This window comes from Cetorhinus maximus, chromosome 20, assembly GCF_964194155.1.
Source record: "Cetorhinus maximus chromosome 20, sCetMax3.hap1.1, whole genome shotgun sequence".
NCBI lineage: Eukaryota > Metazoa > Chordata > Chondrichthyes > Lamniformes > Cetorhinidae > Cetorhinus > Cetorhinus maximus.
In genome coordinates, this window is record NC_135898.1 from 8597002 (window position 1) to 8718897 (window position 121896).

The 121896-nt window shown below is 43.9% G+C and overlaps 2 protein-coding genes and 1 non-coding gene across 4 annotated transcripts; all 3 read right to left on the reverse strand.

The window, feature by feature from the left end:
- Nucleotides 1-4697: 4697 nt before the first annotated feature.
- LOC144694827 (glutamine--fructose-6-phosphate aminotransferase [isomerizing] 1) lies at nt 4698-80063 on the reverse strand. 2 transcript variants are annotated; one of them, XM_078565440.1, is made up of 20 exons: nt 79960-80060; nt 62378-62485; nt 58243-58350; nt 54118-54243; nt 50908-50966; nt 49185-49319; nt 45160-45221; nt 41520-41599; nt 38706-38756; nt 34050-34155; nt 33547-33710; nt 30754-30849; nt 27443-27540; nt 23838-23958; nt 21755-21912; nt 19431-19545; nt 17384-17511; nt 9351-9518; nt 8017-8178; nt 4698-6797 (listed from the first exon to the last, which is right to left on the reverse strand). In XM_078565440.1, the coding sequence occupies exons 1-20, from the start codon at nt 79964-79966 to the stop codon at nt 6753-6755; spliced, it is 2097 nt and encodes a 698-aa protein (XP_078421566.1). In that variant the 5' UTR covers nt 79967-80060; the 3' UTR covers nt 4698-6752. The 2 variants fall into 2 exon arrangements, with proteins under 2 accessions (XP_078421566.1, XP_078421567.1); XM_078565441.1 differs by lacking the exon at nt 38706-38756 and having other exon boundaries at nt 79960-80063.
- LOC144695109 (U6 spliceosomal RNA) lies at nt 75730-75836 on the reverse strand. The gene has a single exon (XR_013579872.1). It is a non-coding gene; the product is annotated as a U6 spliceosomal RNA (small nuclear RNA).
- A 5447-nt stretch (nt 80064-85510) lies between the features above and the next one.
- LOC144694836 (NFU1 iron-sulfur cluster scaffold homolog, mitochondrial-like) lies at nt 85511-119650 on the reverse strand. The gene is made up of 8 exons (XM_078565460.1): nt 119576-119650; nt 116150-116259; nt 107785-107920; nt 105831-105897; nt 98906-99020; nt 91063-91126; nt 88620-88794; nt 85511-85717 (listed from the first exon to the last, which is right to left on the reverse strand). The coding sequence occupies exons 1-8, from the start codon at nt 119617-119619 to the stop codon at nt 85682-85684; spliced, it is 747 nt and encodes a 248-aa protein (XP_078421586.1). The 5' UTR covers nt 119620-119650; the 3' UTR covers nt 85511-85681.
- Nucleotides 119651-121896: the final 2246 nt, after the last annotated feature.

The window sequence follows — 121896 nt, forward strand, 5'->3', positions numbered from 1 at the left end:
CCTCGTCAAGTTTGAGTGGAAAGTAACCAAAATACTCACACCATTGTGATAAGAGAGACAAATAAAAAAAATAGATGGCGGGGTACTTTTTCTGTCTATTCCGGTTTTCCCTTATTGTAACTTTTGTCCAATAAATTTGGTGTGCTGGTACAGTTGTGTCGATGTGTGTCTTGCGCCCGGCTGCTCCTGCGCTTGTTAACAGTGAACAAGACAGAATCTGTTGGTTACCTCCGGGGAGCACCAATGGGCGACCCCAATCGGAGTTCGAATGTGCCCTTCTCAACGTGTCGTTCCTTAACGTGCACAGTGACTGCAAGTTTACATTTCATCATCTGTTAATAAGCACTTTGGCCCATCGTGGGGGAACTCTTGTGCATTCAACTTAAAAATGGATCAGGAGGTGTCAGCTGTGGCTCAGTTCATAGCACCCTCGCCTTTGAATCAGAGGGTTGTGGGTTCATGTCCCACTCCCGGAAACCAAGAACTGTGATTGTACTCGAAAGAGTTGCAATCTGTGACTGTTGATAACTCGAAAGAGTTTAAAAATGGATCACTTGATTTAAATTAAGGGCTGAACCATCCAGTGTCACTGGAGTGAGTTAAACGTGCGCATCAGGGTGTTTTTTTTTTAAAACCAGCCAACTGTGTGTCAGAAGAGCGGCAGTTTTGCCCTGGCAAGGCGAGACTTAACAACGATGATATGGCTTGACAATGCCTTAACTTATTTCACATGGGGTTTTTCCACCCACTCAGTTGGGCCCGAAACGAAATCCAAGTTACAGGGAGTAAGGCCAGAATCTATCAAGGGGCCTGTAAATTATAAAACAACAAATAGAATAGTGCATATGGAGAAATTACAACTATTTAGCAATTCCTGACTTCACTGGATCAAGTTTGCCAATATTAATGACCAAAAAAAACAATACGCGTTGAGTCTTGCAGAGATATTTTTTTTATTGAAAATCATACAAACTTGGGTAGTTCAAGAAGCACATTTAAAGACCTCTAATTGCCATGAGCCAGTCGTTTACCTCAGACGTTCTCACAAAAGAAAACGAGCCATCGGACTGATGCAAAACCAGGAGGATTGTATCAATCATTCCATTCACAGTTAAAACAAGCCAGTTAGCTTCTTAAATAGCAGCTACACAAAGCAGGGGTCTAAAGGGGTCCTCTCTTCTCCATGTTGTCGGTGTTGAGATTTTTAAAATAGGGCCAGGTCTGACTTGTTTGGCCAATACCAGTGCAGTCATGACCAACGTCAACTTCATTGCTGATAGTTTGATATGTTTTTTTTTGAAGAAGATTCTGTTGACCCTGTCTCACAACTACAGGAAGGTCCTTCGCCATTTATAAATTGAGCATAATGAACGCTTCAAACTAAAAAAGTACGGGAAATTTTTGTGCATGGACGACTCATATGAAGACAGACTGTAGTTCCAAGTCTTCTTCACTTCAAGTTTCACCTCCCGCACGAAAGCAATGGGACGACAGACAGCCCAGTAAGAGGCGTTGGTAAAATTACTGCACTGTTCATACAAAATATCACCGGATTCATCACATAATTTATAGATTTTATCCTGTGAACGCACTGTGCAGCCAACCCCACCGCAGAGAAATCAGTCAGGTGATTTGCCCACTCTGCAGTTCAGTCCAGTGCCTGTTTTGAGCTCCCGGCCCAGATTGAATAAAGAATTCAGAGAGATGATCTCACGCTGGCTGGTCACGGAGGATTATCTCATGTCAATGACGCACACTCCACTCCTGGCACCCAGTTTCAAGTGCTCACAGGTGTGTTACAGCACAAGCAAATACAGGGTAAAGCTCCCGCTGCTCTGTGCCAACAGCTTCAAGTTCAGCACAGCAGCACCAAATGCACTGGGGTGACCTTCCAACACAGAACATGGTGTGTCTCAAATTAGGGCTCCTGATACAAAGCTGGAATGTGTCAAACCGCCCTATTTGGCTTCACAGACATGCTGATACTTTCATGCATCCCCCACACCCCCCATGTACAGTGTGAACGGAGAGGGAATAAACATTCGACAGATATTAGATAATCATTCTCAGGATATAACTGTAATCCTATTCCAAAAGCGAGTCGGGAACAGTTGCAGCCATGTATGTAAAAGATGCTCTACACAGACCAAAACCGATACACTCATTCAACAATTTTACCCCTCACCTCCACACACACACACACTCCTTTGGTGATCATGTATAACTTACTGTACAAAAATTATGCAAAGGCAGTTGCACTGCTCTGTCCCATCAGTCAGAACAGCACCATGATTGCAAATATGAGGTCTGGTGCTGGCAAACAACCTAATCCAGCATGGTTCCCGAAGGAAATCTAGAATATGGTGGCACTGTTGCTTTTAAATTTACCTCATCTACATGTCTCAAGCCATGATGCATGTTCCATCCTTGCAAATTATGCAAAGTCCCCTCACTGGGGCATCAGCTAATTTAAGATCAATGTGGCATTAATAACTGTGTTGCAAAATGCAATTTCTGCCCTTTCACACTACTAAAATACTAGATTAAACAATGGTGCATCAGCAGGGACACACTGTTGGACCTGGTATTCATGTTGCACATTAAAACACACAGATGCGCCACATTTTCTGGCACAGCCCCCGCCGCTCATCACTTTCAGGGCCTCTGCAGTCCTGAACCAACCTGTGACTCAATGCCAGGGCAGTAGGCGCTCACATTTACAACAGCAGCAACTGTTTTGATGGAGTCAGCAAAGCAGAAGAGTAATCTGCCGAGCTCACATTTCAAACAAAATTCCTGTTTTTCTTCCCGTGTAAACGCCGGCTTATTTTCTTTTGTTTCAGCGGCGCTTACAGAGGGAAAACATGAATGAAAATGGGTTTGTGGTTCTCAAGCTCATTCCACAACTACAATCCAACCGGGATGTTGTGTGTGGCCTGCCAGCTTGGATTTCCCAGGGATGACACACTGCAGAGTGGCACTCCTTTTCACCCAGCTCCTCCTACTAACTCTCACACTAACTGCTGCACAAACCAAGCCGACAAAGGCTCCTGATGATTTTTCAAAATTTTCAAGTGCAAGCAGTGCAAATCTTGAAAGCTGTCTATGAATAGAGCTGAGCGAGAGTTCTCCTCAAGTCTAAGAAACTGCTCACTGTGCCAATTGTGGTCGGTTTCTTTCGACCCTTATATTCATTCTGCACTTCACCATCAGACATACCAGGAGGGTGAGGTAGCCCCTAACATCACTGCAGTTACTGGGCTCCACAAGCAGAAAGCACCAGCAAAGCAAGCCCGGCTGGTTACACCATTATGATTGGCCAGGTTGGGGCTGTTTCTAATAGGAGTGAGCAAAGTGGGGCCGACCTTCCTCATAACACAGCACTGCTGCACCTACTTCAGTTGGCAAAGCTGCAGTGTATCCAAGATGGTGTCATTGTTGGATATCAGGCTTTCTGACAGGGCACTCAAGTCCGTACAAGCTGGGAATGCAGCTTCTCTAACAGTGAACAGGCAGCATGTGGGAAAGCATGTGGACACCAGTGGTGACTTGAAATAATCAGCACCTGGAGTCTGCCCATGGGCTGCACTGCCCAGCACAGGAAGCTTCAACATTCTCACACATTTCTGAAACAGCTCTCTAACTTAAAAAAAAAGTGGTCTCAGACACGATCTCACCCAGGACACCAAACAATTACACTTACTTAGTGTTTCTGCATCAAGTGACTTAACTCACAGAAAGACAGGAAAGTTAAAATTACAATCAATTCAACCCAAAAATAAACCAGGCAGTTGTTAAAAATGTTCTTTGTGCTTTCTGAGAGATTTTGGCACCTCAAGACCACAGTAAATTACAGCCCACTCCTCTTTTCCCTCAGTCTCAAACACTGCATTGTGCAGTTATCCATTATTCTCACTAACTGCTGCAAAAATTCTGCAGGGAGTGTGGCATTTAGTGTAACACAGCGAATTGATGGCTGTGTGTGAAAACCCTCATCATGTATAGAATCCTGCAACCACTGACTGGTCTGTCCCAAGGGCTCTCACTCACAGCATTTTAACTTCAACACAAAAAGACATGCTTTCCCAACTCAAGTAACCTGACCAAAGGCAGAGGAACACAGAAACAGTGTTGCTCATCTTTTGCAAAAAAAACAGAAGATGCTGGAAGTACTCAGCAGGTCAGGCAGCATCTGTGGAGGGTGAGACAGAGTTAGCACTTCAGGTTGAGAACATTTCATCAGAAAAGTTCAGTGGTGCTGAGTATTTTCAGCATTTTCTGTTTTGATCCCAGGTGGCAAGCATACGCAGTATTCTACTTTAGTATTACTGCACGTCTTTTATTGTGAGAAGTATCATCAATGTCCTTCAGCCACATTTCAAATGCAAAGTCCATACGGCTTGCCAGTGTATGTCATTCTTAACAGTGCTTTACGTTACCGAGAGACAGCTTGGAGGGGCACACAAGTGTATTTTACCAGTCCTGTACCTTTCTGTGTGATATCATGGAGTTCTGCTCCTCGAATGGGCAGCACTCTCCCGTGTTGTGCTCCCAGCCTTGGTATTTCCATTCATAATTGGAGCAGAAACTCATTATGTCACTCTTGGTGAATTCGTGAAGGGGCATCCGTCCCCCTGGCTGCTTCTAATTAGCAACCATTAAACATGGCAAGAGCGAGGAAGCTGACAAACTCAAACTAAGTGTACAGATAACTTTACGCAGCATTACTCATCATTGGCTACTTCAGCAGAATTTATTTCTCCTTTAAATACTCCAGTTATTAAAATTCCCCAAGAGCAGGGTTTCAGATCCATTCTATTATGGTGAAGCTGGAATCAAACCTCAAGCTTGCAACGAGATGAATAAAAATCTTGGGAGATATCTACATCAGGGCGTGTACAGGGTGGAGGATGATAGAGAGAGGAATAACCCTTCATGTAGGGAAATTTTCTCCAGATCATACAGATGAAGACAGAACAAAAACACTGTGTGGCATTCCAGACCAATTTCAGAGCTCTCATTGCACAAGTGTGCCGTCCAGCTAACAATAGCAGATCCAAAACTGATTAAGAACTCAGCAGCTAAAAAGAGTCAGGTTAGTTCGCCACAGTGCCTTTGAATATTTACATATAGGAACAGCCTTCATTATTGCATGCATGCTTTCCTTCAATTTTTCCAGATTTGAGTTTTACCTTACAAACTCATTGGAATGGGGGCTGGGATCATTGCCTCCTTGGAGATCTCAGTATATTCAATTATTCTACGTTGGAAAGGTTGAAATTCTACTTCAGCATGCACCACATTCAACCATTTTTATGCTGCCATTGTCAGAGAGTGACATGCCTACCCAGGAGTAAAACCGACTCGTTGTGTTTAAATTTGTGTCGCTCACTCCAGGAGCTAACAAAGATTATCTTCATATGAATTAAATTTCATTTGTAAACGATTGGAAAAGTTTGCCTTCAACTAATTTCTAGCATTGATTTTTTTTTTTACTGATTCACATTTCCAAAGCTTCAACTTCATGCAAAGACCCAGTAGATTAAAAATCACAGTATAAAGTATTAAGCCGTCATAAATAAAGAATCATTCACACAACAGGGTTTCAGCTCGTGGTCAAACTATCATTTGTCAGTTTTAAGCAGTTTTGTGTTTCTTTCCCTGTTTTGGAACTAATGGTTTTTTGGGGTAGGGTGGGCTGGGGCAGTGGGAAGAGAAAGTGGAAGTTTAATGAGCTACCTTCATTCTCCACAGACTGCTATTGCCTTTCCCAGCAAGACAGAGTTGGGTTAACCACCCAACACTCAGCACACCTTTGACTTCCACTATTTCAGGAGGCATTTTACATTATTGTATATTTACTATTTATAAAGAGAATTACTGTGCAAAGCAAGCTCCCAACAGCGACTGGCAATAAACAGGGACCCTCCACATCGTATTACCAAGCGAAATGAATGATTTGAAGTTTAGAACATTTCTCCTTTTGTGTGAACATGTTAGACATATTGCAGCATAGATCACAGGAGTGCAGCATGACTGAAAGCAGGATAGGACAAAACAAATCAGAGCTTTCCGACATTAGAAAGCAGAGACAAAAAGAAAATAACCTGTGGGTGAGGCGAGTGGTCTGCTTCTCTAGCTCTAGCCCATGTGGCGTGATTCTCAACACATGATTTCCCATAGCTGGTTTCTGGCTCGGTCTTGTTCTGTCTCTGAACAAGTACAAGTACAGATACCATCCAAACACATCCTGTCATGTAAGCAGAACCCCCTTCTGCCCCACTCTCGATTGCAGTGTTCCCCTTCATCGACTTGATCAGTCATTTATTGGTCCAAAGAAAAATCACTTGCATCACTTATGGAGAGATCAGAGTTCAGTGCACTGCGCCCACAGGACCTCCTCCCACTGTATGCTGACTATTAACAGTTTGGTAAAGGAAATGGGGATAAAGAACTGAAACCCTGATTTCAGCCTCAATCAGAACTAAAGAAACAGTGAACATAGATAAAACCGAAAAAGAAAAGATAACAGCCCACTGCACAGCGATCTTGCCCTTTTCTAAAGATTCAGAAACACACAGCTCTACATGTGTAGATCTGCCTCGCATTAGTTGCACTACACTAAACAGTAAAATAGGAAGATTATTCCAGTGGGTTTACATACTTTCTAAAATATAAAAAAAGTTAAGAATGTTCAGGTTACAAAATAAGCATTGGCCCTCTGTCTTTCTTGTGGATTCCGGAGCATCCCGTCACTCCACGGTCACTGATTTGGCCAGGTTTCGGGGGCAGTCAACCTTCAGGAGGAAGTAAAAGATGATTAGTTCCTGTTGTTTCACTGTGACATTCTACTGCCCTTCTGCTTCACTCCCCTTCCCCAGCTTTCTGGCATTGTTGTTCTTATTCCGGTACAATCCCACATTCAACGAGCAACCTTGTGCCTGTGAGAAGCAACACACCTGTTGTCTTTTGAGTGAACCACAAAGGGCTGCTCTCCACGTACGTCTGCATAGGTGCACCTATCTTTCGAAGCGACTTAGGGGCAATCAGGATGGGAGTCCAGCCAATTCTCCTCTCATCTAGTTTACGGGCGCTGGGGTCAATTACAGATGACCCTCACTTGGGAAGTGGTGTACTCTAAAAAGCTACTTAAAAGTAGCTTTGGGGATTCGTTGGTGGATTCATGTTTCTGCTACCAAGGAACAAAGGGCTTCAACATCAACTGTTGCTGTTTTTTGAAACATTTGTATTTGTAAAGCACTTTACAATGTTGCTGAAACATCTCCAAGGGTTTCACATGATGGGTGAGCGGAGGTACAATGACTGTCATTGTGTAAGCAATTATGCACCATCAACATACCACCCACAACAATGAGATGAAACACGTGCTCAACTGATTGTTTTGGGGGGGGGGGGGGGGTGGGTGGGGTGGAAATAGAACAAACTGAAAAATCATTTCCACACGAGAGGATTAGAGACGTTTTCCTTAAACAGAAACGGGAAATTTTGGTGTTATGTACGTGGCATGAGTCAGTATGTGAAAGTAAGGTTTGGCTTTGTTGGACTCTCAGTTTTCATGAAGGGGAATGGCCCACTGAGACACCCTCTCCTTCAAATGCTGAGTGGTCGACTGTGTATACTGTGCATTTTCTTTTTAGTCTTCAGTCTTGACTTTTATTTCAAGACAATGTAGGTCAATGCAACCCTGAAATTATACACCAGTGAAATAACACCAGTAGATGAATGCTCTACATGTTTGGCGTTCCTCTCTGTGCTATTTTCGTGAACGTATTAACCGATTTAAAACAGCAAGTTCAGGATAATTGAATTAACACCTTAGCAACCACTGAGGAATTTTGGATGAACTTGTGAAGGTTGATCCTTGAGTATCCCAGGGTGTAATTTCTGGGCCTAAAAGTTTACATTTCCCTTCCCACATTTACATTTCATGTATTTTAGGAAGGAACCATGAGCTGCAAGAAATTCAAATTACACATGCCAAAAGCAGTTACTCACATCAAATCCTCGTAGGACAGCAAGGTGGAAGGATAGAAGCTGGAGTGGGATGACGCTGAGGATCCCCTGCAGGCAGTCTACACTGTGAGGCACTTTAATTACCCGGTTAACGCTCTTTATGGTCTCATAATCATCCCTGTCACAAATCACCACTGGACGACCCTGAAATAAAGTCAACACAATCACCCACTTGCAACAAACTGCAAATTAAGGCATTCTCACCTCTCTCTATGCCGCAATTTTATTGCCTACTTTATTGATGCCACTCTGGCCAGCACTCGTCTAAACTGTGTTCTCTCCTTCCTTCTACACATCGTCCTACCCGCTGTCCTGTCTCCCTACATCCTCACTGTGTTGAAGTCAAGACTTGTTGCGCTGTCTCGTAGGGTAACTCATTCTCTCTCAGGGTTCCAGTGTTGTGGAACTTGACACTGCTCTCTCTTCCCTTTTGTCTGCCATCTCCAGGCTTTTAAAAGAAAAACATCTTAATTTATACAGCATTTCAGACATCTCCGAAACTACGCAAAAAAGCACTACACAGGAAGGAGTGGCTTTGCAGCTCAGTGACCCATGCTATGTTGGCTACTGCATTAACCATTTCATTGTTTTTTGGGACCGAGCTTTGAATGGGGTGAGTGACCCAATTCATTATCTCTTTTCTTAGGTATATTGGTTGAGGATGGAACTTTGTCCAGGACACAGGGACTCCAACAACCAACCAGACTGTTCTTCTTATCTTCATTGGCTGGGTCACTTCTCTCTTGAAACAAAGAAGGCTGGGAGGTGATCTAATAGAGGCCTGTAAAAAGATGAAAGGTTTTGATAGAGTGGATACAGAGAGAATGTTTGCTCTTATGGGGAAGAGGCCATCAATATAAGACAGTCACCAAGAAGGCCAACAGGGAATTCAGGCTAAACTTCTTTACCCAAAAGTGATGAGAATGTGGAAGATGCTGCCAGAGAGAGTGGCTGGAGTGAATAGCATAGATGGATTTTATGGGGAAACTAGACAAGTACATGAGGGAGAAGGGAAGAGAGGATTACAATGGTAGGTTTAGATGAGCAAAGATGGGAGGAGGTTCAAGTGGAGCATGAACACCAGCATAGGCTGGTTGGGCCGAATGGGCTGTTTCTGTGCTGCATATCCTATGTAAAATGCAATATTGTGCCACAGGATCACTAATAAACAGCTTAAACAGGTTGACAAGTTGTCCTATTAATATCCCAACGTTGGCAGTTTACCTCGGTAGCTCTCTTGCTCTGCTCAGCTTTGGTGATGTCCTGCACTGTGGAGAGGAAAATAAGAAAATTTGACGGCGCAGTTAATTCTGTACCTGCCGTGCGACCACTTGCTGTAGAGCATTTTGACACTTGGTGTACGTATGGTCCCTCATGATCACCATAATAACTGGCATCAGCTTGTCCACCAGAGCCAGGGGTCCGTGCTTCAGCTCACCAGCCAGGATACCCTCAGAATGCATGTATGTAATTTCTTTGATTTTCTGTGAAATCAGAGACTGTGGGTCAACTTGGGAAACTTCACCATGTCATCTTATCACAGAACAACAAAACTCCTCACTGCTTTCCCCAATCCTCATCAAGCTTTCAGGGAGCTCATAAACTCAAAGACACAGTTAAATGAGAATTGAGAGGTCGTCCTGTTTTATTTTCTACTGCTAGCCCACTGTTGTGCTTTGCTGAACTTTTGCTCTTTTTGGAGCTTTTGCAAGCTGAATAGTTGGCTGTTTTTGGACCAGACAATTAATATATGTTTTGAAGACAATATGCAAGGTTCAAATACTTCACTTCCCTTGCACATGGCTCCAATTGATTTTCTCTGCATGCACAGCCAGAATCCATGACCTTCTGTGTCTCGATGAAACAATTCTTTTCAGATGGTGCTTTGTCTAATTAATGGCAGTAAAGGACAATCAACTGGGATGCTGCGCAGCGTCTGTACAAGTAAAGAGGTTAATTGTCTGTCTCTAAAGCTCACTGCGGAAGTAACATTGTGCCTTTCATTTTGTCCAATTAGTTTTCGAGGAACTGCCTATAAATCAGAGTTCGTATTTGGTAAATGGTAGTATTCATCACCCGAGGGAATCAAAAGTAAATGAGTTCAGCTGCCTAAGTATTTGAGAAAACTGTTGCTGCCAACACAACACAAGCATGCATTTATCGGAATTTACATTTGTTTAACTGTTGTTTCAAACTAATGGCATTGGAAGGAGCTGTCAAATGTATAATCATTTGTTTTCATGACAGAATTTTACTTTAGTTCTAAGCTTTCTCCCCTCCCTTCTTCCTCAATACAGACACATCCTTGGGTAAAGTTTAGACACGGCCATCTAGTACTATACTCAATTGACCAGGGGGCCCTCACAATATCAGGAAGCTGATTTATGTCAAGATCATAGCTGAGCATCATTTTGTTCTCATATTTTCCAATGGGGAGAGTCTTGCATTGTTCAGGAGTTCAAAACCTTGCCCATTTCTCTCTCCTCCCCAAGCGAGAGTTCCAAGAGGAGCTGGATTCACTTCACCATGGATTTTAAATAACTCAGTTTTAAATGATAAAACAGCCTAAAGCAAACAAAATGAAGGCTGAAAGGGCTGAAGGTGTTGTATCTGAATGCACGCAGTATACGAAATAAGGTAAATGTGCTTGTGGCGCAGATTGAAATTGGCAGGTATGATGTGGTGGGCATCACGGAGACATGACTGCAAGGGGATCAGGATTGGGAGCTAAATATCCAAGGATATACATCCTATCGAAAAGATAGGCAGGTTGGCAGAGGGGGTGGGGTTGCTTTGTTAGTGAGAAATGAAATTAAATCGATAGCAAGAAATGATGTAGGGTCAGATGATGTAGAATCTGTGTGGGTAGAGTTGAGGAACTGCAAAGGGAAAAAAAACATAATGGGAGATATGTACAAGCCTCCGAACAGTAGTCAGGATGTGGGGCACAAGATACACCAGGAGATAGAAAAGGTGTGTAAGAAAGGCAAGGTTACAGTGATCATGGGGGATTTCAATATACAGGTAGACTGGGAAAATCAGGTTGGTAGTGGATCCCAAGAAAAGGAATTTGTAGAATGTCTACGAGATGGCTTTTTGGAGCAGCTTGTGGTGGAACCCACTAGGGAACAGGCAATTCTAGATTTAGTGATGTGTAATGAGGCAGATTTGATAAGGGAGCTTAAGGTGAAGGAACCCTTAGGAGGAAGTGACCTTAATATGATAGAATTTACCCTGCAATTTGAGAGGAAAAAGCTGGAATCAGATGTAACGGTATTACAGTTGAATAAATGCAACTACAGAGGCATGAGGGAGGAGCTGGCCAGAATTGACTGGGAGATGAGCCTAGCAGGAAAGACAGTGGAACAACAATGGCAGGAGTTTCTGGGAGTAATTTGGGAGACACAGCAAAAATTCATCCCTAGGAAGAAGAAGCATACTAAAGGGAGGACGAGGCAACCATGGCTGACAAGGGAAGTCAGGGACAGCATAAATGCTAAAGAGAAAGCATACAATGCGGCAAAGAGCAGTGGGAAACCAGGGGATTGGGAAGCCTACAAAGACCAACAGAGGACAACTAAAAAAGAAATAAGGAGGGAGAAGATTAAATATGAGGGTAAACTAGCCAGTAATATAAAAGATGATTGCAAGAGTTTTTTTTAGATATATAAAGGGTAAGAGAGAGGCAAAAGTGGACATTGGGCCGCTGGAGAAGTAGTAGTGGGGAACAAAGAAATAGCGGAGGAACTGAATAGGTACTTTGCGTCAGTCTTCACAGTGGAAGACACGAGTGACATCCCCAAAGTTCAAGAGAGTCGGGGGACAGAGGTGAGTATGGTGGCCATTACCAAGGAGAAGGTGCTAGGAAAACTGAAAGGTCTGAAGGTGGATAAATCACCTGGGCCAGATGGATTACACCCCAGAGTTCTGAAGGAGATAGCTGAAGAGATAGTGGAGGCGTTAGTGGTGATCTTTCAGGAATCACTGGAGTCAGGGAGGGTCCCAGAGGACTGGAAAATCGCTAATATAACCCCCCCTGTTTAAGAAGGGAGTGAGGCAAAAGACAGGAAATTACAGGCTGATTAGCCTGATCTCGGTCGTTGGTAAGATTTTAGAGTCCATTATTAAGGATGAGATTTCAGAATACTTGGAAGTGCATGGTAAAATCGGGCAAAGTCAGCATGGTTTCATCAAGGGGAGGTCATGCCTGACAAATCTGTTAGAATTCTTTGAGGAGGTAATGAGTAGGTTAGACAAAGGAGAGCCAATGGATGTTATCTACTTGGACTTCCAGAAGGCCTTTGACAAGGTGCCGCACAGGAGGCTGCTCAGTAAGATAAGAGCCCATGGTGTTAGAGGCAAGGTACTAGCATGGATAGAAGATTGGCTGTCTGCCAGGAGGCAGAGAGTGGGGATAAGGGGGTCTTTCTCAGGATGGCAGCCGGTGACTAGTGGAGTTCCGCAGGGGTCAGTGTTGGGACCACAACTTTTCACTTTATACATTAACGATCTAGATGAAGGAACTGAGGGCATCCTGGCTAAGTTTGCAGATGATACAAAGATAGGTGGAGGCACAGGTAGTATTGAGGAGGCGGGGAGGCTGCAGAAGGATTTGGACAGGTTAGGAGAATGGGCAAAGAAGCGACAGATGGAATACAATGTGGTGAAGTGTGAGGTCATGTACTTTGGTAGGAAGGATAGAGGCATAGACTATTTTCTAAATGGGGAGAGAATTCAGAAATCTGGGGTGCAAAGGGACTTGGGAGTCCTAGTCCATGATTCTCTTAAGGTTAACTTGCAGGTTGAGTCGGTAGTTAGGAAGGCAAATGCAATGTTGGCATTTATTTCGAGACGACTAGAACATAAAAGCAGGGATGTGCTGCTGAGGCTTTATAAGGCTCTGGTCAGACCACATTTAGAATATTGTACGGGGAGATGGGACTTCACACACACCAGGGAAAATAACTTGGTAGGTACTTGAGTTTCAGCTCACACATGAAGAACAGACACTTTGGCAGGATAGAGGGGAGAGTATGGCACCTGTGGACCTGGCCTCAAAGAGTCAGCAACCTCAGGGATAATTTTTACAAGAAAGGGCAGTGAAAAATATATCTTTTGGGAGGTGACAAACAAACAAAATCCATCTTTTCAGTGAAATCTCTTGTTCACTTCCTCGTGGAGTAACTTCCCTTGTTTTTAACACTATTGTCAACTTCATGTCTTTGTGAAGGTACAGAATGGAAAGGGATTGAAGTTAGCTGATGGGTGTAGAGATGGCAGCTGCTTGAGTGCATCTAACCTTGCCCTCGTTTCAAATTTTAGCCCACAGGTCCTGGAATAGGTCAGGCTTTCTTCGTATCTGTTCAACGCTGCAATAATGTATTAGCTGTAACTCTGGTAAATACTTCTCAAAACCCTCCAAGATCTCATTGCTGCCCTTCTCCTGCCTGTGCCAGCAAGCCTAACGTCTCCTTATATTATTCGGTGTCAAATGCTGTTTGATGTTTAGGAGGATGCTTAACTATGTTCAGGGTTCTAGATAAATGCAAGGTGTTGTTGTTAATGCACAGAATGTTGATTTCAAGGAACTGGTCCAAGTGAACATCAGCTTTTAAAGTGACCCCTCCAAACCAGGGCTGACACAGACATGATACATTAGAAAAAGGGCAAGAACATATAATCTGAAACTCCAGACCTGGCCTGGATTTTCCAAATGAACAACAGATTTGTGCCATTGCTAAGCAACAATTCTCCACCCATGACAACTTGTTATTAATTAAAAATTCCCAAAACGCAATGAAATATTCCAATACAACTTGTTTAAAGAAAGTTTCTTCCTGTTGCCACTTTCATATTATTTCAAATTGGCTTTTATTCCATTTGTGTGCACCAAGAAATATGAAAATGACTTCATGGCTTGGATGACTCATCATTGTTTACACGTGCATGTGTCTCAGTAAAAGCTGTGACATGGCCTGTTTAAAAAGGAAAACAATCAGCGCAGTGATGGTCTTTCTAAGTTGCTGCTCCTTCTGCACGGACCTGCTCTCCAGGAGGAATAGTCTGCAAATTCGCCCAAACACAGCACTGTGTAGCTTAAATTCACCATACACAGAGCTCATTGCATCCCTAACTATGTGAATTGCATACTCTAATCCTCACCATAGCATCACACAGCATAGGAGGCAACCGTTCAGCCCAATGTGACTGTTGGCACTTTGAAAGAGTTTAATTAGTTCTACCTTCCTGCCCTTCCCCCACGGTCCTGCAAACTTTTCCCTTTCAAGGATTTATCCAAATCCCTTTTGAAAGGAACTACTGACTTTGCTTTCACCAGCCCAGATCACAAAAGCCCTGTGTAAAAACAAAACTCTCTTCATGTCCTTCGGTTCTTTTACCAAACATATGAAATCTGTGTCCTCGGTTAACTCAGCCTCTTACCAGTGGAAATCATTTCTCCTCATTTACTCTCTATTTTGAACCCTCTCCGCTCAAAGGAGATCAACCTTAGTTTCTCTAGTCTCTCCAGATAAGTGAAGTTCCTCATCCCTGGTACCACTCTTGTCAATCCGCTCTGCAAGGTCTTGACATCTTTCCTGGACACAACAATCCAGCTGATGCCTAACCAGCACTTCATAAAAGGCTTCAATGTGTCCAAACAGCCTTTTCAGCTTGTCCTGCGCCTTCAAAGACTTGTACACCACAACCCCATCTCTCTGTACCGTCAATGTCGTAGCACAAACAAGATCACTGCTTATAAGCCAACCACGACAACAAAGCTTTTTGAAACAGACTTGTTGGGAAGAGCAAAATCAACATGAGATGGTCACAAGGAAATCCAACAGGGAATTCAGAGAAAAGCCTTTCCCCAGCGAGTGGTGAGGAAGTGAAATTCACTACCAGAGAGAGTGGTTCAGTTGAATAGTGCAGATGCACTCAAGGGGAGTCTAGATAAGCATAAGAGGGAAAAGGGTTAGTTGCTAAGAGTCAGAGGAGGAAGAATGGAGCATAAACACTGATAGGGACTGGTTGGGTCAAATGGCTGATTTCTGTGCTGTATGTTCCATATAATTCTCTTGTGGAAAGGTGGTGGAACAGCACAGTCTGCGAATACGCATTGCCTAATCAAAGATTATTACAATGTTGAGCTCTTTCGTTAACTTTACTCAAAACAAGTGTATTGGAGTTTCAATGGTGCATTATGAGATTTTTGATCTACAGGGGAGTCAAAAGTTATGGGGGTGGGGGGAGCAGGCATGATCTTAGTGAATGGTGGAACAAGCTTGAGGAGACAAATGGCCTACTCCTGCTTTTATTTCTTATTGTCTTTAGTATTTGGACTTGACTGGAATTCTCCATTGTTGAAATGGCACAGCAAGGTAGGGGAAAATAAGTGGATGAACACCGCACCCTTCCTTGCAGCTGGTTATTGAACAGCATGCCACTGATGGTTGGGTTTTGCGCGCTGGGTTTTGTGAACCTAGACTCCAGAGGAAGGATTTGCACTGACAGCACTCCCATGATGGCGACCGCTGTGGAATACAATGGAGGAGGTGGTTTGTCTGTACTCATAACTGGACAAAGTGCCAAGGAGACTTGATGGAAAAGAAGAGACATTTTTCTTTGAAAATAAAGGTTACACCCCAAAAATAATAAAGACACTCGCATCAAATACACCGCTCTTCCTGCAATCAACTTAAACCCAAACTTGCTAAAACTGTACTCACTGTTTCATGAGTTATGCCCTCTTCTCTCTTGTTCTTTTCAACATTGGTGGCTGCACAGAGGATCTTTGCCCCTTCACTCACTTTCTCAAGGAAGAAAACAGAGCCAGCCGGAGCGCACACCAAACAAACCGATACCCTGCTTAAGGCCTGGAAGTTACAGCACGCTTCCGTCAAATCATGCCCCAAGTGCTGCCTGCCCATACATCATCGAGTGCCATGCTGTTTGCTCAGTTATAATTGCCTGCACAAGTCCCCTTTGTGAAGCTGGAGACCCAGTTTTTGTTATGACCAATGCCAAGTACTCTGACATTTCCACCCTTGTTGTGGGATCCATTCCTCCCTCAACATCCGCAGGCAGATCTCAAACAATGCGCTCATTGTACACGCTCTTTCACTGGATTCTAGCTGGCAGATCCAGCACTGTGACAAAGCTTTGCTCCTCTGCCACAAACTGCATAACAACCCAGCAGGGGGCGGGCAGCGAAACATATTTAATCCACCCGGTGAGAAATCTGCAATCGACAACTTCATTTTTGAAACCACAAACAGCTTTGATTTTTTTTTTCTCTCTATGTGACTATATAACTAAATTATAACAAGTCTATTTGTGGAGAGAAGAATAGCTTTCATTGTGTCGTAGAATACTGTGTTTTCCCTGCTGTGGCCTTGACTGAACTCTGGCACATCAACATCTAAACAATTCCGAAACATGGTGTCGTACAAATAATTCTGGACGAAGGCCAACAAGTTCCACCATCCTCAAACAGTGCCTCAGTGAAAACCACCTTACCTCCCACTGAAAAATGACACCATTCCAAAAGGGAACTGAATGGAAGAATATGAAAAGGGGCTGGGAAAAGGGCAGGGAAAACAGGATTAGAGTTAAAGAAATAGCACCGACATAGCTGGATGGGCCAAATAATTTGCGTGTGTGTGATGATTTCTATCGTCCTATCCAGGTGATGGTTCATTGCTTTCCCCTACCTCCTCCATCAGTCAAATAGCTATTGAAGCACTGTGCTGGGCAGTGACAGGGAATGGCCAGTGCAACTACTTAGCACGAGTTACAGGTGACGGACAGGGAGGGACAAACGGAAGGAAGCTATCTTCATGTTCCCTTGCGCACTGTGTTATATTACAGCTTGCAGTGGCAAACGGAACAGGAGGACTGGCCTCTTAGCTGTGCAAAGGCAGTAATGAGACTTAAAACTGGCAAAAATCCAATTTATTTGAAAAGAAAGGGTGTTCTTTTCAAAAGACAATTTTCCAGACATGAGTGAGAAACGGTCCTTAATTGAATCTCTCTGGAGTGGCCGAAATATCTGGCTCCAGATGTGGATGATTATGAAGAGACTAGTTATTAGCCAGCTGGATTGTCTGGCCTCCTTTTATAACCATCCACCTTTAAAAACTTGTAAATTAAAGGGCTGTGAAACACTAGTATCTGTCAAATGTCATTATATAGATGCAAAGCATTTTAAGGGGAACTTTAGTGAGGCTGCATTGGGGTGCCTGCTCTATGACAGCGAGTCTGTGTAGCTTGTATTCCAACGTTTAGTCTGATCCACAGAGACTCTCATTCCCACTCAGGAGATGTGGCCAAGTAAGATCATGCAACTCACCAGTGCCCCCTCCAGGCAGGTGGCATAGTGATAACCACGGCCCATGATGAGAACCGATTTCTGTTGGTATAGTTCTCTTGCCAAATTCTGGATCTCCTCGTCCAAAGTTAAGATCTCTTTGATGAGGTCTGAGAGAGAGAGAGCGAGAGAGATAAAATCATTGATTAAACCAAAGAATTTGCCTTTTATGGCTCAGTTACAATGCCCTCTGAAAATAGGACATGTGCTCCCTTCAACAACTCACTCCGGGAAATTTGAGAAATCAAAATTCAGCTTTTCATTACTTTCAACCTGGCCAAAAATGCAAGCAGACGGGGAAGGAATTTGTCTGGCTGTTGCAGAGACAACAGTAGTAAAATGAGAGAACCGTTCTGCAAAATTTTCTCTGGTCAGCACAGACTTGCTGAGACAGATGGTCCCAGCACTGTTGCATCTTTACATCAATATATACTGAGCACTGGCAGGCAACTTCAACACGGGTCTGAGCCCAGCAGGTGTTAACAGCACATGTGCAGAAAGCACATGCACTTCATATCTGCTGTGCCTTACATGGCAGCAGTCATCAGCCGAGGACATGGTTTAATCATAAAAACAAACCGAGTGTGAGGAATTGGAAATAAAATAAAAACGCTAACTTGCAGGAAGCTGCAAATGGACGGACCTGTTTTCCCTGTCACACTCAATCAGTTCTTTACAAGTTCTCTTACCCCCCCCACTGTCCAGATTCCTCCTGAAATGCAAACCTTTTTGTTGTTCAGTTCCATGATGCGTTTCCAGCATTTGCTGTTGCTGTTTAGGATTTCTAATTGGTGTTTCCTTCTCTCTCTCTCTTCAAATTCACCACCTCCTAGTCACCCCTCTGGTCTCTGACCACAGACTGACGATGGCATAAAAGGCTTTGGGAAAGTGGGGAGCACATTGCTGGGATGAGAGGGCCATCTTACGAGGAGAAACTGAATATAATGAACTTAAGAGTGAGACATGATCTCAGTGAAATGTGTAAAATGCTCAGAGGTTAGAGATGCTATTTCTTCTGAATGGAGAGTCCAGAATTTGGGGTCATAGTCTCACGATAAGAGATCGGCCATTTAGCACTGAGCCAACGAGAAATTTCTTGCTTTGAAGGGGTATCAATCTTTGCAATTCTCAACGACTGAGCATCCATTGGGGGAGAGCATATTCAAGACTCAGATCAATAAATTTTTGGACACTAACGGTAAAAGAAGGGATGTGGAATAGGGCAGGAAAGTGGATTGATATAGCAGTTCAGGTGTCATCATTTTAAATAATGGAGTGGGTTCGATGGGCTGTTTGGGCTTCTCTTTTTTCCCCAGAAATGATCCCCAGAGGGATCATTTTGCACAGAACAGATAACACAATTCCACCATAGTGCACTGGAAGTATGGACAACTGCGATTCTCATGTAAATGCTCTCAGGGTGACAAAAGGTTGCCTTATTTCAGACATTGCCTCCTTTGATGCACGATGCCCTTAATCACCGTTTCTGTGTCAGACCGTGTGTATTTAAATGCAGCTCACTTGATATTTGTGACGAAAATATTAGCAAACCCTGGAAATTATTCCAGAGGAAAGTCTGCTTATTCAGGCAAGTAAAAGAGATGAAAGCAGAATAAGAGCTGGAAATTTATGTCATTTATTGTGTCAGCTGTGGCTCAGTTGATAGCACTCTTGCCTCTTGTGCCAGAAGGTTGCAGGTTCAAGTCCTACTCCAGGACTTGAGCACAAAAATCTAGGCTCACACTTCAGTGCAGTGCAAGATGAGGCTAGGATAAGTGAGGCTCCATCTGCCCATTTGGGTGGATGCAAACGTACTATTTCTAAGATTTCTAACATTACAAAAATGATTACAACATTGCATCTGAAGGCTGTGGAAGGCATTTTAGAAACGCAAGTCTTTCTTTCTTCCAGTATTTTCTGTTTTTTATTTCTTCCTTTCTTCTTCCTGTTTGAAGTTCCAAAGAGAGTTTTGTTTTCAGACAAAGTTACATATAATTTACTTTGCACCATTAAAGGTCCCCTGGCTTACCTGGTAATGCCTTCAAACCTCGTATAATCTCCTTTCTCCTCTCCTGCATGGAAATTCTATCTTCACACATCAGGAGCGCAAACATCACCAGAGAAACAAACTGGCTGGTGTAAGCCTGAGTGAAAACAGAAGGGAGGAAGTTACTAGCTAAATTCAAATACTTTGAAGGTGTCTCAGAGATCACAGAAAAAAGGAAGCTGGTCTTGGAGGGGTTCTGGAAGATTGCAAGAAAACTGACTGTGCTCAGGTCACATGAGCACATGTTCAGCAACGTGTCAATAATGCATCAATAGGATTAATCTCATCTCAGGCTCAGCATACGCCTCATAACAGGACAGAGAATCCAAACTTGGGGCTGTTTCACCTGGCGAGAAAGATGCGTCAGAAGATGCAGTTTCACAGCAGCTCTCCGAGAAAATTTATCATGCTTCCAGAGCAAGCAAGTCCCAGGCTCAATCCTCTCTCTCTCTCTCTTTAAGCAGCACAGTGAAAGGGAAAAATGGCACCCATGTTTCCTGATCAATGGATTGGAGGTCAGGGACCTGAAACTTTAACTCTGTTTCTTGCTGCAAAGAATGTGTCTGGTCTGCTGAGTATTTCCAGCATATTGTATACGAAGCATAAAAGGTGAACCTTAGATGAAAAAAACAACAGCTGCAACAGCTGAGCAGAAGGGAGCCAAGTGGCGCCAACAACTGAAACAACGGATCAATGGCCAGGGGTGCGCGTGTGCATGTGTAGGAGCTTCCATGCAATAGTCTACCACAGTGGAGCTGTAATTTTCAGAATGGCCAAATGGAATGGTTATAATTGTGAAAGAAAGCAACATCAAGCAATCAGATTTTCATAGGCATGGGCTGTGTGGGCTATAAAGCCCAGTCTAAGGTCAAGGCTAACCCTGCAGGCTACACTACAGTACTTCACTGCCTTGCCCTCGGGATGCAGCCGGCAACCTCAGGAATTACAGCAGTGTCAAACCATTTAATTACACAATGAGTGAACATATTGAAGACTAAGAATAAAATAAAACACAAATCCTTCAACTGAGTCACATCACAGCAGCAAAATCAGTGGCATAGCCAGAGCTTAAGATTAATTTCAGCCATGGGCCATTAAAGGGGGCTAAGGGAATTGCTCACTTCCCTTACGCACTTCTCTAATTGCAGCTTTCTGAAGGTATTGAGTGATACCTACCAGGTTTACATACAGCACAAGGGCGGTGCATCCATGAAGAACTGGTGCCAATGTAGAAACAGAGTGAAAAAGACCGAATCAACCGCCACCTATGTTCCCCCTGACCCCCAGGCCCTGACACACTCCAGTTGTTTTCCATGATCACATTCTCAGGGGAACAGTCAAGGCTTGGAGTCGTTTTAACGAAGAAACATGTGGCTTGCTGACATCATTTCTCACCATCTGAGCTAAACAGAAGCAGATCTCCAGTACAAACAAGCAGTCAATCAAGTTTAGGAGAGGCAGGGAGACCACGTCAATGACATATCACACAGGCATTGCGGGGGCGGGGGGGGGTGGTCGGGTGATGGTGGGAATAGCAAACAGGAAACCGAACCAGGCTATCTGGCACAGAGGCTGTGATTGTACAAGTTTACAAAACCCCACTCTTGTACTCCTATTCACGCTTTCTGAATGTTAAATTAGTCGCGAGATGGGGGCCCCTTAAAATCTGCCACTTTGTGGAAAAAGTGAATGCTGGCAATGCACTAAGATGTATGGCACATCAACGACAAGCGGAGGCTGTGCTCGTACCACCGCGCACCATGCCGTAAAATTGGTCAAGAGTGAATATCTCTCAGGCATATAAAAAGCAGGAAAGTTAAGCTGACAATTAACAGCAAAACTGCAAGCAGGAAAGTTTGGCAAAGCGCAATTCATCTTTCCAGAGGCAACTGGCTGGGATGGATATGACCGCAGAGTTGGCCGAGGAGAGGATCAGGCTCAGCTGGGATGAGCTGCACAGGCAAATATACTGCTCTCTAACCTCACGCCTGAAGAATGCTTCTAGGGTCAGAGGCACTGAGGGTCCCAGCAGAAAGCAGCAGCGTCAGCAGAAAAAGGAGAAAATCACCAAGAGCCTCCATGTGTTTGTGTGCAGGCTCAATGCTTATCGTTTCCAGGTGTCAAGTGACAAGTCAGAGATAGCCCTTCCTCCCCTGACGGCAAGCCCTTGATCCAATAAGCATACCATGCAAAAGAATGAACCAATTGCCCAGTTCAAGGGAAATCCAGACACACAGAAAAATCACATTAAAACTACCAGCTGCAGCAATGTTTATAAGGGGAGTATTATAATGGTAAGGACTTGCCTTTGTGCTGGCAACTCCAATTTCAGGCCCAGCATTGATGTGGACACCACAGTCTGTCTCACGAGAGATGGAGCTACCAACTGTGTTTGTAATGCCCACAGTCAGGGCCCCCCGCTCCTTGCAGTACCTTAGCGCCATCAGAGTGTCGGCTGTTTCCCCTGGAAATAAACAAACAAATGGAATGAGGGTGCCAAACAAACCACAATGAAATCTTCCACCCATTTTTCACAGAATTCTTGTATCATATGTCATGGGCAGGGCTTGTGATCAAGTGAACCAGGAGGTCAAATTCTGATGTGATGATGTTGTTGGGGCTTGGCAGCGCTCCTGTCCATTCTTCCAACTGGAGAATAATGTTCAGTTTTGAGCACTAACCTCAGGAAACATAAACTGGCCTTGAAAGGGGTATAATGCAGATTTATGAGAACAATGCCAGGGCTTAAAGCCAGAGTTAAATTATGAGCACTGGTTGCACAAGCTTGGCTTGTATTACCTTGACTTATGAAGGTTGGGGCAGGGGTTGATCTAATTGAGAGGATTCCAATATGAGCAAGAGATCAAATTGGGGTAGATATAGGGAAACTAGTTCTTCTTTCGAGACAGCCCAGAACACTTGGAACCAGGCCATTCAAAGGGTGATATATGAAAGCGCTGCTTAACAAGAAAAGTTGTGGAAACGTGGAACATTGAATTGAAAATTTCAAAGCTCAGATTGCTAGATTTTTGTTCAACAAGGGTGTGAAGGGTTATGAACCAAGGTGGACAGATAGCGTTAGAATACACATCAGCCATGATATGGAAGCTGAAGGGGTTGAATGGCCTACTCCTATTCTTATACTGTGTGCTTAGCAATGCTGAATGCAATTGGTTTAAACTTTTCTGTGTGGATTAGAACTGAGACATTAGCACACTTATTCCACACAGGTTGATGCCTGTATTGAAGTACAGGGCATGGGGAATTTCATAGGAATATGTGATGCACATGCAAGCTAAGCTGCACTCAATAGAATTCCAAAGCACCATTTTTTTTTAAACAAAGGTACTCTGCCAAGTCAAACAGCATGCCCGGCAAGTTGTATTTCAAGGGTAGGCATTGTCAACACTTCTAAAACTTTAACTTCACCTTTGCCAAAAAGGTTTACATTGTGCTCCACCATCCCTGCTAACCCCTATGACTGGCTGATGCTTATGTTCCTTGCCATCTCCAAACAATGTCAACTGTGATCTGGGCCAAACTGCGTTGAATCCCTGACTGTAACCGAGCATTTAATTTCCTTCAATTTTTCTTCTTGCACGCAAAAACAGAAGCTTTCCACGCAAGCCCTGTCCCCACCCCGTCCCAAAAGTTCCGCCAGATATGGATGCAAAATGCTCCACATGCAGAAAAACACACCTGGATTGAGAATTACGCCCACTACCCAAAATCTGCATGGCCCCAGGGAATGAGCAACTGGGCTTCTGTAAATGACACCCAGATCAGCTTGAGAGAGACAAGTCACTCTTCCCATCCTCCTTTTGGGAAAATGCCTGCTGCCTGCATTCCATCAGAAAGGGAATTAATCAAATGGAGGAAGTGTACAGCCACAAATCCAAACTCTACCTTTCAATGCTTTAAGGTGATTTGAGGTTTATCCAATTAAGGTGATGGACAAAAACAGCAACACGAGGAAAAACATTTTTTACACAGTGAGTGGTTCATATCCGGAGCCTGAGTGTGTAGCGGAGGCAGATTTATAGAGGCCTGAGGAGAGAATTTGATGATAACATGAAGAGAAAAAATTCTGCAACGGTATGGGGAAATGGTGGGCGGGGGGGTGCCCTGGGATGAGACGAGTTGTTCTTGCAGAGAGCTGCCACAGACACAATGGGCTGGAAGGCCTCGCTCTGTGATTTTTTGCTGCCATAGTGCTTAAAATCAATTGGGCAGAGGATTTCAGAAAGGATTGAACTGACAAGCCAACTTAGAACATTCGCAGCCATATCTACTTCACTGAGCTTATACAGCAATTTACAGCAAAATAATTTTCATAATGTCAGAAAAAAAATCTCTCTGGAATTTACAGCTTTTATCTTTATTAAGTACCTGATTGGCTGAGGAAGAAACAGACATCATCTCTAAAGACGGGGGTGTTTCGGTCCAAAAAGTCACTAGCAAGTTCAACCATGACGGGCAGTTCTGTAAGTTCTTCAAGAACCTGTCGAGTCTGCAAACCCACAAGCAAACATAGTAAGTACTGGAGTTTCTGTACTGAATAAATACAGTTGTTTTGGCAGCTGGGTGGGATGAAGGAAGGTTCCGAGTGCTTGATCAGTTTGTCACTCAAATCCACCTCAAACAGGGATAAGCAGTTCCCTCAACTCTCAGTCAATGTTAACAACAGGGTATAAGATGAAAACTAGAAAGGCACATTTATATTTTGCCCCATTTTATGAGCAACATTTCTCACTGTTTCATTTTCTTCTCTCGAGATGATAGGGAATACTGTACTGGCAATACTCAGAAGAGGATTTGAAATCTTAACTCTGTTTCTTTCTCCACAGATGCTGAGCATTTCAAGCACTTTGTTTATAAATCAGATTTCCAACATCCATACTGTATTGTTTTTCAATAAGGGTGACAGGCAACCTGATTGTCCTGAAGGTTATGAAAAGGCTTTTATAGAGAAAATGCCTTCACTGCAGATGAGACCAGATCTAGACACCATAAATATAAGATCATCACTAATAAATCTGTTAAGCAAATCAGGAGAAACTTCTTTAATTAGAGAGTGATAAGAATATGGAACTCAACATTGCAAGGAGTAGTTGAGACACATAGTTTAGATCATTTAAGGGGAAGCCAGGTATGTGCACAAGGATAGAAGGATACAACTGATGAGGCAAGATTAAGTGTGGGGGGAGTCTCATATGGAGCCGAACACAGGTGACATGTATCTGTAGAGCTGCAGTAACCAAACTGAAGGGTCAAAGCAGGCATGTGGGGTACACCTAAGGTTTCAAAAGTAACACATTATCTATAACAAGAATATATCCAAGACAACAACTCATCTTTTCTATTGATCTCTGGAGTTAATGGAAAAAAATATCTTAAGATAGCGCAGTCAGCACAAGATGTGTCACATAGCGCAAGAGTCGTCATTTCTCAACCGCTGACAGCACCAAAAATGATTTTCTTTTGGCATGTAGTGAATGTCATTCTGCAGCTAACTGTTCTGTGGTGACAAGGTCTCACAAACAGCAATAAGTCAAAAAAAAAAATCAACTAAATCAGGTTTATTTGGGTGCCATTTGGTGAGGGACAACTGCTGGCAGAGCAATGGGAGAACCCCTTCAACAGAAGTAGCTACATGGATCTCCAATGCCCATTTGAACAGGTTCATTTCTATGAACAGAGAGACTTTTTTTGAAGCTGTTGTCCAACTTTTGCTAGATGTCTAGGCTGTACTCCAGCCAGCTAAAACCAAAGAGCTCCAGAGCATAGTAGACAAAGGTTCAATCTTTTGTAACCTGGAGAAGAGTAACAAGATTCCCAGAGACAATCACTGTAGCAACCAAAACGGAGAGTTAAAGCAGACATAGGGGCATGCCCAAGGTTTCAGAAGTTGCACTTAGCACTAACAAGAATTCATCGAAGGCAGCAACTGATCTTCCCTATCGATCTCTGTTAAGGAGTTAAGAGACAGAAAAAAGCCTCTCAAAAAATATCTACTGTCTCATGTGAAGATCGTGCAGTGAGCACAACACACGTTTCAGAGTGGGAATCATCATTTCTCAGCTGCTGACAGAGCCATTGGTGGGCAGAGTGAGTGATTTAATCACCACAGAAAGTCTATGTTCAGACCAACAAACAGAAAGAACCAATTATCTTGTTTTTGCATAATACCTCACCAGACCCAGAAGCACACGACATTTAATGGCTTTACGAATTACAGTCATTACTATTATGCCAGTAAACAGCAACAACCAATTTGCACAGGATGAACCACGACAAACAAGACAAAAGATGACCTGATAGGCTGGCCATGAGACTTGATCGTCCGAGAGTGCCATCAGCTCTTGTACATCCACCTGAACAGGCAGCTGGACCCCCAGGCTAATGACTAACCTGAAAAAGAGTACTGCTCAGTACCACAGTGAAGCATCAGCCTCAATTATGTGCTCAAGTCATGATTAAGGCTTCAACCCACAGCCTTCTGACTCAGTGCGCCCAGTTAGCCGAACTAAAACCAATGTGGATCTGTTGGGAAATGAGTGATTCACTGGGTGGTGCTTTCGACTGCAATCCCCATCAGGGACTATCTGTTGGCTTTGTTTAGCTGAAGACGTCAAAAGTGAAGATGTTTTCAGTTAACTCTCCAGGAACAGTATCTGAGTGTGGTTCAGGCAGGCTTTTGTCAGCCCGACTGAGCTCAGAGAGGGAAAACACCTGGTCACCTGGACTCCCTTCAGATTAACAATTAGTGGATGTGTATCATTCCTTTAAGATATGTCATCTATGTTTTGATGCACAGGATTTTCCTCCTGTGTGAACAGCTGACAGTGGCATGATTGGTCAACCGAGTAATCAGGTAGCTCGAGGTGCAAAACTTGCAAGATGGGGGCAGGAAATCTCAGCAATAAGGAGAAAAGACTAATACTAGCTGCAGGCTCACCTGCTAATTGCACTTGTTACTGTTCACATTGCTGTGACACTGCTCATTTGGAGGAGCAGGGAGGACAGCATTGTCAGGCTGGAAAGATCGCGTGACCCCGCAAAACAAAGGCACGGATGTAGAAATGGGATTTTTAAAGAGTACTTTGAAAGAGGAGACAGAGGGGCAGCAGATCTGAGTGGTTTTGGGGGGAAAAAAACGTAGAGCAAGCTCTAATGACTGAAGGGTGGGAGTGCAGTTGAGCGGAACATGAGCAGTAGCCGAGTTTAAAGGAGAGGGTTGGCACTTGCAAGGAGGAGGATCATGGCAATGAGGGAAAACTGTGGAAGGAAATCAACAGAAGCCTTGAACTTGGGGGAGGGGGGGGGCCGCTGGGGAGGCGGGGGCAGGGCAACAAGAAGCCTGGACAATGTTGCAAAATTAATGTTGGTCGGTGTGTAGGATTTTTATATGAGAGAACACGGAGCTCAGAAAACTGGTGTCAGAGTGGAGGAAAGTTACAGTGCTTATGGAATCAATTTAAATTGAAGAAGATTGTATTAAATAAATGCACAACAATAAAATGACAGACATGACATTGCTGAAAAACTAAACGCTTCCTCACTGTTTGCTTTATTGTCGCATCACTTTGGGCTGATTTGAAGATGCAGTAAGATACCTCATAAATAGAATTTCTTTTTACAAGAATGGTGTGGTCAACAATGTACTGCAACTATCTCCAACACCCAAGCTGACATCAACTAACTCACCACAGAATGGAGAGGGAAGCTATGATTTTCCTGCTCCATCTGGCTCAGCAATGGACCACATTGTCTATTTTCCCACCGATCCAGGTGAGGGAAGAATTCTTGTGATACAGGTTGCAAGCTGCTGACAGCAAAATTAACCATGTCTGGGCTGAGACCAAGGTAGCAAAACATTTTTTTTTTTTTGTTTTTTAAAAACACCATTCCTAAATTGTGATCCTGTCACACCTTCCAACACAGGCGAGGTCAATCTATAATTTGCGCTTATATATCATTTAAAATGAACCTACAGCAACACCAGCATGAAAACTTGTCCCACAGGCGATGAGGATCAAACGTCTGCATCTCAGAATCTCCTTGATATGATCCTGTAAGCCACCGAGGATCACTGTGAAAGGAGAAACCAACACGAGTCACTTGCTTTTACTTATGTATTAGGCACAATAATTATTACCTGCAAAAAAAAAATCCTCTCATAAGACAACAAAAGGCCAAGTCGCCCACTGAGCCTGTCCCTGCTCCTTTCAACTCAAATAGCAGGACATGATTGCAAATGGATCTGCCTGAACATCTTTCAGGCTCCTAGCTGCGAGAGCATTTCATTGGAATAAAGGTTATTTTTCCCCAAGTCTGGTCTGGCCAATAAGATAATACTCTGGGCTCAATTCATCAATTTTGTTGAATAATTCTGAAGTCCATTTCACCGTCATTTCACCCACTCCCCCCCACCTCATCATCCACATCCTCGCTTTGTTCCACACTGCACAGCTTAAGTTTTTGTCTTTTTAAAACCTTGTTGCTCCTCTCTGCATTCACTGGCGGGTCAGTGAAAGGCATGTTTGTTCCACCTCCTGTTTGTTTTGTTCCTCTTAAAAGACTTTGTCCCTAATGATGCACAATGCCATGGAGGATCCCACCCAAAATATTAATCCTTCCACTTTTCAGGTACTGGCTATCTTCAGCATTTCTGTTATTTTCGATTGCAGTTTTTCCCTTTATTACTCTTATTCTGTATTAAACTATGAGATCAGGATCAAGCACACACATTCAAAGAACCCAGAGGGAAATACAGGATTTTCAGCAAGTACAGCACAAACAGAAATCAACATTTGGAATGGACTTTACACAAGAAGACACTTTAGATTGAAGATTACACCAACTCGGGTTGCACTTCCTGGAATTTAAAAGATTTGATCCAAGTTCTTAAGATATCGAGGGGAAGTGATGGGGTCGACAGAGAGAAACTAGTTCCACTGGTTAGGAGTACAGGAGCAGAAGGCATGGCGTAAAAATTAGAGGCAGGACTTCTAAAAATGTAGTTCGGAAGCACTTCCTCACACAAAGGATGGTAGGAATTGGAAACTCTACTGCAGGTGGCAATTTATGCTGGATCAATTGACAATATTAAAACTGAGATTGATAGATTTTGTGAACCAAAGGTGTCAAAAGCAGGTATATAGACTTAAGTCATATGTCAGTCACGATTTCGTTGAATGGCACCAAATAGCCTTGAAGGGCTCCTGTTCCTCTATGTTAATCGTCATTTGATAATACGGAACTTGAGTATTGCTGAAAAAAAAAGATTTTGTTGAAGCCTTTAGTCTTGCACTCATCAGGACACCGCAAGAATATCAAAGTAAGGGAAAATAACAACTTTATAATGTATGAAAAAAAGAGTGCTGATTGGTTTACAAGTGGACTCTGATTAGCAATAACTACACCAGTTGATTGTGACTGACAGTTAACTGCCAAGCATTGTTTGAAAGTTAAACCAGGCAGTTTGACTCTGATTGGTCAAGGCATTGCCCTGAGAAATGAACCACGTGAATGGCCGTCACTTATTTTGTTCAGCCAAAACAGGCGCACTGTGTGTACATGTTGTGTCTGCAAAGAACAGTGACCTGTGTATTAATACATGTAGCTTCCAGTACACACAAAAGCGTCACACTGTGAGCCCTACTGACAATCTTAAATTGGTGTTCAGCGTAATTCTTAGTACACTGAGGATTATTTAGCAAATGTTTTCCAATTGTGGAATCACATCTCATGTTGGACACTGTGTTTTGTAAGCATGGGCTGGTTGGGTACTGTCTGGTCTGTAGCTTGCCTGCTGCGAACAGCAGAAGGGACGTGCTGTTTGGTAAGATCTGCCAGTCTTTGGGATGTACAGCCTACATACCGAGCATCACACTGGCACTGAAATTCAAAAATCACATTACTCAGTTAAATGATAGGCAGAATTGATTCCTGGGATGAAAGGGTTGCCATATGAGGAAAGGTTTGGCAGGATGGGCCTATACTCATCGGAGTTTCTAAGAATGAGAGGTGATGTTAATGAAACATATAAGAGTCAGAGGGGCTTGGCAGGGTAGGTGCTGAGAGGATGTTTCCCCTTGTGGGGGAATCTAGAATGAACTGGCACAGAGTAAAGATAAGGGGGTCTCCCATTTAAGATGTGACAAGGAGAAATTTCTTCTCTCAAAGGGCTGTTTGTCTTTGAGATTCCTTTCCACAGGCAGCAGTGGAGGCTGGATCATTGATATTCAAGGCTGAGGTGGACAGAATGGCCTACATCTGCTCCCATCTTTCATGATCTTAACAGTTTTAAAATAATGACCAATCACTATCCTTCAAACTTTGCAGCACTGAAGTTTTTTCAGGAAGCTTCTTTCAAAAGACAAAGAAAAATCATACCTGAATCAATTATGAAAGCAGAAAAATTAGACAAAACAAAGAATTCTGAGTCAAAGCATGCTTTTTTCTTAAATAAGAATTGGCAGTAAGAGCACTCGGATTATGCATACAAGTGGACTCAATGTCATGCTTAAACAGTTTACCAAGTTGTTTAAATCCAGGGCCAAATGCTGGTGTTGTTTGAAAGTCAAGTGATGGGAGATTCCATGGAGATGGGAATCTCACATGGTTTCCATTTGACACTGCAGACTGCTCCTCCAATGTGCAATAAAATAAAATGTACTAAGTACAAGACGGGAGGGGCGTGGGGACACGTTTAAAGCTGAGATGCATGTTGTCCCCAGCAAGACTATTGGAGAGACACATTAAGACGGTATCCAAGAGGTATGCCTAAACCAGGAGAATCTCTTGCATGTGAAGAATCGTTGTTCAGGCCTTTCACAAAAGCTGGTAACTCATCACACTTTAGAAACTTCAGCATTTACGAATAACGGAAGGTTGAACTGGCAAAGTCTGTGCCATCAAGTCACTCCAAAAAACAGAAATGCTGAGGTTTAACAAGAATGCAGATGAATATGACAAGGCAATTTGACATAAGTGTTCACTATTTCACAGCGCATTGTCAACTATGAAATGTACAACGAGCAAAGTTGGCAGTTGCAGAACCATTTATGTTCACCTGGTGTAGCAAATGCAACAACACCAAGATACTTCCCTCCTCTCCTCCTCCTCAGGCAAATGTTATGGAGAAGTGGGCATGTGTCCACTGTGCATAAGGGAGCTGAGGACCGGTAGATTAATATGACTCCAGATCTCCGTATACATGAGCAAAGAGCTGACAGGAGAATTGCACAGAGAAGTACGAAGTTGAAACAATACCAGCAAAGTTACTCTTAACTCTTGTTACCTGTGTAGTCGTCAAAGTTGACTCTTCCTCTCATTGTGTTCAGCACAGACTCGGGCTGCTCAAAGATTTCCTTCTGCATAAAGGAACTGAAGTTGCCTTTAAATAAAAGTAGGGGGAAAAGATAAGACAGAAATTAGGATACGATATCCACATCAGAGGGAGTTGTATGATGCATTACTCAATGTGACTTGGTGCGTATCCAGCCCTTCAGGATCAGCAGTTCATGGTCCGGCGACACCACATGTACGCAATCCAGATTTGATTTGCTTTAAATATCAAATTATTGGGAGAATTAGAAGACCTGGAGATTTGTTATCGTGTTTTTTTTTGACTGGACCGACCTACTGATTTGAGCCAGTTACCTAACCCTAGGTCGCTGTTGAGGTATTTTTTCATTCTGGGTTTTTAAGGACAGGAAATTGACCTGCAAGTCGCTCTTGCAGCCCCTTAATCTATTTAAAACTGCTGCAATCCAAGTAAAAGCTGAAGCCTGCTTCCAGGAAGAGTACATCCACAAAGTGATCATTCATGAATAAGCCACTTGTGTCTCAGCAACAACACTCAGGTTAAAAATCGCTTTCTATGGAGCAACAACCCCTGATAGGCAATCCTCTACACACAACCTGTGTAAAGCTCCTAATTCAGTGAAAGGTTATGCAGTCCTCAATATGGGTCACATGAATAGATTTTATCATGCGGGCACAAAGTGTTTGTGCCAACAGGCCCAAATGGCAACCCAATTAGTGCCAAAGGGAAATACAGCTATGCTATACTTTAACTCTGTATCAGAAAAATTACTGAAATAAAATTTGGCAGAACTTGTAAATGTTGAAATGGCACACATGGTATCACTTTCTAGCAGGACACGTGGAACTTATTACAGCATTACAGCACTCAGAGGCAGTGCATGCTTGCTGTTTACTTCTGGACCTGGGATCAACTCCAACCCAGGCTAATGCAATGCAAGTTTCTTTTCTGCCAGCTCTCCAGGCTCAGCACAAAATGAATCTGACCTGTAGATATTTTATTGCGTTCATTAATGGGATGTGAGCATGCTGGAATTGTCCTTGAAACGGTGGTGGTGGGGAGCCACGTTGCTGAACAGTGCTTTCTGAGAGAACTGAGTGCTTGCAAAGGTATTTCAGAATCAAACACATATCTGTGGGTCTGGAGTCACATACAGGCCAGACTAGCTAAGAATGGCAGGTTTCCTTCCCTCAACAACATTAGCGAACCAGCTGAGTTTCTAAATTGAATTTAAATTTCCCAAATGCCGGAGTGAAATTTGAACTTGTGTCTCTGCCTGCCCTCTGGGTTACTAGTTCAGTAATACAGGCTCTACGCTATTGTACCCATAAAGGGACAGCACAAAGAGTCAATTACATGGAGCCGGAGAGAGAGCGAGAGAGAGAGACAGAGACAAGACTGGACGATGGATCTGCAAATATTGCTGACTTGCAACAGTACTCCATTTATCCTGCCTTATTAACTGAGGTACAGTCTGTTGGTGCCACAATGTCCAGCTCAAAGAACAATTGCGGGTCGAGTCTCCCCAGGTCACTCCTGTTCACGTGAGAGATTATAGCTATCGGGGAAAGACTGAACTGATTGCAGCTCGTCTTTTCAGAAAAGAGAAGGCTTAAGAGGAAAATTATGGGTTGGAAAGCATAGCTGTGGGGAGATGTCTCCACTTGTGAGGGAATCCAAAACCAGGTCAAATACAAGATATTTATGAAGAAATCCCATTGGGAAACAAGGAGAAATTTCTTGACTCAGAGTGGTAAGTGTTAATGTCATGTTAATTATATTAATAAGGTTAAGGATGCACAGGTGGAGAGTATTGATTCATTGATTAACTATCTTGAGCACATATAAAGAGAGACTTGACTTGGGTGCAAGGTGTCAGCTGTGGCTCAGTTCCTAGCACCCTCGCCTTTGAATCAGAGGGTTGTGGGTTCATGTCCCACTCCTGGAAACCAAGAACTGTGATTGTACGCAAAAGAGTTGCAATCTGTGACTGTCGATAACTCGAAAGAGTATCAACCCCAGTAATGATGTTTTGATTAGATTTTGTAAATTTCCTTTAACGTTTTGTTTTAGTTACAGTGCCCCATCAGGGGCTGCTTTCCCTTACTGATTTATTGATTTTGGTTTAATTTATTAATTTTGTTCTCTAAAAGTGTCTATGAAGTTTATTAATGGTCTCTTCTGAGTACCAATAAAAAAATCTTCTCAGACATCAGGTGTTGGTTAGGGAGGAAGTAGACATATGTAATGTTGAAATCTGTGAATAATTGGTGTCTGGTTTTCTACTTCACCATCTAGCTTCAGAATGAGTTAACAGTTAGAATATGGAACTGGCCACTGCAGGAAGTGATTGAGGTAAATAACTTAGATTCTTTCAAAGGAAATGAGAGGAATACATAGAGGGGGGACAGAAATATGTGCTGAAAAACAGATAACAGATGAAGGGAATGGGAGGAGACTTGTGTGCAGTGCAAAAAACAGCTGAGTTGGCTGAATGGTCTGTTTCATGATGTACAATCTCATTTCCTGACTGCAGAGCACAGGGTAAAACTGAGAGAGACTGGCCATGTTATGGTCATGGATCTGAAGCGTTAACTCTCATTTCTTTCTCCACAGATGCTACCTGACCTGCTGAGGATTTCTAGCATTGTCTGTGTTTAATCTTACTCCTCCAATTCTTGGTCAAGGAATCGTTCTTCAATATATGAGAAACTATTTCTCCAGAATACAGTTCCTGGATACGTGCCTGCCCGAGGGCCCTCATACCTTTCATGATTTGCTGCAGCTCCAGCTGCAGAGTCTGGATGGCCCGGGCTGGATGATCCCCTGCTCTGCGTTTGATCCTGTGGATGGAGAGATGTCCGTCTACCACTGCTGCCACGTCATCATCCTCCAGAAAGATCACTCGGTTGGTGTGCTCAATAACGGCGCTGTTGAACACGAGCAAACAACACATTACACTGAGGCTTGAGTCACATGTTCATAATCTCTTGCTTGGGATCTCAATGGGCCCCTTCCCCTCTCTGTTGACTCTCTATGCTTTACCTGGAATCCAGACAGAGACCATCCAGACACTTAAGATCCCCAATCCACAAGTCGCTCTACCTTTTTCAGTGGCAAACACAAATCCAATTAGAACCTCCTGCCTCTGTCCACTACACTACATGGAACCACAGGCCACCCGTTAGCAATCAATGCTCTGCATCACCAGCTCTGCTGCTCACCTCTGAAGGAGAGCTTGACCGGATAATTCAGACAATTTTGCTTACCTGGCATCTGATGCAAAGTAGTACTCAACGGCTTTCTCTTCCACCGGAAACAAACAGGTGGTGCTGTCAGTGCGAGGAAGGCTGCAGTTTCCCTTCTTATCCTTGCCTGTTGGACCCAGGACATGAGAATCAATGCATATGCACAGAATAAATGATCTGAGGCCGAAGCATCTACTCTTATAGAAAACCTGATCCATACATCACCCCGCCTCCCCCCGGCCATAACATTGCTCAGGGAACCCTTAATTCTTTATATAAAGACACAACATTCCTCTGCTAACCAACATGGGATTAAACTTTTAAATTACTCCCACTTCCCCACGGTTGTGTTTGCTGCTCGCACCTTCTGAAGGCACCTTAGTCCAAAACCCTCATCAACATCATGCTGCAGCTAGCCACCACATAGCTCACCAGCAGGACTCACAGATTTCCATTTTCCTTGTAGGGAACAGCCTAAACTCTGTAGAGATGAGAAGTGAATACAAAGTAAGATGTGCATTTTTATCACACTTTCCACAATCACTGGATGTCTCAAAGCGCTTTGAAGTGTGGTCACTGTTGTATCACAGGTCAGGCGGCAGCCAATTGGCACACAAGCTACCACAAACAGCAAAGCGACCAGATCATTTAATTTTCATGATGTCGACTGAGGGTGAACTAGGAGCAGAAGTAGGCCACTCAACCCTGCTCTGCCATTCAATAAGGTCATGGTTGATCTGATTGTAAACCTCAACTCCACATTCCCGCCCACCCCCGATAACCTTTCACCCCATTGCTTATCACAAATCTATCTCCCTCTCCCCTAAATATATTCAAAGACTCTGCCTCCACTGTCTTTCGAGTTATAAACGCTCATGACCCTCAAGAGAAACAATTTCTCCTCATCGCCATCTTAAATGAGTACCCCTAGTTCTAGATTCTCCCACAAGGGGAGACATTCTTTCCACATCCACACTGTCAAGGCCCCTCATGATCTTTTATGTTTCAATCAAGTTGCCTCTTACTCTTCTAAACTCCAGTGAATACAAGCCTAGCCTGTTCAGCCTTTCCTTATAAGGCAATCCTCCCATTCCAGGTTTTAGTCCAGTAAACCTTCTGTGAACTGTTTCCAGTACTTCAGATGTGGTCTCACCAATGCCCTGTATAACCAAAGGATAACCTCTCTACTTTTGTATTCAATTCCTCTCACAATAAACGATAACATTCCATGAGCTTTACTCATGACTTGCTGTACCTGCATACTAACCTTTTGCAATTCATGCACTAGCACACAGATCCCTCTGCATCTCAGAACCCTGCCATCTCTCACCATTTACACTATATGCTTATTTTTTTATTCTTCCTTTGTTCACATTTTCCCACATTATACTCCATTTGCCAGATCTTTGCCCACTCACTTAACCTATTTATAACCCTTTGTAGCCTCTTTATGTCCTCCTCACAACTTAATTTCCAACCCTATCTTTGTATCATCAACAAATTCAGCAACCATTCCTTCGGTCCCTTCATCCAAGTCATTTCTATAAATTGTAAAATGTTGAGGCCCCAGCACTGATCCTTGTGGCACACCACTTGTTACATCTTGCCAACCAGAAAATGGCCCACCGGGAAGAACTTCTCTGCTCTTCTTCGAAATAGTGCCATGGGATCCTTCACAGCCACCTCATGGGGCAGATGGGGCCTGGTTTATCATTTCAGCCGAGACACAGCACCTCCGACAGTGCAGCATTCCCTCAGTGCTGCGCTGGAATGTCAGCCTTGATTTTTATTTATGATCAGGATGTGGAATGGAACTTGAAGTTGAAACCTTGTGACTCAGACAATAGTAACACTGAGCCCCTGGGCTGAAAATCTACATGTTAAGAATCATAGGCAGGTGCTGTGGGCTTGGAAACAGCACAGACTGCCTGACTTGTACTTTGAGAGTGAGAAATGCATCAGATTCTTTGAGAGTCTCAGGTTCCAGTGCTGGAAATTGCAACTGATTCACCCTTCAACAGACTCCAATCTCCAGAAGTTTTCAAATTAAATATATTTATCTCGGTTGCTTGCAAACTTTCCCCAGCTTCAGCGGGGTTCCTAATGTCTGTACGCTTGCCTAATTTTACTTCCAAGTTTCGATGATTAAAAATGGGAAATAAATTCATTTTTGCTTTTAATGAAAAAAAAAATTCAACAGAGGAAGGTTTTGAAAATTCCTTCACCAGATGTGGGTGTCGCTGGAAAGGCCACATGGACTGATTATCCCTAATTGCCTCAAGAAAGCAGCAGTGAGCCACTACAATCCGCGTGCTGAGGGTGCACTTAGTGTTGCTGTGTTGGTAGTTCCAAGATTTTGACACCGCAACAAGGAAGGCACAGCGACATAGTTCCAAGTTAGGGGTGCTGCGTGCTCAAGTCACGCAGTGGAACTTAAACCCGGAACCTTGTGACTCCGAGACAAGAGGAGTGGGAGAAACTTCCAGATTGAGCAGTTCCCATGCGCCGATTGCCCTTTAAGTGGTAGAGGTCAGGGGTTAGGAGGCTGCTGTCCAAAAAAGCCTTGGCATGTTGCTGCAGTGCATCTTGTGGAAGGTACACACTGCTGCCACTGTGCGTTGGTGGTGGAGGGAGTGAATGTTTAAGCTGGCGGTTGGGGTGCAAATCACTGGGCTGTTTTGTCCTGGATAGTGAACTCAGAGAGCTGCACTCATCAGGCGAGTGTAGACTATTCCATCAAACTCTTAACTTGTGCCTTGTAGATGTTGGACAAGATGTGGGAGGCGGGAGGCAAGTTACTCACCACAGAACATCCACCCTGACCTGCACTTGTAGCCATAGTATTTATATGTCTGGTGCAGTTCAGTTTCTGGTCAAAGCTAACCCCAGGATGTTGATGATGGGGAATTCAGGGGTGGGAATGCCACTGATCGTCAAGGGGAGGTCTCTTATTGGAGACGGTCAATATGTGACATGTGCATTACACTATTTTACGCGTGATATTAAGCCGAGGCCCTGTTTACCTGCTCCTGCGAGCTTAAAAGTTCTCATGATCCTACTTGAAGGACAGCATGAAATTCTCTGACACTTTTGCCAAAATTCTTTCCTGCACCAACCACAGACCAACCAGTTATTTGTCTCATTGCTGTTTGTGGCACCTTGCTGTGTGCAAATTGGCTGCTGTGATTCCCTATATATCAAGTGATTTCCCTTTGCAATCATTGGCTGGGACACCCTTTGGAACATGCCCAGAAATTGATCATGCACTACAAAAATGCAAACTTATTTGTTCTTCTCCTACATAACTTGTTTCTCTTCTGAAATTAATCATTCATTAAGTTACTTGTTCAGCTCTCGGGAAAGCCTGACGGATATCCTCCTCGGTGCAAGTTTTTACTTTTTGTGTTTTCAGCGCAAGGATATATCAGGATTTTGGATAAGCCTCAAATTCACAGTCCGCTTGATTTGCAAAGACAAAAACAATCCTGCTGTCCATTATTCATGGTCATGGATGGAAAACTCCAACTTGGCAATAATGAACACTTCCCAGATGCACCTGTGGCGCATGAAGTCCTGCATTGGAAGTGCTAAAGTTGGAAGTTTACCCTTACACTCTCCAAGGTTAGAAATACATTTTAGCATATACACAAATCTGCAGCTTGATGTTACTGGGGAAGAAGTACATTTGCACCAAGCAAGCGTGCACCTGATTTGCTGCCATCAACCGAGCCCCCAGCTACACAAACAGGAGAAGATTGTGTGATGGTATGAGTGTTTCTATCATGGCACTATAAGGCAAAAGCAAAATCCAATCTCTCTGGCTATTCCCATTACTTGCAAAACACGATTGCCCCATGATTGAAAGGAAGACAGACATGCAAGATACTGTGCATTGAATATAGCCCTAATGTTTCCTTTTTCATGAAATGCTGACAGACTTTGGTGCTGCTTTCCAGGAGATGAACCACTTTACAAGGGGGAAAATACAAACCTGGGCCACTGATGAACAAAATCAAGCAACTTTGGGGAGTTGGAGGCAATTTATTCAAGACATTTAAGTGTGGCACTGAAGTGTACCAGACCAGCTGTGTGCTAGCTTTGTGCATTTTGTAATAATTACAGAGTTTATATAAAGGGATGTACACAGTGCAATCACTGTTTACAAAGCCATGAAAGGTATTGCTTAAGTTCTAAGACCATATCCTCCCCCGAGAGGAAATGGAGCATGACCATCACGACTTGTAGGAAAAAAATGGCAAATTAAGCCAATTAATGTTCATTAAACAAATGCTAAATTCTAATGGTTATCTTTGCCAGAGCTCCAAGAAATAGCATCAAATAAAACCAGAAAACCTAACTTGGGTTCTGCGACTAAATGGATGGTGCACTGATCAATTCAGTTATCAAGTGAAGTCGGTTGGAAAACAAGTATAGGTGCTGCGAATCTGAAATAAAAACAAAAAACGCTGGCAACACTCAGCAGCTCAGGCAAATGTCAGGCAGCCTGACCTGTTGAGGCTTTGCAGCATTTTTTATTTTCTGTTTTGTATTAATTATGCAGGCCCCTGTGCTGAAGGCATCACATAAGAAAGCAGCACCAATCACCCAGTGTGCTCACTAAACCCTCCACAACGATTAGACAAGGCATAAAAGTTCAACTGAGGTTGAATACTCGACCTAAGCCTTTGCTTTCTGATTCCGTTGATTTGTCATCCATCTTAAAATCAGCTGGAAGTGCAAAATTAAAGAATAAAAGTAAAACACGACCAGAAATAAAGCACGGAATGGATATTTTAATTTTTTGCAAGCAAGAACACTGCTAAGGCACTAGTCATGCTGAGGCAGACCATGGAAGGGCAACTCCATGGTGGGGTATCTACCATTGTTGGGGAAGGCTCTGCTTTGGATCTTTCATTGGAAACAAGACAAATGTTAAAGCTGAACAATTTTTTTGTTATTTTGCCTGAGTCAATAAAGCACTCCATATCTTTTGAAAAATCTTTTGGAACATAGGAGCAGGGATAGGCCATTTGGCCCCTTGAGCCTGCTCCGTCATTTAACCAGATCATGGCTGATCTTCTACCTCAAGGCCATCTTCCCGCACTATCCCCATATCCCTTGATGTCACTGGTATTTAGAAACTTATCGACCTCTGCTTTGAAAATGACTCCGCCTCCACAGCCCTCTAGGGGGAGAGAATTCCACAGGTTCACCGCCCTCTGACTGGAGAAATTGCTCCTCATGTCAGTTCTAAATGGCCTACCTCTTATTCTGAGAGTGTCCCCCCCTCCCCCGTTCTAGACCCCAACCCCTTCACAACCAGGAGAAACATTCTTCCTGCATCCACCCTGTTGAGCCTTCTCAGAATTTTGTACACTTCAATGAGATCGCCCCTCACTCAATAATCAAAAGCATACTACTCCATCAAAATTCTTGAGACTCGTTTGATTTTTGAAAAGCATTCTGAATGACGCAGCATGGAGCTTCTCCATGACCATCCACTCCTATAACCGGCTTATATCTAGATATAACTGACCATGCAGGGTTTTGGAATGGACACATTCACCAGTCTATTAACAACTCATAAAACTACTGGACAGATCAAAGTCATTTCTAGGTGAGCATAATTTTTCATGTAGAACGCATTAAATCCACATGCTTAGGTTATTTTGTGAATGCATATGCTGTATAATTTTTATGCAATATTTGATGAAAACATGAACCTTTATCCACCTGCTTTGCATTGAGCATGATTTAGTTTTAAGTGTAAAGCAGCAACACCAATCTCCAGAGTTAGAAAACCAGTTTCAACACTTCACAAAAACACCAAGTGCCCTCTAGACAGTATGCTTGGTCCTTTTTTTGATGATTGAAAATTTATGTCCTTTTTTTCTGCATCTAAGGTCCATCAAACTTTGTAGAGTCATGCTGCAGGACATTTCTATGTGTGCTGCCAACATAGAATAGCCACCCTTGACAGCAACGTGGTCATTAAGTGTCAGGAGGCTACTTGACATTCAGGATCTCATGAAAACCTAATCTCACCTCCATTTACGATCACATCTGCACTTGTCCATAGCCACAGAGAGCAGAAACCCTGGCTGATTTGTCCCCTCGTGGGTTAGGGACATTGAGGCAACTTGTCATGCCCTATTGCCTCTTAGTGCCAAGTCAATTAACTCAGCACAGACCTAGGATAAAAATCGAGCATTTCCTGATCTCGATGGCTTAGTGCCAGATCATATGGCGCGTGTGGACCACTCGGCCAACATGGGAAGCCAATTCCTCCATTTTTATCTGTTTACCTCTTAGAACCACAGGCCAGGTCCCACCTCCACATAAGATGACCTGTTCTTCGGCTTGGATCAATGCTATTCCAAGTCAGCTAGGATGTGCCACCAGTAAGAAGATAATTCCTCTCTTTATTTTCCCTCTCCAGCTCATCATCTGCTTGGCACTTTACAACAGTCATGAGGTTGAGAATGGCAAGTCAAATACACTTCCCATCACCCTGATGCAGCTTGCATCAGGCCACTAATATCAGTAAACTTTATGGCTGAAAATGCCTCTCGATGTCACATCAACTACCTTTGAACATGATGCAAGAGTGAATCAAATTACAGTTAAGCCATGATGGCTGGTGGGCTGACCGGCCTCCTGCTGTGCCAAAAAGTTCTATGATTTCATCCCATCACACACCCAAGTATGTGGGAAAGAGCATGCCCCAAATTAAATATCTGTCATTAAATAATGTATATAAGGTGAATGACAAAAGAGCCAGAGGTGACATGACAAAAGACTTTGTTATAAAGTGAGAGGTTAGGATCTAAAAGGCACTGCCTGAGCGTGTCGTGGTGACAGACTCACTCATGCCTTCAAAAGGGAATTGGATAGTTATCTGAAGAGGATAACACTGCAGGGCTAAGGGAAAAAGGCAAGGGAGTGGGACGGAGTTCCTCTAGGAGAGAGCCGGCATGGATACAATGGGCCTAATGGCCTCCTCAGTGCTGTAACCATCCTATGATTCATATTTGACACATTATTAAAAACAATGTTCACATTGCGAATTTCAGTTATCAGAGATTGCTCTGGCCGGATACTTAGATGCGGGACATCATTGTTCAGGATTCCAACACAACACTTTTCAATTCCAGGCAAACTATGGTTAGAGAAATGCCAAGTGGGACTGGACAAATCCACAAAGGTTTGAAGGAAATTGCCCTAATCCACCTTTAAAGTAGAGTTTGCTAGCTGCTTATAGGATTTGCTGTGCCTGTCCTGGCTCACAGCCAGGGTATTGTGTGGAGCATGTTGAAACCAGGGTGGGGGCCACAGAAAACAAAGAAAGCACCTTTGATTAAAATAAGGATATGCCACGTATTAAAGGCGAGGCTGGTCTCTGAATTACGCCATGGGTCTGATGAGGAGAATAACAGGATCCCCTAACGAGACATGGTTCACATCCTTCAGATTGCGATTGAAGTCCTTTACCTGAGCGATACAGTACAGGGATGTGGTCAGTGGATAGTCTGTGCTCACTTCTCACGCCTATCAGCAGGGGGCCCCCACGCCTGAAAACAGAAATAGATCAGCTTTTATTCTTGATAATTGAGTAGGGAAAAAGAACATGGGACATGTCATGAAAATATAATAATTCCAATATTATTGTGATTTATTGTAAATGTAGGTTAATAGTGGGGTTTAGATTAGTTTCTCTGTGGGGGATTTAACTGAATTGGGGACAGCTGGTCTGAAGTTTTTGAGGTATCAAAAGGGAAGCTAGGTTTGAAATGCTAAATACGTATACATGGCTGAAGTTTTAAAATGAGAGGTGTGGGGAACATTTGCATTTTTAGATAAATTAGGTGAGTTTGAATTTTAAAGAGATGGTAAGATGTTACACTTAGCCATACGAAGTTAAGCCAAACTGTGTCCATTTTTCCCGAAGGTTACTGATAATATGAGTACAATGAAAGATTTATGTTATGAGAAAAGTAAATTTGCAAAGACATATTGGAACAATGGAATTTATATTACATGGGAGAAACATATATAAAGGAGATGAGGTTATGTGTAAGGGGGGAGTTATTCTCAGATCTAAAACAAGTGTGAAAAGCCTCCAGCCTACATGCATCAAGATGCTGTCCATAGGAACCGAAGCTAAGAAAACTCACTGTGAATATCACTGTCCAGGATATTGTGTGCTTTGCTTGGGTCTGTTTAATTCTATTTGTTTACTGTTGCCTTAACAGAGGTGTAACTAGGAGTCAGATTAACTAGGGGATTTAGGAGTTATTATAGTAGTAATTTGTAGACCTATGTGCTTAAAATCTTTTCTTCAATTAATAAATGTTTAATTTAGTTTGTAAAAAAATCTAAGACTCGGTGAACTAATTACTACTGAATTCAAGGCATGCATCTCGAAATAAAATACAAATTGCAAAACAGTTGTGGCAGCTGTTTCAAGTTTCTATCTGGGATTTGAGCAGCTCCTCATTTACCATCCGCTGTGCCATAAGTAGGCCATACAGCCGCTCAAGCCCATTCCACCTTCTAATGAGATCATGCTGCTTTGAATAACTCCATGTATCCAAATATGTCACAGTGGGAAGGTCAGAATGTAATACTTGCACTGTGAGAGGATGAGGACCACGCCATACCACAGGAATGAGCTCTAGTTGCTGGGACCAGTGGTCAAAGAGCAATGTCATGGCTTCAATCATAAAAGAACAAGCTTTATATTCCAACAAAAAAAATAATAGTGTATACAATTCTATATGACAAGCCACAACATTAGGGAACTGCATCATGCATAATGAAATACAGAGGACATCATCCATGTCCTTTGTTAACCTGAAAATACATGAATCATGTACAAATAACTATCAGTACTAGCACAGCATTTCATGACCAACAAAGTCTATGGAAACAGTAGTATTTCTAATGTTTCACAATCACATGCTGTGCATTATTTTGAAATTATAAGGCAAAAATGGCATGTGAACTTAATTTGAACTGAACAGAGATGATTAGAGCGGCACAAATTAGGCAAAGGAGACTCTCCAGCCTCTCATTCAGCTACGCTGGGGCTTCAGATAGTTCCAGCAACATTAAAATGCATCCTTTGAATTAAATGCAGAGAGAAGTTAGTTTAATGGTGGAAGGCTTCAACTAGAATCTTACCATTGACCTGTTGACCCCAAAGAAAAACACCGAGCAAAGGCTTTAGTCAAACAAAGGCTCCTTCATTGTTAGCCTTGTTAATTAAGTACAGATGCATTTCTGAAGCTTTAATTAGAACATTAACTTCGATAGAAAATGGCGATTGGTTAGACTGCCTCAAGTGATGCTTTAATTCTGATGAATGCAAGGGTTTAAGAAGTGGCTTTTGATCTTAAGATAGCAAAAAGTTTAAGCTATCAATAAAGAGGCCCGAAGGTGACAAACACAGGAAAAAGCGTGGCGAAATCCTGATATATAAAGGTGCGAAACTCTCATGAGTTTCACAATTTCTAAACAAAAATCAAGCCTCACACGGTGTCACGAGAGAACTTTCAAATCTCGGCATTCCTTTTCTACTATCAATCAGATTAACAGTTAAAGCCAGGGCCTGGGGGTGGAGGTGGGAGGCCACTTTCTCAGCTGCACAGAGGATGAAAAGTTAGCAATGAGAAGAGGATGAATTTCCCTCCCATTCTATAATTTTCTTTCCTAACACAATGCTAACATGTAAGATTGAATAAGTTTTTGCAAAAACATTTTCACCTGCATCAATCTAGTTTGTGGAATGAGCTCTGACCTGTTAAAAGATTAAAATAAACTACTAATGAGGTTTGTAAACCAACTGTCAATCTACATTGGTTTATGCTTGAAAAAACAAAACCCACGATATATATATAAAATCTTTTGACTTTTAAGAGTTTGACTCTTGATTTAAGAGGCATTGAGGCTGACACGATCTATGTAGAACTGTGGAACAGTGAACTCACCCGAATAAATCAGTTGAAGCACATAAGATTTTATGTTCTCAACAAAAAAATACAAAAACAACTTTTTATTCTCGTAGTAAATAGCAAATCACAATCAAAATCATTTTTCTGGAATGCAAACTTTTCTAAGCCCATAATTTTGTTAGCAGATAGTTAATACAGCTAAATAGCAATCTTCGATTTTGTTTTGTACAAGGATGGCTTTTGGGCTCTGTACATCACATCCAGGGCTGGCAAGGGGATAACCTAATTTCAGAAACTAAAACAAAAAGGATAACTTGCCTAAATTGTACCAAATGTCTTCGTACTATCATCACGCACTTAAATAGCAAGTGTTTGATTACTACCCATCCGCTTGCTACACAGAGAAATTGCCAAGAAATGTTTGATATTGACCATTAATGCCAAGCTGTGTTGAGTCAAGCTATTGACATGTTCTAATTCTGAAACCAAGCGGTTATGTTATGTGATAATTATGTTAAGTCACCTGAGCTTTCCAGTAAGCAGCTGCTGCCAATGTGGTACATCAAACTGTGACATTTTTAGCCCTTGATTAGCTGAGTCAAGTACTGCTGTGGGCCACAGCTGCTTCAGCCTTTTTTCCTTCGATAGTCTTCTCCTGACCATCGTGTTCTATGCTGTGTTTACACTACTGAGCAGATGTTGAACTCATGTTGCACTCCAATGCTTCCCACTGGTCATTCTCCAGCAACATTATCTTAAAATTTTAATTTTAAAATTGTTTCTTTGAAATTTGTCTTTTCACAGTGCTTTCCCACACCAAAATCTGTAATTCATTTTCACTTCATTTCTAATCCAGTCTTCCAATTTTTTCTGCAGTGCGCTGTGCTCTATCTTCCTTAGGTTAACAGCCTAGCACTTAAGCAGAAATATCGAATTTGATTGCGTTTCAGTGTATTTAACCACTGATTACATTCATCCTACCACTCAAACGCACTTAAATGTTTTCCACTCAGTGAAGAAGCTGTTGGAAGTGCCTCCCAATGCCTTCTTTCCCCCACCTCCCCTCCCAAACCAGGAAAGAAAATACCAAATATGTAATATGCAGAATCTGTCATATTACTAGTACCTTTAAGCTGCAGAGAAAATTACAGCATGGCCATAATTTTCAATCTACATACCTAGTACAAACAGCTTCACCTGGGTAATGGACACTCTTCAACACCAGAGCAAAAGCACCTTCCTATATGTAAAAAAAAACACATGCTTGGGTCAGGATTAATAGCAGGCATTGCATCTAGCTCAATAAAAACCAAAACAACAACTGGCTAAAATGGTACAGCCCTGCACTTTTCCTCTTTGCTCTTCTGAGCTTCCAAAGTGTTACACCCAAAGGGTGAAACCAAAATGATAATATCCTCTTGAGGGGAACTAACTGGGTTCAGCAGGTGGTTTTGGGTGGTGCTGTATATTAAAAATGTTACATAAAGTATGCTTTGTGTTCATGGCATAACAGACACAGTATCCAAGTGCGTGGAGGACATTGGAAACCTCTTTCAACAGGTCAGGGCAGCATTCCAATCGAGGGGTTCCAATCTCGTCACAAAACTCATGAGGGGTGTTCAAATAGCTCACAAATATCAGAAGAATCCCAGACACTGGATCAGTGCCGTGCACTCATGAAGCACTGCTGCTGAGAACTTACAATAACATGAAAACAGAGAAGTTACATCGGATTATTATTTTTTTTCCCTGCTGCAGTGCAAGCTGGTTAGTTCTACGTCAAGATTTTCCAACATCGTTCATATTTTATGCCACATGACAAAAGGATCCTGGAATCACATATTTCATAAATGAAGACTGCAGGGACATGCTCTCTTATGTGAAATGTCCTCAATTCATTCTCAACTCTATTTTAAAACACTGCAGAAGGATACAGGACATGAGAAATCAATATATGAACTCCCCACAGACTTGAAATGTCCACAGATAGTGTGTACAGCAAATGAACTGACATGGACACCAAAACAGCTGGCTTGCTCAATGAACTGACAATGCAAGTGCACTTTTCATGGCTCGCAAGACAAAGAAAATTAGTTCACAGTAATGTTTTTGACTGTTGCAACCACAGCACAATCAGTGTTAATGTTATCTTGTGATGCAGTTGCAACAATTTCAAGAGCTCCCTTCTCACAGCACACTCAAGGCCTTGAAACCGCATAGTGGCAATCTGTACAAATTTTGAAGTCCAAAGTTATAGTTTTCTGAACGTTGTTGAGTGAGCTGACTGGCCCCTTGAGTGATAAGCAAAACAAAAGATCAAGCCATGATCCATGATTCTGTTCACTCACTTTTGAAAGGTTTAAAAACAATTGTAAAGAAAGAGGTTGCATTTCTACAGTCCTTTTCACATCCAAACAATGTCCCAAAGCAATTTATAGATTATGAACAATTTTTAAATGTTATTTTGTATGAAAATACAGCAATAAATTTATGCATAGCAAGGTCCCACCAACAGCACTGAGAGGAATAACTAATTAATCTACTGGAGGAACAGCACCTCATCTTCCAACTAGGCACTTTACAGCCTTCCAGACTGAATATTGAGTTCAACAATTTCAGATCATGAACTCTCTCCTCCATCCCCACTCCCTTTTTTTCCAATAATTTATATAAATTTTTCTTTTCCCACCTATTTCCATTATTTTTAAATGTATTTCTATCCATTGTTTTATCTCTACCTTTTAGACTATTTCGATTCCTTCACCCCACACCGCCCCCACTAGGGCTATCTGTACCTTGCTTGTCCTGCTTTCTACCCTTAATTAGCACATTCCTTAGATAATATCACCACCTACAACACCTCTTTGTCCTTTTGTCTATGACATCTTTTGGCTATCTCCACTTATCACTGGCCCTCTATCCAGCTCTACCCTCCCCCCCGTTAAACCAGCTTATATTTCACCTCTGTTCTATTTTTACTTAGTTCTGTTGAAGAGTCATACGGACTCGAAACGTTAACTGTGTTCCTCTCCGCAGATGCTGCCAGACCTGCTGAGTTTTTCCAGCCATTTTTATTTTTGTTTTGTAACTAATTAATCTAGTTTGGTGTTTTTGATTGAAGGACACCAGGAATATTCATCTGTTTCTCTTTAATGTGTCCTGCAATCTTTCATATGCACCTGTGCAGGCAAACGGATCTTTGGTTCAATATCTCCTCCAAAAAGATGGCACTTCTGATGAAGTATTAGTCCTTGGGTATGACACTGAAGTGTCAACCTGGATTACATGCTCTTCTCTGGAGTGTGGTTTGAACTCACACTTTTGCCTCAGAGATGAGAGTGCTAACACTGAGCCAAGGTTGACAATTCTGCAAAGCGATAAGTAGAACTTTTGAACTGCCAGAATGTTATTATATTTATTCGATTTTCTCAATTTAGAAAGGAGCTATTTACTATCAGTTTTGAGAGAAGTCCGATTATTGGACATTGTTTCTGGTGTTAAATTTCTCTGTACAATATACCCGCTGCATTACCAGCAGCATATTACAATAGATTAACACCACAAGATGGAGCTTGGGGATTGTGATTAGTGACTGTGGTCATTTGAAATGGTTTCAAAGAATGATGCAGCAGACTCGCAAGACCGAATGGCCTACTCCCAAATCTAGTATTATGTCATGTGAAATGGCAAAACAGAAAAAAAACCGAAAAACTGAGAGAGAATGGGCAGAATGTGACAGGTGATAAGGGAGGTAGCACTACAGTAAAGATTGCCAATTTCACTGGACAACAAGGGCCATGAAACTTTAGCCCACACCTCAGGGTAATTATTTTCCAAAAATAATAAAATGGCGATTTAATTTTTTTCCCCGTTTATGGGATGTGAGCTTTGCTAGAAAGGCCAGATCTATTGTCCATACCTAACCGCCTTTGTAAAGGTGGTGGAGATGAGCCGCCTTAATGAACCATTGCAGGGAGAATGTTCCAGGATTTTGACCCAGTGATGGTGAAGAAAAGGCAAATATTTCCAAGACAGGATTGTGAGTGGCCTGGCGGGGAACGTCCCATGTATCTGCTGCCCTTGTCCTTCTAGGTGATACAGGTCACAGACTTGGAAGGTGCTGTCGAAGGAGGCTTGGCAAGTTGCTGCAGTGCATGTTGTGGATGGTACACACTGCTGCCACTGTGCATCAGCAATGAGAGGGAATCAATGTTTCAAGTGGTAGACAGGGTACTGCTTCAAACCGGCTGCTGGATGATGTCAAGCTTCTTATGGGTTGTTGGAGTTGCACTTTGCCAGCCAAGCGGAGAGTATTCCATCACACTCCTGACTAGTGCCTTGTCGATGGTGGACAGGCTGTGGAGAGTCAGGAGGCGAATTACTCACTGCAGAATTTCCTGCCTCTGGCCTGCTCTTGTAGCCACAGTATTTATGTGGCTGGTCCAGTTCAGTTTCTGATCACTGGTAACCCCTAGAATGTTGATGTTGGGGGAATTCAGCAATGGTAACGCTGTTGAAAGTCATGGGGAAATAATAAGATTCTCTCTTGTTGGAGATGGTCACTTTCTGGCACTTCTGTGGCACAAATGCTACTTGCCGCTTCAGTTGTGTTTATTGACTGAGAATGAATCCTTAAGGGCACAAGTTCCTTAAGCACAGTGGTAATATTTCTAGACAAGTAACCCAGAGACCTGAACGTTGTCCAGGTTTTGCTGCACATGGGCTTGGACTGCTCTAGCGACTGAGAAGCTGCAAATGATACTGAAAAACTATATAATCATCAATGAACATCCCCACTTCTGGCCTGATGTTGAAGATAAAGATTGCAAGAGAAAGCCGATGACAGTGAGACAAAGAGAAGGCAATGAGAGGAATTGGTAAATAAAAAAGACAGATGAAGTAGAGAAATAAGTATTTAAAAAGCTTTTAATCTGTGAACAAATGGTGCAGGAAAGAAAGTTGGAACTAAGTTTGCCAGAAGGTGCTAGAAGTATCAAAGGACCATAGTTATTTTAGAACACGGTTTGAAAAGCAGGGGTTATGAAAACAGAAAATCGTAACAGAGCTAAATAAAGGTCTAAATTAATTCATATTAGGAAGTATGATACAGGGTTATTTGCTCCATATTTGGGAGACCTGGAAGGATAGGTTAGATGCATCTTTTTTCGAAACTACAAAAGAAAAATTCAGTTTAACACATTACCAGTTGCTGAATGACTCTTTCCACTAGGGTGGCAAAGCTGATGTCATCACTCTCGCGGTTGTCGTACATGTACTTGACCAGCTTTGCAATTGATTCTGTGTCAGTGTCGGACTCAAACTCATAACCTTTGCTTTCCTGTAAGAAAGAGAGAGTTGCCAGAAGAGAAGCTGACTCAAATGCTCACCATCAACAACCCTGCCAATGGAGACTGCAAACAGCCTGCATATACTCAATTATCATTGCATCCTTGCTGGCTATTGCAGGGCTTGCTGTCCAAATTAAAACACGAGTTAATAAACACAGCTTACTGGTCAGTGTGGTACAATGCAACATCAACTGAGGGAGAAAGACCAGAGGGCAATCCCCTCTCTGCTCAGTTCTTAATCTGGGCTCTGCCGCAACAGGTAAAGTCAAGTGAAGGCCAAATGTAGAGCGAGGATTAGGACCCATATTGCTGCCTGGATGTTGTGATAGACATGATAATAATTGTACTAAGATCCTGGGAAGGTCACTTCCATCCGTCTTCTAAACAGCAAGGTGGAGTGTGAACTGCCAAGTTCTTCATGTAGTGTTTAAATGTGGAATCCACTTCAGAAAAATAAGGTTTCTGTTGTGGGAATTGGTGCCTATGGTAATGGAAAATGGTTAGCACTGTTTGCCGAATACAAGCAGTTACCTGGGATAAGTGGGAACAGTCTAAGTGGTGGGAGCTAGAATGTTTTATTTCTGTTTGTTGTTGGGGCATGCGCTTAGCTAGCAAGGCCCATCCTTAATTGCACTTGAGCAGACGGCAGTGAGCCATCAACAATGAGCAGCACGTGAGGCCACTTCAGAGCTGGTTAAGAGTCAATACACATTGCTGAGGGTTTGGAGCCACATGTGGGCCAGACCGGGCAAGCATGGCAGATTTCCTCTCCTGAAGGACATCAGTGAACCGGGTGGTTTTTTGACGACAATCTGGTAGTTTCACAATTATTTATGAGGCAAGCATTTCATTTCAGATTTATTTTAAATTATTTTTCTGTCAGATTGTTTTAAATTTAAAATACCCACAGCTGCTGTGGTGGGATTCGAGCTCATGGTCAGAATTTTTCCCTCATTGGACGGGCCCGTGCCTGACCTGACCAGGAGAAAAGCAGTGCGTGATGACGTTGGGCGAGTGTCCCAACAGCATCGCGTACTCTTACGATGTTTAACTTGGTGAGCACACGCGAGAGGCAGCAGCGTGTCCGCTGATGATTGAGAGGCCTATTAAGGCCCTGAATCATAATTAAATGGAATTTTTCGCTGCCTGTCCAACCATTTGATTGGCGGGCGGGCGAACAGGCCAAGTGGTCTTTGCATTTTTTGCAGAACCTCATCCACGGGCGGGGTGAGGTTTCAACCAGTGATTAAAAAAAAAACCTCTGAAACTCATCAGCCAAGGTAGTGCTGAGCTTTGCAGCACACGATTCATTCTGGCTGGCCGTTAATTGGCCAGCCAGTGTGAAATTGTGGTTGGGGGCCCGACCGTGGACGGCAGTTAGTTTCACGGGTGCTCCGGGGCCCGCCCGATGAGGCATAAATCCTGCCCTAGGTCTGCGGAGCACGAGTCCAGGCCTCTGGGTTACTTGTCCAGTAACATTACCACTATGCTACTGACCCTTAACGAATTTATATTCGCTTTCAGCCGATAAAAGTAACTAAAGCCATGCTTGCAAGTAATAATTTTATATATACGCACCAGGAATTTCCTCAGGTCTTTGTAGTTTGTAATGATGCCATTGTGAATAACAACGAACTCTGAAAATGAAGAATACATCATCATGCTAACATAGCTGTTTCTGTTGGCTTCATTATTTTTAACAAGTTGAGAGGGAAACCACGGAATTATGGAACTGTTAGGCCAACATTTCTTGTAGGTAAGTTCTTGAAATCTATTATGAAAGATATCATGATTCAGCATTTTGAGATGATTAGGGAGATAATTTGGGTTGGTCAAGGGTAAATCATATTTAACAGGTCGAATTGAACATAATGTCACTGAAGTAGACTGGGGAACATCTACGGATTTAGTTTACATGCACTGCCAGAGGTATTCAACAAAGAAAAAAAAGAACTAAAATTATGGTTCATGGAACTGAAGGCAAATTATTGAATTAGTTTGGAGATGGGTTAAATGGGAGCACACAGCAGTGGTAAGGGCGTGTACTCAAAATGAAAGGAAATGACCGGTGATGACTCCCAAGTATCCATACTGGGGCTTCAACTGTTCACTCTATGAGTTATTTTGAAAACCCAAGAGTTATGTCAAGTTTGCTAATGAGATTACAGCATGACTTTATTAAGAGACAATGATAGATTTATTGAGTGGGCGAAACTGCAGCAGATGGACCACAACCCCAGCCAACAGAGATTATCCTTTTCAGACCAAAAGGAATCGGTCCAAGTATTACTTAAATTGTGGAAAGCAAGGAACAGTTCAAATATATTGAAGGGAACCATGTACATATTCACTAAAATGTAGCAGTCAGCTGCAAAAAAAAGTCAACAAGGTGAATGGAAAGTTTTACTTCATAACCAAAGGACTGGAACGTAAAAGGGAGGAAGTTAGACAAAGTGTTTGTTAGACCACAACTGGAGTACTGTGGGCAATTCTGGCCACAGTACCTTAGAAAGGATATACTGGCCTCAGATGAAGTGCATCATCAGAATGTTACCAAGGTTCAGAGGGTTAAACTGTAAGAAGCGATGATATAAACTAGGATTGCTTTCCCTGAAATATACAAACTTAAGTGCTGATTTGACAGAGGTTTTTTAGCATTTTGAATTTTTCCTGTGGGGCATGTCTATGAAAAGGCAACAGATCATTCAGGCGATAAATTAAGAAACAGGCCTTCAGACAAAGGGCGATCAGTGTGAGAAACTCTCCCACAAAAAAAACAGATGCTAACTCAACTGATCACTTTAAACCTGAGAGCAATAGATCTTTGCTCGCCAAGTTTATAAAAGGATGCAGCTTCAAGTCAGATGGAGCAAGTTAAGATACAAATCAGCCGTGGTTTCACTGAATGACCCAACAGGCTCAAGAAGCTGAACAGCTTACCCCTGCTCCTCTGTTTCAAACTGCTGCAGATTGCTACCTGCTTCAATTTTGGGCTTGGCAGTGCAAATTCTTGGATTTTCTGTGGGAAGAGACTGAGCCAACACCAAATGGAAGGTAAGGCATTTTGTGCAGTCTGCCAGTTTGCACATTATGCTGCTGCTGCCACTGAAATAAGCTACACCTTTCTCGGAACCAAAAAATGCAGGATGTACTTGACATTCGATAGCATTACCATTGCTGAATTCCCTGCTACCAATGTCCAGGGTGGACGGGTGTGATTACCATTGTCCAGAAACTGAACTGGACTAGCCATATAAATACTGTGGCTGCAAGAGCAGATCAGGGGCGAGGAATCCTGCAGTGAGTAACTTCACCTCCTGACTCTACAAAGCCTGTCCTCCATCTACAAGGCTCAAGTCAGGAATGTGATGGGAGTGCTCCCCACTTGCCAACACCACTCTAGAAGCTTGACACTAACCAGGACAAAGCAGCCCGCTTATTTGGCGGTCCCTCCACCACCAATGCACAGTGGCAGCAATGTGTACCAACTGGAAGATGCACTGCAGAAGCTCACCAAAGCTCCTTCGTCAGCACCTTCCAAACCCACGACCACTACCATCAAGAAGGACAAGGGCAGCAGACACACGGGAACACCACCTTCTGGAATTTTCCCTCCAAGCTACACACCATTCTCAGTTGGAAATATATCGCCGTTCCTTCATTGTCGCTGGGTCAAAATTCTGGAACTCTCTCCCAAACAGCATTGTGGGTGTACCTACACCACATGGACTGCAGTGGTTCAAGGAGGCAGCTCACCACCACCTTCTCAAAGGGAATTCGGGGTGGGCAATAAATGCTGGCCTAGCCAGCGAGGCCCACGTCCCATGAATGAATCAAAAAATCTTTTAAGCTGGCCCACCAAATGGTAACAGAATCAAGTCACTGCAGAGAAGAAGCAAGGTTTCCAACTCTGACAGGAAGACAGCAATACGGAGCACTATAACGAGAGCAGCAGTGAGCCAAGGCAACAGTTCAACCACCACCAATTTTTCTGGTCATCAGCTATAAGCGACAAATGCTGTGTTGGCATTGTTGCCCACATGAAGCAAAATAAGGGGAGGCCTTTTATCGGCAACTTCAAGTGAAGCAAATTCAAGGCGGTGTATTTTTTGACACTAAGTTTGGGGAGCTGCCACTTCTACCTTCTTCTCAAAAGGACAGAGAAGCTTTATGAGGTTCATGGCTTCCAAGCAGGATGGTTAAAAAAATAAATAAGTCAGGCGGGAGAAGCTGAATTAGGAAGAGGTGAATTTGAAAGTTTTCAAGTAAAACCAAGAACTTCAATGTGGAACAATAAAAACTGAGGAACAAGACATCCCTTGCCAAACAATGCCTGAATCCAACTTACACGACTTCCTACAAAACACATTTTCCTCAATTAAGAGTCTGCCATTAAGAGGGCACTGTCGTGCCAGTACCATAGAAGAAAAGAAGTATTTGGCAATGTTTAAGGAAGGACACAGCTTCTGGTCCAAGGCTTCAGAGTACTGATGGTGACAGAAGCATGAAGCATGGTTTGAAGGGACAGAGAAACTGCTGAGTCTCCGTTCACCATATTGATGGAGAAGGGCAAACTGACTTAATCATAGAGTGGCTCTGGGTCTCGATACATGGTTACGGCACTGAGACTTCTCTCACCAAGATACAGAAACAATGCTGTGGTTGCATTGGAAGATATACGAAGACAAAGTCATAGCTTCCCATTTTCCCAAGCTTCTCACATTAGTTATTGCAGTTAGTGCATTGCATTCCCCAAAAGACCATTTATGAACTCAGGTCAAAACTCACCATTGTTCTTGTCAGACCGCTGTGGATGACTGTTGACTGAACTTGGGACACCATGAGTCGCCCAACGTGTGTGTGCGATGCCAAGATGCACTTCGAAATCAATGTCAAAATCTATGGAATCTTGCTCTGGAAAGGATTAGGCATTGGGACAGTCAAGATCATTGTGAACTATTTTCTGCATGTATCATAAGCAATTGTTTATCAGAAATTTTTTGTCCATCACCTTATTGTAATAGCCTTAAATTGTTAAAAGGTAAAGAGTAGCTAAAGTGAACATTGGTCCCTAAGAAGATGAGACTAGTGGATTAATAACGGGCTACCAGGAAAAGGCAGACTTGAACAAATATTCTGTATCTGTCTTGGAAGACACAAAAAGAATAGTAGAAAAGTACGGGAAAAAAGGGAGGGAAGAAAATAAAACAATCACGATCACAAGGGAAAAAGTACAAAGAAAACTCATGGGACGAAAGGCTGACAAGTCCCCTTGACCTGACTGCCTGCATCCTAGGGTCTCAAAAGAAGTGGCTGCAGAGATGAGTATTTGCTGAGTGACAGGAAACAGCGGGTAGTGGTTAATGGATGTTTCTCGGGCTGGAGAAAGGTTTGTAATGGAGATCCCCAGGCATCATCTTGAATATAATTAAGAGTAGCGGGAAGGAACAATGACAGGACATACGCCATAGAATTGGGGACGGGGAACATGGGTTTGTGATGATTTGCCAGCATTGGGTAGAGACAGCCTTCCCAGTCCTCCTCTCATATATTTCCGAGCAGCGAGTTTTAAATCTACTTTCAAAACGTCAATGCATATAAGGGAAGCTATTCAGCTTCCCTTATAGCTAGAACCTTATAGCTACAGCCAGAATACAGAAAAACGTGCAACCCACCAATCAACTCATTTAAGCATCATTTGAAAACGCCTGAGACTTTGGCTTTCACTGAACATGCTGGATGGCCATATTAAATGTTCACTGCTCTGTTGAGAACGAGGTCTTTCTGAGATCCGCTTAACTACTTGAAGGAAAAATTGTTGGGAAACGCAGAAAGAGTTGGGCTGACTGGATTTCTCTTTGAAAGAGCTGGTGTGGACTTGATGGGCTGAATGGTCTCCTTCTGTGCTGCATTTTTCTGATTGGATAAAAGGGTCATTTTTGCAATGCCATTAAATGGTCATCTTGGCCTCAAACGTTAACTCCGTTTCTCTCTGCACAGATGCTGTCAGACCTGCTGACTATTTCCAGCATTTTCCATTTTTATTCCTTTTATTTACTTTCACCTGAACTCCCTTGTTCTCAACCCTGGGCATATCCTGATACGGTATTCCCGACTAACGTTAACTTGGCATTTCAATATCATGTACTCTGCTATGATGTCCCTTCTTAAAGCTGAAGGATTCCTGTTTTTTCAGGGATATTAACTCAAGCCTTGGTTGCAAGAGCTGGCTTTATAACTTTTGTTGCACTGCTCCCCATAGTTTGAGTGGAAGCCTAGTGTCCCAGTCACCAAAAAACTAACACAGAACTAAAGGTACAGTTTGATAAGTCAAAAAATGCCCTGCAAAATTGATGATGAGTCACTGATTGCTTTGAAAGCAGGCCAAGTCTCCTTTTGTCCTCATGATCCTGTCAGGATACACAACTGGGAAAGAGAGAGGGGGAAACCCCAATCTTGTAGTTAAAGCTGTATTATCAGCCCAGGATAAGACTTCCGCAAGATGTCAATTTTGTGTATGTCGCATGCATTGTTATGTGAACCTTCTCATCAGATGACTGCCTCAATCATTTCCTGTGTCACAATTTATTTCTTTCTCCTTGTTTCGTCATGTCCAAAATCAGCTTGTGTACATTTTATTCTGGCTTTCAGATGAAATGCTTCAGGAAATAATCTACTTGAGTTCCTCACTAAATAATGAGAACATTTATTTTGCTAATTAGTTTTTTAATATCTGTAACTCGTCCCAGTTTGATCACCTCTAGGAGGCATAGCCACCAGCAGTTCTTCGATGTCTTGGGCGTGTACCATCCCTCTGTGCAACAGCACTGCAATTAAAATCATGCAGAGCTTTAAACCCGAGACTGGTCCTGTCCTTATCTGGCATCCACATACTGATGGTTTCTGCCAAGCGTCACTCGTTAATCATGAAAGTTAGCCTTGGGCTGCTTCTTTCTCCCTCCGTAAACTACAAGTAGAATGGGTGCTAGTGCGGTTGCAACAAGGTAACTCAACATCAACAGATACCTGTAGCTCAGCATGGTACTTTTTTGCATTGTATCGAAGTAAAGAAAATAAAATGCTTGCATTTACATAACGCTTTTCGCAACCACCAGGCATTTCAAAGCACTTGACAGCCAATGAACTACTTTTGAAGTGTAGTCACAGCTGTATTGTAGGAAATGTTGTCATGTATGGTTCAGTACATTATTTACTTACATATGAATCAGGTACAGTCGGCCATTTGGCCCCTTCAACCCTGCTCCACCATTCACTAAGATTCTGGCTGACCTGATTGTGGCCTCTACTCCACATTCCGCCTATCCCCTGTACTCCTAGATTCCTGACTGACAAGGGAGTCAATCTACCTCGGCCTCAAAAATATTCAATGGCCCCGCCTCCAATGCCCACCAGGGAAAAGAGTTCCGATGGATCACAGCCCTCAAGAAAAATTTCTTCTCATCTCCGTCTTAAATGGAATTAAAAGTCTTTTGATGACCTTGAAACCATTGTCAATTTTTATAAAAACCCATCTGGTTCACTAATGTCCTTTAGGAAGGAAATTTGCTGCCCTTACCTGGTCTGGCCTATATGTGATTCCAGATCCACAGCAATGTGGTTGAATCTGAAATGGCTTGGCAAGCCACTTAGTTTCTTGAGGGCAATTAGGGATGGGCAATAAATGCCTTATTTTTAAACTGTGTCCCCTAGCTTTAGTCTCTCCCACAAGGGGAAACATCCTTTCAGCATCCATCAAGTCCTCTCAGGATCTTGTATGTTTCAATACGATCACCTCTCATTCTTCTTTCTCAGGCCCAGGTCGAACAGTACATGATTATGGCAACTCCCAAACTAAACTTGATTCCTTTATTAAAAAGTCTTTGTTTAAGCTAAAACAGCTTTGACTCTGTTATTTTGCATGTGTGAGAGCCCGCAAAGGAGCTGTAACATTTAACATTTTCAGTGGCTGCCTGTCGTTTTCTTCTTGGAGGTATTTTTCAACTTCTACGAACAGACAGGCTCCCATCCCTGTGGACGAGCTGTTAGAATGGGCCACAAGGTTCGCCTGGGGATTACGACCGCTGACATCAGGAGGAGCAGGGTAATCCACTTTTGAACAAATAGGAAAGCAATCCAGCAGAAGCCCTTAACTCATTTAGAAGATGTCTGAACGTGCGCCTCAAGTGCCGTAACCTGCAGGGCTACGGACCAAATGCTGCAAAGTGAGATGAGGCTGGGTGGCTCGCTTTTCAGCTGGCGCAGACAGGAAGGGCCAAGTGGCCTCTTGCTGTGCCGTAAACTTTCTAGGACTCTATTCTGATACTTTGTGAAGGGTGGCACTGAGGAAAAGCAATTGACAACCCAAATCAACAAAGCCTCACGTGTTTCTGCTCTGAACACTTTTTTAAATTCATTCACGGGACATAGGTATCATTGGCTAGGCCAGCATTTATTGCCCATCCCTAATTGCCCTCAAGAAACTAAATGGCTCGTCAAGCCATTTCAGATTCAACCACATTGCTGTGGATCTGGAATCACATATAGGCCAGACCAGGTAAGGGCAGCAAATTTCCTTCCTAAAGGACATTAGTGAACCAGATGGGTTTTTATAAAAATTGACAATGTTTTCAAGGTCATCAAAAGACTTTTAATTCCAGACTTCTATTAGAGTCAAATGCCATGGTGGGATTTGAACCCAGGTACCCAGAGCATTCCCCTGGGTCTCTGGATTACCAGTTCAGTGACAGGACCACTACGCCACCGCCTCCCCCTACACTGTTTGGTTTAATCTTGTGATTTAGTGGGTGATACCCATTCCTCACTGCTCATAATGCTGGTTCGATGCCATTTTGCACAAATCAAGCCTCCACTGAGTGTGGCAATCAGATGTCATTCATACACCAAAATACCTACTTTCAATTTCATCTTCCAATGCTTTGACCTTGCCACTCTTCTTGATCAGATGGATCTGATGTGCATTATTTTCCCAGTTCTTGTCATTTCCTCCATCAATTCCAACGCCTGGCAAGAAAAAAAAATATTTCTGAGAATATGACAGAGACAAACTCAAAAGTAGCTGACCCTGAAGAAATGACAAGCAGCAAACTGTAATTTATGCTCTGAACAATTCGGGAAGCCCCCAACCGACCCCTGTCCTCTCCTCCCTCCACAGCCTGCAGTACTTTTGTTTGAGATTTCCTAATTCTGGGGTAGCTCCCAGGCTGGTGAAAAGTTATGTTTCCATTCTCTCTCTTTCTTGTCATTGTTTCTGAAGTTTCCCTCAAGGACGCTCCATATCAGCAAGATGTGTGTGGCTAAATTGGATTAAAATCAGCTAGTCTGGGTGCTTTGATGTATAGTAGTTTTGAGATGTTAATTAGATAAGCGTAAGGAAGTTAAAAGGTAAAGTGTAAATTGCATTTGTTGAATAAACCATTCAAAAGAATGGGTAAAATCTTGCAACCAGCTGGGAGACGCCAAGCAATGTGTTTATCTTACTGATAAAATTGGCGGAATGAAAGGATTATTGTTCGGAGAAGTAAACTTAAAAGACCTAGTAATACAATGGAACATTTACATTCAAAGGGGAAGCTAGGTATACACAGAAAGGAGTGTGTGTGTGTAGGTCAGAGGCATTTAAGATCTCACCAGCCTGTAAGGTGACAAATGTGTCTGCAAAGGAACCTCATTTTGAATTCATAAGGTCAAATGTGCTTTGCCTGGTGTCTGTTTGAAGTCTATGGGTAACTGTTGCCTTGGTGAAGATTTACCTGGAGTGATTAATTTGGGATTTGCTTAGTGTTTAATTTGTTGTTAAATTAATAAATGTTTAATTTAGTTTTATATAAAAAAAACCCTTTCACGGCTCAATGGTCTTATTCTTGAATTCAGAGCTGCATCTCAAACGTACCAATTGTAAGTATAGGCTATGACAGTTGTTTAAGTTTCCCTCTGGGGTTTAAACAGCCCAGCCTTTACCAGCTGCTGTGTCATAACAGAGGGAAAGGGTGGTTGAAAAGAAAAATAAGCATTAAAAGTAGAAAACATTCACTCTAGACTGCCTTTCCCCTAAAGTGTTCTGATGTGGCAATTTGTAAAGAAATATTTCTGGTCCAAGAATCTTTTGATCAATTGGGTTACAGGGGCAAGTTGCAATGATATGTTGCTCTCCTGATCAGAACAACTGCTGGGAACTGATAGTGTGAGCCCATGTGTCATGGTGAAAACAGCAACAACAAATTGACACAGCCAGCTCTTGCACCCAAGATTGTCAAAGGGCACCTTAAGGGGCCGAGTAAAGTTAGGAGAGGGGTGAAATATAAGGTGGTTTAAGGTTTGGTGGCGGGGGGGGAGAGAAGTTGGTGGGGGAGGTGGTTGTAGGGACAAGCAAGCATTGATAGGAGCAGATAATCAAAAGATGTCACAGACAAAAGGAACAAAGGGGTGTTAAAGGTGGTGATATTATCTAAGAAAATGTGCTAATTAAGAATGGATGGCAGGACACTCAAGGTACAGCTCTAGTGGGGGTGGGGTGGAAAGACTGACGATAGGGTATTACAGTTATAGATTTAAAAATAATGGAAATAGGTGGGAAAAGAAAAATCTATATAAATTATTGGAAAAAACAAAAGGGAGGGGGAAGAAAACGGGAAGAAACGGGGTGGGGATGGGGGAGGGAGTTTAAGATCTAAAGTTGTTGAATTCAATATTCAGCCCGGAAGGCTGTAAAGTGCCTAGTCGGAAGATGAGGTGCTGTTCCTCCAGTTTGCGTTGGGCTTCACTGAAACAATGCAGCAAGCCAAGGACAGACATGTGGGCCAGAGAGCAGGGTGGCGTGTTAAAATGGCAAGCGACAGGGAGGTTTGGGTCTTTCTTGCGGACAGACCGCAGGTGTTCTGCAAAGCGGTCGCCCAGTTTGCATTTGGTCTCTCCAATGTGGAGGAGACCGCATTGGGAGCAACGAATGCAGTAGACCAAGTTAGGGGAAATGCAAGTGAAATGCTGCTTCACTTGAAAGGAATGTTTGGGCCCTTGGACGGTGAGGAGAGGGGAAGTGAAGGGGTAGGTGTTGCATCTTCTGCGTGGGCATGGGGAGGTGCCATAGGTTGGGGTTGAGGAGTAGGGGGTGATGGAGGAGTGGACCAGGGTGTCCTGGAGGGAACGATCCCAACGGAATGCCGCCAGGGGGGTGAAGGGAAGATGTGTTTGGTGGTGGCATCATGCTGGAGATGGCGGAAATGGTGGAGGATGATCCTTTGAATGCGGAGGCTGGTGGGGTGATAAGTGAGGACAAGGGGGACCCTATCATGTTTCTGGGAGGGAGAAGGCGTGAGGGCGGATGCGCGGGAGATGGGCCGGACAAGGTTGAGGGCCCTGTCAACGACCGTGGGTGGAAAACCTCGGTTAAAGAAGAAGGAGGACATGTCAGAGGAACTATTTTTCAAGGTAGCATAATCAGAACAGATGCGACGGAGGCGAATGAACTGAGAGAATGGGATGGAGTCCTTACAGGAAGCGGGGTGTGAGGAGCTGTAGTCCAGGTAGCTGTGGGAGTCGGTAGGCTTGTAATGGATATTGGTAGACAGTCTATCATCAGAAATTGAGACAGAGAGGTCAAGGAAGGGAGGGGAAGTGTCAGAGATGGACCATGTGAAAATGATGGAGGGGTGGAGATTGGAAGCAAAATTAATAAATTTTTCCAGGTCCCGACAAGAGCATGAAGCAGCACCGAAGCAATCATCGATATACCGGAGAAAGAGTTGTGGGAGGGGGCCGGAGTAGGACTGGAACAAGGAATGTTCCACATACCCCATAAAGAGACAGGCATAGCTGGGGCGGGTACCCATAGTCACACCTTTTATTTGGAGGAAGTGAGAGGAGTTAAAGGAGAAATTGTTCAGTGTGAGAACAAGTTCAGCCAGACGGAGGAGAGTAGTGGTGGATGGGGATTGTTCGGGCCTCTGTTCAAGGAAGAAGCTAAGGGCCCTCAGACCATCCTGGTGGGGGATGGAGGTGTAGAGGGATTGGACGTCCATGGTGAAAAGGAAGCGGTTAGGGCCAGGGAACTGGAAATTGTTGATGTGATGTAAGGTTTCAGAGGAATCACGGATGTAGGTGAGAAGGGACTGGACAAGGGGAGAGAGAAGTGAGTCAAGATAATGAGAAATGAGTTCCGTGGGGCAGGAACAGGCTGACACGATCGGTCTGCCGGGACAGTTCTGTTTGTGGATTTTGGGTAGGAGGTAGAAGCGGGCCGTCCGAGGTTGGGCAACTATCAGGTTGGAAGCTGTGGGAGGAAGATCTCCAGAGGAGATGAGGTCAGTGACAGTCCTGGAAACAATGGCTTGATGTTCAGTGGTGGGGTCATGGTCCAGGAGGAAGGAGAAGGAGGTAGGAGGAAGTGTCTGCGAGTTGACTTTACAGCCTTCCGGGCTGAATATTGAATTCAACAACTTTAGATCTTAAACTCCCTCCCCCATTTCCGTTTCTTCCCCCTCCCTTTTGCTTTTTCCAATAATTTATATAGATTTTTCTTTTCCCACCTATTTACATTATTTTTAAATCTATAACTGTAATACCCTATCGTCAGTCTTTCCACCCCACCCCCACTAGAGCTGTACCTTGAGTGTCCTGCCATCCATTCTTAATTAGCACATTTTCTTAGATAATATCACCACCTTTAACACCCCTTTGTTCCTTTTGTCTGTGACATCTTTTGATTATCTGCTCCTATCACTGCTTGCTTGTCCCTACAACCACCCCACCCTCAACTTCTCTCCCCCCACCCCCCCTCAACCTTAAACCAGCTTATATTTCACCCTTCTCCTAACTTTACTCAGTTCTGCCGAAGGGTCATGAGGACTCGAAACGTCAACTCTTTTCTTCTCCGCCAATGCTGCCAGACCTGCTGAGTTTTTCCAGGTAATTCTGTTTTTGTTCTGGATTTCCAGCATCCGCAGTAGTTTTTTGTTTTTATCTCTAGGTTAAAGGGTCCAACTGGACAACTCCTTTCCCTCTCCAACAAGCAAACAAAAATTCGTGCACTTGCCAGCAGAGTCGTATCCTCTGTACTCGAGACGCTGCAGTCCCTTAATGAGAGTTTCAAGGATCTCCCTTCTTGTCCTCGGTACATGGTAGTTCAGGTAAGCAAAGATTCCTGGAAACAAAAAAAACACAAGGGAACATTTCAGTCTCTTATTCTCAATTGGGGACAATCAGTTCCTGCAAGACTAGAGAATCCAGTGTTGAAAGAACCAAGTACAAAAAAACCTTACTTAACAAGTGAGTCCCTATAAATGAAAAATAACAGAACATGAAATGCCAGGCTGGCATTCACTGAGAAATTCAAGGTACTGACACCTTATTTTATATACAGTTTGGCCAGACTTGTGCTAATTTCCAGTCATATGACAATGTACTGAAACCTGAAAGAATTGCATTTAAGTCACGCTTGGTGTGCCAGTGACATCTCAGTCTGTTTCACGTACAGCAAACTACTTTAAAAAAAAACTGCTCCTCAGAAATGCAACCTCAAAAGTCAGGCAAGAAGGGCCTCCTTCTCTTAGCTCGACCAGCCAACTGAAGGAAGCCTCATCAGTTGCGCGTCTTATACAGCAGGCACTTCCCTGATAATCATTCATCACACCTCACCTATTTTTTGGCATTTCTTCAATACCAGCACTACAATGACATAAATGAAAAGTTTTTTTTTGCAATGTTTACTTCACAGATCTCTGCCTGAGTGCATATTTATACTTCAACTGCAGCCTTGGCATTGAGCAGTTTTTCTTCAAATTACCACTGCGATTTTGGTATCAGTTCTTGAATTAAAAGTCAGGCCTGGTGTAACTCCTCAATGAAGCAGTGGGATACTCGCTTAATTGCTTCAGGGACAAACCTGGCCTTCATGCCTGACTTACACTCCAAGTGTAGAGTAGGTTCAAAGAGTTACCACACCCATTCTAAACACAGGGCATTTGGCTTCCAACTGGCAGGCGGGATCACTGAATGTTTGAAAAGGTATTCAGTCCAAGCTATTCAGCACCAAACAGAATGGGATCTGGTTCCCGTACATCCATCCACAGCATTCACTTGGAGCTCTGTAGGTACGGAACATATGGCACACTGGAACCGAAGACACGTTTGCGTGGCCTTTAAAGAATTTAAGAGCAGTTACCAGATATGAAAGAGACAAAATACTGCTTGCAAATGCTGGAATCTGAAATACATGCAGACAAGACTGCATGGACCAAATGCAGGTTGGATGATCACTTAGCTGAACACCTCTGTTCATTCCGAAGCATGACTTTGAGCTTCCTGTTGCTTTCCACTTCAATTCTCCATCCATTTCATACCTCAGCCTCCGGCACTGTACCCGAAGCTCAATGTCGCTCCCTTTCCTGCCTCTGTACTTGCTTAAGCCCCTGTTATATCTGTAACATTTCCCAGTTCTGATGAAAAGTCAGAAACTGTTTCTCTCTCTCCACTGCTGCTGCCTGACCTGCTCACTATTTCCAGCAGCATCTGTTATTAATAAAAAGTTCGCTTTCATTTAGTCTCAGGATGAAATGAGCAGAGGTCAGTTGGGTTTTGTTTCCAGTTTAATACTTGGACTGAAAACTCAGTGAAAAGACATTTTTTTTCTAACTTGGTAATATCAAGCTGGATGGTGCTGCAGCAGACTCATCTTCTGATAAAATCCATTTATAGGATATCTGACAGCACGTGACACATTGAACAGGAGGAGGCCATTTGGCCCCTTGAGCCTGCTCTGCCATTCAAGAAGATCATGGCTGATCTGAACATGGCCTCAACTCCACTTTCCTCCCTGCTGCCCACGAACCCCCTCCCCACCCCCAAATCACCCGACTCCCTTGTAGGTCAAAAGTCTCTCCAACTCAGCCTTGAATATATTCAGTGACTTAGCCTCCACTGCTCTGTAACAATGAAATGTCCTGTTCTCTGAAAAGTTAGATTGTCTCATGTAGATATCAATGTGAAACATAACCGTATAAATTAAGAATGAAGTTAAAATGGCCAGTGAAGTAATGCACTATTTATGCCAGAAATTAAATGAGGGTTGATTGACAGGTAAGGAGGCCATTTCACAAGCTCCCAGAGGCTCCACAAAGCTGTTGTAAATACTATCACACAAAATCTAAATCAAATCCAATATACTGAAGGATATTAGCCAGCTCACTTCCTTAAAGCTGCACCTCGTACATGAGACTCCAATAGAAAGGTAATCATTAAGACCAGCATCGCACAACTGAAATTTCATTGCAATGCACCAACTCCAGCCTTGCTTTATTGCTGAACATAAGTGTGCTGACATCCAGCAAATACAGTGGCAAAGGTACTTCTACAAAACAGCCAGGTGACAAGCAAATTCTGCATTCGAGGTATCAAACCCAAAATTAATTAAAGCAAACAAGGATGGTTGCCTGGTTTGGAGACCATTTGATAAACATCCACAAGGTACATATGAGAGTCAATTTCTCTTGGCTGTGAAAGTTAGAACATGGAGATCTTGGCATCGTACTAGTTTTAATCATTATATACACTTACTCAGGACTCGACCTAATCACTGGGTTTAATGCCCCAAGCTCTTTTCAAATTGAAGTGAACTGATTTTTTTTCACTGCCTAAGTTATGGTTGCAGCTCTGGGGCTGCCCTGCAAGCAGCAGTCAGTAACTTCAGGACACTGGAGGAAGAACACACTGGCAGCCAGCGTTGCTGCAGGGAGTGGAGTGACATGTATCTCCGCCCACACTCTACTCTCAGTCATGCTACAGAGGAGAGGCACTGGGTGGTGCTTGGAAGGCACGGAGTTGAGGCTGAAGTTTTCACAGGGGAGGCACCAAATGGACATTGATGCTTCCCTCCGCTAAGCTCCCCTCTGCTAAGCAAGCATGTGAAGAGACTGCTCAATTTCTGCCAAGGGATGGAGGCATGACTTGAGAAGAAAAACAGGGAACTTTGCTTTGAAAATAAAGAAAATCATTTTCTGAAGCTCTCCAATTTAATCAGCAGCACATTTCGTTTTCCTATTAGAATATCACTGTCACATTACACAAACAAAGAAAAACATTTGTACAATCCCTACATTATCAAGGCCAGCTCTTCTGCTGGGAATTCACTTTAGAGTTTCCAATTCCTGGTTCTGTTTCCAAAAAGTAAAAAATGTTGCATTTTTTTTTACATCTTCCAATATCCTGAAAGGATAGGTTTATATATAATTTAGCTGAAATATTTTCTAGTGTTCAGGGAAAATCATAATCTAAGTTAGCAGAAAATAGTAAGTTGGACAATCAGCACCGTAAGACAGAAAGTATAGTTAGTATTTCAGGTCAGATTTCTTCATCAGTGATTGACATGAAGGATTGCTTGAAAATGGAGGCGATCTCAGGAATGGGATGGTGACTGACTTATTGCTATTACCACTTTCTATCCAGGCTAAAACTGGATTTTACCTTCATTTCAATCAAGTACAATCCACTAACTCTAGACTTTTGTATTATAATACGATTCCATGGCTGGTTAGTCTAAGCTTTATCATTCGATTTACACACCAACAATTCGGATTTATACAGCACCTTTACACAACAAAATGGTCTAAGGTACCTCACAGGAGCACCATCTGTTATTCCTATATCAAACCAGTCAAGTATGGAACAAGACACCACTACTTCTCTTGATAATAGGTTTAATCATGGAATGCAGCATTACATATGTTCACTTCACAGTGACCAACCCGTGTCCCAGCAGTCTCTCATTATTATTGCTCCGTGTACTTACTAAACAATGCCCCATCTTAACAACATAATTAACATACAATTCACACAAATGAACAAAAATGGAATCCAAGTCACATGAGGTGATATTAGGCAAAAACATGGGTCGGTTTGAGGGAGCCATAAAATGAGGAGAGACAGGCAGAGAAGCGGGAATTCCAGAGTTCAGGAACGAGATAGCTGAAAGCACGGCTGCAAATGTTGGAGTGATCAAAATCAGAGATGTGCAAGAGACAAAGTTGGAGGAGCAGAGATCTCAGAAGGTTTCGGAGCTGAAGGAGGTTTGAGAGAGGGAGGGGCAAAGCTATGGAGCAAACTGAAAGCAAGAATGAGAATTTAAAAAGTGAGGTTTTCGTGCACAAGAAGTTACTGTGGGTCAGTGAGTGCAGGGATGATGGGGAAACACTTGGTCTGCATTATGATCCAGGCAGCAGAGTTTTGGATGAGTTTAAATTTATCATGGATAGATTGACTTCAAGAGTGTGGGAGTTCAGAGGTTACAAAAGCAACGGATGAGGATTTTAGCAGTAGGTGAGCTGATGCGGGGCAATGTTACAGGTGTGGAATTGCAGTCTTGTTTTCTTCGTTCATGGGGTGTGGGCATCACTGGCTAGGAGAATATTTATTGCCCATCCCTAATTGCCCTTAAGAAGGTAGTAGTAAGCTGCCTTCTTGAACCACTGCAGTCCCTGTGGTGTAGGTGCACCCACAGTGCTTTTAGTGAAGGAGTTCCAGGATTTTGACCCAGCGACAGTGAAGGAATGACGATATATTTCCAAGTCAGGATGTTGAGTGGTTTGGAGGGGAACTGCCAAGTGGTAGTGTTCCCATCTATCTGCTGCCCTTGTCCTACCAGATGGTAGTGGTCGTGGGTTTGGGAGATGCTCTCTAAAGGGCCTTGGTGAGTTCGTGCAGTGCATCTTGTAGATGGCACACACTGCTGCTACTGTGCGTCGGTGGTGGAGGGAGTGAATGTTTGTGGATGCTAATCAAGCGGGCTGCTTTGTCCTGGATGGTGTCAAGCTTCTAGAGTGTTGTTGGAGCTGCACTCATCCATGCAAGTGGGGAGTATTCCATCACACTCCTGACTTGTGCCTTGTAGGTGGTGGACAGGCTTTCCGGAGTCGGGAGGCACGAGATTCCTAGCCTCTGACCTGCTCTTATAGCCACAGTATTTATATGGCTATCCAGTTCTGGTTTCTGGCCAGGATGTTGACAGTGGGGGATTCAGCAATGGTAATGCCATTGAATGTCAAGGGGGGGACGGATGGCGTGGTTAGATTCTCTCTTATTGCAGTTGCTCATTGCCTAGCACTTGTGTGGTGTGAATGTTACTTGCTACTTGAAAGCCTAAGTCTTCTGATGTAATAAATGAGTGGTCAGAACTCAACTTGGCGTCAAACATCATACCAAGGCTGACAACAGTCTGATCTGAACTCAGAGTGTCACCAGGCACAGGTGCAAAGTCAATGGCCAGGGAACAGAGTTTGAGGCAAGGATTGAAGAGAACAACAGATTCCTTGCTTGTTCCTATTCCCCAGATACTGATTAGACGATTAGGGTTTTTTTTCCAACTAGAGGCATGGCAGGGCAGCTCAGTCCCATGTTATGTACCGTCTGCAACATGTGGGAAGTCCTAGATGCTCCTTGCGCTCTGACCGACCACGTACAGGAAGTGCCACCAGCTGCAGCAACTTGAGCTCCGAGTTTCAGAGCTTGAGCGGCAGCTGGAGGCACTGAAGGGCATCCGCGAGGCTGTGTGTTTCATGGATAGCATGTTTTTAGACGTGGTCACCCCACAGTTTATGGAAGTGCAGACAGAGAGGGAATTGGGTGACCATCAGTCAGAAGAAAGGTGTCAGATAGGTAGTCAGGAAATCCCCAGGGTGCATCTTGCTCGAGAACTGTTTTCCTGTGTTGGAAAATGGTGAGAGTGACAGTTCCTCTGGGGAGTGCAGCCACGCTCATGGCGCTGTGAGTGGCTCAGCTGCACGGGAAGTGGGAGAGGGAAAAGAGGGGAAGGGCAATAGTGGTAGGAGACTCGACAGTAAAGGGAACAGACAGGCATTTCTGCGGCCGTAAATGTGATTCCAGGGTGGTATGTTGCCTCCCTGGTGCCAGGGTCAAGGATGTCACTGAACGGCTGCAGGGCATGCTAAAGGTGGAGGGCAAACAGACAGAGATCGTGGTACAAATTGGTACCAACAACATAGGTAGAAAGAGGGATGAGGTCCTGCAAGCAGAATTTAGGAAGCTAGGGAACAGATTAAAAAACAGGATCTCAAAAGATAGTAATCTCTTGATTACTTCCGGTGCCACACACTAGTGAGTATAGAAATAGGAGGTTAGCCCAGAAGAATGCATGGCTGGAGAGATGGTGCAGGAGGGAGGGCTTTAGATTTCTGGGTACAGTGGGACCTGTCCAAGGTAGACGGGTTGCACCTGAATCGAAATGCGGCCAACATCCTTGCAGGGAGGTTTGCTAGTGCTGTTAGGGAGGGTTTAAACTAATTTGGCAGGGGGGTGGGATCCTGAGAGGAGGTTCAGCAAGGGGAGAAGCACAGCCAAAATTAGCAGAGAGAGCAAGTGAGTCTCGAAGGCATGGAAATTATAGGCCAGTTAAGGCACAAGGGAGCTTGGTAAGGTTGGACGGTATTTAATTTAATGCAAGGAGTCTGATGAATAAGGCAGATGAGTAGTGGGCACAAATTAACACATGGAAGTATGATATCATTGCTGTCACAGAGACATGGTTGAGAGAGGGGCGGGATTGGCAGCTCAATATTCCAGGATATAGGGTCTTCAGGGGAGACAGGGAAGGAGGTAAAAGAGGAGGGGGTATCGCAATATTGATCAAGGAATCAATTACAGCAGTAAGGAGGGATGACATCTTAGAAGGCTCCTCAAATGAAGCCATATGGGTGGAACTTAAAAATAAAAAACGAGCGATCACATTGGTGGGAGTATACCATAGCACCCCCAAACAGTCAGAGAGAAATAGAAGAGCAGATATGTAGGGAAATTTCAGAGAAGTGTAAAAATAATAGGGTAATAATAGTGGGGAACTTCAACTTCCCCAACATTAACTGGGTTAGTCATAGTGTGATAGGTTTAGAGGGAGCAGAATTCTTAAAATGCATCCAGGACAGCTTTTTAAGCCAGTACATAGAAAGTCCTACAAGAGAGGTGGCAGTCCTGGACTTGAATGAATGAAGCCGGGCAAGTGGTAGAGGTATCAGTGGGGGAGCAGTTTGCAGATAGTGATCATAGCTCCGTTAGATTCAAGGTTGTTATGGAAAATCACAGAATCACAGTAAAGAAAAGGCCCTTTGGCCCATTGAGTTTATACCGACACGTGAGAAACACCTGACCTACCTACCTAATCCCATTTACCAGCACTTGGCCCACAGCCTTGAATGTTATGGCGTGCTAAGTGCTCATCCAGATACTTTTTAAAGGATGTGAGGCAACCCGCCTCCACCACCCTCCCAGACAGTGTATTCCAGACCGTCACCACCCTCTGGGTAAAAAAGTTTTTCCTCACATCCCCCCTAAACCTCCTGCCCCTCACCTTGAACTTGTGCCCCCTTGTGACTGACCCTTCAACTAAGGGGAACAGCTGCTCCCTATCCATGCCCCCCATAATCTTGTACACCTCGAAAAGGACAAGGATGGGCCAGAAATCAGAATTCGAAATTGGGGGAAGGCCAATTTTAATAAGAGCAGATATGAATTGGCCAGACTGACTGGGAGCAGCTACTTTTAAGTAAATCTGCGTCAGAGCAGTGGGACTCATTCAAGAAGGAAATAGGGAGGGTACAGGGCCAACACATTCCAGTAAAGACAAAGGGTGGGTCCAACAAATCCAGGGAACCCTGGATGTCGAGGGATATACAGGATTGGATAAAGAGAAAAAGGGAGGCTTATGGCAGATACCCAGGGCTCAAAACAGCAGAAGCCATAGAGGAGTATAGAATATGTAGGGGGGAAACTTAAAAAGGAAATTGGAGAGCAAAAAGGGGGCATGAAAAAACATTGGCAGGTAAAATATAGGGAAATCCAAAGTTATTTTATAAGTACATTAAGAGTAAGAGGATAACTAGGGAAAGACGAGGGCCCATTAAGGACCATAGTGGTAATTTGTGTGTGGAGCTGGAAGACGTAGGTAGAGTTCTAAATGAATACTTTGTGTCGGTGTTCACAAGTGAGAGGGATGACGTGGGTATGGAAAATCAGGCAGAAGGACTGTGATATAATTAGAGAAATTAGCATAGAAAGGGAGGGGGTTCTAAGTAGGCTGGCAGGCTTAAAAGTAGATAAATCTCAAGGCCCGGATGAAATGTATCCCAGGCTGTTGAGTGAGGCAAAGGAGGAGATAGCAGGGGCACTGGCAATAATTTTCAATACCTCTCTGGCCACAGGAGAGGTGGCAGAGGACTGGAGGACAACCAATGTAGTACCGTTATTCAAGAAGGGAGGAAGGGATAAGCCAGGGAACTACAGGCCAATCAGTCTAACCTCAGTGGTGGGGAAACAATTGGAAGCAATTCTGAGGGACAGAATTAATCTACACTTGGAGAGTCAGGGATTAATCAAGGACAGTCAGCATGGTTTTGTTAAGGGGGATCATGTCTGACCAATTTGATTGAATTTTTCGAAGAGGTGACCAGGTGTGTAGATGAGGGCAATGCATTTGTCGTAGTCTACTTGAACTTCAGCAAGGCTTTTGATAAGGTCCTGCACGGGAGACTGATACCGAAGGTAAGAGCCCATGGGATCCAAGGCAATTTGGCAAATTGGATCCAGAATTGGATGAGTGGCAGGAAGCAGAGGGTGATGGTTGAGGGGTGTTTTTGTGACTGGATGCCTGTGTCCAGTGGGGTTCCACAGGGATCGGTGTTGGGTCCCTTGCTGTTTGTGTTATGTATAAACGATTTGGACTTGAATGTAGGAGGGTTGATCAGTAAATTTGTGGATGACACGAAAATTGGTGGGGTGGTAAACAGTGAGGAGGATAGCCTTCGATTACAGGAGGATTTAGATGGGCTGATCTGTGGCAAATGGAAATTAATTCAGATAAGTGTGAGGTGATGCACTTGGGCAGGACAAACAAGGCATGGGAATACATGATGAATGGTAGGACCCTAGGAAATACCGAGGATCAGAGGGACCTTGGTGTGCATGTCCACCGGTCCCTTAAGGTAGTGGGACAGGTAGATAAGGTGATTAAGAAGGCATATGGGATACTTGCCATTATTAGCCGAGGCATAGAATAAAAGAGCAGGGAGGTTATGCTGGAATTGTATAACATGCTAGTTAGGTCACAGCTAGAGTATTGTGTGCAGTTCTGGAATCCACATTATAGGAAGGATGTGATTGCACTACAGAAGAATGCAGAGGAGATTTACCAGGATGTTGTCTGGGCTGGAGAGTTTTAGTTATGAGGAGAGATTGGATAGACTGGGGTTATTTTCCCTGGAGCAGAGGAGATTGAAGGGGGACATGATTGAAGTGTATAAAATTATGAGGGGCATAGATAGGGTAGACAAGAAGGAACTTTTCCCCTTGGTGGAGGGATCAAGAACCAGGGGGCATAGATTTAAGATAAGGGGCAGGAGGTTTAGAGGGGATGTGAGAAGAATTTTTTCACCCAGAGGGTGGTGGGAATCTGGAACTCTCTGCCTGAAAGGGTGGTAGAGGCAGATACCCTCATAACATTTAAGAAGTATTTGGATGTGCACTTGCAATGCCATGGCATACAAGGCTATGGGCCTAGTGCTGCACTTTCCCTTTAAATGTTCCTATAGCACTCACCTCAACAATTCCCTGTGGTAGTGAATTCCACATTTTCACCACTCTGAATTCCTGATTGGCTTTCTTGTTAATTCTCATCTCCTGGTGGCCTCAGTTTTACTATTCCACACCAGTGGGAACTCTACTGTGTCTACTCTATTAAAAGCTTTCATCATTTTAAAAGCCTCAAATACATCACCCCATTGCCTTCTCTTCTCAAAGGAAATGACATCCAGCCTGTTTCTAGTATCCTGATAAGGAAAACCTCAAATGAATATCCTGAAAATAGGCCAAATAAAAACATCTCCATCGCATCTGTTCTAATGATGTTCTCTTCCACAATGGCACTTCCGATGCGTCTTCCTTGTTCCTCAATCGAGGATTCCCCCCACCCCATCAACTGTTGTTGACAGGACCCTCAATCATGTCTGACCCATTTCCCGTACTTTTGCCCTCACCCCTCCCAGGATGATGAGAGGGTTCCTGTTATGGCCGATGCAGTTGGTACAGCTGAGTTATTTAAAAATCCCAGAGGGAAATTTTAAACAACTGTCATAACCTATATTTTTAAGTGTTATGTTTGAGATGCGACTCTAAATTCAGGAATCAGACCACCAGTTCTTGAGGTTTTACATTAAACTAAATTAAACATTTTATTAATTTACACAGGTTAAAAATATATTTACACATGGCTACAAATTACTACTATGATAACTTTTAACAAATTCCCAAACTAATCTCCATTAAGGCAACAGCAACCCATTGACTTAACCAAATACCAGGCAAAGCATTTTCACCGTACGAATTCAAAATGAGGTTCTTTTCACTTTGGTTCCTGTGGAGATAGTTGGAGGCTTACAGCTGCCTTTTGATCTCACATTGCCTCTGCTCTGCACACCCAAAAGCTGAAGTTATACCTACCACCACCCACTGAATGTAAATTCTCATTGTATCACCAGCCTCTTCTAAATCTCTCTAACAATATAACCCTTTCTATAGTACCAATTTTATTAGTAATATAAACATCTTGCTTGGTATCTGCTAGATAAGTGTCAGTTTTCACCCCAGTTCTTAAATGCTCGATTCAAAAAATGCAAATACACTCTACCTCTCTTACATATCAAAAGTAGTGCATATCAAAGCACCCAGACCAGCTGGCTTTAATCCAATGAAGACACATCCACAGACTATACCTCTATTTAAAAGAAAAATATTTTCCAATAATATTATATACATTAATAGCCTCATGACAGTTAAGGGGAATGTCCTCACTTTCCACCCCGCCAGCCTCCGTATTCAGAAGATCATCATCCACCATTTCTGCCACCTCCAGCATGATTCCATCACCAAAAACACCTTCCCCCTCCCCTGTCAGTATCTCAAAGGGCTGTCCCCTCCACGACACTCTGTTGCACTTCTCTGTCACCACTAACACCCCAGCCCCTTACAGCAACAACTTCCCAAGCAGTCACAGGAGCTGTAACATTTGACCATTTACCTCCTCTCTCCTTACTGTCCAAGGCCCCAAACAAACACTTCTTCCAGGCAAAGCAGTGATTTACTTGTACTTCTTTCAATTTCGTACGCTGTCGTCACTGTTCACAATGCTGTCTCCTCTGCATTGGGCAAACCCTGACAGGGTGACTGCTTTGCGGAACACCTCTGCTCAGTCTGTAAGCATGACCCTGACCGTCCAGTTGCTTGCTGTTTCATTTCACCATCTTACTCTCACGCTCATATTTTTGTCCTTGGCCTGCTACAACGTTCCACATGAAGGCCAACGCAAATGTGAGGAACAGCACCTCAGCTACCAATTAGGCACTTTACAGCCTTCTGGACTCAACATTGAGTTCAACAACTTTTGACCAGAACACTGTCCACCATTTTGATTTTTTTTGCCAAGTGCCAGTCTCTATCTTGTTTTTGATTTCAGACAGCGATGACCTTTATTCTGCTAGTAACACCTACTCTGGACCTACGCTTTGTTTCTTTATTACAACCATTATCATTCCCTTATATCCCATGACATCTTTGGTATTTAATCTCCCTGCCCTCTCACTTATCCCTGACCTTTCCTTTTGCTGCATTTGACCCTCCCCTGTTTTTCCAACAGCATAAAACCCATCACATTCCTGCCTCTCTTCAGTTCTGACAAAGAATCATACAAGACTCTAAATGATACCGCTGTTTCTCTCTCCACAGGCGATGCCAGACCTGCTCAGTTTTTCCAGCACTTTTTTTTTTTTACTTAAAATAAGAATGGTCCTTTTTTGCAGAAACCAGGACATTTTGTTCAGCATTCCATCAAGAGTTAGCAGAAATAAATCAAGTCAGAGTGGACTGAAGGAAAAAGGACTCAGCAATCAAAGAAATGATAATTATAAGTCTGATACTGCCAATAATCAGAGAAGCATTATTAATGAGTTGAAAGGGATTGGATTTCAAAACATACTTGAACAATAGGTTTACAGTTACCAAGAAGAAATCAGAAGGGCACAAAAATGAAATGTACCTCTGCATCTGATTTAGCTATCTTACCCAAAATCTAGAGCACAATATTGCGGCAGACCGAAAATGTTCAGCAGTATACTGGTACCAAATTAAATTGCTGGGGCGGATTGCATCGTATCATGAATTAACGTGCTATACTTTCACCTCTGGGACCTCAATTTGAATGCAGGCCATATGTACGAGATGAAGGTTTTCTCTGTCTGCTGGCTAGCAAGGCTTGACCTGTTTCCTCATGGATTTGGGCCAACAACCCAAAACTGCCTTTAATTTGATACTGAAATTATGATTTGATCTGCCAAGAGTGACTGGTGTTTGGATGAGTTGAGGCTCAATTTTGGGGAAGAGTTGTGAGTTTTGCTTGACACTCAATGGAGCATTGTTTGAGGCTGACATTGAGTTCTTTGACAGCGAGTAGGAGCAGGATACCTGGCGACTATTCCGCAGCTTGAGCCGACAGTGCTTGACGACAACACTCTGTGCACAAAATGGAGAAGCGTTTTAGTGCCCAACGATAGCACATTGATCTGCACAAACCATCATGCAAACTTGGGAGAAGGAAAGCAGGGAACAAGAATGCAATGAATGAGATGGGGTTGAGAATTCTGCATTTTAACAGAGCTTTAGTGACTGGAAGCCAGTGTCCAGTGCCGTACCACGGGGATCTGTGCTGGGTCCCCTATTATTCGTCATTTATATAAACGACATAGATGACTATGTGAGGGGTAGCATTAGTAAGTTTGCAGATGACACAAAGATTAGCCGGGTGGTTAACAGTGAGGTTGAGTGTCTTGGGCTACAGGAAGATATAGATGGGATGGTCAAATGGGCAGATAAGTGGCAGATAGAATTTAACCCTGAAAAGTGTGAAGTGATACACTTTGGAAGGAGTAATCTGACAAGGAAGTATTCAATTAACGGCATGACACGAGGAAGTTCTGAGGAACAAGGGGACCTTAGCGTGTGTGTCCATAGATCTCTGAAGGCGTAGGGGCATGTTAGTGGGGTGGTGAAAAAGGCATATGGGACACTTGTCTTTATCAATTGAGGCATAGATTACAACAGTAGGGAGGTCATGTTGGAGTTGTATAGAATCTTGGTGAGGCCACAGCTGGAGTACTGTGTGCAGTTCTGGTCGCCACATTATAGGAAGGATGTGATTGCACTGGAGGGGGTGCAGAGGAGATTCACCAGGATGTTGCCTGGGATGAAACATTTAAGTTATGAAAACAGGTTGGATAGACTTGGGTTTTCGTTGGAGCAGAGAAGACTGAGGGGCGACCTGATTGAAATGTTTTGAAAGTCTAAAGTACGGAACGCTTCACGAATTTGCATGTCATCCTTGCGCAGGAGCCATGCTAATCTTCTCTGTATCGTTCCAATTTTAGTATATGTGCTGCCGAAGCGAGCACGGGCGACCTGATTGAGGTGTACAAGATTATGAGGGGCGTAGATAGGGAGCAGCTGTTCCCCTTAGTTGAAGGTCAGTCACGAGGGGACATAAATTCAAGGTGAGGGGCAGGAGGTTTAGTGGGGATATGAGGAAAAACATTTTTACTCAGAGGGTGGCGACGGTCTGGAATGCACTGCCTGGGAGGGTGATGGAGGCTGGTTGCCTCACATCCTTTAAAAAGTACCTGGATGAGCACTTGGCACGTCATAACATTCAAGGCTATGGGCCAAGTGCTGGTAAATGGGATTAGTTGGTAAGTCAGGTGTTTCTCGCGTGTTGGTGCAGACTCCTTGGGCCGAAGAGCATCTTCTGCACTGTGAAATTGTGGTGCTCATTATGTTTTTTGGAGTTTGGCTTTTCAATTTCTTTTAATCTACAACATTCACTCGTACTCAGGAAATCACTATCTCATGAGCACAGGCTGAGGATCTTTCTGTTGGTTAATCACCAGGGAGCTGGTTGCATGACCGAACTCAATCTCATACCCAGTATGGATCTTCATAATGCTGTGACTCCACCAGGACTGCGTTCCATCAGCCTTGGCTGAGACAAGAGTGAGGCAAATGGGAACACGATATTCCTTTCTGAACTCCAGTCTGGCCCTTTGATTCGCAAACAAGTTTTTACCATTCCAAATTCTGAAGCATGCTTCAAGCTTGCCAGGTGGGCACCCATTTCAATTCTTGCACCTCAAACTTGACCCAAAACCAACACTTCTACCAAGCTGCCAAAACAGCCAGATCATCATTTTGGGATGAGAAAACAGTGAAAAATTGTTTCCAATGGTCGACGAATCAGCAAAATGGAGACAGGCACCCCAAGTTTTTTTTCCTCAAGTGAATGTGTTTTAAAACACATAGAATCATTAGGAATTTATAGACAGGAAGCCATTTGGCCCATCATGTCGCCATCCAGCCTAAACCCACTTTGTAGCCTTGTAGGCTACGGTGCTGCCAAAACATATTCAACTACTCATTAAACTTAATGAGAGTTTCTGCCTCTCCCACCCTTTCTGGCAGTGAGTTCCAGATCCCCACTACCATCTGGGTGAAACATTCCCCATTCCCCAACCTCTTAACCTATTCCTCCTGGGCGTAGAACCCTCAACCAAGAGAAAATGGGACCTTTCAATCCACTCTGTCCAGATACATCATGATTTTATACACTTCAATTCCATCTCCACTCAGCTTTCTCTGTTCCAAAGAAAACAATCAGAGTCTGTGTGACCTTTCCTTGCAACTAAAATTCTTTAGCCCAGGCAGCATTCTCGTAAATCTCCACTGTATAGTATCCTCTCTAGTGCAATCACATCTTTCCTATCGTTCAGTGACTAGAATTGAGCGCAGTACTTCAGTTGTGGTCTAACTAATATTTTACACAGTTCCAGCATAACCTCGCAGCTCTTCACACACATTATGTTAATGCAATTGGCTATTCAGGACAAAACCACGCACCATTTAAGACAAGATTGGATATCTATTTGGAGGGCGAATATAAAAGTTAAGAGGAGGGGCAGGGAAATGAGATGAGCATAAACAGCTCCATCCGAAAAGCCAGAACCAATCTTTTTGTGCTCTGTAATTTCTTATAGCATTGCTCCCCTGACTGAGAACAGGATAATTGTAGGGAAAATGGTTACTGTGGGTGAAAAAAAAAAAGTTTTACATGAGAACACAACACATTGAAACTGGAGGAACAGCACCTCATCTTCCGACTAGGCACTTTACTGCCTTCCGGTCTGAATATTGAATTCAACAACTTTAGATCATGAACTCTCATCCCCACCCCCTTTTTTCCAATAATTTATATAAATTTTTCTTTTCCCACCTATTTCCATTATTTGTAAATGTATTTTCATCCATTGTTTTATCTCTACCTTTTAGCCTATTTCGATCCCTTCCCCCCACCCCACCCCCACTAGGGCTATCTGTACCTTGCTCGTCCTGTTTTCTACCCTTAATGTCACCTATTAGCACATTTCTTAGCTAATATCACCATCGTCAACACCTCTTTGTCCTTTTGTCTATGACATCTTTTGGCAATCTCCAACTATCACTGGCCCTCTATCCAGCTCTACTTGTCCCACCCTCCTTAAACCAGCTTATATTTCACCTCTCTTCTATTTTTCCTTTGTTCTGTTGAAGAGTCATACGGACTCGAAACGTTAAATGTATTCCTCTCCGCAGATGCTGTCAGGCCTGCTGAGATTTTCCAGGTATTTTTATTTTTGTTTTTGACATTGAAATGTCAATTGCTTTTGTAGTATTGTCACAACATTTTCAATAGAATATCACTCCCCCAGGCATGAACATAATGTTTCAAGAATTGACATTACAAACTTCATATAATTCAGTCCCACTTTCTTGTGGTGGATATGTGTTCTTTAAAAACTGACAACAATCCTGGTCAGCATGGAAACCCCACGTATAGCTGGAGCCAGTGGGCTGACAACTTACAGCAAACTGTAAGCCCACAGTTTAGTTCATATCTTGCCATCACAGCCAACATCACAAGAGGGTAGGTAGCCTAGTGGTTATGTTATGGGCTTGCAATCCAGGAGCCTGCACGATGAATCCAAAGGCATAAGTTCAAATCACACCATGGCAGCTGGAGAAATTTAAATTTAATTAAATAAAGGCTTAAATAAAAACCTAGTCTCAGTAATGATGACCATGAAACTGCTGGATTGCTGTAAAAACTGATTTGATGCACTGATGACCCCCCCCCTGATGGAAGACACCCAGCTGGCCTGACCTAGTCTGGCCTACATTTGACTCCATGTTTGAGGCAATGTGAGTGGCTCTGAAATGGCCGAGCAAGGCACTTGCATTCAAGAAGGCAGCTCACCACTACCTTAGAGCAAGGGCAAGTAGGGATCCTGTCCTTATCGGTCATAATCACATTCCGTAAAAGAATTAAATCAAGGTTCACAGTCAGGTTGGCCGCGCTGTCTTAGCGAATATCAGGGCCAGCCCCACCATGACATCAAACATCACAGCTACTGGCATGGCCAGCACCACTGTGGCATCACAGTCACCATCATGGCGAGTGCCACAGCCAGTCCCGCCAGCCCTACTGCGCCATCACGGCAGGAATCAGGATATCATAGTGAGCACCATGCTCTACTGAGACCATCATGGCCAGAGCTGCTGTGGTGTCAGGTTGTCACAGTCAGCCCAATTCCAGTTTCACAGTGGGCATCACAGCAAACCCATTATGGCGTCAACGTCACAGTGAGTGCCACAGCCAGCTGCGTTAGCCCAACTCTGGCATCACAGTGGATGTCACTGCCAGCCCCAATGTGATGTCCTTGCCCGCTGGCAGGGTGAGTGACATAACCAGACCCGCTAGCCCTCCTACGGTATCACGGCATCACAGCAGGCGTCACGGCGAACCCGAACATTCCATTGTCACAGTGTGACGCCGCCGGACACGCTTTCCCCTGAGGTATCGCAGCGGGCATCACGGCGAACCCTAATGTGCCAACGTCACGGTCCATTGTCACAGTGTGACGCCGCCGGACACGCTTTCCCCTGAGGTATCGCAGCGGGCATCACGGCGAACCCTAATGTGCCAACGTCACGGTCCATTGTCACAGTGTGACGCCGCCGGACACGCTCGCCCTGAGGTATCGCAGCGGGCATCACGGCGAACCCTAATGTGCCAACGTCACGGTCCATCGTCACAGTGTGACGCCGCCGGACACGCTCGCCCTGAGGTATCGCAGCGGGCATCATGCTGAACCCCATGGGTACCAACACAGATCACCCAAAGGTGGTGGTGGTGGTGGGCACCCCAAAAAATAAACAACACGTGACCTTTCTCTCTCCAACCCCCTTCACCCCCGCCCCAGCCACCACCACCAATCCATGGCCGGGTGAGGGTGTGAAGCCTGCAGACCGGCTCTCCCCCCTCCACGCCTGCTGATTGCCCTCAGTCTGGGCCCGGGTCTTGTTCCCGTCCCGCCGGGGCTCCCACACACCCAACACCGCTTCTCAGTCCCTCCACACAGGCCAGGCCGAGCCTTACCCACCACCCCACCCCACCCAGCCAGCCGCCGGGCCACGGACCCCCGCACTCACCGCACATCCTGGCCGCTTCGCTTTTCCTTCCTTCCCCACACCACCGCCTCCTCCTCTCTCTTCTGCTGCCGACGCCGAGCGGCCTGAAAGTGGCGGCCCCGGTTTCCAGCACCCGCCCCCTTCCCCATTCCCCGCCGCCATTGGCCAGGCCCGCCGCCCAAACCACGCCCCGCCAGCCCAGCCCCGCCTTCCCATTGGCCGCCGCCGCTGCCTATCAACGAGGGGCGTGGCTTTGACGCTTTGATTGACACCTCCGCTGGAGACGTGGCAGCAGGATCTCCGGGCTGAGAGCAAGGGCAGTGCCATTCAGCATGAGACTCTATTCACCAAGGATGATGTATTGCAGCTCACCCTGAAATGCTATCCACTTAAAATAAAGTTTCCATTGTAAGAAAAGTAAACATTCATTTAAAACTGCGATGAATCACAAAATAAATCATTACACTTGGGAATTAACTCTCATTTGCTTTTTGTGCAATGCAGCTCTCCGAACTTTCTGAAGGACTAGCAGAAATAGATTCAAGGTTCACTCTCAGGGAACTAAATCTACATTTGGGGCAGCAGCAAAGGAGTGAGGCTGATTTAGATAGCTCTTTCTAATAAGCAGAACGGACACAATGAGCCTCCTGCTGTGCTGTATCGTTTTGTCATTCACAAAATGCGTTCAAGCTGATACTTAATACCTTGTCCCTCCTTTAAGATACTCCTTAAGACCTATCCCTTTGACCAAGCTGTTGTTCGTCTGCCCTAATTTCTCCTGTGTGAAATGTGAAGCACTGTCTGATGTTTTACCTGGTTAGCTAAGTGATTTCAGCGCCCAAGAATGTGACTAATACAGGGACTGGGATCACTGAAAATTAAATAATTGACACAGGTTGGGTCCAGAAATGCTTTGGAAATTCATGTGTTGTGAAACTGGTTTTGCCTAAGAAATGCCAAACTCAACCCTTGAGCCTTGCGAAACTATCCATATGGAAATTTTCACAGCTCTTCCGAGATGGCGAAATTTTCTCTTGGTTTAACACAACTTATTCTCCATAAAAAGACCTAGATGTGACAACATTGAAAAGGGCAGTTCCGTCCCACAAATTCATCAGTATTTATCCCCCACACAAACAAAGAATTCAAATCACATGGATTTTTACCTGCACCCACATTCCTTTATACTTCATCCACTGATACAGAATTCTTAGAGAACAGAAGGCCATTCAGCCCAGCTTGTCTGAGTCAGCTCTCCAAATAAACAATTCACTTAGTGCCTTTCCCTGGCTTTCTCCCCGTAAGGCTGCACATTCTACCTTTTCAGATAATAATCGCATTCACTGTCGATGCCTCGACTGGACATGCCTCAGCCACACTCTCAGGCAGCACATTTCAGATCTTAACCACTCGCTGCGTGAAAGTTTCTCCTCATCTAATCCAGGATGTGGATGGATTCTGCTTCAATCACTCGCCCTGGAAGTCAATTCCACACACAACTGTGTGAAGACATTACTCCTGCCCTCGATTCTTAAGCTTTTGCATTAGTCTGGCCCCTCAACAATTGGAAGCAGCCTGCTTCAATCCAACCAGTGTCTTCCTTTCAGCATTTTTAAAACTTCCTTCGTAAATGCCCCCTGATGCGAGTTGGATCAGTTCTAACAATGGATCCACCTGAAGCATTACTCCAACCCTAAACCAATGCAGACTGACCTGCTGTATTGTTGCTCTGTCTTAATTTGAGTGTTGGGGAGGTGGTGGTAATGTCACTGAACTAGCAATCCAGCAGCCCAGATAAATGCCCTGGGGGCATGGGTTCAAATCCGACTACTACAGCTCCTAACAAATCTGGAATATGAAGCTCGACTCAACTGTGAACAGTTTTTGAGGAAAAATGTACTGGCATTGGAGACAGCCCAGAGCAGGATCACTGGGTTGATTCCGGGTAAAGAGGGATTTTCTTATGAGAGGTTGAGTAGGTTAGGCCTGTACTCAATTGGAGTATAGAATAATGAAAGGCAACCTTATTGAAACATGTAACATTCTTAGGAGGTTTGACAGGGTAGATGCTGAGAGGTTGTTTCCCCTTGTGGGAGAGTCTAGGACCAGAGGGCATAATCTCAGAGTAAGGGGTCACCCATTTAAGACAGAGATGAGGAGGAATTTCTTCTCTCAGAAGGTAGTGAATCTGTGGAATTCATTACAATGGAGGGCTGCAGAGGCTGGGTCATTAGGTATATTCAAGGCTGACATAGATTTTTAATCAGTAAGTGAATCAGAGGTTATGAGGAAAAGGCAGGAAAGTGGAGTTGAGGATTATCAGATCAGCCATGCTCTCATTGAATGGCAGAGCAGACTCGATGGGCCGAATGGCCTACTTCTGCTCCTACGTCTTATGGTCTTATGTAAAACGATCAGAGATTGGCGTAAAAACTCACCTGGTTTACTCACACCCTTCAGAGAAGAAAATCTGCCATCATTACCTGGTCTGGCCTTCATGTGATTCCAGACCCACAGCAATATGGTTGACTCCTAACTGCCCTCTGAAGTGACCCAGCAAGCCAGTCAACTCAAGGACAATTCGGGATGGCCTTCCCAGTGATGCTCACATCTCATGGAAGAATAAAGGAAAAAAATATAATTTGTATTTTACCCACTCCCCCACAAACCAAGTTGCTAAATCCTTCCATCCAGTGCTGCTTTACATTTAGTCATGCTGGGATGGTTGAGAATTCACACGCAGCTTCAATAATAAAACCCTGAATCGCCAGTGTCAGGGAAAATTAGGAGTTGAAATCTCAGAGTTCCCTAGCACTGTGACTCCCAGTTATGATGGATGGTACTGCCACACTTGCTGTCACCTTTTGGCTTGATCCCAAAGCAAACAATTGGCTGTATTTTGCTTGGTTAAAAGTGGAGATGGATGACCGGCTAGACCTTTAGTAACTTATAAACATTAGATCCATTCAAAGTTAAGAGGGTGACAAGACTGTCACTAGTTATGTTACATTACATTTGGAAGTTGTGCTAATCCTTTATTGAACCTTGGTTAAGAAACACTTATAGTACTGCATGCAGGTCTGGGCACCTTATGATAAAAAGGGTGCAACTCTTTTTTGAGGAAGAAAATGGGTGTAGATGCAGGAGAGTAGAGAGTGCTGAAAAGATTTGCAAGGCCCATACCAAAAATGCGTGGAAAGGAAAGGATGAACAGGTTGGGTCTCATTTCTCATGAGAAAGGGCGGCTGAAGGGTGATCTTATAGGGGTTTTTAAAACAATGTAAGATTTTGGTACAGTGGATACAGAGTGATTCCTCTTGAGGGGAAGAGCATAACTGGAGGCCATCAGTATTAGACAGTCACCAAGAAATCCAACAGGAAATTCAGGAGAAACCGCTTTACCCAGTGAGTAATATGGAACTTGCGACCACAGGGAGTGGTTCAAGTGAATGGTATAGATGCATCCAAGAGTAAACGAGACAAGCATATAAGGGAGAAGGGGATAGAGGGCTACGGTCGTAGATTTAGTTGAGAAAAGATAGCAGGAGGCTCAAGTGGAGCATAAACACTGGCATGGCCTGGTTGGGCCGAATGGCCTGTTTCTGTTCTGTATACCCTATATCACTCAAGTGCCAATAACTAATATGGCAGAGGTTAAAAAAAAAGGTACTGATACCACAGTCAGAGCTGCTCTTAAGCCAAACATCTCAACCAGATTTCATTGTTACAATGCAGAAGGAGGCCATTTAGATTCTTAGGTTTTCCTTTCCGACAAGGGTCTGGAGCCATGGCCTCTGTTTTGGATGATGGTCACCCATGATAAATGCAAGTGGCTGGGTGTTCTGTTTTGAGTGTGTAGGTTTTACACAACTCCTGCTGGCTGTCCATTCCAGGTGCCTGGAACGTTTAACTCAATTCATCTTTTTTTTAAAAAAAAAACAGTATCACAGCTGCCACTGCTAATAAACGTGGCTGTTCCTAGTCCTGAACACGATAGCCTTTCTTTGAAGAGGAGCTGTCGGGACTCTTGTATTATTTTGCATTCACACTGGTCTGTGTAGACAAGCTAAGAGTCTGAAAGGAAACAGTTTTTAAAAAACGATTAAAACATGGAATACGATGGAACTATAGTTAACCTTCTGAAAAATCACACCAGTGCTCAGAACCTCATAAAAGCTGATAATGTCACTTCATGCCCTGGGGTTACAGATGACATGGGAGGATGAAGTTACACCCCATCATTGGTCCATGTGGAGCTAGGTCAGGACATCTTTAGCTTAAAAAAGGTACAGAGACAGAACTAGTTACTCCTCCTGACCAATCACCAGTTCCGTGGCTTCTGCTCCAGGATATAGTAAATTGTAATGACAGCCTCAACAGAAAAAAAATGGGTTCGGCCATGCTAATCATGTGATTTCCATAAGCGAATCAAGTTTCTATGGTGTGTGAACTGTATTACAGAGGCAAAACAGACAGGGCTGCTGACTTTTACAATTCCTTATCTTTATGATGGTTGTTATTTCTCAATTTAACGAGTTGGATGTGCAACAATATTAAAAGAGGACCACCAGGAAGCACATCTGCAAATTCAACACTGAGCAGGGCGATGGATAGGAACACATAGTGAACACTGAACATAATCACTTTCACATTTGATTTTGTTTTCATACTGTCAGAACCAAGCTATGGATTCTGCAGTGAAGAAATGCTCATGATTAAATCATTTTCAAACTGCACTGACTTCATAATTATGATCAGAAAATCAAGCAATTATATGATGAATTAAGGGCAAGTCAATGTATAATTTAAAAACAGGAAATGGTGGAAAACCTCAACAAGTCTGGGACCATCTGTGGAGAGGGAAACAGAGTGAATGTTTCGAATCGAACCTGACTCTTCAGAACTCAATATGTTATTCATTGGTCATTTACAATACTGTCTAAATCCAATTTTTGACATCCCATCGTTTCCAGAGCCAACTCAGTATCTAGTTCTCTGAATATGAGATTCATCCTCCCTTCTTCCCCAATCTTTTCTGCTGCTTTGGTGTCTTTCTCACTCTTATAACCTCAAACGCAAGAGGAGAGTTGTAAAAAGAAACTAAGCTGCTGAATGCAGCATATTGCAGTCTGCAGCTATGATAGTGATCCAATGCTCTTTCCATCACATGGCTGACCAACAATCTCTCCCACTCCTACCACCTGCCATTGGCATGTGTTGGAAGGATTTACAGGTTGATACTCAACCTGTTTGGCCACGTTATGGACACACCTTCCTTGGCCATCAAGTTCTGGGATAGGACTGGAATCTGGAGCTTCTGGCTCAGGGGCAGGGACACTACCCACTGCACCTCAAGACCTCCAAACATCAGCTCCTCAATAATGACTGTACAAACCCACAGCTTAATGCAGCCACTCAAGCGGAGGTACCAGGGGAACACTCCAGAAAGGAGGGACGGTGGGGAGAAAATTGGGAATAAAAATAGGCCAGAGAAAATAGCATTGAGACATAACTGTCGTGACACTGGGCTTGTAATACCATCAAAAGACACGCGTAAAATCTTCTAAAAAACTGAAGTTTAAATTCTTTATTGCAAAATATATTACGACAGTTTTATTATACAACATATTGCAGCCTGTATAGATGTCAATAATTGTTAAGGTGCACAAGGAGTTACCCAGGATCATGGTCAGAGCATGATGGTTGCATTACCCATCTGGTTGCTGATGTGGCCAGAAACCATTCATGGGACATCAGCTTCTTGCTCCTCATCTGTCACCTGGCAATAAAGTACAGAGGAATTAAAAACATCGTTCCTTTGTCATTTAAAATTGAGGTTTTTGTTTTTGTTTGAGGAAAGATTCTACAATCAGCCTTTGTTTAGGCTGAAACAGGCTCAGGTTGGAAATGGAATACCTCCACTGAAACATGAGTTCCACTTAAGTATATGTGTAATCCCCTGCATTCAAGAAAGAAGTTGCAGCTCTGCTAAAAGATCTTGAAGCTGAAATATTAACTCTGTTTCTTTCTTTGCAGATGTTGCCTGACCTGCAGAGTGTTTTCCAGCATTTTCTATTTTTACTTGTAAATATAGAGCTCTCATGAATCCCTCAATCAAACCAATAATCTGGTCATTATCACATCACTGCTTATGGGAGCTTGCTGTGCACAAATTGGCTGCTGCATTTCCAACACAACAGTGACTACACTTCAAAAGCACTCCATTGACTCTGATACACTTTGGGGCGTCCTGTGGTCCTGAAAGGAGCTACATAAATCCAAGTCTTTCTTTCCTTTAGCTCTTTTCACAGCCTCAGGGCATACCAAAGATCTTCACAACAGCCAAGAAAGTAATCTTGAGTCTTGCCACTGTTGCAAATGTCAGGAAATAGGGAGGCTCATTTATGCACAGAAAGGTCCCACAAACAGCAACAACATAAGCCACCAGTTTATCTGCTTTGGGGCCGTTGGTTGAGGGATAAATGTTGGCCAGCACACTGGGGATAACTTACTGCTCTTCTTCAAATTGTATCATGGGATCTTTGACATCCTCTAGGGTCCAGGTCTCAACTGAAGGGCAGCACCTGCGACAGCGCAGCACTCCCTCAGCACTGGTTCAGTGCTGGGTCCCTTGCTGTTTGTAGTATATATTCATGATCTTGACATGAATGTAGGAGGTATGATCAGTAAGTTGGCAGATTACATGGAAATTGGTGGTGTGGTAAATAGTGAGGAGGAAAGCCTTAGACTACAGGATGATATAGACAAACTGGTCAGGTGGGCAGAACAGTGGTGAATGGAATTTAATCCTGAAAAGTGTGAGGTGATGCATGGGAGGACTAACAAGGCAAGGGAGCACACGGTGAAAGGTAGGACTCTAGAAAGTACAGAGGATCAAGTGACCTTGGTGTGCATGTCCATAGATCCTTGAAGGCAGCAGGACAGGCAGATAAGAAGGCATATGGGATACTTGCCTTTATTTGATGAGGCATTGAATACAAGAGCAGGGAAGTTATGATGGAGCTGTATAAAATGTTAGTTAGGCCACATCTGGAGTACTTTCTGTAGTTCTGGTCACCACACTACAGGAAGGATGAGATTGCACTGGGGAGGGTGCAGAGGAGATTCACCAGGGTGTTGCCTGGGCTGGAGAATTTCAGCAATGAAGAGACATTAGATAGGCTGGGGTTGTTTTCCTTAGAGCAGAGAAGGCTGAAGCGGGATCTGAGTGAGGTGTATAAGATTCTGAGGGGCATAGGAAGAAACTTTTCCCATTAGCAGAGGGGTCAATAACCAGGGGACATAGATTTAAGGTAAGGGGCAGGAGGTTTAAAGGGGAGTGGTGGAAAAATGGGTGAGGGGGGGTGGGGAGGTGGTGGTGGTGGGAGGAGGTGGGGGATGGGTGCAGTACCTGCAACTCACTGCCTGAAAGATTGATAAGAGGCGGGAACCCTCACAACTGAACATTTGAAACACCATAAACACCATAGCATACAAGGTTACAGGCCAAGTGTGGAAAATGGGATAAGAGTAGATAGGGGCTTGATGGCCGGCACGGACTGGTTGGGCCAAAGGGCCTCTTTCTGCGCTGTAAACTCTACAACACACACTGCATCAGAGAGTCAGGCTAGATGATGCGCTTAAATTTATGGAGTTGATCTTGAACCCAAGAGCTTCAGACTCAATGAACCAAGCTTAACACCCATGACTGTGGTTTCCTGACATTGCCTGAAATCCTAAGTTAACGAGTTAATCATCAGCAATTTGATTTCCAAACCACACACCGAGCCCCAGTGCTCAACCCAACCCAATAAAGGTCAGGAAGAAACTTACAAAATTACTTTGGGCATTGCTCTGGCATCTGCTAAGAATTTTGCTTGGGGTAATTCCTGAATTTTTTTCTTGATGATTAAATAAGCCAGTGGCTGGACCTCAAAGGAAATAAATGTTGCAAGTATGGAAAGATGTAATAAAGTGCCAAATAAATCTGAGTTATTTCTTTTTCTTACGCAAGCCTCTCTTTGTCGGAGGTCCATTCATACCGCCCATTTCCCTTATGGTAAAGCTGCTAAAATTGCCAAGCCCAAAATAGCTCGAAAGCTTCCCATTGATGAACCAACTCTGAATAGTTTGAGGCGATCTATTGATAATTTACTCTCCCTTTCAGTTGGAGACACTACTGACACACCAAGAGAAGGTCTTGCTCATGTCCCAGTGATAGAGACTACAGATGCTGTGAGGTTCTTTCCCTTAGCTGGAAAGTCTATAACCAGAGGGTCAGGTATTTTGGACTGAGATGAGGAGAAATGTCTTCACTCAGAGGGTTGTGAATTTTGTTATTCTTTAACCCAGAGGGCTGTGGATGCTCAGTCGGTGAGTATATTTAAGATCGAGATTGACAGATCTTCGGATACTGAGGGAACCAAGGTTTATCGTGAGAGCGTAGCCCTAAGTGGAGCTGAAGTAGATGATCAGCCATCATATTATTAAACGATGGAGAGGCTCGAGGGGCCACGTGGTCTTTTCCTGCTCCTATTTCTCATGTTCTTAGGTTAACACTTTCACCACATACAGGTTGTTTTTCAGAAATCTACATGTTAATTCACAAGCTGCCCAAACACAGTTGAGGAGTGCCACTGGTCCACACCCAGTGTAACAGGCACCTCTTTCACTGCTATTACCTGTACAACGCCTTCCACCTCTGGGATGTAAAACTGCAGCATGTTTTGAATTCCACTCTTCAAAGTGATGATAGAGCTGGGGCAGCTCGTGCATGAACCCTGCAGCATCAATTTCACAATCCCATCTTCAAACCCTTTGTAGATCACATCACCTCCGTCCTCTTGCACTGTGGGCCTGTCAGTTAAGGGGTATGGTTGGGTCAGAGGGGAGAGAAATCACAGTTAAGATGCCTCAGGTACAACTCAGGCTTCCATTGAGATTCAAACAAACATTGGACTGCACTTGGCATTTAGCCAGGTCTCCTTCAGCTAGAATTAGCCAAAAATTACTTGCTTGATTTTTTTTATGCAGAGGAGAGACACTTCAGTCTCTGGACAGTGGGATGAGGGGGAAACAGGACTGCGTGTATGGTTGCCTCCTGCTGGTAATACAGCACAGGAAGGTGATCAAAGCTGAACAGGAATAGACAGCAAATGACAAATTTCTTACAGCACAGAACCACGCCTTTCAGCAACGACAGGTTCAAGCCAGTATGTATGCTCCATGTGAGCCTCTTCCTACCCTTCTTTATCTAACCCTATCAACATGTCCTTCTATTCCTTTCTCCCATACGTGTCTATCCAGCTTCCCCTTAAATGCATCCATCCTATTCACCTCAGCCACTCCCTGTGGGAGCGAGTTCCACATTCTCACCACTCCCTAGGTAAAGAAGTTTCTCCTGAATTCCCGACTGGACTTACTGAGAACTGTCTTTCTTGCTGGCCCCAAGTCTCGCCGACAACATCTCTCCGTCTGACTCTATCAAGCCTGTTTCATAATCGTGACGACCTCCATCAGGTCACCCCTAAGTGGATAGCCTCGACACATTCTGATGTTCACGCCAAGTTATTCAATCATTGTCCACTATTCCAATGCCACTTTCAGGAGAGTGGCGCTAGTATTCCAGATTCTTGGTGCCACTCTTTATATTGCTGAATGCTGCTGATGATGATGTGAACCATTGCTGCTAATTAAGCAAGGTGAGCAGGCACTTTATACCTTATAACAGCACGGCGAGAATATAGATATGAACATACATTGCTTTTGTACAGAATGAAGAAAGGCCACCTAATGTAGGCAGCGCTGGAACTTTAACGAGTTTGGTGGCAGATCTTATCTTTTGATCACAATTACACTCCAGGACAAAAGATATAACTTAATAAAAGCAACAGTCGGAACATAATAACAGGATACAGACCAGGATATAACCCATATGTTTGTGTATGTGTGTCTGTGACTTCACAACATGGTCAAAAAAACACCCAAAGTTAAACTCAACAAGAAGTAAGACAATGAACACTTGTTTTTAAAAGTGGTGTAAAAGAAGGAGAGAAAACTTTGCTCAGTTTGGAACGACTGCCGCCCTCGAAGGTGGGCGACCAGAAATGGCTGGGACAGCAAATCACTCAGAATTCCCAGCAAGTGTGGAAATTTCAAGTCAAAGGACTGTGTAAGCAGTCTGTAAGCAGTCCTTAGGTGAATGTTTTGAAACATTCATAACTTCAAAAGACTTGCACTTAGATGGCGCATTTCATGATTTCAAGGCATCCCAAAGTGCTTTACACCCCCTGTAGCAGAGGCACTGTTGTAACGTTAGAAAAGTGGCAGCTAGTTTCTGACATAGAGATCCCACAAACAGCCGTGTGATAATGACTAAATTGTCTACTTTCGTTACTGGGGAGAATCAATATTGGCCAAGACACCTGGGAGAACTCCCTGTTTATTTTCATGAAAACATGATTAAAGGGATAAGGACCACCCCGACCAAGAGCATTGTCCATTGAAGATTTTTTAAACACCTTCTGACATACTGGGTGCATTTTTGATTCAAGTCCAGAAATAGCTGAGGAAAAGGGACATACTCCATTTGGTTTGGTGAATGTGAACACCGGTAAATAAGATTATTTTTCAATGAAGAATGCATATTTCACTCTTTGAGTGACCCCAAGAGCTGTAGGATTGTGACCTGCAGTTTAAATCAACTCCGCACAGCAAAAACAACACGGAAACAAACCTTTACCATGAAAAGCAGCAGCAGCAGTAGCCCTCTCCTCACAGTGTACAATAACACATCTCTGCTCACCCAGACTCACTTGCAGGCCAGGAATTTGCTTAAATTTTCACTCTGTAGTAAAATGGCTCTTGATCAATTATTAACATCAAGACTAATGCATGAACAATTGTCCAGATAGGAGACCCCCAAAATAGGAGTAATTCATCACAGCTCGTCCGGTATAGCACCTGAAGCAGAAAACCATTTGCTTCTAGTAGCAGTTAAAAAAGCCACCACTTTGCATCATCTGAGGTAATATTTAGTATTAAAAGGCTCTTGCTATGGGAATTAAGAATATATACTGTGATTTACTCTTACATTAATATTTCAAGTGCTCCACTGCTACTCACCGAATTCTGGTGTCCAACAACTCCTTGATTATGGCGACAACTTCATCATCTTCTTCCGAAGGAGCTAAAAGCAACAGGGGAGAAAGAACTTCAGTGTGAGGCCAGTCTATGATGAGGAATACACATAATTCATTATTCAATAGGTCATCTTGTGGATCAATCACTCATTTGTAAAATTAGAATTAGAAAACGTTACTAAGCGTCACTTGAACCAGAAGACGTGAAACTGACTTGCTCCTAGACCTCAGTCACTGCCTCTCTGATTGCCAAGAGGACCTGGGCATGATGACAAGGTCAGTCGGAACTTGCAAAAAAAGGACCAAGATGCAGCTTGGCTGGTGCTATGAAGGGACCTCCCCATCGGATCCTCCCTGCACACCTGGAGTCTCACCCCTCTCCGCATGTTGCCCTTGAGGTGACTGCGAAGGGGAAGAGGACGAAGATATTCCTTCTGGAATATGCCTTTGCAAAGCAGGTCTGGACAGAGATGTAGTGGTTTTGCAACTCACCAAGGCTCCTTCGACAGCACCTTCCAACCCCGTGACCACTACCACCCAGAAGGACAAGGCAGCAGATGTATGGGAACACCACCACTTGCAAGTTCACCTTCAAGCCACGCACCATCCTGACTTGGAAATATATCACCATTCCTTCACTGTCGCCGGGTCAAAATCATTGAACTCCCTCCCTAATAGCAGTATGGGTGTACCTACACCACACTGACTGCAGCGGTTCAAGAGGGCAGCTCACCACCACCTTCTCAAGGGCAATTAGGATGGGCACTAAATGCTGGCTTAGCCAGGGATGCCCACATCCCATGAACAAAGAAAATTTTCTTGAGGTTTATCCCGAGCAGCTGCATGACGCGGGACTCTGTGCTGTACAGGCTGTTCCCATGGACACACACTGAGATAAACATCAACTGCTACTGCAGGACCATCAACTCAGTGAAAGATGCTCTATGATCTGACTGAAATTTGGTGGTCTTCCAGTGCAAAGGGCTGTCTATAACCAAGTGTTGTAGGCTGGCAAATTCCAAGGTTCAGCACACCGTGTTGAGGGACGCACTAAAACTTGGCACAGCTGCCGCAAAGGCTCAATGGGGAAAGGCCACTGTCTAAGACCCTCATGCCAGAGTACACCGAGGGCTGTAAAACCCCTCGGGTGGAATGCAGCAAAGAATGTTTGACATGAAATTTAGATGTACACTGTAAATATAACCTGTTACGGCAAGTGTACTGAAGCACCTCATGTACTGTATTGAAAGAACCCAAGCTACATTGTCATAGAGTTATAGAGGTCTACAGCACAGAAAAAGGCCCTTTGGCCCATCAAGTCTGCACCAGTCAAACAAGTACCTAACTATTCTAATCCCATTTTGCAGCACTTGGCCCATAGCCTTGTATGCCATGGCACTGCAACTGCACATCCAAATACCTCTTTAATGTTATGGGGGTATCTGCTTCTCCCACCCTTTCAGGCAGTGAGTTCCAGATTCCCACCACCCTCTGGGTGAAAAAATTCTTCCTCACATCCCCTCTAAACCTCCTGCCCCTTACCTTAAATCTATGCCCCCTAGTTATTGATCCCTTCACTAAGGGGAAAAATTCCTTCCTGTCTTACCCTATCTATGCCTCATAATTTTATGCACCTAAATCATGTTCCCCCTCAATCTCCTGTGCTCCAGGGAAAATAACCCCAGTCTATCCAATCTCTCCTCATAACTAAAACTCTCTAGCCCAGGCAACATCCTGGTAAATCTCCTCTGCACTCTCTCAAGTGCAATCACATCCTTCCTATAATGTGGATTCCAGAACTGCACACAATACTCTAGCTGTGGCCTAACTAGCGTGTTATACAGTTCCAGCATTACCTCCCTGCTCTTTTATTCTATGCCTCGGCTAATAAAGGCAAGTATTCCATATGCCTTCTTAACCACCTTATTTACCTGCCCCGCTACCTTAAGGGGCCGGTGGACATGCACACCAAGGTCCCTCTGATCCTCGGTACATCCCAGGGTCCTACCATTCATTATGCATTCCCATGCCTTGTTTGTCCTGCCCAAGGCATCACCTCACACTTTTCAGGGTTAAATTCCATCTTATCTGCCCATTTGACCATCCCATCTGTATCTTCCTGTAGCCCAAGACACTCAACCTCACTGTTAACCACCCGGCCAATCTTTGTGTCATCTGCAAATTTACTAATCCTACCCCCCAAATAGTCATCTATGTCGTTTATATAAATGACGAATAATAGGGGGACCCAGCACAGATCCTTGTGGTATGCCATTGGACACTGGCTTCCAGCCACTAAAGCAGCCTTGTGTCATCACCCTCTGTCTCCTACAACTAAGCAAATTTCGAATCCACCTTATCAAATTATCCTGTATCCCATGTGCATTTGCCTTCTTTATAAGTCTCCCATGTGGGACCTTGTCAAAGGCTTTGCTGAAATCCATATAAACTACATCAGCTGCACTACCCTCATCTACACACGTGGTCATCTCCTCAAAAAATTCAATCAAATTTGTTAGGCATGACTTCCCTCTTACAAAGCCATGCTGACTATCCCCGATTAACCTTGCCTCTCCAAGTGGAGATAGATTCTCTCCTTCAGAATTTTCTCCAATAGTTTCCCTACCACTGACGTGAGACTCACTGGTCTGTAGTTCCCTCTACTTAATGTAATCACAAATTTGAACTGTTATGCAATATACCTTTTCAAATTGTATGAATAAAGAATATTTTTGGCAAAAGAAAAGGAGTAGCCTTTGTCATCTCTCAGATGTCAAGTTCCTGATTAGTTGGTCAGGGAACACATGCTTTCTTTAAAGGAATCATGGATGACAACTTTCACTGTAAGACCTTTGTCATGCTCAGTTCAAGCATGAGGATACTGGGTATTATAGTCTGTAAGATCATACTTTGTGAAAATGGCCACTAAACCTGTTAACATGGTTCAACTTAACATGTGACTATGGGCATTTAAACTGTGGACAGCACTTGATTCTGTGGCCAATATTTAGTTAAACATGGACCTGAATAAAGGTATTTCACAGGCACCTGTGAAGTTTAAACAGTTTGTTGTGTAAGGATGAGCCAGCGTTTGAGGAATATGAAATCTCAAGACTGTTGGTCTCTGAGCGCCATGTTAAACAATGGAGGCTATTCTGAGTTCAAGCTGAGACAGGGATAAGAGTGAATGACCAATTGTCAACTGCTATGGTATCATGGTGGTCTCAACACAAGAAATGTTAACCCTGCAGTCATGTGACTAAAACTAACTTTCAGGGCCTGTAGTTTAAAGTATCCTGAACAAAACAAATCCAAAAGAGAAACATCTGAAACAGCTGAAAACTTTTCATGCAGCCGAATACTGTACTCGTTCCAGCTTCTTTGGCTACCTGAGAACCAATCTCCTGGCTAATCATATACAAGAGGCTTCACAGCTTCATTAAAATCCTTTGCTTGTTCAAGACCTTCACTCCAACTAAATTATCAACTCAGTTAAGATGACACCAGGTCTGCAACGACATAAAGACTGAGTTATAAATTCCATTTTTCTAATTACGGCTTTAACTTCACCTGTATCTAACCTTTGCATGTGTGATAGTGCGAGTGAGATGAGTGATTGAGCCACTGCATTTAAAACATCCGAGGCAGGTATGTGGTAAGAAGTAACCTTCCTTATTTTTAAAATCACCCATAAACTTGCTGCTGGAATTTATTTTATATGAGGAGAAATCACTCTGAGGGGAACGAAATACCAACACCTTCCACACAAATATCCTGATTATGGATTGGAAGGGACCATACAAATCCTGTCTGCAACACTGTACTCAGTAGCGGAATGTGTATTATGTAATTGGAGTTTGTTTTCACCATAAGAAACAGCCTCAATTTACACCTGTATTAATGTCATTACTGAAACCATGGCACAGCAATGTATAGCTACCTTGGCAGCAGCTGAGAAATTTTAACGCTTCAAATGATGTCCAATCCAGTTCGAAATTCTGGGGGCTCCATGCCTGTCTGACACCTGCCTAAAAAACAAACTCGATTCTCATCAGTCCTAAATCTGGTAACTTGCCATGATACTCCACTGGAGGCAACTCTGGAACTCAATCTCCTTCACACCAAACATTTTAATCCTCTATCCTCAAAACCCTGAGATTGGGCAACGTAATCACTTCCTCCCCATTTGCCTCGACTTGCTTCCAACTTTCCCATCTTTGTGGTGCCTGTTTGATGGGTTTTAGTATCGGACATTGAAAAGAAATTCTCTCTCAATGTCTCGGCAAAGCTGGCGACCTTCTGATTTATGTGGTTGTGACCCCTTGCATTGTGCACAGGAATCCGCCAACATCCTTCTCTGCACCTTCTCCAGTGCCTCTTGATCCTTTTTAATAATCAGGAGAGCATACAGTGCACGCTTCTGCAAATACACTTTAACCAAGATTCTATACAAGTTTAACCTAACTTCTCCATTATTCATTTGTAGAGCATTAGAATTGAACCTCTTGTGCCTGGTTTGCATTTTTGTTATGGCCTTATTATCCTCTTGTCACTACGTGTGGTGATTTGTGTATTGCATCCCCCAAATTCCTCTGCTCCTCTATCCTTTTCAAACTCTGATTTCCCAAGCAAAAAGTGATTTCCTTGTTCTTTCTGCCAAAACTCACCTTCCCACACTTAGCTCCATTTCAAATTCACTTGCCACTGCACTAGGTGTTGTTGCTCCTAACCTTCCCTTTCACACCTTCCCTATCTCACCTTATCGCTTAACTCCATTCCAGTTCACTTGCCACTGCACTAGGTTCAGACTTGGACCCAGCAGTGGGGGGGCATCATTTTGGAAAAAGGGCTAAAAACTGAGAGGCAATCTCGAGCTTTCTTCTGCATGTCCTGCATTCTGATGCAGACTGGTATAAATGTCAGACCAAGCTCCAGTTGCATTCAATTAACTCAGACAACCTTCTTCAAGCCAAGGTATCTGCCAAGGGTTCATTATTCAGCCTTAGCCACAGTCCAAACACGCCCCATTCCAAATTCAATTTCAGACAAAGTAAGGAGTGCAGTTTGGAAATAAAGTCCTTAAAATCTCAAATTGGGGCAGCAGTGGTGGTGCTGAATTGGGGCCCAGGATAGGGAGTGTAAAATGGCCAAACTCTGTGCTCCTGATCTCTATCCAGTGAGCATTGGGAAGTGAGGGAGGACGGAATTGGGTTTGGATGGAATGTCTTCCCGTCCTCACAGTCAAAAATCCCATTGGACCTTTCCATCTCAATTTATGGACGTTGGCCGTTGGGTCAGCTGCCCAAGGAACCATATCCAAGCAGGTATTTGTGCTCTCAGTGAGAAGGGATTGGGGAGGGGCCAGGAAGAGGAAAATTAGATGATGCTTTTGGTATCAAGAGAGTGGTGAGAATATGGAACTCGCTACCACAAGGAGTGGCTGAGTTGAACAGTATGGATGCACTTAAGGGGAAACGAGATCAAGAAATAAGAGAGAAGGGAATGGAAAGCTATGTTGATAGAGTGAGTTAAGGAAGGGGTTAAAGAAGGACTGTGTGGAGCATCAACATGTCCACGGGCTCAAAGACCTATTTCTGTGCACTGAATGCTACGCAATCCGAGATAACAGACAGTGTCGTCAGAGACCGAGCCCTGGTTGAGACTTGCTGGGCACAGTTACATGCTGAATCTTGTGTCCACACATTAACGCATTCCATCTCTTCAAGCACCAACATCCTGCACCTGTAACAGTCACACAGTCTGCAGCATCTTTCAAACAATTGAAGTGTCAGGAAGCAGAATTGGATGCCTGTTTAAGTGCTGCGCTTGCTTTCCATAGGTGTCATTTCTAATGGATGGCTACAACCTCTTAACTTGAAGCACAGGAACAGGAGGAGGCCATTCAGCCTCTCAAACCTGTTCCACCATTTAATGAAACCATGGCTGATCAGTGATCTCACTCCATCTACCCACCATTGCCCCGCACCCCCTAACCTTTGGCCAACAAAAGTCTAGCAATCTCAAACTTAAAAATTGATCCAGCATCAGGTGCCATTTGTGGAAGAGAGTTGCCAGCTTCTTCCACCATTTGTGTGCACATACATATGAGCAAGAAGCAGAAGTAGGCCACTCAGCCCCTCGAGCCCGTTCCGCAATTCAAAAGGATCATGGTTGATCTGAATGTAATCTCAACTCCACAATTCTGCCTACCCCCGATAACCTTTCACCCCATTGCTCATCAAGAATCTATCTAGCTCTGCCTTAAAAATATTCAAAAACTCTGCTTCCACCAACTTTTGAGGACGAGAGTTCCAAAGACTCATGACTCTGTAAGAGGAAAAAATTGTCTTCATCTCTGTCTTAAGTCGGTGACCCCTTATTTTTAAACAGTGACCCCTAGCTCTAGATTCTCCCACAAGAGGAAACATCCTCTCCACGTCCAGGCTGCCAAGACCCCCCAGGATCTTGTCTGTTTCACTCAAGTCACCTCTTATTCTTCTAAACTCCAGTGGATATAAGCCTAGCCTGCCCAACCTTTCCTCATAAGACAACCCACCCATTCCAGATATTAGTCTGGCAAACCTTCTCTGAACTGCTTCCAACGCATTTACATCCTTCCTTAAATAAGGAGACCAATACTGTACACAGTACACCAAATGTGGTCTCACTAATGCCCTATATAACTGAAGCATAAACCCTCCACTTTTGTAGTCAATTCAAATTAAATTGTGTTCAAACGTTTCCTCATTTCACTCCTGAAAGACCTGGCTCTGATTGTTAGGCTATGCCCCATGTTGCCCGAGACTCCCCAACCAGCAGAAATAATTTCTCTCTGTCTACCCTATATTCTGGGTTTACAGATCTCAATGATGGTCCCTCCGTTAAGTAGCTTCTCCCAGATGCTTGTCAGTGCTGTGATGTAATGAGCTGATCGGAGGCGATCTGGTGAAAGGCTGTGGAAGGCAGTGTTCAAAACAAGGAGCGAGAAAAGACCCTCAGAAAATTAAGTTTAGTTTGCTTCAAAAACCCGTCAAAAAACAAATTGAAGCAATTGAAACATGGGACAAAAGTAGCTCGTTTCTTTTTATTTATCCTCTCATGGGATGTGGGTGTTGCTGGCAAGGCCAGCATTTATTGCAGCCCCCCCCGCCAATCTCTAAAGGCCCCTTGAACTGAGTGGCTTGCTCGGCCATTTCGGAGGGCAGTTAAGAGTCAACCACGTTGCTGTGGGCCTGGAGTCACATGTAGGCCAGACCAGTTAAGGATGCAGATTTCCTTCCCTAAAGGACGTGAGTGAAAAAGATGGGTTTTTAACAACAGTCAATGATAGTTTCATACTTACCATCACTGAAAGTAGCTTTCAATTCCAGATTTATTAATTCAATTAAAATTTCATCAGGTGCTTTGGTGGGATTTGAATCCGTGTCTCCAGAGGATTGGCCTGGACCTCTGGGTTACTGGACCAGTGACATTGCCGCTATGCTACCATCTCCCTTGAAAGAAGATGATATACTCCTTCTGTTCTGATGGAACAAATTCCTTGGGACATTTTGATTTGGAAATGTGAAGCTGTGCAATTTGTTGCTATCACAGTCAGACAATCCTCCATGGGCTGGACGCCCTTGGAGCATCTTAGAACTCCTCATCTGTCTTTTTAAAGAGAAAAAAAAATTGAATATTTCATGGAGACAGAAGGATTTCAGGAGCAGTGTTTAACTCGAGCTGAGGCAGTGCCCGACGTGGCTTATCTCAGAGCTCTGGGTTCGGGCAACGCGCAGGCTTGCCGAGGTGACAAGGCTTCACGGTTGATCAGCTCATGCACCCACCTGTATCAGAACGTGGAGCTTCATCCGTCAGTATTGGGAGGCCGGACGCAAAGAAATCCATAATGGTGGCGTACACGTCTGGCTTGAGCAGCTTCCACTCCACCTCATCATCTGCCTGGGAATATATAGAATAGAATCAGAGGAGAGGAGGAGGCCATTCCACCCATCGTGCCTGTGCCTGCTCTTTTAAAGAGCCATTCGCTCAGACCCAGAACCCTGGTTTTCCCCATAGCCCCGCAATTTTCTACCTTCAAGTATTTGGCCAAGTTCCTTTTGAAGCACTAGATCTGCTTCCAATATCCATTCAGGTGACACATTTCAAACTTCCTGCAAAATATTATTTTCTCCTCCTCTCACCTTTGGCTCTTTTGCCAATTATCGGAAATAGGCATATGTGTACCTCATGACCGAGCTTCTATTATGGCGGTAAATGCTGAGCTATTCAAATCCCAGAGGGAAACCTGGAACAATTGCCATAACCAATTTTTGCAATTTGTATTTCGAGGTGCAGGCTTTGAACTCAGTTATAATAAGACCACCGAATCTCAAGAGGTTTTTATAAAACTAAATTAAACATTTATTCATTAAAAGATTTTAAGCACATACATATGCCTACAAATTACTGTGATAATAACTTATTAAAAAATCCCCTAATTAATATGATTCTCAGTTACGCCTCTGTTAAGACAACAGTAAAACGCCTAAATTTAAACAGACCCCTGGCAAAGCACACTCTGGACAGTCAAATTCAAAATGAGTTTCTTTCAGCTCTGGGTCCTTGCAGACAGTGACTTGAGGCCTTCAGGCTGGAGGATTTCGATCTAAGAATCCCTCCTCTTCTACCAACAGCCTTCTCTTCCTTTATACATGTTTTCCTCTTTGAATGCAAATTCTCATTGTATCACTAGGCTGTTTGAACTTCACCCCTTCTCACAATGAAACCCTTTCATAACACCAATTTTATTAGTAAGCTTTGGAAAAAGTAAACACATTGTTTGACTTTTCTGGTTAGGTGTAATATTTCATCCATTCTTTTGAATGGCTTATTTAAAAATGCAAATTTCCCCTTTACGCTTCACCTTGTAACTTCCTTATACCTAATGAACATTTCAAACCTACTTTTCTTCTATACGTCAAAGCCTCTCGATCAGCTGGCTTTAATCCAATTAAGACGCACACAGCCAACAGTAGAGCTCTATTTTAAAATAATTTCCAATAACATTATAGACATTATTATATCTTCTTGACACTTCCCTGATCTATGTTTGTATTACTGGAATGTTTCTACAGAGAGAGAGAAGTTGGAGGAAGGATTCCCTAATGAAGACCCTGTAATAGGATGTTACAATTCTGCTAAAAGCCCCAACTAATCTGGCAGTCAGCTTTAAACTGACAGGAAATATAGGGCTTCTCTCACTGTCTGGGACCTATGATTGTGAAGAGCGATCTAGCTAAACCACATTTCCCAGTCATGATCTTTCCCCTCCCTTTTATTCCATCTCTCTCGTACCATTGTTCTGCTGATGTGGATTACTCTGCAGGTAACCCACTTCCAGGACTCGACTAGTTAGCCAAACACTGGTTGAGGTACAGCGGTGGTCCTGTGACTCATCCAGCTGCTGCTCCTCCATTGCACAGGAAGAAATTTGCTCTGCCTTCTCTGGTGGAACTGCTGGCAATGGTAACACTGTGATGCCAACTCCTAACGCACTAGGCACCAGCAGAGACCGTTTCAAAGCTGCCATAGAGTCCAGTTCCCCTTCAATTAAGACATATGAAATTTGCTGTGTGGGTTGAAAAAAGAAGAGCTATACAGTCACTTGGTGGTACAGAACTTGAACAGTGCTGAGAAGAGAGACATGTTGCCAAAGCTTTTCACTGTGCACTCATCTGGACAAATGCAAGAATGCCAAATTTCAAACAATCTATACTACAGTAGAAAAGGGTGAAGATCGGTTAGCAAGTTGATTCTGTCCTGGCTAGAAAACAGGTAGTATAATATAAATATATGACTACATCAACCTGGCTACTTCATAAAATTATTTAATTTTTAAAATGGTCTGAGGCTTTACCATGACTCATACCAGAGGAATTTCTAACCTGCAGAGACCAGCAGGGACCTTGTTACCTTTAAAGAGATGCTAACGCCCTCTGTGACTGCAGAAAATCAAATTCCAAAGCAATGCACCAGTGCTCTTTACATCTCAAAGGCAGAGCTCCAGCCAACGGAGCCATCTGCAAGAACAAAAGGGACCCTGACTCCTCTATTAAACACCTCAAGATTCCAGACTTGGGAAAATACATCCTTTGACCAAGACCCAGGGGAAGGAGTGGGAGGTGTGTCACATGACCTCCCCCAAAATGCTATAACCTGTAATATTGCCGTGTGGAACTGAACCCAGGCAGTCTACCATTTTACCATCTAACAGGTAGCAGCAGAAAGAGCTCTGTCTGGGTTAAGTGCCTGGCCCTCACCTACACTGCGAATTACTGGAATATTGGGACTCCTGTATTGGTGGCATTTCTACGTATCTTCTCCCATCGTGGAAGCCCTCACTTCTGGAAAGTTGGATCACCCTGAAACAGTTTCAGCCTGCAAAACTCTAAAGGAATGTACCATTGGGCTTTTGATTCTGGACTCAAGTGAAACCAGAACTCTTATTTTCATTGGACCGCTTTCTTTCCCTTATCCCTCTTTTATTGTACGAGTGCAAAAAGGGGTGGATGCTGCGAGAACTCCTTCCCCCATTTTGTGTGTGTGTAAAATAAACCAACCCTCTTATTATACCTTATCTCGAGTTTGCTGTGAGGTTATTAAAAGGATTGGATCACTCCAAATTTAAGGGTTGGGGAAACAATGCCACCACTTATGAAGGGGGAAATCAGAAATCAAAAACATCTTTCTGTTTACAGAAGGGTGGAGAGAGGAGAAATCAGGGCTGTTTAAATTAATCCCCCTTCTGTCCGTAACAATTCTGATTGGTCGAGGTGTTAGCATGGAGAAAGCAATGGGGAACTATAGACTCCCCAAGCTCCTGGGTAATTCAAAAAAGATGCAAGGCTTGATCATGTTCCTTCTATTTGTAGAGAACAGGTCCTGGAGTATGAATTTATGTCTCTTCTAGCAAGTGTAAATGAGCCACATGACGAGCTCAAATCATTATCTTAAATCAGTTGTTAGTGTAGCTATTAGCACACTTGGTACTGGATTGCCCAATCGTGGAATCACATCTAACAGGCGGCATTTTGTTCTGGGCTTTGCAAGCGCTTGCTGCTTGGTTTTGTGATCCTTTGAAATTTGGCATTCTTGCCTTTGTCCCGATGAATGCAAGACAAAAAGCTTCAACAACATGTCTCTCTTTCCAGCAATGTTCAAGTTGCAGCATCTTCCTGTACCATTCCCCACATTTGCTTTCACATTCATTGGGGATCATCCACCTCCTGCCAAATGACAGTGGAGCAGCACTGAGGCAGACCGGCTGTGAAGCACCTGCCCACTGCTTCACCAGAGAAATAAACCAGGTTTACCAAGAACAGCAAAAGAATGAGGAGTTTATTAGCTGGCCTTTCAAACTGTCTTACAATTCCTGTAACTGTTGACTCTTTTTTGTTTCTTTTTCTTCAATTCTTTCCTGGGAAGTAAGTGTCACTGGCCAGGTCGGCATTGGTTGCCCATCCCTAATTGCCCTTGAACTGGGCGTTTTTCTGGACCATTTCAGAGGGCAGTTAAGAGTCAAGCACATTGCTGTGGGTCTGGAGTCACATGTAGGCCAGGCTATGGAAGGGTGGTCGATTTCCTTCCCTGAAGGGCATTCTTGAACCAGATGGATTTAAACAACAATCAATGATAGCAGTCCCTTCCAGAGTTATTCAGTTAACTGAACTTTAATTCCACCAGCTGCTGTGGTGGGATTTGAACCTGTGTCCCCAGAGCATTAGTTCAGGCCTCTGGATTACTCATCCAGTAATGTGACCAACAAGCTACCGTCTCACTAATTCAGCCTGGACAAGTGTTGAAAAGGCTCCAGGGGTTAAAATACCAAGAGCAATTTTCTGAGCTGGGTCTTAATTCATTTCAACAGTGGGAGGCCTACTGGTTGACAAGTGCAGATTTAAAATTCACAGCTGGAGGCATTTACAAGTGAGTAACGCCAATAGCATCGTGATAGAGCACACGACGAGGCCATTCAGCTCATCAAGCCTGTGCTAGCTCTTTGGCGGCGCTGTCTAATTTGTTCACCAGTCCCTGCTCTTTCGCCCCATCGTCTAGTCGTTTATTCTCTCCTTCAATTATTTATCCAGTTCTCCTCTGAAAGCTACTATTGAACCTGCTTCCACCACCTTTCCAGGCAGTTCAATTCCAGATCACCACAACTCACTGTGTAAAATAATAGCCCAGATTTTCCAGTGTCATGACAGCGGGAGGTGTGTGTTTGGAGTCCTCAGAATGGCTCTGCAGGAATTTCCCGGGAAGTTTGAATTTCCGATGGACAATTCCCCTGGATTCTCTGAAAAAATCTCCCACTCTTGAGTTCTTCAGAGACTTCAGACAGTTCTGATTCACTTACCTGAATATTTACCCAGGAAATGTTAGACAGAAAAATCCTTGTCTAACTCCTGGGTAACTATACAACTGATCCCCCAGTCACTCACACCGTCTCCCGACTCACCCCTCGACCCTCTGACTACCCTCCTTGAACCTCCCCCTGACTCAACCTGACCAGCTCCCATCACCTGACTCCCACTACCACCTGCGCCAATCCCACCCCTGGCAACTCCTCCCCTGATCACCCGAATCCCCATTGACCCAGCCTCACTACCCTACCCACCTGCCACCCTTACCCACTTACCTTAACCACCCTACCCCCTTTCCCACTTAACTCACCCACCCTATCCCTTGCCTCCCACTTAGCTTATCCATCAGAGTTTAGAAGAATGAGAGGTGATCTTATTGAAACATGTAAGATCCTGAGGGGGCTCGACAGGGTGGATAACAAGGAGGCTTTGCCACTTGTGGGTGAGACTACAACGAGGGGACAGAGTTTAAAAATAAGGGGTCTCCCATGTAAGACGGAGATAAGAAAAATGCTTTCCTCTCTGAGGGTTGTGAATCTTTTTCAACTCTTTTTCCCCAGAAAGAGGTTGGAGGCAGGGTTAAAGAAGATTTTTAAGGCTAGGTTAGATAGATTCTTGACTAACAAGGGAGTCAAAGGTTATCTGGGGTAGGCGGAATGCAGAGTTGAGGCCACAATCAGATCAGCCATGATCTTCTTGAATGGTGCAGCAGGCACGAGGGGCTGAATGGCCTACTCTTGCTCTGAATTCCTATGTTCGTCTGCTCACCCGCGTTACCCGTTTGCCCGCTTACCTCACCCACCCTATCCCCCTTACCCACCTACTTAACTCTCGGGAACCAAGATCTATTAAAACCTGGCGATCGAGGCAGGCTATTGACAGGGTAAAACAAGATCTTGCACTCTGGAGATACTCTTTACCCCAACCCCTCTTCATTTCTTTCCTCCCCCCGACCCACATATCCCACTGGTTTAAGGTTATTTGAGAGGAAATATCGAGAGTGGCCGTAAGCAGCCCTGTTTCTGTACGATTTTAAGTGACTCTGATGCTGGTAAAACCTGAGAACTGCCTGTCACGAATAGGAGACGATGGTTAAAAATTCTCACCGGCGGCACACACCGAATCAGGCTGAGCAAGACAATTCAACAGCTTGAGAGATTACACATTTGGTGGCGCTATTTTTAATAATCCACAATGTTTTAGGTTGGATTAATTAATTCCACGGCTCAGATAATATCTGCGGATCGAATGGGATCTGAAGGGTCTATTAAGACTGGTAATGAGAAAGGAGCAATCTAATCTCAGGACGAGTGGTCATGAAGGAACAAAGGTACAATTGACTTTCGAGTGAGGCACCAGGATAGGGGTTCTCACAGTGAGTGCATTTCATTTTACACCTCCTGTTACAAGTTTATTCCGATGCTGTGGTGTGGTTGGACAGCCCGTGTAGAAATACAAAAACTCTTTTACACTAATAATTGCTATGTCAGCAATTTCCAAGAACAAACTCTTTCTTTGATCAATATAGCCTTTCGTAATCATCTGCTGGCTCCTTACATTACAACCTTTCAGGCTTGAGGGAGTTAGTTATTTATTTCGTGCGGGAAAGTAGAAATTAAATTAATGTTATCTGATATTTCTACGACTGCATGTTCAGTGTAACGCATTTGTCACTTTCCGCGATTTTTACACTTTTGAGTTGTATTTGGTCGGGATTTTTTTCCCCACCGGTTCATGGACACACTGGGACAGTTAGCGTTACCGACCAGATTGTGGTAGCTAGCACAGTTAAAAAAAAAGGAGCTCGGATCCCCTTCGCTGACATCTCCGAGTTTTCTGCGCTGAGTGAGTTTTTGCAGGATCCTCCATCAGAAAATTGGTCAGAAAAAAATCAGAAGGAGCGAAGTGGTCATCTTTTCGCCTGGTCAGCATCGGAAAGAGGGATGCCAACCCTGACCAGAGGATTTGAGTCACGGTCACTTCTGGTTCTTTTGCCAATTACCTTAAATCTGTGTCCTCTGGATGCCACCAGTGGAACAGTTTCTCCCTATTTACTCTGACAATTGAAACTTTGAATATTTTTAAGGCAGAGCTAGATCAATTCTTGATATGCAAGGGGGTGAAAGGTGATAGAGGGTAGGCGGGAATGTGATGTTGAGGTCACAATCAGATCACCCATGATCTTATTGAATGGCGGCGCAGGCTCGAGGGGCCGAGGGGCCTTCTCCTGTTCCTAATTTGTATGTTCACATGTCAATGCCCTTCATGATTTTGAGCACCTCTGTCAAATCTGCCCTTTACCCTGCGATAACATGAGCTCTAAAAGGGCAGCAGCATGTTTCCCTCTTACCTTGGTGATGGTTATGAAGTCAGGCCCAAGGAAAACCCCTTTCACTCCGTCAATCCTGAACAGCTGCCTGCAGAGCAAAAAAAAAAGACCATTTAAAAGACGATGGCAGTGTTGCTTCTGCCTACCAGAGAGAGCTGGATGCTGGGTCGTCCTGTAATCTGCAACCTGTCCCCAGAACCTTCAAAGATCTCAACCTTCCACCACCTCTTGTCCATCTCCTCTCCCCTCTTCCTTCATCCTACCATTGGTGGCTTTGTTTCCAACCATCTGGGTCCTAAGCTCTGGGACTCCCTCCTAAACCTCTCCACCTCACTCATCGCCGGTCAGGTGCTCCTGAAACCCGGCCCTTTCCTGTCCTGATGTCTCGGTTTGGATTGAAATACAATCACAGACTAATAGTCCTACCTGACTTGCCGTAGTCATGTGACCTCTTCCACGAGACACTGACTGGAAATAGCCATGTTACTTTCAGTTCTAATCAGGGTAAAATAAGCACTGTACTCTGAACTCGCAACAGTCTCCTTCTTTGGTTCCATGTCATTTCTTGTCACATGATGCTCATGTACAGCACCTTCGGACTTTTTACTATGTTAATAGTGCCATTTCAGTGCAAGTTGCTGTTGTTATCTTTGATGTACCTTTAAAATACAACCTCTTTAAATTCCCACACCCACAACCTGTAACAGTGTCACCGTCTCTCTCAAGACTATAAAGCAGCTTGGAGTGAGAAAAGGAATTCAGACCCATTCCTTCCAAAGTTCTGACATCAATTCACCAGGCCAGGTAAGCACGGCAGGTTTCCTTCCCTAAAGGACATGAGGTGAGTTTTTACAACAATCGACAGTGGTTTCGTGGTCATCAAAAGACTTTTAATTCGAGGTTTTTTACAATTTCAGATTTCACCGTCTGCCGTGGTGGGATTCGAATCCGGGTCCCCAGAGCATCACCCTGGGTCTCTGGATTACCAGTCCAGTGACAATATTCTTTATTGCCTTGTCTTTAGCGGTTTAGTACAATTTAGTGGCTTGCTAGGCCATTTCGGAGGGCATTTAAGAGTCAGCCACACTGCTGTGGGTCTGGAATCACTCGTATGCCAGACCAGGCAAGGGCGGCAGGTTTTACGCTAATCGACAGTGGTTTCATCCTCATCATTAGACTTTTAATTCCAAATATTTACTGATTCGAACCTGGGCCACCCAGAGCATTACCCTGGGTCTCTGGATTACTGGGCCAGTGACAATACCACCGCCTCCCCTATCAATCAGGCAGCTCTAGCAATATCTCTGGAATCCTCAAATCTTTTTTGCTATCCTGAGGCATATCTCGAATGAACTAACCCTCAGCTGAGAGCCACCAGAAGGTTTGCCTGAAACAAGATTCTCTCATCTTCAAATGAAGCTCTTGAACCTGCCCTGCAATTTAACATTGAATCTTTATGGCCAGTACAGTCTTTAAAGACATTAAAAAATCAGAGCAGGAGTAGACCATAGGGCCTTTTGAGCCTACTCTATATTCAATAGATCATGGTTGATCTTCTAACTCAACTCCAGTTGATTGCTCTACCTCCATATCCCTTCGTGTCCAAACATCTCGTAATCTCAGTCTTGAATATACTCAATGATTGAGCTTCCACAACCCTCTTGGGTAGAAATTTCTGAAGGTCCACAACCCTCTGAGTGAAGCCATTTCTCCTCGTCTCTGACCTTAATGGCAAGTGTCTTATCCTGAGACTACAGTCCCCCAATTTTACACTCTCCTGACTAGGAGCTCGGTGGAATTTTCTACCACAGAGAGCTGTAGATGCTCAGGCCATCAGAATATTCAAGTGTAAGCGTGACAGATTTCACTGCACTGGTTTCCATTCTCTCCTAAATTGGTTCTTGCAGCTTGCCAATTTCCCGGTTCACTCCTAACAGTCCCGGAATGAACAAATGGAGGTGGTGAGGTACTGCACCTGGCTAAAGGCGAACAGAAGGCACTCCGAGATGCAGAGAAATCCATGGTTCCCGATTCCAACACTGGGCAGCCGGGGATAAACTTCACGCTGTTTGGGTTTGGTGTGTCTTGGGTCTGAATAAACATACTTCTTGCTGAAAGAAAGCAACAAGACAATGGGTTAACACCAGGGTTGACTTACCCTCTTGGAATGATGGCACTGTCGCTCCCTAGAGAGGGAGAGAGTAATGGTCTGAACTGGCACGAAGCACTTCTGCGTGAGATGCTCTTATAAAGTTGAAATCCAGTACAATCCTTGAGTGTGTGTGTTCAAGAAATGTCCATGCTTAAAGAGGGCATTGCTGACCAGGACTTTGAATGAATTGGTCCATGACTGTGCTTGGCAAAGGCCTGCAGTGGTCTGCTGTTGCCTTATGCGGTATGGCTGACCAGGAAACTCTCCCACTCTTACCGCCTGCCGTCAGGCATCTTGGAAGGATTTACAGGCCGATAATCTACCTGCTGAGTTTTTCCAGGTATTTTTATTTCGGATTTCCAGCATCCGCAGTTTTTTGCTTTTATCTGACAATCTACCTGTTCGGCAACACATCCTGCGTGGCCATCAAGTCCTGGGGTGGGACTTGAACCCGGAGCTTCTGGCCCAGAGGTAGGGACACTGCCCACTGTGCCACGAGACCCCTAAACTAGGATTAGATTTGTAAAATACTGTGACAACATGCAGCCAAATCAACTACTCTCACACCCCACCTTGTGGCTGATCACAGAACAGCAGCAGCAGCGGGTGGGCAGACTAGTGATGTTCAAGTTAGGGTGGGGGCAGGTCGGATTGCTGTGAAAAACACTTTGTATTTTGTAAATAACACTGCAGTGAAGATCCTCAGTGACACAGCATCAACCTTACAGCTACAGAAACCGACACCCAAACACAAAAGGAACTGTCTGGAAACAAGGGTGAATTCAGGCTTGAAAGGAAATCAAAGCAAAAAATTGCGGATGCCGGAAATCCAAAACAAAAATAAAAATACCTGGAAAAACTCAGCAGGTCTGTCAGCATCTGCGGAGAGGAACACAGTTAACATTTCAAGTTTGTATGACTCTTCTGTTGAAGAGTCATACGGACTCGAAACGTTAACTGTGTTCCTCTCCGCAGATGCTGTCAGACCTGCTGAGTTTTTCCGGGTATTTTTATTTTTGTTTTGAAAGGAAATCAAATTGATGGAAGGACATGTGCCATCAGCTTGGCCATAAACAGTAACAAACCACTCCCCCCACCCCCGACAAAATCAAGTCATGATTACAGTTGAATTCAGTTCATCTTCAGTTGCAATGATTCTTTCTGTTGCCTGAAATCTCGCTTGCTTCTCATTTTTTATTGCAGCTCTGGAAGGATGTTCAAAATTCTCAGATTTATTTTAAGTGAATGTAGTTTTTCTTAGCCCACTCACTTAATTCACAGAAGACATTTTCCTGTCCAAGTCAGTAAGCTGTGTAATTTGTTTATGATATCTTCAATCAGACTGGCTATATTCATAGCAGAGTTCACTCAGATGTAATTATTCAACACTTGTGGATACACACACATGCACACACACACACAGAGCTTAAGTTTCTGCTGTAAGGGACAATTGCTGGACCACAAATCCCAATTGTAACTATCTTTCCGTGGGTTCCATTAGACATTTATCCCCTGAATCTTACTTCTGTGAGAAATAGGAACAAGAGGCGGCCATTCAGCCCCTTGAGTATGTTCGTCACTGAATGAGATTGTGCCTGATCTGTGGCTTAACTCTTCAAATTTGTCTTCACTCCATTTCCCCTTGGTTAACAAAAATCTACCCATCTGGGATTGAAGATGAACAATTGATCTAGTATCCATTGCCATTTGTGGAAGAATTTTCACAATTTTTAACACCCTTTGGACATGAAATGATTCTCTAATTTCACTCCTGAAAGGAGTGGCTCTAATTTTCAGACTATTCCCCCTGGCTGTAGACTCCCCAACCAATGGGAATAATTTCCCTCTTTCTATCTTATCTGTTCCCCGTAACATCTTGAAAACTTTGATCAAAACAACCGTTGAGCTGGTAAATTCCAGGAACTGCAGCCCTAGTTTGTGTAATCTCTCCTTGTAATTTAACTCTCGGAGTCCAGGGATTCTTCTTTCAGGCATCCTTTAATACTTCACGACACAGGAACTGAAAAACTTGGGCACTGAGGTGAGGGCAGCATCAAAAAATACATCTTGCTCCAAGAGACATGGGAGGTCAGGAGACGAGTTGCATGCTATGAAGGATTAGCTCAAATTACAACAGTTGTGTAATTTGGAGTCTGTACTGAAACTGTGTGGTCTCCATATGGCAATCCTGGCGCCCAGTAACACTGACAGTGGATGATAAAAATGCTCTTAAGAATACATCATAACCTCTGAATTTCAGAGAACTACTGCTTCAGGGGTAGCAGGGGATTCATGAGCCGTGCTTTCCTGCTCAGGGGCTCTGCTGCTGTACGCCAGAACACAAATGATGGAGCTTTTCCTGTTATTATTATGGCAACATTCAAAGGACCTGTTTAGGCTCCGTCACCTTAGCAACATGCAAAGTCAAGTGCAACATGAGTCACAGCTCTGCCTTGGGACTGGCACCTTGCCAACCTTTGCACCATGTATAATATATATATATGTATTATATATGTCAATTGAGAGAGATTAAACACAGGTTACCCCTCAGAAAGAAGATGCAGTCATTGGATTCTTTAAAAAAAAATTGCCAAGCAGTTCCAAATGATAATAATTAATGTTCCTTATTCTATGCATTAATGACTTTTTCAAGCAATTGTCACTGGCGTCACTAGGCAGCAGCTTGAAGGAAATGCAGAAGCTGAACTGAATCAACATTATCAACAACGCATAAGCTCAGGGATGATTCAGCACCAACTGTGCATAGTAATTAAGCTCCTTCAGCCCAGTCAGGTTGGGACGCCCATGGGGCAGCCAGGTATTATAAACACTGACAGAGGATATTTCCTGGAAGTGTGCAAACCTGGAGCACAGGAGGCAGCTATTCTGCCCATGATGCCCGTGCTTCCTCTTCGAAAGAGCAGTCCCTTTTCGTCCCTAACCCTCTAAGTTCCTCATTCCCAAGTACCCATCTAAATCACGCTCAAAATGATCAGTTTCATCCAGCCCCTCTGTAGTCTTCACCAGTCACACATTCAGAGCCTTCAGCTGCCTGGACCTTGAGTTCTGGAATTGCCTCTGTGAACCTCTCCACCCCTCTTTCTCTCTCTCCTCCTCCTTCAAGGAAACCTCCCTCTATGGCCCACCTTTAGGCCATCTGCCTAATATCTCATGTGGATAGTGTCAGGTGTTGCTTTATCATACTACTGTGAAGCACCTCGGAATGTTTTTCATTTTATTGTAGGATGTGGGCGTCACTGGCTAGACCAGCATTTACTGCCCATCCCTAATTGCCCTTGAGAAGGTGGTGGTGAGCCGCCTTCTTGAATTGCTGTCGTCCATTTGGTGTAGGTACACCTACAGTGCTGTTAGGGAGCGAGTTTGACCCAGCGACAGTGAAGGAAGGGGGATATATTTCCAAGTCAGGATGGTGAGTGGCTTGACGGGGAACTTCCAGGCGGTGGGGTTCCCATGTATCTGCTGCTCTTATCCTTCTAGTGATAGCGGTCATGGGTTTGGAAGGTGAGGTCTAAGGAGCCTTGGTAAGTTCCTGCAGTGCAACTTGTAGATAGTACACACTGCTGCCACTGTGCTTTGGTGGTTGTGGAGGGGTGTGTGTGTGTGTGTGGATGTTGAAGGTGGTGAACAATCAAGTAGGCTACTTTGCCCTGGATGGTGTTGAGCTTCTTCAGTGTTGTGGGAGCTGCACTCATCCAGATAAGTGGGGAGTATTCCATCACATTCCTGACTTGTGCCTTGTAGATGGTAGACAGGCTTTGGGGAGTCAGGAGGTGGGTTACTCTCCGTAGGATTCCTAGCCTTTGACCTACCCTTGTAGCCACAGCATTTATGTGGCTGGTCCAGTTCAGTTTCTGGTCAATGGTAACCCCCAGGATGTTGATCATGAGGGATTCAGCGAATGTCAAGGGCAGATGGTTAGATTCTCTCTTGCTGGAAATGGTCATTGCCTGGCACTTCTGTGGCACGAATGTAACTTGCCACTTAGCAGCCCAACCCCGAATGCTGTCCAGGTCTTGCTGCATATCGGCACGGAATGCTTCAGCATTTACTACATTAAGGGCGACGCATAAATACGAGTTGTTATTATTTTCAATTAAAATGTTCCAATCTCCCATTTGCCCACTCGATCTTTGCCGATGGTTTTAAATCTATGACCTCTGGTTATCAACCTACTCAGCAGAGGTAATAGTTCTTCTCCGTCGACTGTCACCCTGAAAACCTCTGAAAGGTTGAACAACAAACTTAAAGTAAAACATGAGAAAGGAACTGTCTTCTTTACTCGGAACATGAAGGGAAACAGACACACCGTTGACACTGATAGGTCAGAGGTAAGAAATGAGTCACCACCGAAGGCACTGACTCACAAAGTGCCGACAGGCTCAAGAGACAATCAGATATCAGTGTGGAGATGGAGGACTGATGATGGGGTGGGATGAATCTATGGAAAACTGACAGGCCTGTTTGTTCATTGTGTATCAGCTGTGTTTCATTATACGCAGCTGGTGGGCATGAGCTGGGCATTCACTCAAGCCCCCAGTAAACTGACAGAGTAAAACTGTGGTTGTTAGGTTAGGAGATGTATGCTTGTAAAATCTATCTCTGTAAATTTTTTTTTTATATTCATTCATGGGATGTGCACATCGCTAGCTAGGCCAGCATTTATTGCCCGTCTCTAGTTGCCCTTGAGAAGGTGGTGGTGAGCTGCCTTCTTGAACCGCTGCAGTCCATGCGGTGTAGGTACACCCACAGTGCTGTTAGGGAGGGAGTTCCAGGATTTTGACCCAGCGACAGTGAAGGAACGGTGATATATTTCCAAGTCAGGATGGTGAGTGACTTGGAGGGGAGACTCCAGGCGGTGTTGTTCCCATCTATCTGCTGCCCTTATCCTCCTAGGTGGTAGTGGTCATGGGTTTGGAAGGTGCTGTCTAAGGAGCCTTGGTGAATTTCTGCATTGCATCTTGTAGATGGTACACACTGCTGCTACTGTGCGTCGGTGGTGGAGGGAGTGAGTGTTTGTGGATGTGGTGCCAATCAATTGGACTGCTTTGTCCTGGACGGTATCCAGCTTCTTCAGTGTTGTGGGAGCTGCACTCATCCAGGCAAGTGGGGAGTATTCCATCACACTCCTGACTTGTGCCTTGTAGATGGTGGTCAGGTTTTGGGGAGTCAAGAGGTGAGTTACTTGTTGCACAATTCCTAGCCTCTGACCTGCTCTTGTAGTCACAGTATTTATGTGGCTAGTCCTGTTCAGTTTCTGGTCAATGGTAACCCCCAGGATGTTGATAGTGGGGGATTCAGTGATGGTAATGCCATTGAACATCAAGGGGCATTGGTTGGATTCTCTCTTGTTGGAGATGGTCATTGCCTGGCACTTGTGTGGCGTGAATGTTACTTGCCACTTGTCAGCCCAAGCCTGGATATTGTCCAGGTCTTGCTGCATTTGGACATTTGCTTCAGTGTCTGAGGAGTTGCGAATGGTGCTGAACATTGTGCAATCATCAGCGAACATCCCCACTTCTGACCTTATGATAGAAGGAAGGTCATTGATGAAGCAGCTGAAGATTGTTGGGCCTAGGACACTACCCTGAGGAGCTCCTGCAGTGATGTCCTGGGACTGAGATGATCGACCTCCAACAAGCACAACCATCTTCCTTTGTGCTAGGTATGACTCCAACCAGCGTAGAGTTTTCCCCCTGATTCCCTTTGACTCCAGTTTTGCTATGACTCCTTGATGCCACACTCGGTCAAATGCTGCCTTGATGTCAAGGGCAGTCACTCTCACCTCACCTTGGGAATTCAGCTCTTTTGTCCATGTTTGAACCAAGGCTGTAATGAGGTCAGGGGCTGAGTGATCCTGGTGGAACCCAAACTGGGCATCAATGAGCAGGTTATTGCTAAGCAAATGCCACTTGTTAGCACTATTGATGATGCCTTTCATTACTTTACTGATGATGGAGAGTAGACTGATGGGGCAGTAATTGGCCAGGTTGGATTTGTCCTGCTTTTTGTATACAGGACATACCTGGGCAATTTTCCACATAGCCGGGTAGATGCCAGTGTTGTAGCTGTACTGGAACAGCTTGGCTGGAGGGGCATGGCAAGTTCTGGAGCACAAGTCTTCAATACTATTGCTGGAATATTGTCAGGGCCCATAGCCTTTGCATTATCCAGTGCCTTCAGCCGTTTCTTCACATCATGTGGGGTGAATCGAATTGGCTGAAGACTGGCGTCTGTGATGCTGGGAACCTCCGGAGGAGGCCGAGATGGATCATCCACTTGGCACTTCTGGCTGAAGATTGTTGCGAATGCTTCAGCCTTAGCTTTTGCACTGCTGTGCTGGGCTCCTCCATCACTGAGGATGGTGATATTTGTGGAGCCTCCTCCTCCAATGAGTTGTTTAATTGTCCACCACCATTCATGACTGGATGTGGCAGGACTGCAGAGCTTAGATCCGATCCGTTGGTTGTGGGATCGCTTAGCTCTGCCTATCACTTGCTGCTTATACTGTTTGGCATGCAAGCAGTCGTGTGTTGTAGCTTCACCAGGTTGAGACCTAATTTTTAGGTATGCCTGGTGCTGCTCCTGGCATGCCCTCCTGCACTCTTCATTGAACCAGGTTGATGGTAATGGATTGGGGGATATGTCGGGCGATGAGATTACAAATTGTGTTTGAGTACAATTCTGCTGCTGCTGATGGCCCACAGCGCCTCAGGGATGCCCAGTCTTGAGTTGCTAGATCTATTTGAAATCTATCCCGTTTAGCATGGTGGTAGGGCCACACAACACAATGGAGGGTATCCTCAATGTGAAGGCGGGTCATTGTCTCCACAATGACTGTGCGGTGATCACTCCTACCGATACTGTCATGGACAGATGCATTTACGGCAGGCAGGTTGGTGAGGATGAGGTCAAGTATGTTTTTCCCTCTTGTTGGTTCCCTCACCACCAGCCACAGACATCAGTTATGTCATTTAAGACTCGGCCAGCTCGGTCAGTAGTGGTGCTACTGAGCCACTCTTGCTGATGGACATTGAAGTCCCCCAGCCAGAGAACATTCTGTGCCCTTGCCACCCTCAGTGCTTCCTCCAAGCGGTGTTCAAGCAGGGGAGGGGATGTGGGGGATGATACGAGGGAATCAGTAGGAAGTTTCCTTGCCCATGTTTGACCTGATGCCATGAGACTTCATGGGATTCAGAGACGATGTTGAGGACTCCCAGGGCAACTCCCTCCCGACTGTATACCAGTGTGCCGCCAACTCAGCTGGGTCTGTCCTGCTGGTGGGACAGGGCATGCCCAGGGATGGTGATGACGGTATCTGGGACATTATCTGTAAGGTATGATTCCGTGAGGATGACTATGTCAGGCTGTTGCTTGACTAGTCTGTGAGACAGCTCTCCCAACTTTGGCACTGGTCCCCAGATGTTAGTAAGGAGGACTTTGCAGGGTGGACAGGGCTGAGTTTGCCATTGTTGTTTCCAGTGCCTAGGTCAATGTCGGGCGGTCTGTCTGTTTCATTCCTTATTGAGTTGTTTTTAGCAGTTTGATATAACTTGCTAGGCCATTTCAGAGGGCATTTAAGAATTAACCACATTACTGTGAATCTGGAATCACATGTACGCCAGACCAGGTAAGGACGGCAGATTTTATGACAATCGACAATGGTTTAATCCTCATCACTAGACTTTTAATTCCTGATATTTATTGATTTGAACCCGGGTCCCCAGAGCCCTGGGTCTCTGGGTTCCTAGTCCAGTGACAATCGCACTGCACTACTGCCTCCCCCTAAATTACCTAGGGTCACGAGTTCAATGCCACCACAGAAGCTGCGGAATTTAAATTCAGTTCATGAAATAAATCTGGGATTGTAAAGCGCGTCTCAGTGATGGTGACCATGAAACTGCCGATTGTCATTAAAACCCTGCGGTTCACAGACGTTCTTTCGGGAAGGAATTCTGGCGTCCTTATCCGGTCAGGCCGGCGTTTGGCTCAACTACTCTCTCGCTTTATATCAAATGCCCACAGAAAAGTTGCAATTCAGGAAGGTGGCTCACCATCCCCCTTTTCAAGGGCAATTCGGGATGGGCAATAAATGCCGGCCTTTCCCGGAGAAACGCGCTCACATTCCGCGAGTGATTAAAAAAAAAACTTGATGTTTCGAAAAGCTTACAGGGGACGGAGAACGAAGGTGATGGTCGCAGGATCTCCTGGTTGCCCAGGCCAGTCCCATTCCATTTCTTGGTGCAATACAAGCCTCTCACCAGCTGGCCTGTCTGTATTCTGAAAAAGAAGCATGAAATTAGCAACTTGTTCAAAGGCATCCCAATGCTCTGCTCCAAAAATAAACATGCTCCCCTTCAGATTCAAGTTGCCATTTTTACAACGAGGACAACAATACATTTTTAGACAGGCTTTTTAATATTGCAGTTTCACTTTGAACTCAGGAGTTGCCGATGCAGGAAACAGCCGATCTGTTCATAGCCCCTGGGCTGCATCTATCTCAACAAATGCATCTTTTCACTGAACAAACCTGATAACATCTCAGGAGGCTCGGGCGTAGCTCAAACACAAACCGGGATCTCTTGGACCAAATGGCCTGGTTCTCACCTATAGATACGATGGACTACCATGCAAGCCCAACACTAACTGATATGCAGGAACGAGCTGATTGGTTCTCCAAATGAATTCCACTCTTATCCGAGCCAATGAATCGCCTGTCATGGCCTCTCTTTCCCACTTTCAGACCGTTACCTCTGGCGTCCCCACGGAGTTTCCTTGGTGCACACACCCCACCCCGCCTCCCATTTCTCATTTACATACTGCCCCATGGCTACTGAAGCATTGTCTTCGATTTCTACCACTCAATCTGCTCACCAGCCACCAGCTCCACCTCTCTCTCCCTGGCAGCTGAATGAGGCAGAACCAGCCGAACAGCAACTTTAGTGTCAAACGTGGCTCAGAGATAAGCTTCCCACCACACATCTGCGCCATCACTAACATCGTGTTTTCCTTCTCCCTTTGATTGTCTAACTTTACTTCTGTCTCAGCCCATCTACTGCTGAAACCCTCACTCCTTCCTTTGTTCCCTCCAGACCTGACTGTTACAATCCACTCCTGCCTGGTCCCCCACATTCTGGCTGCTTTAAACTTGAGGTCACTGTTATGACACAGCAGTTGGTAAAGGCTGAGTTGTTTAAACCCCAGAGGGAAACTTGAACGACTGTCATAACCTATATTTTCAATTGGTATGTTTGAGATGCAGCTTTGACTTAAAGAATAAAACCACCAAGCCTCAAGAGGTTTTTTATATAAAACTAAATTAAACATTTATTAATTTAATAACAAATTTAAACACAGTCACATGTCTACAAATTACTACCATAATAACTTTTAAACCAATCCCCAAATTAATCACTCCCAGGTAAAGCTTCACCAAGGCAACAATAACTCATAGACGTTAAACAGACAGCAGGCAAAGCACATTTGACCTTAAGAATTCAAAATGAGGTTCCTTTGCAATTTGGTTCCTTTATACACACAGTTGTAGAGTTACAGACTGGTTAGATCTTACATACCTCTAACCTACACACACAAAACTCTTTTTTGTTCTGCATTGTTCCAGTGAAGCTCAATGCAAACTGGAGGAACAGCACCTCATCTTCCGACTAGGCACTTTACAGCCTTCCGGACTGAATATTGAGTTCAACAATTTTAGATCATGAACTCTCTCCTCCATCCCCACCCGCTTTCCGATCCCCCTTTTTTCCAATAATTTATATAGATTTTTCCTTTCCCACCTATTTTCATTATTTTTAAATGTATTTCCATCCATTGTTTTATCTCTACCTTTTATTTCGATTCCTTCACCCCACCCCACCCCCACTAGGGCTATCTGTACCTTGCTCGTCCTGCTTTCTACTCTTAATTAGCATATTCCTTAGATAATATCACCACCTTCAACACCTCTTTGTCCTTTTGTCTGTAACATCTTTTGACTATGTCCACCTATCACTGACCCTCTATCCAGATCTACCACCCCCCCCCCCCCCGCCTCCACCTTAAACCAGCTTATATTTCACCTCTTTTGTATTTTTACTCAGTTCTGATGAAGAGTCATACAGACTCAAAGCGTTAACTGTGTTCCTCTCTGCAGATGCTACCAGACCTGCTGAGTTTTTCCAGGTATTTTTATTTTGGATTTCCAGCATCTGCAGTTTATTTGTTTTTGTCTTTTCTGTTTATACCTAGCTTTCCCTTTGAATGTAAATTTTCCATTGTGTTAGTTAAAAAAAATTACCTCTCCTATCAATAATCCTTTCATTCCACCAATTTTATTAGTAATATAAACACATTGTTTGATGTCTCAAGGCTAGGTGTAAGATTTTATCCATTCTTTTCAATGGTTTATTCAACAAATGTAAATGTGCTCTTTACATTCTATCCTTATGTTTATCTAATTAACATCTCAAACTACTATACATCAAAGCATCAAGACTAGCTGACTTTAATCCAATTAAGCCACACACAGACACACAGGTAGACACAGACCCTACTACAAGTCCAATTTAAAAATAATTTCCAATAACATTAGAGACATTAATATCTTCATGAGTCACCCAAAACTCTGCAATGCCTTGAAGTTAAAATTCTCATCCTCATTTTAAAATCTCTCCATGGCTTCATCCCTCAATATTTCTGTCATCTCCTCCAGCCCCACAACCCTCCTCAACTTCTACAATCCTCCAGTTGTGACCTTTGAAGTATCCCTGATTTTAAACTCTACACCAGTGGTAGCTATGTCGAGGTCCTAAACTGGAATTCCCCCCCTTAAGCCTCTCCAGCTCTCTCTCTTCCTTTGAGGAGGAGACACTAGTTAAAACCTGCTTCCGAAGCAAATTTTTGGTCACCTGTCCTAACGTCTCCTTACATGGTCCGGTTTCTAACTTTGCTTTATAATGCTCCTGGCAAATGCCTTGAGGGGATTTCTTGCGTTCAAGGTAATTTTTTATTTATTTGTTCAGGGGATGTGGGCTTCGCTGGCTGGGTCAGCATTTATTGCCCATCCCTAATCACCCTTTGGAAGGTGGTGGTGAGCTGCCTTCTCGAACCGCTGCTGCAGTCCATGTGGTGTAGGTACACCCACAGTGCTGTTAGGGAGGGAGTTCCAGGATTTTGACCCAGCGACAGTGAAGGAACAGTGATATATTTCCAAGTCAGGATGGTGTGTGGCTTGGAGGGGAACTTGCAGGTGGTGGTGTCCCCATCTACCTGCTGCCCATGTCCTTCTCTGTGTTTGGAAGGGGCTGTTGAACGAGCCTTGGTGATATATATATATATATATATAGATACATGTTGCTGCCGCCTGCAGAACTCAAGAGGCATCACAATTCCAAAAGCTAGAAACATTTCCTCACCAGAAATGAATGTCCCTGCACAGGCCTCTGATGTGACACTGGATTTGCAATAGGGAGGTGTGTGCACACTTGCTGAGCCCGATAGTGTAATTGAAAGGAATTTGAGGATATGCAGATCATCAGCAACCTTTCAGGAGGTCTCCCCACTGGCCTAGGACTCCCAGTGACAAGTCCAGACTCACCTTGAAGCCAGGATCCAGCAACAGCCCAACTTCGCCGCCGCCATCTTTGATAAAGGCAGCCTCCAGGAACGAAGACGCGGTGGGGGGGGGGGCCCCTTATAGCTGTCTATCTTACACGCCTGCCGTTATTGCTCCCCTTCCAAGCAACTTCCTCTTTTTCCAGAATGACGTTTGATTTCAAATGGATGTTTAAAGTGATTTGAAAATGTTTTTTTTTGCCTGTTTGTTTGCGGGAAGATAGTCAGGCGATGGAGCGAGACGGCCCCACCACTGCTGCAGATAGAGCGATTTCTGTAGGCGTGGCCTCCTCCGGCAGGACCCCGGGGAGATGGGCTCCACAGTTCGTGCAGCATAATAGCTCCATTCTGTGGCTGCTGGACAGCTGTAACAAAACCACATAAGACTCATGAGGTCTGGCAGCATTAGTGGAGAGAGAGAGAGAGAGAGAGAGAGAGACAGTTTAATCTTTCAAGCAATCAGAACTGGGAAAAAACCCATATATAAACAGGTTTTAAGCAAGCATGGAGGCAAAGGAAGGGAAAGAAAATGGAAGGTGTGTGACGGGGCCCTTTCATGGAAATTTCATTGTTCCAGTTCTGCTCAGATTCCCTCACTCACCTCTTATCCAGTGACTGTACCAGAGCCACTTCCAATTCTCACCTCGAGCTTGGCTTCAAATTTCTCCCCCTTCCTAATGCCTTCATATGGCCCATCTCTGATTCTTTCCAGCTTCGACTTCTAATCTCCATTGCCAATTATAGACTGTCAACCAGTATATACAGTAAGCTACTGTGACATTGATGATGCTTGATCCACTCCTCTCCTGGGAGTCTATTTCATTCCCCCAATTTCTAATTTGCATCTGTTCCAACGATGCCACTTCCCATCGCAATGCATCTGCTATGTCTGCCTTCTTCCTCAAGCAAGGATTGCCCTTCATTCAAGTTTGCAGTGTTCTCAACTGTATCCATCACATTTTCTGTGCTCTGCTGTCACCCCTTTCCCTCCTGCCCAGTGTAGAATGGGGTTCTCCTCATAATCTTCCAGCTCATCAGCTCATAGTTTAATGGATCATTGTCCACCATTTCTGCCACCTCCGGCATGATGTCAACATAAAATACGTATTCCCCTCCCATTTCGGCATTCCCAAGGGACTGTTCCCTCCATGACATCCTGGATCACTCAACAATCACTCCCAACACACCATTTCAATAGCATCTTTCCATTTTAGCACAGGAACCACCAATGCACAGTGGCAGCAGTGTGTATCATCTACAAGTTGCACTGCAGCAATTCACCAAGGTTCCTTCGACAGCACCTTTCAAACCCATGACGTCGACCACCAAGCTGGTCAAGGGAAGCAGATGCATGGGAACACCACCAGCTGCAAGTTCCACTGCAAGCCAGACACCATCCTGCCTGGGAAATATATCGCCTTTGTTCACTGTCACTGAGTCAAAGTCCTGGAACTCTCTCCATAACAGCACTGTGGTGTTTTTACAACAATGAACTGCAGCGGTTCAAGAAGGTAGCACACCACCACCTTCTCAGGGGCTATGAGGGATGGGCAATAAACATTGGCCTAGACAACCATGCCCACATCCACGAATGTAAAGAAATGCAACACCCTTTTGCGTTCTGCCTTTCATCATCCAGAGCCCTAAAGACTCCTTCCAGATGAAATGGAAATTTACTTGTGTTTATTTAGCATAGCCACTGCTCCCCATGTGGCTTCCTCCAGATTAGGGGAACCTCACTGAGAATGGGTGACCACTTTAGAACACAACTCGCCTTTGTCCACAAGCACAATCTTGAGCTTTAGTTCACTTGTTTTGTTAATTCTCCCCCTACTTGCACTCTGATCTGACCTCAGCCTCTCATGTTGCTCCAATGAAGTTGAACTCAAGGTTGAGGAACAGCACCTCATCTATCAAATTAGACATTTTACAGGGTCGGGAGAAGATTTACGAAGACGTTGGCAGGACTTGAGAATTTTAGCTAAAAAGAAAGGTTTGAGAGGCTGCGATTATCATCTTTGGCACAGAGGAGTTTGAGAATAGATTTAATTCAAACATATAAAATGAGCCCCTTTGATAGAGTGGACAGGAAGGATCTATTTTCTTTCACAGAGGATTTTGTGTCATCATCAGGAGGATTGGGCTGGTGGGGTGTTGAGGAAAAGTTTTTCACCCGAGGGTGGTGGGGTTTGGAACTCATTTCCTGAAAAGGTAATGGAGGCAGAAATTCTGCTCGTTTTGAAAACTTGAAGTGCCGTAACCTGCAAGGCTACAGGCCAAGAACTTGAAAGTGGGATTCCATTG

What these genes read in the sequence shown, in the direction of transcription:
- LOC144694827 (XM_078565440.1), bottom strand. An exon ending in AAAGAGTCATTCAGCAACTG is followed by an intron (nt 45,222 to 49,184) that starts GTAATGTGTTAA and finishes TTTTACATATAG; the next exon opens with GAAGGTGCTTTTGCTCTGGT. An exon ending in ATCAGAAAGCAAAGGCTTAG is followed by an intron (nt 34,156 to 38,705) that starts GTCGAGTATTCA and finishes TGGGTCCAACAG; the next exon opens with GCAAGGATAAGAAGGGAAAC.
- LOC144694836 (XM_078565460.1), bottom strand. Translation starts at nt 119,619, where the DNA reads ATGGCGGCGGCGAAGTTGGGCTGTTGCTGGATCCTGGCTTCAAG. An exon ending in ACTTCATAACCATCACCAAG is followed by an intron (nt 99,021 to 105,830) that starts GTAAGAGGGAAA and finishes ATATATTCCCAG; the next exon opens with GCAGATGATGAGGTGGAGTG. An exon ending in TTGTTGGACACCAGAATTCG is followed by an intron (nt 88,795 to 91,062) that starts GTGAGTAGCAGT and finishes CTTAACTGACAG; the next exon opens with GCCCACAGTGCAAGAGGACG.